Below are 138,644 nucleotides of genomic sequence, written 5' to 3'. Positions count from 1 at the left end.
TTTTAATATAAATATATTGTATTATGTTGTATTACATTAGTATTGTATTATAATTATGTTGTATAATATTCGGTATTACATTATATAGTATTAATTTTTAGTTATACTATATTTGGTGTTGTGTTATGTTGTGTTAATTTTTTTTGTGATTAATTTAAATTATATATTTAGAAGATAATATTTATTAGTATTTAGAAAAAATACTATATATAAAAATCTTAAATTTTAGAGATTTAACATTATTTTTTAATATAAATATTTAAAAAATCATAATTCTTCGTAAAGATCGAAACTTATGGTCTTAAATTTTATATGAATGCCAAATACACAATAAAGATTTGATTCTCTATTGACATTATAACAGAATTCATTAAGATAAGACTAAGGTGGCGTTTGTTTTTTAACTTAATAACTTAAAGTGACTTAACTTAATTAATTAAGTTAATTAGAGGTGTTTGTTTTTATAACTTAATGAGACTTATTAGATAATTTTGAATTAATAAAATAAGCTAATTTTTTTGGCTTTTTACTTAATGGAGAAATCTGAATTAAGTCAATTACTTTGGTGGCGTTTGTTTTTTTGTCTGAAATCTGAATAGACCTGAATTAGTCTGAATTCTGAATAGATTTGAATGTCTGAATCTGAATAATATATTTATTTTTTCATCTGAATTTCAAAAAATAAGTATTAAGTTGTTTATTTTTTTCAACTGAAAAAGTTGAAAATATGTACTTTTACATTTGTATCCTTATTAAATTTGAATGTCAAATAAATAATATATTAAATACCAAAATATTTTAACATTTATAAGTAAAACTATATTCAAGTGAATACATAATTATTTTAGAATTTTAATATATAAAATACCATAAATTTCAAATTTTATCGTATATAATATAAGAAAGAAAAAACAGGGATATTTTTATGTGGGGTAAATATCTATGGGTGAGTTTTGAGATATACATGAAAAATAAATTATAAAACATGGATATTTTTGACATTAGTATGCAATTGACTTAATTCAAATTTCTCCATTAAGTAAAAAGCCAAAAAAATTGGCTTATTTTATTAAGTCAAAATTATTTAAAAAGTCTCATTAAGTTATAAAAACAAACACCTCTAATTAACTAAATTAATTAAGTTAAGTCACTTTAAATCATTAAGTTAAAAAACAAACGCCACCTTACTAATGTCAAAAATATATCTGCTTTATAATTTATTTTTCATGTCTATCACAAAACTCACCCATAGACATTTACCCCACATAAAAATATCCATGTTTTTTCTTTCTTATATTATATACAATAAAATTTGAAATTTATAGTATTTTATATATTAAAATTCTAAAATAATTATGTATTCACTTGAATATAGTTTTATTTATAAATGTTAAAATATTGTGGTATTTAATATATTATTCATTTGACATTCAAATTTAATAAGGATACAAATGTAAAAGTATATATTTTCAGCTTTTTAAGTTGAAAAAAACAAACAATTTAATACTTATTTTCCGAGATTCAGACGAAAAAACAAACATATTATTCATATTTAGACATTCAGATCTATTCAGAATTCAAATTAATTCAAGTCTATTCAGATTTCAAACAAAAAAACAAACGTCACCTTAGTAACCAAGAAGATCCTCTAGGACTCCACAACATTATGAGAAGTATTATGTTGCATTTGCCAAATTACAACACCACATCAAAGCACGTAAGTTAACAATGTAAATTTTTTCCTATGAATCTAAGAATTGGGAAATACAATTCAAGTTGAAAACTGCAAGTCAGCTTGAAAAGTTTTAACATATCCCATAAAAGAAAAAGAAAAAGCCTATATGCCAGACCAAAATCCTGACCCTTGGCACCTTGGCGACAAGACAATATAGAAAATTCCAAAATTCAATGCACAGGAGAAACAATGTCTTTAAAGCTAGCGAAGATATTATTAAACTACTACTTCAACTAAATTTGAAGCCACTACAGAGAATGTTCGGTTGGTTGGTTGCTCAACCGAAATCGTGCTGCTGATTTTGGATACCGCCATCTTGGATAAGCTCTCTTCCTCCTCTTCCTCAGCCTAATATCTCTCCAAAATCTTCACAGCCTTCTCATAAATCTCATTGTTGCCGTAGGTCTGTAGATTTTCAATCTTCTCTAATCCATTATTTGAGCACAAACATTAACCTCATTATTTATTCTCACTTCCTTGTCAGCCTCATCCACCTTCAAAATGTTCTTGAGACCCTCTAGACAAACTATCACGATCCTTGGGTCCAGATAAAGTAGAAGATCATAGAGCAATTTGATGCAACCTTGGCTCACCAGGAATCTGCAAGAATATGGTACATAAGTGATTCTATCACATAAACATCATTAAAAAAAATGAAAGAAATGTCTATAATATGAACATCACTAAGTGAATACAAGAAACATACTGAATCTGTTCATGAGATCCTCCATACGTGGCATTTCATATAGCTCATGCAACATCCTTCTTGATTTTAAATTCTGCATTTTGAAGAATCACAAGAAGAAGTATGATATTGGCCTCAATAACAACGTATTGAACAAAAGTTCAAAATATTATAATTATGAGTATATTTAAATAGCAATTTCCTCAACATTAAGTAGACTTGACTTTTGAGGAAGTCACATTCCAAAATAGAAAAGACAAGCAAACAATTGTTATTACATGCTATTGGGACCAAAATGGTGGGATGCAACCAAGAAGGAAAAATTAACATACGCATTAAAAAAAAAACTAACATATACATAAACCACTATCTTTGAGTCTTAAGTATTTTCTCTCAAGGGCCTAATTAACAACCTTTAAATTGGAGCAATGATTTAGTATTGGAGGAATGATAAGATGTGCAAGCAAATAATTTAGTAAACTTCACAAATCACAATAACCTCAGTTTAATAAATATCAACCATCAAAGCAGAACATAACTCAAAGATCAAGATGACTACTTGTATCCATATCTTTAAATTAAAAAAAGAAAACAAATATATCAAGCATAATGTAAAATGACTCATGATAACATAAAAATAAAAGCGCGCATGATCTAACATACTAACACAGAGAAAAGATCCTCAAAGTTTCAAAAATGACGAAGGTGGTGGAGCATGGTGGGTGGTGGATCGCTACAAAGCCATATGGTGCGCTAGTTTGCACAATGGTGTCGCACATCGCGAAGGTAGATTGCAAAGATAGTGGAGCTAGTAGTGTCATGGTGATGTCATGCAACAGTAGCAGTACAGAGGCATTGGAGCTAGTAGTGTCGAGGCAGATCACATCATGGTGAAGCTCGAACCATGATTAAACCTGCAAAAACTTGACTGAGAGAAAAATGTAAAAGAGATCTGTGAAAGAGAGATCTATGAATTAAAGAGCAAAAGTAAAATTTTTTAGTCTTAACAATTTCAAACTTGTATAAACCCAACCTTTATATTGGTTGGACAACATTAAAAAATGGTGCGATCACGTTGTACTATAATGAGGAGTAATTACCAAGCATGATATTATAATAGTTTATTACTATGATTATTTCTAATACCACACAATGAGAAGTGTCAAATATGTCCTTAAGATATCAAAAGAATATGACTCACAAAAACAAATTTAAGCTTCATTTGGGATACCCTAGCTCCTTTGAGATAGCCTTCACCACCAATATATATAGTTAGTCTTTCCAACTGATACTGAAATAGATCTACCATAATACTTTATCTATAGACTCTAATTTTCTATATCTGGAACACATAGGATATAAATCTAGAAAGAGAAAACTAATCATTGAAAACCCAACAAAAGTACACAACAACCATCTCAGAGATCATGTCCTAGATGGGCACAAAACAGTCATCCTCACACCTTTGGAGAAGGAAGTTGAAACAAAACAACCACCCTCAACATCTAAAGAAGGAGGAAGCTTAAGCAAGGGAAAAAAAAGAAAAAAAAAAAAGAAACGTGAGTCATGACTTAATTTCTAATTTGTTGGATTCATTTCAATCCAACAATAGATTGAAGACAACCTAAAGAATATTAATGGTGCGTTTACTAAACTAAAATCGAAATAGCCTGGAATCAAAATAGGTGAGAATGAAGAATGAGCTATAATAGTAATGGGGAATGGAAATCGGAATAAGTTTTTACTTTAACCGTAGAAATCGGAATCAGAATCGAAATGAACTAAATTGTTGTTAATGTGTTTACTTTATCTTGGAATTGGAATAGAAATGAGTTACATTGTAACAAATTATTAAAAAGTATTTAATGAACTATCGTCATAATTATTATTTTATATTTTGATTATAGTAATTATTTATTCAAAAATTATTATTTTTAATAATTATCGTTAATAATATATTAATTAATTGTAAAAAATCTTTAATTAATTAATAATAACAATATATTAATTAATTATAATTGAGGAAAAATGGATATTTTTTATTTTGTGGGGGTGGAAGGGCAAAATGGTCATTCCGGGAATGAGAGACTCATTCCCACCACCCCATTGGAAATTAGTCTCTCATTCCCTATACTCAAATTGGTGGGCCTCATGATTTCGATTTCGATTTCGATTCCGATTCCGATTCCGATTCCGATTCCAAACTCTATTTTGCGAAATAAACGCTATCAATAATTATAATTCTAGATTTCAATTTCTCAATCTATGAAGTAAATGCAACATAAAACCATGTTAAGGAAAGTAATTTGTTAAATACAAAAAGTAATTTATTTTTTAAAGCATCCCAAATAACTCTTTAGTAAATTGGTAACTTACAACTTCTATTACAAAATTACTAGAAGGTATATATTAATTATAATGCACCAATTTGATGGTATGATAAAATTTACTAATGAAATATGATATTAGTTATAGATTTGAATAAATCGGAATGGAACAATTGAATAAATTGGTGGTTATATTTGTACCTGGATTGAACTTAAGAGATGGAAAGCAATGGATAGTAATAGAAAACGTCCTTTTTTTTTTTTTAAAGTAAAGCTGTTGGGTAATGAGCAAAATCAAATTTCAAGTCCTTTATCTCCATCAATATTTGAATTCAGATAGCCAGTCATATAAAATTACTTAAAAATCATTAGAACAAATCTTTAAAAAAATAAATCAAATTTAATTATAGTTGTTATAATATCTCATACCGCTAGTGAGAGAAGGTTTGAACTAATTTGATAAATGAAATTGAGATAGATTATATTTCAAAACAAATTGTATTTACTTAATTCTTGATTGTTGGTCTTTTTTTTTTTTTTGGTAAAGAGGGGCTCTAAACAGAGCTAAAGAACAACCGAGCGAGAATGGGTCATCCCATAAACATCCTTAAACAAAAAGGATTTAACTCCCAATAGGGGGGTATGGTAGATAGCAAGACCAAGAGTAATGGAGAAAGCTAGGTTCACCATATAATCAGCTGCGAAATTAGCTTCTCTGTAAATATGGGAGATAGAAACTTGCCAATCCATCTTTAGATAATCCTTGATAGCTTGAATCAGCGGAGCATAGTGATTGATTTCCAATGATGGCTTAGTCACCAACTGCAGCACACAACGACTATCTATTTCCACTTGAAGCTTCCTTACCAGAATTCCAAGCTAGCTGCAACCCTTGATACAAACCCCAAAGCTCCGCAACTGTAATAGAGCATGAGCCAATCATCATCCCGAAGCCACTAAGCCAGCAACCCATGTGATCACGAATCAATCCCCCAGCAGTAGAAATCCCTCCCCTGTTGTGGGCACCATCAGTGTTCAAAGAGCACCAAGGCCAATCTGGAGGTTTCCAAGAGATCCATCTCGTCACCCTTATGTATCCTGTGGTCAGCGGATGAGTATGAATCTTATGCATCTCCGCAGTGCGCGTAAAGACATCCATTAATACAACATTCGGATCCATAGAAGCTTGATTAAAAATGAAATGGTTCCTCCAAAACCAAAGCCTCCAGAGAGCAATGCCAAAGAAAATGGCCCAATTAGAAACACTCCATAGCCTTCCAACAATCCCTACATTCATACGAAGCCACTCCTGGAGCCGCGAATTGAAAAACTGCTGTCAATTGTTTGCTGGGAGAATCAGGAGCCAAAAATGCTTGACCAAGGCACAGTCCCGCAAGACATGCATAGCATCCTCAATCATAGCCCCACAGCGGTCGCAAGAGGTTGATACCGGGATGTGATGACGAGCCAATTCGGCCTTTGTTTTCAGCCGATCGTGAAACACTTGCCATAAGAAGATCCGCACACTCTGGGGACCCTTCCAATTCCAAACCATACGCCAAAGCCTGTCATCATGCATGGGGGTATCATTTGAAAGTGCCAAGTAAGCCGAATGAGTAGTGAAACGCCCAAATTTGGAGTGAGCCCAAAACAAGGAATCTGTGCCCTTATCAGGGGACGGGGGATGGAGAGCAACAATCTGAAGAATGATATGAGAAGGAAGAAACTGTTCAAACCGATCCCAGTACCACGAACTATCTTCTTTAACAAAATCAGCCACTTTGCCATTTGAAATATTACTTGGAAGATTGTTGATTGTATATGCTGCAAGAGGGACATCCCTAGTCACCCAAAAGTCCCACCAAAACCAAACGGAATGGCCATCTCCCAAACACCAGTGTCTACTTGCCTGGACTTCACTCTACACATTTCCAAGATATTTCCACAAGTGGGAACCATAGCGTGTTGGAAGCATAAGTGGCATATTGTGAATGTCAACCCCATATTTAGAAACAAGGGCCTGAACCCAGAAACTGTTTGGGGATGATATTAGACCCCAAGCAAGTTTCATATGAAGAGCACGGTTCATCAAAGCCAGAGATTTAAACCCCAACCCCCCAGCTGACTTTGGTTTACAAATATCCTTCCAGCTGATCATGCTAAGGCGTTGATGAGGTGAAGAGCCACTCCAAATAAAACGTCTGCATGCCCGATCAATCCTCTCTCTAATCCCAGCAGGTATAGCAACAATTTGCATGACGTAAATGGGAATGGCCTGAAGGACCGATTGAGCCAGGGTAATGCGGCCGGCCAGAGACAGATGAGAGGCATTCCAGCCAGAGAGCCGCTTCTCAACTTTATCAACAATATCCTGAAACATGTTATTGGTGACCCGTGTGTGGTGAAAAGGAACCCCAAGATACTTTCCAAGATCCTTTCCAAGATCTTGTGTGACTGAAAAACCAAGAAGACCCGAGATCTTGGCCATGGCTGCACCCCTACATTCTTGGAAAAATATAGCAAAGTCTTGTTAACATTGACCTTAGCTTCTGAACTGTAGCAATAAGCATCTAGGACTGCCGAAATAATTCGAGCTTCGGCCAACAGTAGGAGATCATCCGCAAAGAAAAGATGAGAGAGTGGGATACCATTATGAGCCAAACGAATCGGTTTCCACTTACCAGCAGTAACGGCATTATGAATCCCGTGGCTCAGGCGTTCGATGCAGAGAATAAAAAGATAAAGGGACAAAGGATCACCCTGGCGAATTCCACGAGAAGGCAAGAATTCATTCGTCACTTCACCATTCCACAAAACCCGCATTTGCACTAAGGTAATACAAGCCATTATAACCTGAATGAGATCAAGGGGAAGACGAGCTTCACACAAAGTATCATTGATAAATTCCCAACTAAGGCGATCGTACGCCTTCTCAAGATCAACCTTAATCACCATAAAACCCTTAGCACCAGTCTTTTTCCTCATGGAGTGGATAACTTCTTGAGCGATCACAATATTTTCCGTGATGTGACGACCAGAAACAAAGCTAGTTTGGTGGGGACCAATCAATTGAGGTAAGATTGATTGGAGCCGATTGGCAATAATCTTAGTTATGGTCTTGTAAGCTACATTGCAGAGAGAGATAGGGCGGTACAACTTCAACGAAGAGGGATTCTCAATCTTTGGGATGAGCGCAATCAAAGTGGCATTTAGATCCCCAGGCAAGCGTTTATGCTGAAAAACTTCTTTCATTAAGCAGCAAAGAGATGAGCCAACTGTATCCCACTGAGTTTGATAGAAAATGGCATGGAGGCCATCCGGACCCAGGGCTTTGAGCGGGTGCATGCCAAAGATAGTTTTTTTGATTTTATCATCATCCACCTGCCCATGCAGATATTGAAGCTCATCATCATCAATAAAAGGAAAAGAGTGCGGATGCGGATATGCCCGAAAATGTGGAGAATCGCAAGAATACAGGGATAAGTAGAACTGAATCACATGAGCCTTTATTTCTTCTTTATCATAAATCCAAGAACCCGCATTATTTTGAATGGCTGTAATATGATTATGACGCCTTCTAGATAAAGTTTTCTGATGGTAGTAAGAAGTGTTACGATCACCTAAGAGGAGCCAGTCTTTGCGCGACTTTTGAAGCCAGAAAATCTCTTCCTGAATAAGCACTTCTTCAAGTTCGGTTTTCAATTTTAATTCAAGCTCTAGAAGCCCTTGTGAGGTATACTTCTCCAAAGCTCGCTGAATTCCCCCCAGCCGAGCCAATAAACGTCGTTTCCGCCAAAAAATATTCCCAAAATGCTGCCTATTCCATTCCATGACTTTAACCTGAAAAAGATTAGCCGCCTCCAGATAGGTGACATTCCGATCCCATGAATTGGCCACAAAATCCTTGAAGCCATCATTCGTGAGCCAAGCAGCCTGAAAACGAAACGGCCGAGAATCTAAGTTCCTCGGAGGAGTAATATTCTCATTCACTAGAAGCGGCCTATGGTCAGAAATAAATTTCGGGAGGTGAAGAACAATAGAGGCAGCATAAGTCTGAGCCCAATCTCCATTGCAAATAACTCTATCAAGGCATTTGAAGAGGTTGCCGTGAGACCAAGTGAAACGAGGCCCATGAAAACGAAGGTCATGCATGCAGTGACTATGAAACCAAGACTGAAAAAGTTTGCACGCCCCTGTGCCCATCGGAGATCCTCATTTCTTCTCTGAATTATACAAAATAGTATTAAAATCCCCACCTAACAGCCAAGGACCCTGGACAGTAAGAGCAACATTTGCCAACTCATTCCAAAGGTGTCTCCTGATGCTCGGATTAGGACTAGCGTAAATAGTCGTCATCCAAGTTAGAAGGTTATTGTTCCTTGAAATCTTGAGGTGAATGAATTGAGAGTGGTTCTCCACAATTTCAACATCGAATAAATTTTTCCACAGAACCCAAATGCCGCCAGAGAAGCCAACAGCTTCCACTCGGTGAGATTTGTCGAAACCACTTTTCTTGATGAAATTATCTGCCTTAGAACTACTTATTCGAGGTTCCATTAGCACCACCATTGCGGGCTTGTAATTATTAACCAAAGCCGAAAAAGAACGACGAAAGGACGGTGAAGCAGCACCTTGAGTGTTCCAAAACATAGTTGTAGTACACATAACAAAGATTTTAGAGGAAAGCCGGGGAAATACTAAAACAGCTCTATGGCTTCAGCATCATCAGCCATAAAAGTATCAGACACCCCTGAAGTATCTTCATCAGTTAAACACAGCCTCATACCCGCAACTACTGAGTCAAGCTCCCCAAAAGTTCCTCCCCGTATATTAGGACTATTCATTCCATCCTCATCAGGGGGCTCTTTACTACAAACCTGGGCCAAGACTCCCTCGAACAGATGTTCATGGTGAGGCCGAGAATGGGGAAGTTGTAGCGAAGGGTTAGGGAAAGAAACAACACTGTCATTTAAAGGGTTAAGGGTTACATGAACAGGGATCGGGGAAGCAACCATTGTATTGGGAAGGGCGTGCATGCCATGCATGGAGCTACAAGGAACATCAGAGGTGGCACAAGGTTCAGGCATGGTAAGAATCTTGAGATTTTCATGCATGCCTTGCATGGCTAGGGTAGGACTATGTGGTTGGGAAGTTTGGCCACGGCTATGGTTATTTGGGTTGACGTTTTCAGCTATGGATTTGTTTGACAGAGCTGAGATCTTTTTAGTAGGATATTTTCGCATAAGTTGACTCACTTGTTTCTTTTTCATGCTTTTTGATTTAGGGGCTAAAACGTTGGGGTTCTCTAATATTGGCTCTAGCGTTTCCTGATGAATTACCGAAGTATCATCCTAATTCTGTGGTGCAGTTTCCTCATCCATTACTTTGCCTAAAACATCAAACCGTGACTCATTAACTGTCAGCCCATGTTGCTTCTGAACCGAGACCTTATGAGAAACCCTTTCTGAAAATCTACGAGGGCGAGGTTTACGGGTTACCACCATTCACGATCCAAACTTAGACTCATTTTGGTTAGAACCCTCCCCAACCACCATATCCCGGTTTGCAGCATCAGGGCAAGAAGTTGGCAATTCAACTTCCACAGGAGTGACACCACCATCAGGGCAAGCCTCTTGATAATGGCCAAATTTGCCACAGCAAAAACAGATCAATGGCAGATTTTCATACTCCACCTTCTGGACTCTTCCCTCAAAATTGAATTGAGAAACCAGCGGCTTTTCAAGGTCCAACTGAACCGCAATGCGAGCAAATTTTCCTCTTTGGGCTGCAGCAGTGAGGTAGTCTATCTTAATAACCGGACCAACAATTTGCCCTAACCGCCGAATGATAGTTTTATGATAAAAGTGAATATTCATTCTGAAAACGGACCAGGTAATAGTCATTCGCCAAGTCAATGATGGAGAAACCCATTGTAGAACCCCAAAGTTTCTTCAAACGCTCGCTGATAACTCTATATCCTAAGTTACGTCCAAGGGTTTTAACAACAACTGAGTTTGCCCAAGGTTTTGCTAGTCGGTCATGAACTCTCTGTGAGAAGGCAATATAAGGCATAGATTCGTCCTCCTTACAACAAACATCCTCCTCTTCCAGTTCCCACTCATCACTCATGCCAAAAACTACCTTTGCAGAGCCCGCGTTCGCCTCCATGGCGATATCACGGTAGGATAAGGGCGTGGGGTTATCTCCGTCAGCCCCTTCAACCCTAAACTTTGTCTTTTTGGTGAAACGATCGCTTGCTAGTGGCGGTGGAGAAACCTTCCCGTAGCTCATTAGGGTTTTTTTCTTTGATTGTTGGTCTTTGCGCGAACTATGATTTTCTTTTGTATTTATTTCTAATAATCACTTATTACTCATACATTTTCATAGTTACTCATATATTTTTATTTAATATCTATCTATTATTCATAATAAGAATACACCTGGAAATAGCATTCATCCAACCCAAATATATTAATAATAGAGCGAATATATAAGTATACTGAAACAAATCTTCGAAGTCAAGAGTAAAAATAGAATATAGCCTTTTTATGGGGACTAATATGAAAGCAAAATTTCTTGCCTTCTCTCTTTATTGGTCTTAACAAAAATCGAAGGGGCGATCCTTTCTTTCGTTTTAAGTTTTTAAGACTCGAAGTCGCTCGCTGTCGCTGCTGCTCTCCAAAGCTCACGCCTTGTTTTCATTCCAGTGGGATCAATCTCAGGTGATCTTTTTGGTTTTCGTTACTGAAACCTAGCACGTTTCTTTTTGTTTGATTTCAGTAAGATTTGAATCTTAACTACTGTTGATGCATTAAATGTTAATTAAGGGATGAGTGTAGAACTAAGTGTAGTATAAAAAAGTTTGTAATAGGATCAAAACCCTAAATTATTTTCCTTCAACTGTATTTACAGTGCAATCAATTTAGTATGGGAAGTTGAAAAATTGAAAATGGTATTGTATTGGAAGTAGTTTTCTTGTTTTTGGTAGCAAGATCTGCTTTCAAGTAACCGATTTAGTGTTTCCTTTCTTCTGAACAAGTTAGGGGTTGGTTTTAAATGAATTGTTATAATTTGTTCCTAATGTATTAGAATTGGTTCAAGGGTTTGGTATAACGTTAAGGATAATTTTTTCACTATTCAACAGGGTTAATAATTCCTAATTTAATCAATAAAATTACTCTGCCATGGAATCCCCTTGGCGCTTTTAGCTATTTTGTTCAGCTATCTTGTGTTATTAATGTGGTGGTCTGTGAGGTGAAAAACTAATATGCTAATTGACATAGGTTGAAGAAAGTTTAAAATGTCAAACTCTGCAATAGATGTTCCTTCCAGGGGTGGATTTAGTTTTGATCTCTGCCGGCGGAATGATATGCTTGCAAAGAAGGGTGTCAACCTTCCATCTTTCCGAAAGACGGGGACGACCATTGTTGGGTTGATTTTCCAGGTATCACCCTCTATCTTTGTTTTCCCTTGTGAAATTATATACGAGCTATTCTACAGTCTTTTAAGTCTATTACCTCTGTGTAAAGTGTGAAAAAACTTAAGATATGTGTATGTCTACACCTAAACTTGATGCTAGGTCTACTGTAATACTTCCCTAAATTGATGTCTCCTTTAGATATGTTTGTAAAATTAATGGAAGGTAGTATGTTGGGAACTTAAGAAGTTTGGTTCTCATTCTTTAGTGACACGTGCATTCAACTGTCCTCTTTTTGGGCTTCACGGGCGACATTCTGATTTATGTATGTCACACAGCGGGTTAAGCGAAGTTCAAAGTAAGCACCTAGGAAAATCTATTAGTGAACTCTCTTCATAGATATTTGGTGATTTGGTAATTAGACCCTCTTGTGGAGCCTTTCCGGGCGTTCCTGAAATGCTTTTGCCTAGTTGATCTTCTTCTTTGTTGTAAAGTTGTATCCAGTTTCTCTCCCTTTTTTTTTTTAATTGCTTGTTCTATCTAGTTGAGCAGTAATCACTTTTTCATCAATTAGTTGTATACAGGAAATGATCTGTATAACTTTGTCTTTCTAAATAATTGTTTTTGTAAAGCTACTTCTACTTTTAAATAACTCCTTTTGGTGTTATATACAAAGATGCTGAGGCACTTGATTAGTTTGGTGTCTTAGCTTAAAAATATTGCAGTAAATGATTGGTTCAAGGACGATGAAGAATGTATAAAGGAATTACTTCAGACTTCCACTAGAAAGAAGTTATAATGAGATGAAATATGAAAGTGGAATATATGTATTTGTTATCATGTCAATGTGTTCTTTAGAGTGGATTGCCATTATAAATGGGGGGATTTTTTGACGTTTTCCTTGAAAATGATTGCCAACTAGCGTGGCCTATGGTTTTACGGTACTTGACACTTTCTCAAATTATAAGGATAAAAATATGCACGCTTTTGCAGCAAATCCATCCTGTTAGATAATGCTCCTATCAAAACAGTTCCGAAATTATTATCTTATTCTTATCTTTCCATTTTTTTTCATAGGATGGCGTCATTCTTGGGGCAGATACCAGAGCAACTGAAGGACCCATAGTTTGCGATAAGAATTGTGAGAAAATTCATTACATGGCTCCAAACATATATTGTTGTGGTGCAGGAACTGCTGCTGACACAGAGGCTGTAACTGGTACTTCTATGATTGAGTTTAATTAACTTGCCATTGCTAGATTGCGGTTGTATTGTTTATCAACTCTTGCTGAAACAAATGATGTAGTTTATTATTTTCATATTACTTTAGTTAACACATTGTAAAATTTTTTGGTTTCCTAGACATGGTCAGCTCACAGCTGCAGTTACATCGTTATCATACTGGTAGAGAGTCAAGGGTTGTTACAGCACTGACTCTTCTCAAGAAGCACCTTTTCAAGTTAAGTTCGTTCCATTTCCATTGTTGAGTTATTAGCAATATATATTTGGATAGTCTTTAAGAGTGCGTGATTCTGATTGGTTTTTTCTCTTTCCAGCTACCAAGGTTATGTGCAAGCTGCTTTGGTTCTTGGTGGAGTTGATTGCACTGGACCTCATCTTCACACAGTTAGTTTTCTTCTTCTTGCGGAATTGTCAGAAACGATGATGATTCTTTGTACTATTTAACAAATATCTTAGGCAAAATACTGATGGCCATGGTTAATTTTGCAGATATATCCACATGGTTCAACTGACACTTTACCATTTGCGACAATGGGTTCTGGTTCTCTTGCTGCCATGGCTATGTTTGAATCAAAATACAAAGAAGGCCTGACTGTAAGTTTGCCTGTTATAATCTCTTTTTTCATAAGTGCTGTGAGGATGTTTTTTCATGTTTAATTCACTTTACTGTTTATGATCATCTCACGAACTTTTAGTTATCTGGAAAAGATTTTGAAGTATACTTAGATGTTGCCATCAAGTGGTCTAAGTTAATGCAAATATGTTTTGATCAAACGATGCTCCTGTTACATTTGGGTTTCATTTATTTATTTGCAAGTGGTAACTTTTACACCATGACTTGTGTCAGTATTGTTTCATAAAATTAAAATAAAAGTTGTCGATTTCACTTTGAATCTGAGTTGCTGATTTTATCTTTGCAGAAAGATGAGGGAATACAGCTAGTTGTGGACGCCATTTGCTCTGGTATATTCAATGACTTGGGAAGTGGAAGCAATGTTGATGTCTGTGTAATTACCAAGGTTTGTTGCTACTCATCAGTCTATGGTTGATATTTTGTAAATGATGTGTTATCTTTTGCTCATCTTAATGTGAGGTTCTCCCATTAATGAACATTGGTGCAGGGGCACAAAGAGTACCTGAGGAACCACCTTTTGCCAAATCCTCGCACCTTTGTCAATGCCAAAGGCTATTCTTTCCCTAAGAAGACAGGTCAGTAATGGGTTTCCCAGTTGTATGTAGTACATAATGCTTTCTAATCAGTGACCATTATCATTGCTTTGACTTGGCATTGTCATATAAGAATTAGTTGATTTAATTTTTCTACTGTTGGACAGCCAAGTTTTTAGTGCATCCAAAACAATTACGATAAATAATCTGGAAAAAAAAATTAGTTTGATTAATTTGTTTCAATTTCTCTGTTTCTTTACAGAGGTCCTCTTGACGAAGATCACCCCGCTGAGGGAAAGGGTGGAAGTGGTTGAGGGAGGAGATGCAATGGAAGAGTGAAAGATCAGAAGAGCACAAGGCTGAAATCAGAGTATAGTTTACAATTCCTGGTTTAGAAACTGGAATGATATTTTTTAAAATTTTACATTTTCCGGAATTGGGTTCGCACATGACTACTTGTGGATTATGTTATTTAGCTTTGTGTTCAGTTGATGGTTGTGTTGATGGAATTCATTTGCGGTTTCATTATGAACTAGCGTTGTCTTGCATTAACCGAGAATTCCGTAATCTGAACTTTTAAAATCTCTCTCTTTATTTCGATATTTTCTTCTTAATAAAACTGCGTAGACAGTTCAGTGAAAAGATTTTCAAAGTTTTGGAATATATAATTAGGTATTACAGCGATTTGCCCACCCTCTAATCTAGCCTTTGGGATCAGTAAATCAACAACTGCAAGTACACAATCCCTTTTTCAAGAATATATAGTATAATCAATAAGCCAAACAATAAGATACTAAAAAAATAAATAAAACAGTGATCATGCAATTTTTTTATAATTGACTTCTTGGGATTAAAAAATTGAACAAATATCATGGGTCTTATAATTTATATAAATTGGGCTACAGGGAAAACTCATGTCCTCAACAACTTTGAGATTCAAGTCTCAGTGCAGGCTAGTAGTGGGACTTGACTTGCCTCCCTGTAAAAATGGGGATGGTTGGCTCTGTAGAATCGATTTTTCTCTTATATTACTAGTAAGGATAAATCTCCTTCTAGTTTAGTAAGGATTAATAATCGGGTTGTACTGTAATCGAATTACTTAGGCTAAAGACCTGATTGATTTCTGATTGTAAATATTAAGAATTGTATTATATTAGTGTATATATATATATAAAACAAAAAGGTCTATCTATTTAGCATAAATCAAAAGGTAAATTCTTAATGCAAACGAGATCAACGGTACTTGAAAATAACATGAATATCTCAAAGACTTGCATTGTACATGCGCGGCGCCATATGAATTACAACGAAAGTAAAAATAAGATTTTATTATCCATCCATCAGTGCACGCCTGCACGGGCACGGCAAGGTACTCTGTGTCAGTAAAGAACTAAGATTGGGGGCTTTAAGGAAGGAAGGCATCCAGAAGTCTGGAGACTCTCGAAGACTCAAAGCTCTGAGGGGGAAAAAAAAAATATAATTATAATAATAATAAAATGAAATAGTTAGAAAAGAGACAATCAGACAAAGCGTGTCGGTGAGGGTGAGCAAATAGGTCACGGTGTCCGCACACATTCCCTATTCCTCTGCTTTTTGGTAAATCGTAAGAAATCAAGTTTTCAAATATTATTACATTACACGACGTATAATAAGCATATCAGCAGCAGGCAGCGGCGTCTTCTTCGTCTTTTATTGTTGTTGAGTTGAGTTGAGTTGAGTTGAGTTGAGTTGAGTTGAGTTGAGTTGAGAGACAGAGTTCATCTAAAAGAAACAACAGCAACAACAACATGTCGTACGATTATCTGTTCAAGTACATAATCATCGGAGACACTGGTAACAAACTAGTTTACTTTAAAAAGTCTTTCTTTTTCCAACCTACAATCGAAAACCCTAATAATAATAATAGGTTTCTCATTTTTTTTTAAATTTTGTTTTGTTTGAAGGATTAATGATTAATAAACATAATAATGATGCGTGCAGGAGTAGGGAAATCATGCTTGCTATTGCAATTCACGGACAAGAGGTTTCAGCCCGTTCATGATTTGACCATCGGCGTTGAATTCGGTGCTCGCATGGTCACCATCGATGGTCGCCCCATCAAGCTCCAGATTTGGGACACCGTCTGTTCTTCTCCTTCTCCATCTCTTTTTTTTTTTTTATATAAAAAAAAAACATATTTCCCACTCAATCAATTCAAATGGCCCCCGCCCCCACTTTGTTTTACAAAATTTTGTTAAGTTTATTAAATTTCTCTGATTAAGCTTCATATTCTTACGAGTTTGTGGGTTAGCCTAGCTAATTTGGTTGTTATGCTATTCCTTCCTTCGGAGAATTAAAATTTTATTTTCTAAGCCTAAGAGAGGGAGAGCTGCTACTGTTATTGTATACATATCATGCCTGCCTTTGTGCTGTAACATCTTTGTTAGCTGTATTGTGTTCATCACTTGCTTGTTAGCCAAATTTCAACTCTTAGCTGTTATTTGTCTTTTCATGTTCTTTAGTCAAGAATCTTTCTTTTGGTCTCTGCTTCAGGCTGGCCAAGAATCTTTCAGATCTATCACAAGATCTTATTACAGAGGAGCGGCTGGGGCACTTCTGGTTTATGATATTACAAGGTATGACCCTGAGCCTGATCTTCAATCAATCCCTGAAGTGCATGAAATACTTACAAAAGAGATCGGCCATTATTGAATACTTATCATATAAATGGACGATAAAATTAATTTAATTTTTTTGATATGTATTGAAAGAGAGAGAGAGAGAGAGATCCTTCGGAGATCATGTCTTTTATAACCAACAGTGCTGGCTCTCCAGGACTAGTAGCATGGAAACTATCATTGTATAGAAGGGTAAGAATCATGCGACCTCCACACTTCAATTCTTCAGACCGAAATTTGAGAAATGCTGAGAAATCACTCTTAAATTGATCCAAAAATGCTCTATGGATATCAAATTCACTCATTGGCTCTTTAGGCATCTGATAAAGCATTAAATCAAGGGAGCTGATTAGTCAAGATGATTAACAAATTCTTGAATTTGAAATTTTTTAAGTGATAATTTGATTTAATAGATATTAGATAAAAATATTCTAATATTTTTATTAGAATATTAAAAAACAGAATAAGGTCCCCTCGCCCGCATCGTTTATTGTCAAAATAACTTTGTTTTCCATTAACATATTATCTATATATATTTACAATTTGTGCTCTTACTGTGAATATACGTATCAAATTATGTAGTACAAAATGTGTAGTCAGCATAATTTAAAAATCTATAGTTACTTACACATTTTGAAAATATATCAATTTTTTCTAGTGAGGGCATCTGATCCTCATTAGTTGTTTGTATTGCAAAATAATTTATGTTATGATTATGGGGCATGATGTATCTGGAAGTTGTTGACAGAAATAATGTGAAGTTATTAACATAAATAATGTGCATGATATATAATATGTGAATGATTACTCTTCCGTAACTGGCATTTGAGGAGGTGGACAGCTTTTATTGGATACATTCCATGCCCTCACCTCATATCACAGGCTGCTTTTTCCATACAATAATTGGTTTTTCTTGAACTCAAATCCAAAGCTCTTCTGACATCCAGGAGAGAGACATTTAATCATCTATCAAGCTGGCTGGAGGATGCGCGGCAGCATGCTAATCCCAACATGTCAATCATGCTCGTTGGTAACAAGTGTGATCTTGCTCATCGGAGGGCTGTTAGCAAGGAGGAAGGCGAACAGTTTGCAAAGGAGAATGGGCTTCTGTTTCTGGAAGCATCTGCAAGAACAGCTCAGAATGTTGAGGAGGTGATGAAACCCAACTAATATAATGAGCAGGCTTATATATATTTTTAAATGGCTTGATAATCGTGAGCTCTGATGTGAATTTTGAAATATTGTTATAAATGGTCTATTTCTTTTGTTAATGAAATGAATCTCATATAATCATGTTCTACAGGCTTTTATAAAGACTGCTGCAAAGATCCTTCAAAATATTCAGGAAGGAGCACTTGATGCAGTAAATGATGTAAGCCATCTTAATTCCTGTCAAATTGGATGAACCTCTCATTTTGGAATTATAATGGTTTCAGTGTGGATTGTGATTATCCTGTTGTTATGTATTTTAAAAGTCTAAAAGAAAGAAAAACACACTATCTATGGTGATGAATTATTAAGAGCTGATAATGACATTCCAACTAAGCACTTCTGATATGGATTGTTTATTGTTAATGCATCTGACACGGTGTTTTGTTTTAATTATATTCAGCAGTCTGGAATTAAGGTTGGGTACGGACGCGGCCAAGGACCATCAGGTGCAAGAGATGGAACCGTTTCACAGAGAGGTGGATGTTGCAGTTAAATTCATACAAATGTGGATTCTGTATTTCATCCTTTTCAGCAATTTATATAGGCCTTACCCATAACTTGGATATATCAGTCAAGTAATGTCACGCAAAACCTGTGAAGGATATTGAATGTATAGATCTTATCTCACTAGTTCTTCAAACTAAATGATTCATCTCCGTTTGAGCGTTTGTTTCACATGATTGTTTCATTCTCCTAGTTATTAAGCACTCCTATAATCTTTAATTTAGTTTTATTTTCTTTGGTAACATTTAAGTGAATAGTTCGCAAAACCGGTGTTCCTAATTTTTTTTTATTTCCACTTAATGGCAGTGCCCGCCTTTCCTGTCTGTCCAAAATGTCAAGGTATAAGAACGCTTTAGATGCTGCATTTTGAAACATTAAAATTGAGGCAAAGCAACTATAAATGGACCTTTAATTAGCCAGATTATATCAAGATTGCAATAACAACATATTTTTACCATGTCCGCACAACAAGATGACTTGCAAATACCCAGTACTTACTAGAGCTTCATAATAGGGGGGGCGATAATGCACAGATCTATAAGACAAAAACAATCAAAATTTCATGATACATCATCTTTTACAGTTTTGGAGATTGAAGATGTAGAACCTGCCCTTCTTTAAACTCTTAGTTCCCAAAGAAAGTTTCCAACAGAAGAACATTCTTATTGGATACTGTTTTCGTCAATTATGATCTGGGCCTACTGATGATCAGGCAAATATTTCAAATTGACACTGCCAGATATTGTAGGAAAGATTCAAAACTCCGCAATATGGCTATGTGCCCACAGATGATAATTTAAAATTTTCATTAACGGGACTTCCAAACACATGCAGGTCGCATGCAGGTTCTGATATCATGCGCCAAATATTCTTGGATTCAGTATTTCACTTCAGGCTCTTCTTCAATCATAAATGATTTGAAACTTTAATCACTGAGGACCCCCAAACACCTACAACCACAAGTGAGATTTTACAAAACAGAGCATTGAAATTATATTAAATTTGTCGTCTATCAAGAAAATGGAACTCACCCCAGCCAGGATGTCTTTTGAGAGTCTAGGTTTGCTTGGTGCTGCATTCTCTGCAACTGGCTTTTTCTGTGGAAAATGACGAATCACCTTTGTCACCTGCTCGCTACCAGGGAGCTCAGGGTGGGTTTGAGACTCTTGCTGCACCTTTTGCTTCTGTTTGAAAAGAAAAGGACAGTAGGTGAATGTCCTTTAAAATGATGATGCTCTTTCACAAAGCAATAATAAGCAAAACTTACAATAACCGACCTTCACAGTTAAATTAACATTTCAGTCATAATACATCTACAACTGAGAGCACATTGTGTAAGATAAAATAATAAATCATCTAAATTTATTTGTCATTAACATAAATTTACAAGACCTCGCCGGACATTGAAGAAGAAAACAGTTCCATTTGCAGATTCACAAATAGAGGTTCAAAGTTAGCGAGAGTCCAAAGATTCTGAGGGAGTTCATATAAATCTCTACATTGTCCCCCAAACTATGTTATTCTTCAACTTGAACAAGATAGAGACACTCAAGAAGCAACATAAACACCAGCTAAGTATAAAAAGAAGTGTATAAGATGAAGATGCCACAGAAAAGAGATCTAAAACATGGAGACATAAAACAATAAATGCAACAAAATACACAGAAAAAGCGGGAGAGTTAACTTCAAATGATTGTTCACCAATTTTGCACATGGACATATTAATCAGTGTTATCATTTTACAACATTATCACTTGTCTACAGTATATACATCCATATGGACATGCTCAAAGCATGACCGCATGAAGATGCCGTGAATATCACTTGTTAGCAAGAAGTCCATTAGCATCGCCAAGCAGGTAAGACTTCACCAGGTAAAGTCATTGGTAGATTTGCATCAATGCTAGAGTATTCCTCAGTTATTACAAATTTTAAATTTGTGTGATAAGACATACGAAATTGAATTTTCCTCCAAAATCAGCACACGTCTACAATCAAGGACCTAAAATTTGTCATTTATTTTTTACTATCTTTATTTTCCCTCTCCAAGTTACAAACTTGGTGTGCAAAGATATTCACACTCATAGAGGACAAGTTATAACTCCATCCTTTGTAAACAACTTCGAGTTAACGAGTAGGACAATTCAGCTAACTGTAGTTTTGAAATGGTCAGCCTCATTTGATTTCATAAAGTAGAGATAATCCACTAGGATAAATGTTCTTTGAAGATATCCATGCTACTCATTATAAATTAGAGCTAAGCAAGAATACCAGCTAAAGACTTAAATGCATCCAATGCTTAAACAACAGAAGCTATGACTCAAAACTGTATCAATTTGATAGAAATATAACAAAGAAGGATCCCGGATTGTGGAAGAAGTATAAATGTTGCTCACCTTCTTTAATCGTTCTTCTATAGAACTCAATGCACGGGACTTGTCAACTTTAGAAAGATAGAAATCTCGCTCCCTCTTTGCAGCAGAAATTTCTAAGGCTAGTCTCTGCTCTCGAACGGCATTCTTGTACGCTGCAGTGAGAAAATTTCAAGTTCGACATGTGATATAGACTGCCGAACATCTGAAGGACATAAAAGAAAAACACTTCACATGCTCTTACCAATTTCTGCAGTAAGATCGTCCCATTTGAATTTACTTAGATACTTGATATTCCAAAGATCATAATAAAATGAGGACCTTTTCTTTCCACCTAAACATCAATAGCAAGTTAATGTACTGAAGAAGAATTTAACCATTTGACTTAGTCACAAACGAAAGAATACAAGAAACAATGTGGGAAATACACAAGCTCAAACAAACGAATCCTCGAAAAAATTAAAGTATGAAACAAGACGTGCAGCTTAACCGGGTAAAAGGGAAAGGAACAAAATGCAGAGAAGCAGGAAAACATAGTGCAAAAAATAAAAACTTAAAACAAATCAATTTTGCTGTTTCTCAAAAAAAAAAAAAAGGCGCTAATTTCTGATTTATTTTTTAAAAACAAGCAAAAAATCAACACCTATCAGATTTCGTGTTATTTTGGAATCATAAAAGTTGAAACTACAAGAATAATTCCAGCTAATGTATCCATACCAATTTGTTCACCATTTAGCATATTAGCAACCCTCTTTGCAACACCTTTCTTGGTGAACTCAACCCACCTACACCATATAAAAAGGACAGTCATACGAATATGAGCATGTAACAATAACTTAATGCATCTTTATAAAGCCTACGCAAAAACTAAAGAAATAATTCAACGACAAATTCCGGCTACTGGAGGGAAATAAAAGACCATTAAACTCTATAAATTCTTTGACATCAAGCTGCAGCAGTTGCACACATTGGTTAAAGCAAATTAATCCAATAACACATACCCTTCTGAAAATCCTTGATCTTGAAACCCACCATCTCGCTTACGATTTTCTCGTTTACGAAGTACTCTGGTTGAAGGATCTGTATCATGAAATAGATCATCTTCAGTTAATTAGCCACAGGACTGAACTCATGATACCAAAACTGAAATAAAAACAAGACCTTCAGGGGCAAGATAAATCCGTTGTATTTCTCCATACTGAGAGAGGATCTGACGCAGCTTCACAGGATCCATATGGGGAGGAATCCGACTCAAGTAGCAAATCCCACGCTGATCAGCTTTAGCAGCTTCCTCTAATAAGCGCTGCTTCTTTTTACTTTTACTATGTTTTGAATTTTTTTCATTTAATTCCTCCTGCTTCCCTTCCTCCATTAAATTCACCTCTTTTTCTTTCCCAATCATGTCAGCTTCCCCTATTTCCTCAACATTAGATTTTAGATTATTTTCTACTCGACTTGCTTCTTCTTCTTCTTCATCGGTCTTCCCAGTCTCCTTAACAAAAAAATTTTCCTTTTTCTTCCTCTGCTTTCTCTCACTCCTTTCACATGATTTTGGATTTCCCTTCTCACCCATTCTGTTTATTGAATTAATAAACTTACTGAGCCTTTAAAGCGTACAAAGATACATATAATTATACGACTAATCTTTAAAAAATATAATTACTAATATACTCACAGTTTGTTTTAGGATTTAAAGAAAGCAACAGAAATTGATGAGTGGAAACGAGTCACGCGAGCGAGCAGCAGGAACACGAACCCGTGGCGGCGGAGTGACTGGCTCGCAGCAATGGTGGTTACGTTTGAAAGCGCCGGCTGCTCGGTCCCAGTGTTACAATTTTTGCGAGAGAAGGGTTTGCCATCTGCGATTTTCGAATTATTGCACGTTGTCGTAATCGTTCTGGTTTTGACTTTTGACTTTTGACTTTCTATTTAAAAAAAAAAAAAAATTTTGTTCATTTGGAAACTATAATAATTTTTTTATTTAGAATATTGACAACAACATTTAATTTTTATATTTACAGACGTAACCATTGAATTGCACAAGGTTGAGTACTCGTGTAAAAATTTATGTATAGAAAATCAAGCTAGGCTAGTCTTACTCTTCATAATAATAATAATAATGTTTGGATCAAAACTTAAGTTAAAATAATCCCACCTTTAATTTTCAAAAACTAAAATAAACCAACCCCACATTTTCTTAAATATGTACCAACAGGCTTCAGCAACCGAAGGTAAAGCTAACACACTTTTGCACCAAAAATTGGCGAAACTATTGTCATTTGATTAAAATTTTGACTTCTCTAAAATAACTTTCGGTAAATTCACAAAAAAAAAATTCAGAAAAAATTGTATCTCTATAGGTAATGAGTGATGCTAAAATATCTAATTGGAAGAATTAACGAATTCCGACTAACAACATCAAAACTTTATCGCATTGGGATGTCCTGCTGCGGAATAGAGACATTGCAGGCTACATAGCATAGCACAAAGTATTTATGACATGCTATGGGGAGTATATTTATTCTTCATCGCCAAACCATGCGCCTTGGATCCAGCTCAGGATCAGCAACTACTGTTGTCTTACAGCTCCAGGTCTTCCACGAAGCAAATTGTCGTAAGCTCGAGAAACTACTACCAGCCTCGGATCATCTGCAGGTACCTCCCGATCCTATAATTTCCCACAGGAGAATAAGATAATGAGGAAATATTCACAAACAAGGATCACAGTGATAACCATGTTGGTGATCACAATTTCCATGCACATGTAAGAAAGGCAAAAATTATAATTTATTACATGGTTGGGTCGCAGAACACAATTCAATGATTTACCTTAATCAATCCCTTAGGTCTAAGGAATCCCCCATACTTCATCGATCAAATGGAAATAATCAATAAAAGCTTCATGACAGAAATTTCACAAATAACTATGAAGAGCCCTGAAAGACCGACTGAATTGCTTTTTGCCATTCATAAATCATTAGACAATCAGTCCACACAAGCTAGTGACAAATTGTGCCCAACTTTAAAGTAGTTTCTACTAGCATTTTGGCTCCTTTCATCTAAAAAGGTTAGACGCCCTTTCCCACAAATGTTTATCACTTATTATGTGAATGATATTTGAGAAATTTGCAGTCTACCTTGGTGAGTTTCATCCATTGAAACCTCAAAAACAAGTCCATATTGAACTCTTACAAATATGATAGTCCAAAACTAAAAACTTTGAATAAATTCTAAATAAGGCAAGAAGTCTTACTTTCAAACCAGTATAATATGCTTCCACAGCAGGCAATGATGGGGTAATTTTGCGAGCTTGCATGAGATCCCAAATATAATTGGCAGTGGTATACCCACCACTCTGCATGAAAGATACAGAGATTTTGATCAGAAAAGGCCCAAAATTCACTTTCCAAGAGGACGGGCAAGCAGAAGAAATAATACATTCCCTGAAACAACTATCAATAGGAAAATCTTGTCATTAAAGTATTTACTCACCTTCTCACCAGCTGCTACAAGGAGGAGGTCACTTCCCATTCTAGGGCTCAAGAAAATGTTCCTTGAATTCATGTTTACCTGTGTTAACAAAGAAACAATATGAGAAGTAAAACTTTAAAAAGGACCAAGCAAGATACTGCATAATATAAGGAAAACCCACAAATCAGGAAACAAACAAATAAAGTAATAAATTAACATACCAACGTGTCTTGAGCAAGTTGCATTCCTTTGGGAGTATACCCAAACATAGCTCCCTCTACAAGTGTCTACATCCACACAAGTATAAGTTGTTACATGTACTAAACATAAACTTCTTAAATGCATATTAATTATAACACAAAAAAAAAACAGCCTTTTAACAGCCAAAAGTGCCTGAATTACAGCAGCAAAAGAAAGAAAAATTAGGTAAAAATGATTTTCCTTTTTGAAATTTGAAGAATTTCAAAGAAATTAAACAAGCAAATTTGGGTAACAACCAGCAAGTCAACCTTATACGTCAAACAACTAATTACAGATTCATGGTGGCTTCCCAGACACTCTAAAGGGAAAACATTATGTATGAAATCTTGTTAAAAATTCTTTTTTAAGGACCGTACCATCAAATCTAAGAAACAAATATGATTTCCACACAAACCAAAACAGCATAATGCAAATCAACAGAGGGGTCGAATATCTGAATACCTAGTTGCCTAGTGCTACTAATATATATTAATTGTTACATTGTTCTAGCACAAAAAGTACATAAAACATATTTGTAAGCAACTTCTAGAATTTTTATTTTACTCACTGCATATAGTTCCGCCGGAGGAAACTTTTCTGAACATATGTAGTCTTCAAAAACTTTATGTCCGTTATCAATGTCTCCTGAATGTAGATAACACCTGCAAGAAAGTAAAAGGTACAAATTCACATGTTTTACATTTAAACGAACCAAATAAAAACTAACCAGGCTCAAAATCAAATCAATAAAAGCTAATAGTTTTGGGTAATGGCTTTATTCTCTATGTGACAGCTCAAAAACAGAAAGCATGTAAACTGTATCATTGCAAAATGAAAAGATTTTCTGGAAAAAGATAGAAGTCTTGTAAAACACAAAGGAATTGAACTACGGCAGCGACAAGCAAATGAGCATGATAGAAGGAAGGTACATGAAAGTGATCATTATGCTGCAAATAGTTTGTCCACTAATACAAATAAAAGCATGCAAATGCCCCAATTGCTTAAACACTACTTGGATGTACACTACAACCTATATACGATGCAACCTCAAGCAAGTTATGTATTAAAGAAATTTTTTAAAAATCAAAAAAGAAATGAACGAAGCCAGAAATCTTTTCATAAATCATATAAATGTGCACGTGCATACACTTAGAAAGATGTACAAAAATATACTGCAAATAGCTATGTGAATAACTCAACTGAGCAATAACTAAAGAAAAAAATTAGAAGCAATTACATACCTTATGTTTTGCATCACAATATAGACATCAGGAGATTTTCTATCTTTCTTAAGCATCTCTAAAAGTGTCTCCATCGCCTATAACATTAAAGTCAGAATGTCTCAATTTTGACACAGATAAACTCAAAAAAAAAAAAAAAACTAAATGCAGCTTACTAAAGCAGAACCGATAAAGGTGATGATCATAGCTCAATGTGATCTTCTGCTAAATCTAGAGACGGCAAGGTAATAATTCTTTTAGGTGGATAAGCAAGACAAAAGCACTTCTACCATCACCATCAAAAGTTCAAGCAAAGTGTGCATTTATATGTACAGAATATGCAAATCCAACCAAGCTATGAAATGATGCACTACAAATTTTGCGAATATAGAAGCACCCAGATACCAAGGTTGCAGATCCATTTATCTGATAAGAAAAGGGAGCTGTACAAGCTCATTTATGGGATAATGTAAGCTGCTAGTGAACAGGTAAATATAGTTGCAGCCTTGATGAGGTACCTTTTCTGATAATGTAAGTGACAACTTTTAACTCTTTATGGTTTTAAAAAGCAAATAAAATATATAACAATTCAACAAAAATCTAAAGAATGGATGATGGCACCAGTATTCCATAATAATAACAAGACCACGATGGCAATAAAAATTGAAAAGGCTTCATAATGTAGTAATAATATACTATCAACACCATGAAAAACGAATAGTCATAAAAAAAACAAGCACTCCTGCACAAAGCACACAGGCAGAGAAAAAGAAGAGAAGTTAGCAGCAAGAATATCATGTTCTGAGGGAAAATCAAGAAATAGTTTCAGATAATACCTGTACATCCTTAAGCTCAGCACAAGCATGAAAGGCAACATGATAGACAGTTAATAGCCTGCTCAAAAATCCTCCTCGTCTATGAACATATTCAGCAGTGGGTAAATTGTACAATTCTTCTTTTGAAACTCCCATCATTTCATTTTCGGCATTGTTTCCTGATGTTTCAACAGAAGACCAGCCCTTTGACTGTTCTACAAGCTCAATAATCTTTCAACAAAAAGATATTTAAAAAAAAAAAAATTAGCAGCAGCATAATGAATATTTATTTAAAACTAAAAGCACATTCAACAAATTACTTTGGTGGCCGTATCATCGGCTCTAGGGATCTTGTTTGTATGTGCGGTTATGAGCCCAGCATAGCAGAACTTGTCCAGACCAGCACCAGCTGCAGTCATATCACGGACAATAGCATACCTGTAACATTTTGTTGGCACCGGGATGAAATTAGGCAGGTCAATAACAGAACTTATAACATAATACAGCCTGAAAGTAGGACTCAATAAAAAATCCAGCAATTAGCACAAGATGATTGGCAAAAAAAATTGACTCCTGAAACTCGGTCCCATGATCTACATAATAAGATGGATTTGTTCCCCCACGAAAGGCCACGACAACCCTCCCCCACTTTTCTTTTCCTCCCTCTTCTTTTTTGAAATGGAACATAAAGTTCGTACAGAATATCAAAAAGTCAAACTATAACCACACCCTCAGAAAGTATAATGGTGAAAAGCAGCAGGCACAGTCACTGAAACGAAAAAGAGAAGAGTTGAATTTCGAGGAAGAAACATACACTGGATCTAATTGGCCTGCTGCTGCACATGCATTAAGTAGACAGACATAGGTTTGACCATTTGGCTTCACTTCGTATTTCTTCATTTCTTCAAATATCTTCAATTGAAAGAGAATAGTGGAAATATTAAAATTTCTAATGGATAATTATGAAGAAACAAACAGAAAAAGACAAAAATTTATACACAAATACCCGAATCGCCTGATCAGAATTCTTGCATTTCCCACATACTGAGATCAAATAGTTGTACACAGCAACCTATTACACGAAAGACTCATCAAAGCTATCTCGACAAACATGGAATCATACAACAAAATACAGCAAATGATAATTTGACAATAACAGCGAAAATTCAATTCAAATTATAAATTAACCAGAAGTGCTTGTTAGAGAAGCACTTTGACACGTACGTCGGGGAGAAAACCGTTGGCTTTCATTTGATCTCTGAAGAAAAAAGTGTCCTGCAAGCGACTGCCTTTCATGGTCCCAACGATCAGCGAGTGGAACAAGTCGCGCGTGGGCTGCACGCCGTCGAGCATCATGTCATCGTAGACGTCCCTCAAAAGGAAGAACCGTCTCTGAGAAGTGAGAGACGTAACGACGGTGTTGTATTCGGAGGCGTTGTTGGCGTAGTTTCGCCTGGCGTATTCCTCCGCCCCCGCCGACGTCACGAAGAAGCGGCGGCCCAGGGCTCCGCCCACGGACTTGTGGTGACCTGTTGGGAAAACGAAAAGTGAGCGACTAATGCATTAGATAAAAAAGAGACTTCAAAAATTAAAATTTGAAAAAAAAATTCAAATGTAATGTACGGTAAATGGATTGGAGGAGTCTCATAATGAAATGAGTGACCGCGAGCGTGAGAAGATTTGAGGGTTTAGTGCAGGTTTTGGGGTTTACTGTTTGGTACTAGAGTAAGGTTCCCCTGTTTCCTCTGTACGTGTAAAACGAGTCATTTTATGTGCGAAAAACGCAAATGCCTTCGTCGTTTGGATGGATATTTGAGGCTGTTGCTTTTGGATACGATCATTATCATTAATTAAATGGAGTTATAAATAAGTGGTAACATTTTTTTTTTTTTGGAAAATTTATAAAAATAACTCAAAAATTTTAGGGTATTTTAAAATTAGTCAATTAAACATTTTTCTACCCTATGTAGATAATTTCAACATTTTTAGACGACTATACTCTCGTCATTTCAAAACTTAAAAAACTGAACCTTTTCTTCTCTCCCAAATCCAACAGTATTAGTATGGTCTTGACTTTTCCAGCAACAATTGATGATAGTTAGATGGGTGTTTGACGGCAGCTTCGTATCCGGCAATTTTCAATACTTAAACGATAGTTGGACGAGCGATTGACAGTAAACTTCATCTCCCAAAGCAAGTTTTAAAATTTAAAATTTTATACCTTGATAACTGTATTTTCGATTCACATATGATATACCTTGTAGTCAACATTTTCATGAAATATACATTTAATTACATTCAAATGAGAGTCTAATCTTAATGAAAGGAAAAAAAAAAAGCTTGCTTTTGGAGATGAAGTTGTCGTCAACCGCTCATCTAAATGTCATCTAAGTGCTGGAAATACAGCCACATGATGTCAGAGATGAAGTTTTTGTCAAATGCATGTCCAACTACCATCGATTGTTGCCGGAAAAGTAAAGACAGTGCTGCTGGATTTGGGAGTGAAGAGAATGTTAATTTTCTTTAGCTTTTGGAATGACAAGGGTATTGCTGTAAAAAAAATGTTGAAATTGGCTACATAGGATAGAAAAATTTAACTGCCTAATTCTAAAAGACTCTAAATTTTTTTAGCTAATTTTTTAAATTTTCCTTTTTTAAAATTATATAAATTTATGATAGTTTTATACAATCAACCTCTCTGATCCTTTTTTTTTTTTTTTATAGAGAAAGTAATACTTTCATTCCATCAACTATGTGAATAAGTACAAAAATTGGGCTGGAATCTCATCCACCCAATAGACAAAATCATTTAGTTCTAGTGCTAGCTTTGCAAGTGAGTGAGCTACACTATTACAATTTCTTGGAGTATATTGCACTTTTACATGCTTTAACCTTTTGATCTGATCCTGAACCTCTGCTACAACCCAGAATATCTCAGTTCTTGTGCTTTTTTTACAAGACATTAAGCTTGTGACCTCTTGCGAATCAGATTCCATAATCACTGGAATGCAACCTGCATGCTCTGCTATCTCCAACCCGAATTGAGTTGCTTCAGCTTCTGCATAATCCACTTTATCCAAAAAGATTGTGGTCTTCATAGCTACTGCTACAACCTTGCCCTCTGGATTCGTTATGACTACTCACAATCCAGTTCTTTGCTGATCAGTCTTCATTGCTGCATCTACGTTAGCTTTGAACCAGCCTGCTGGTGGAAGTTTCCACCTCTTTTGGACAACATCTTCATGATTTGAGCCTTCTTGCATCAGTGGCATTTGGATTCTTCTGTAAGCTTGCACAATTGCTTCTGCTGCCGCAACTGATGACTGGGAATCTTCTCTTTTGTTTTTGAAAATGAGGAGATTCCTTGAATGCCATATACTCCAGCATAGTGCAGCCATCAGCTCCATTTCAGGCTTGTTTTTTCTCCTCGTCATAAATTGAAATAAATTGCATACATCCTTGTTTTTACACAGCCCAATCTCTTCTTCAAAACAAGTCAACTGCCATATTTTTTTTGAAGCTTTACACACAAAAAGAGCATGAAAGATGGACTCTCCCATTCTATAACACCTCTGGCACCGAGGGAATTGCACCACCTTCCTCTTCCATAAATTCTCCACAGTTAGCAACAAGTTATTAGATGCTCTCCACATGAAAATTTTACTTTTTCTAGAATTTGAAGGTACCAGATAGTGTTCCAAAAATTTTGCTTCTCCTCTGAGCAACTAGCCATGTCTGGGGTTTTCATCTTTAACGCCAATTGATAGCCACTCTTCACTGAGTAGTCCCCCTTCTTGTCATAGTGCCATACTACTTGATCTGGATTGGGTTGCCTTGGGAGAGGTATTTTTGTAATCTGCTCTGCATCGACTCTCAAAAAATTATGTTGAATTATCTCTTTATTCCATTCATGCTTTTCATTAATGAGCTCCGAAACAGCTGTCTCTAAGTGCAATTTTGGGGGTGATATCAGCTTGAAAGTGTCAGGTCTTGGAAGCCATTTACTCTGATACACCTTCACTTGTTCACCATTTCCAATCCTCCACCTCAATCCCTTCTCAGTCACTTCTCTTTCCCAAAGAATGCTCCTCCATATGAAAGATGGTTGAGAACCAGCTTTTGCCTCCATAAAGCTTGAGTGTTTAAAATATCTAGCCTTCATTAATTTCTCAACCAAAGAGTTCGGCTCTTGAATAATCCTCCAACCTTGTTTTGCAACAAGAGTTTGGTTGAAGCTAGACAAATCTCGAAAACCCATTCCCCCTCTACTCTTAGCTTGACACATTTTCTCTCATCTTCGCCAATGAATTGGCCTGTGGTCTTTGCTGTTCCCCCACCAAAATCGGGCTATGGTTTTTTACATTTCTTCACAGAGACCTAAGGGGAGCTTAAACACACTCATAGCATATGCTGGCACTGCTTGGGCCACGGCTTTTATCAAAATTTCCTTTCCACCATACGAGAACAGCTTTGCCTGCCAGCTGGAAATTTTGCTGAGAATTTTAAGCTAGATATCATTGAAGAAGGTGGTCTTGATTCTACCAATCATTGAGGGCAACCCAAGGTATTTCTCATGTCTAGAGACCACTGGTAGCTGGAAAGTGTCCTTTATTACCGAGATCAGCTCATGCTTTGTGTTTTGACTAAAAAACATGGATGACTTTTTGAAATTAAAGATTTGGCTTGAAGCATTAGTATAACAGTCAAACACTCATTTCAATCTCCAACAATCTTCTTTTGTGGCTCTTACGAAGATCAAGCTGTCATCCGCGAATAAGAGATGGGTGATAGATAGCTCCTTGCCGAACTTGATTCCATGAATGTACTTGTTAATTTTAGCTTGGCTTAGGAGATTAGAAAAAACTTCTGCACAAAGAATGAATAAATATAGAGACAAAGGGCATATTTGCTTAAGCCCTCTTTGCGGCTTAATCAACCCCTTAGCTACCCCATTTATCAACACCGAGAAGGATGGTGTAGTTATACATCTCATAATCAGCCCTACAAATTTTGAGGAAAATCCCATTTTTTCTAATGTACATTGCAAGAACTTTCATTCCACCCTATCATAGGCTTTACTTACATCTAGTTTCAAAGCTACAATCTCATGCTTCTTCCTTTTGTTAAGCCTTATTTTGTGAAGGCATTCATAACCTATGATTATGTTGTCAGTTATGAGCCTATTAGGAACAAAGGCGCTTTAAGTTTGGGAGATAACCTGATTCAAAATTAGCTTTAACCTATTTGTCACAGTTTTCGCAATAATTCTGTAAATAACATTACAGAGGCTAATAGGTCTATAATCCCCCACTTTCCTAGGCTTGTCAATCTTCAGAATTAAAGCGATAAACGTATGATTCAAAGGGGTGATATTACCTCCATCATTAAGGACATGCAGGCAGACAGCTATGACTCCTTGGCTCACAAACTTCCAGTGCTTTTGAAAGAAGGCTGCTGGAAGACCGTCCGGGCCCGGAGCTTTTGTCGGGTGCATTTGACTTAGAGCTTCTGTGATCTCAGCTTCTGTGTAGGGCTGATCGAGGTGTGCATTCATCTCACTTGAAATTTTACAAGCCATGCCTTTAAGTGCTGACTCCAGTTGATGCATCGTTAGATTATTAGAGTTGAACATGTTGTCGAAATAATCACAAAGGATCCTCTCAATTTCATCAACTTCTCTTGTCCATTTGTTCCTTTCGTCAACAATTCCTCTGATCTTGTTTTTCCTCTTTCTTGCAGTAGCCTTGGAGTGGAAATACTTTGTATTTTTGTCTCCTTCCCGTAACCACACAGCCCTTGATCTTTGTCTCCAGTAGATTTTTTCATCAATGAGTAAATCGTCTATTTGTTTCTCTATTGCCTTTAGTTCAACTCCAGTGCAATATTGTTTACTGTTCTCCCTATAAATCTTCAGCTCTTTTATCAGCTTCTCCAACTTTTCCTCTCTGCCCTGAAATTACTCCTTGCTTCACAATTTTAACTCGGCCAGAGAATCTTTTGCTGTCTTTTTAAATTGTGAAATCGGATCTTCGCAATTCCAACTCCTCTTTGCTTGCCACTCATAAAAAACAATCTCTTGACATTTCTCATAAGGGCTCCACATATCTTCGTAATGGACTCTTGAGAAAGTTCTTTTACTGTACAGTTTCCTTCTGCCTCTTTCTTCCACAATCATCAGAACTGGACTGTGATCGGACGTCCATGTCTCAAGATGTTCTGCAGCTATTTCATGAAACATGCTTCCCCAAGTTTTACAGCACAGAAACCTATCTAACCTTTCTTCAACCAAGTTAGGGCCAAACCTCCTGTTAGACCATGTAAACGGATAGCCGTTGTAGCCTAAATCTTTTAGATCGCATCCATAGACAGCTTCGCAGAATTCATTTATACTAGCCATACATCTATCCTTTTTTCCAGTCTTCTCATCCAGCTTTAAAATCTCGTTAAAATCTCCAAAGCAAAGCCATGGTAATGAGAGTAACCCGGCTAATCTTTGCAATAAAGTCCATGTATGGCGTTTCTGATCTGTTTCAGGGTGCCCGTAAATCCCCGTGCACCTCCACAAGCTACCATTTTCAGAGTGAACTACTGCATCTATATGGTGCTGGCTAAAAGATTTTATATCCACCACTACCTCTGATTTCCATAACAAAGTTAACCCACCACTCCTACATCTACTACTCACAGCAAAACAATTATCAAAATTGAGCTTCTTACCTTTATCCTGCATTTGCCCGGATCTCATTTTAGTTTCGCACATAAACATAATCTCAGGCCTATGCATTTGGAGAATTTTTTGGGTTTCACGGAACACTCGGTCATTCCCCAGTCCCCGAACGTTCCAGCTGATGACTCTCATTGCTGTCATCTTTACATCTCCATACTGAATCATTTCCCTCTCATTTGTTCTTGTTTCTGTTGAGGAGCAAAGAGTAGTATTTTTTTGGCTGCACATTCTCCTCCGTTTTTAAACTGAAGTTCCTTCACAATTGTCTTACTTTGCCCTCTTTAATCTCTTTGACCCGTTGTCTATATCCATTTTTCTTTCTACTGTCCAAGCCTGGAGCTTCCACTTCCGTTTCTTTGCCTTTGAATATGTTGTATTCGGCTCGTCACATTCCTCATACTTTGCTTCAAGTTGGGTTTGTGTTGTGTTTTTTTCTAATTGGGCCTCCTTACCATTTGGGTTATGCACAATTTTATTTTCTTCCTTCCCATTTTTTCGTTGTCCAGTTCCTCTTTCCTCTTCCCTCCCATTTATGCACGTTTTTCCCTCCTCACCTCCACTTGTTTGAAATACTATGTCAACCCCACCTGGTTGTATCAGCTTTTAGCCGTATTTTTCTGAATTTTTTGGGTTTCTCGCCTCTCCCATTCTTGGCCCACCTGTATTCTCCTCCTCTTTACTCCGGGTTAACCCGCCTTTGTTTTCTAGGTCACTGTTACTATCTCTTGCTTGATGCCGCTGCAAATCTGTGCTGGCCTTGCCTCTTGTTTGTATTTACCCCTCGCTGCTCTGTTTATTGGCCTCATTCTTCCACATTTCTCTCCTTCTGTTCATTCTCAACTTTTTTGCCATTGTAATCGCTCTCAGCCATGGCCCATACACCATTTCTTTTCTAGCTTGGTTTTTATATTGAGCACGTTCTTTGTATTGATGTCCAATACAGCCATAGACAAAACAGAAATCTAACAGCCTTTTATATAAAACTGGCATGGGGATGACTTTCTTTTTGGCTTATTTTTGTCCCCCTTCTCTTGTTGTTTCTGTGTCACCCATGTTCTCAGCTTCTTCTTCCACCTCTTTCAAGCTCTCAGTTTCTACAGCATCCTCATCTCTTAATTCTACTACTTTTATTAGAGGTTTAGTCACATTCACCGAAATTCTGATTCTAATAAACTTGTCAAAGCATTCTCCAGCAGCATTAGTCCCCACTTCCTCCACCTTTCTAATTTCTTCACCAATCTCCTTGATAATTTCTTCATTCATGCACATAATAGGGACATTATATAGTTGGACCCAGAAGGATACATGGGTAAAAGATTGTTTGGTTACTTTACCAATACCACTTGGTTCAACAAGAGCTATGAGAGCTCTATCAAAATGCCACGGCCCCCCAGCTAAGATGTTCCTCTTATCAGCCTCTGTTCCAAATCTGAAAATGAAGATATTGTCTCCCATTTCTTCGATTTGAACTTCTCTTACGGTTCTCCACACTTGTTGCAGAGCAGTTTTCAGTCCCACAATTTTTACTTCTCTGTTCACCATAACTTTTCCAACTAAGCATCCATCTACAATTTTCTTCCCTGCCACCTTCATTTTATTTTTCAGGGACACACTTGCTCTCCTTTCTCTACTCAAAGATATTTCCTAACATTTTCGAATCAGTTTTTCAGTATCCATCTTAACAGACTGCTAGATTACGAATAGAACCGAAGATGAATCCAAGCCAATGAACAGCTTGGAGGAAAAGAAAAAACAGATGGACGAAAATGAAAAACACCCAACCTTTGTGGGCGATGAAATTAGCCTCCAAAGGCTCACTTTTCAACTCTCATTAAAAAAGAAAAGGACTTTTAACTGTTCACTTTCTTAAAAGGTCATAAAATGATCTTCGCTTTCAACAGTTGTACTCATTGCCAATGACAAAACTAACCTCTCTGATCCTAACATACTAATAACCATTACTCTCAGTCCTTACTGTTTTAAATAAAATTGGGTCCGAAGCTTTACGTTTTCATTATTAAGGATATTGTTTTTTCTATTCGTACGAAATAGAGTCCATAGCCCATTGTGAAAATGAGCATGATACCAAAGAGTATTTCAGCCATTCCGAATTCCGATGGAGATTACCAGCTTAATTAGGCACCTGGTTTGATTGTAAACAAATAAATTATTGGTTTATAATTCGAGGGTTTGGTTGTGATTTATCACCACATGTCTAAATTTATGTTTTGGAAACTTTAATGTCTCTTTTATATCTAATAATCATGTATTTACACTAGTGACTTACATTGTATGTGTTACAACACGAACGCTTAGATGTACAAGAAAGTGCATAACAAAAACTTATATGCATGCAACATGACAAAAAAAAAAAATAGAGTACAAGTACGATTTTCTTTAAGAAGGGTTTAACAATTGGAAGGAAAATTTTATGATAATAAAGGCATTTTTGTCTTTTGAAAATAATAACTTTGGTCAAAGGAATGGAGACTCAAGACAAAAACTAAAAAAGGATCTTTAGTAATTTTTTAAACTTTTTTTCCCTCTCTTTTTTTTTTAATTTGTAATTTTTACCAAGTTGCACCAAGGATTCACTCCCCAGTTGTATAGATTTTTTTTTCATATGTTTATTGAGTAAATTTCTTTTTGTTGGAATAGATTTTTGGTCTTTACGCACTTCTATTCTGTATGACATGTTATAATCCAAAACATAAAATATAGAAAAAAATAATTAAATAATCTCAATTCATGGCTTTCCTTAAAAAAAAAAAATACATTAACCATAATCCTAATCCTCATTGGGCTTTTTGTTCATGTATTTCTTCCATAAACTTGTCATTGTTAATGGACTAGGGCAAATTGGACTTTTAAATTTATTATTAGTCTAATTTTAATTTTGAAAGAAAATAAAAAAATAATTTTTTATTTAAATAAAACTTTTGGACCAAAAATAAATTTAATGTGTTAAACTTTATCTATACATTTTAATCCATTAAGCCAAATTTTAATTAAACCTAAAATTAGAATTTATTAAGCTCAAAACTGTTTTTGGACTTAAATGTATAAAAATAAAATTTATCTGCCCAAACGATAAAACTATAAACTATAGGGAATTCAACAATAAAATTGAAACCCTAAAATTCATCTTTTTGTTCCCCACCACCATCATTTTAATTATCAATGGCAACTATAAAAGGTTGATGCTACAATACCTGCATGTATTAGATATATGCAGGTTTTATGGCTGCTGGATTCATTATTTTGAATCCAACGACCATAAATGAATTTAAACAATAATAATAAAAAATTAGAAAACTTGAAACCTATAAAATCGGTCTCAACAACATCAAACCCCCTTTAAAAAAAACTCCACACATCAAACCCAGGCATATATATTTGTTGGGGCAAAAAAAACAAAAGGCTTTCACCTCACGCGGGAAATCAATTTCTTTTTCCCTCCCTCCTCACTCATGGCTCACGGCTCCCTCTCCCTCTCCCTCTCCTTCTCCCTCTTTACTCACCCTCACGGCTCCCTCTCCCTCTCATTCATCATTCATTCTCTCGCCTACACTCCCTCACGAGACGCCTCATCAGGGTCACAAACGGCGACGCTATCCAGTGACGACACACGGCGGTTGATCTCCATTGGCGGCAAGGATCTGCAGTTTCAGATTCACAACCCACTCAGCTCTCGTCAGCCCATTATGAGTCGTTGTCAGGCCATCTCCACAGTCCACCTATGGTAATGAGACATGGGTATCATGGGTTTTGTTTGGTATCATTATAATTGTTGATTGAGTGTTTTATTTGATATGCTAAGAAGATTCATTCGCCTCTCATATTTACAAATTACAACTTTTACCATGTAAGTTTATTAGTGCGTATTATTGGGTTATGTAATAATTTACATGGATTTAGAATTCGTGGAGAGAGTTTGATGACATTATCAGTGTGTATTGACAGGGGACATAATTTTTAGTGTACACAGTATAATGGTTAAGCGTAAGACCAATGTCGCAGATGACATTAATATTCAGTCTGAGAAGCTGGAGGATCCTCCGAGGCCGGGCAAGCATTCGTACATATACTACTTGTAATAAACAAATTCATTGTTGAATTTTATTCTTGACATTCTGTAGTCATTTCAGTTTAACAGTGCAATAATTTTAATTGACATATAAGGAACTGATATTTGATAATTGACATATAAGGAACTGATATTTGATAATTGACATATAAGGAACTGATATTTGATGTTATTTTTCTATCTACAGTAAAATAGAATCCCAAAAGTTAAAGGAGGAAGGTGTAAAGGTGGATGAAACGGTTTGTAGACAACTTTTCTATGCTGCAGCCCACTAACTAATAGTTTCGTTGATGATTGGCCAATGAATTTTTTTTTTTAGTGTAGGTTAAGGGGCGTATACATGACAAATGGTTAAAACTCAGCACAAAAGATAAAGCCGAATTCATTAACAGTTATAATGAAAATGCTGAAATGAACTTGAGATTGCCCAGTGGATTGTTAAGTGAACCGATTCCAACAGTGGAGAACAATTCTGATAAGGGTAATCACCTATCTCGATGAAGTGTTTTGCGGTTCTCCAACATTGTTTCTTCGTTATCTATTGAACAACAAGATACTGTGAGAGAAATTGGTTTCGGAAGCTTGTTAGGTTTAAAATGTGGCAATTTAGGCAAGATTTATATAGATTGTTAGTTAAGCAATGTAACGTAGATAAGCGGTCGATAACAATCCATGGAATGGAATACAAGCTTACTCCGGAAGCTTTTACAAGCGTGATGGGTGTTGATGACGGAGGAACACCGATTGTGCTTGGTGGTGAAGATAGTAAAATTACTGACTTATGAGCCAAGTATTGCTTAAGAAATAAAGGCATCCCAATAGGTAGTTTAGTTAACAAATTAAAGACAAATAGTTATGCAGATGAGGATTTCTGTATTTTAATTAGTCTATTTGCGATTGGAACTATTTTGTGTCCAACTACAGCTACATACATCATCACAACCCATCATACCTTTATACTTTAAAAGACGTGAGTAACATTCGCGGCAAAAATTGGGCCAACTGGTCTTTCAACTTTTTATGGGAAGAAGTTTCAAAGTTCAATGAAAATAAAATTTCTTCGCTGAACGGATGTGTTATATTTTTAATGGTATGATTTATTTTGTAATTTGTATTCTCGTTAGTTAAACGCTTATGGCATTATCAATCATTATTTTCGTATTAACCAATTTGTTGTTGTTTACAGTTGTTCTACATGTCATCAACTAAGTTTCAGCTTTCTTATGTTGCCAAGAATGAATGTCCTCTTAGTGCATGGACTGATAGTGAAATAAAAAGATTCTTCAAATGACGAAAAAAGTATGGTGACTTTGATAGCAATGCGGTTTGTTCCCTTCCATTATTGTATAGTGTTTTGTAGTTATGTTATTAAATTGAATATATTATTTATGGATATTTTTAGTTAATGCAGGTTCCGATGCGAGAAATCAGTTGCGGCACATCAGGTGCTCAAAGTGAAGGACAAATTGACGATGAGGACGCTGCAAGGCAGCATCCATTTCATGCTATATTAGCAGTAATGGATAGAATAGAAGAACATGTGAGAAGAAATAATGATTTACTACAAAAAATGGGCTTGAAAATGGTATATTTTCGTAAAGAATAAGCGAATGTCGCTGATGATAGTCAATCACCTCCTACATATACTGGTGTTGAGGCAACTGATGGTCTAATCTTTTCCTCTCCAAATATGGAGATGCACCCGCATATCCCTGCAGTTGTCACGCTTTCAGATCTAGTATGGGAAAAGCGTACACCCATCGAAGTTAAAGAACGAAAAACTGTGTACCCCAGCACATCCACTGATGAAGAGGTTGTCCTAAAAGAAAAGTTAGTGTTTGAGGGAAAGATAGGAAAGGTAATAGAGCGCCACGTGTCAGCCAATGGAATGATATCAGCACAATCGGAGATACCCTACATAATCCGAGGTGCCCGACATGACTTGAGGTACCCCGTATAAATAGAGGTACCCTGCACAATTAGAGGTATCCCACACAAATAGAGGTACCCCATACAAATAGAGGTACCCCATACAAATAGAGGTACCCCATACAGATAGGGGTACCCTGCGTAATAGGGGGTACCCCATGTAATTCGAGGTACCCGGCAAAGCGGATGCAAGAGAATCCACCGAAAATATCCGCCATGAGAAACGTCTCCGCCTCCTAAAAGATATCATTTGATTTTGTCAGAATTAGGAATCAAAAGCGACGTGCTAAAAGGAGAGACAGCCGTCTGCTACCTCTGCCAAAAGTGAAGGACACTGTCCCAAGGACAGTGGTCCCTAGCCGCCTACCCGACAGCTACTGCAGAGGTACCCTGGACCACTCTCCAGCGCGCGCCACGTTTCCAAAAGATGAGATACGCCGCGAACATGCACATAACGGCCCCAAGAATCATAAAAGCGGTAAAAGGACGTTAGCCAAAAAGGGTACGCCACGTGGCAGCTAAGGTACTCCATATATAAAGGCGCCTAGGTTTCATTCTCCATCATGCTCTCATTCGCCCAAAAACACTCACACTCCAAAAAAGAAGTTTTCTTCAACCTTAAACCCTAATTTACAGAGGGCTAGCTAGCTCTCTTTGCAATAAAAGCTTGAGTTTGCTAACTTGAGCGTCGGAGTGTGAACGCCGGGGTACCCCCGGCTTCACCTCTAACCTCTATTTCATTGTTTTGCAGGCGTGAAGCTCATTTTGAAGGATACCTCTCTTGTTTCTGATCTTCCACCATTGTTACCACTCTCTCTCCCTTTCTCACCTCCCCAAAATCTTAGATACACCGCCCAACACACAATAAACCAGTGAGGTACCCCATCTCCCCTCAAAATAACAAATTTATTGTTCTAGATTGGTTTGGCTTTTCTTACCCCAAAACCAGTTGAAAACAATTGGCGCCGTCTATGGGGAGACGCACAAAAAGCCTCCTCCACGGTTACCAAACTAGTTGTTGTGTGTACTCCAATACATGGCACCCGACGTACCTCCCGAAGGTTTAATGGGGGATCCTACAAGGATGAGAGAGGACAGCAGCAGTGAAGGCAGTGATCCCGCGAGAAGGGTAGCCCGCATCAGTAAGGGCAAGGGTGTCAAGCAGTCGACGGGTGTTCGCCAAGAAGAAGAACCTATTTCGCACAAGCGTTTTGAGGATCTTGCTCACGCAATACTTAGGGCGGTTGGATCTCGGGCACCCGAAAGTTCACTTCCACCAGTGACGCTAGAAGCTCCACCACCTCAAACGGACGACCAAGCTATGGTCAGAAGAGGGGTTCCCGAGGCCAGCAAGCCAAAGCCTAGGCCATCGGGTACCCGTTCTAAGTTTCAAACCATGGGCTCCCGCGATGAGCGTTCCACCGCCTCTTGCAATTCCCGCAGTAGCCAGGGTACGAGGCGTGCAAAGCGTACCCACGAGGATATCCGTGAGAAGTTAAACGCCAAAAGGGCTTCTCAAATGACGGCGACATCATCAGGTACACCGAGGGTACCCCTCGAACTTGTGGAAAAGATGGAGAACCTGGAAGCCCAAGTGAAGCTCCTCTCCGAGAAGCAAAACATCACAGCTGCACCAACGCCAATGACCTTCCAATCGCCATTCACTATGGAGATTAGGACAGCAGCTCTCCCCGAGGCGTTTGCCATGCCTCAGATACCCCAATACTCGGGTACCACTGATCCCTCGGAGCATGCTGAGCTATACCGTGACCAAATGCTTATTAAGGGTGTAGATGAGAGCTCCATGTATAGGATGTTTACACACACACTCACGGGCCCCGCGAAGTCATTGTTTCGCTCTTTGAAGGCGGGTAGCATATCTTCCTTACACCAATTGTTATCTGAATTTACTAAAGAGTTTTCCTATGCTTCCACTCAAGATAGGGTAGCCTCCAAACTTGCCTTTATCAAGCAAGGGGAAGCCGAGCCTTTGGCGGAGTATGTAAGTCGTTTCCACCAAGAGGTGCTGCGGACCGGAGCATTTGGAAACCAATACACATTGACCCATTTTGAGAAAAATTTACGGTTGGGCAAGTTATGGCGTTCTTTTCAAAAGAAGCGTCCACTTTCATATGGGGAAACCCGTTCTCGGGCGTTGCAACAAGTGGAGATGGACGAAAAATGCCAATTGAAGCGCCAAGAAGATAAGGCCGATGTTACAAAGAACAAGGAGAAGCCCAAGAGGGTGGAGGCCCCAATACCGCGGGTGCCCCGAGCACGGAGCCCTCCACGGGCTGCCTTGCGGGGACGAGGGTATAACCCTCAGGGTGCCTCAAGGGTACCCCAACCTCCAAGATCGCCACCACCGGATCAGCGAGAGCCACCGCCGAGGCCTCGGTATGAATCTTACCACCCACTGAATCGATCCCCAGAGCAGATCTTCTACCATATTCGGGATAGTGGCCTCCTCCGCCCTCCTAAGCCAATGAAGAAGTACCCCAACATGAAGCGTAACCTGAAGTATTGCGAGTTCCATGAGGACTTTGGTCACAGCACAGCCAAGTGCTTCACCTTGCGAGAAGAAATTGAATCTTTGATTCTCAGCGGGTACCTCAAAGAATTTGTTGCTGGCATGAGAGAAGCTCGGAAATCTGCGGAACATGATAAAGGCAAGCGGGTAGCTGATGGCAGTCTCGAACGAGAGGTACCCCCTGGACACAAGAAAGGCGTGTATGTCCGAATGATCATGGGCGGACCGACTTTAGCGGGCCAATCTAGGAGGGCTATCAAAGGCTATGGTAGATCGTTGTCGATAACCACCAATATGGGCAGAGAAGTTAACCTTAATGAATGGGGTACACCGAAGGTACCCCACCATCCCCCGCCTATCCTTTTTACAGAAAAAGATGCGGAGGGCATCTCGTACCCCCACGACGATGCCTTCGTAATTACGTTGAAGGTTGCCACTGGTAAGGTAGCAAGAACTCTCGTAGATACCGGTAGCTCCGTTGACATTATTTTCAAAAGCGCCTTGGATCAACTATTGATTGAGTCGCCAAAGATCACCCCATATGCTACGCCTCTTATTGGGTTCGCCGGAGATATGGTTATACCAAAAGGCATCATTACGCTGCCCGTTACACTTGGTAAGGTACCTCACCGTGTTGTTCATATGATTGATTTTCTTATTGTAGATCACCCGGGTGCCTACAATATTATATTGGGTAGGCCGTTCTTAGTAGCAACTAAAGCGGTGGTATCCATGCACTACCTCACCATGAAAGTCCCGGCCGCCCAAGAAGTTATCACCATTAAAGGGGACCAGCAATCGGCTCGTGGATGTTATTCCGTGGCCTCCAAAGTCACTTACCAAATAGCTTCAGATCCGCCAATGAAGGGGTACCCTAGTGGCAGCCAGCCCACACCTTCCCCCTCAAAGCGAGCACTTGCTAGACAGCGGAGAACAGTACTGAAAAAATCTCCTCAAGTAGCCCACCCACGAGAAAAGTTGGAGTTTTCACCAAGGGGGATGGAAGCAGTTACGGGGGATAGCTCGAGGGTACCCCACGGGGACCAGGAGGAGCCCAGATGTGAAGTTGAGGCACCTTTGGATCCCCGAATATTGAAAGATGAAATGCGGGGTACCCCAGTTGAAGATCTTATTTCAGTCTCGATTTGCGCCACCGACCCAACAAAGACAGTGAAAGTAGGCTCCAACCTCTCGGAGGAACAAAGGGAGAAACTCATCACCTTCCTATGTGAGCACCTCGATGTATTTGCTTGGACCCACTTGGATATGCCGGGTATCCCACATTCTCTCTCATGTCACAAACTCAATGTCAGCCCGCATAATAAACCGGTCAAACAGAAGCGTCGCGCCTTCAATCAAGAGAGGTACGATGCAATTGAACAAGAGGTAGACCGCCTATTAGCAGCACGGTTTATTCGAGAAGCAGTGTACCCCGATTGGGTGTCCAACGTTGTTCTTGTCAAGAAATCAAACGGAAAGTGGCGCATGTGCGTGGACTTCACCGACTTGAATAAGTCCTGCCCCAAGGATAGCTTCCCGCTTCCTCGGGTGGACCAGCTGGTTGATGCAACAGCGGGGCATGAAATGCTTAGTTTTATGGACGCCTTCTCCGGGTACAACCAAATCCCGATGTACGAACCCGATCAAGAGAAAACAGCCTTCATCACCAACCGGGGGTTATACTGTTATAAGGTTATGCCGTTTGGTTTGAAGAATGCCGGGGCTACCTACCAGCGACTAGTGAACAAAATTTTCAAAGAACAAATCGGGCGCACCATGGAGGTGTACATAGACGACATGATCACCAAATCGGTGCATGCGGGGGAACACCTGGGGCACCTCAGAGATACCTTTACCGTTTTGAGAAAACATCAGATGCGGCTAAACCCTGAAAAATGTGCATTCGGGGTAACCTCGGGAAAGTTTCTCGGGTTCATGGTACAACAACGGGGGATTGAAGCCAACCCCGATAAAATTCGCACAGTTCTTGACATGAAATCGCCAAGCACCATCAAGGAGGTTCAAAGTTTGGCAGGCCGGGTAGCTGCTCTGAGCCGTTTTATCTCCAAGGCTACCGACCGGTGTAAGCCCTTTTTCAAAGCTTTGAAGACCGGTAAAAAGCTCCAATGGACACCCGATTGCGAAGAGGCTTTCCAAGAACTGAAGGGGTACCTCGTGAATGCTCCACTACTTGCCAAACCTGAGCCGGGAGAGGTGCTGCTGCTATATCTCGCCGTATCCGAGCATGCCACCAGCTCTGTGTTACTCCGAGAGGATGATAATGGGGTACAACGACCTATTTACTACACTAGTAAGGCTATGGTTGATGCCGAAAAAAGGTACCCCACCTCTGAAAAGATCATTTTGGCATTGGTTGTCTCCGCACGGAAGCTCAGACCATATTTTCAGGCTCACACCATTGCAGTCGTCACCAACCTTCCCCTCCGGCAAATCCTTCAGAAGTTAGACATGTCCGGAAGGCTTCTCCGATGGTCCCTCGAATTAAGCGAGTTCGACATCATCTTCAAGCTTCGTTCGGCGATTAAAGCTCAGGCCATTGCTGATTTCATTGCGGAATTCGCCAATGACTCAAGTGGTGAATGTGATCTGAGATATCTGTTAGATACCCTACCCACCGATGAAGAGGAGCAGGTCTGGGAAATATATGTAGATGGTTCCTCTAACTCACGCGGAAGTGGCGCAGGAGTTATTATCATCGACCCGAACAAGGTGAAAATATGCTACGCCCTGCAATTCGGATTCAAGGCTTCAAACAACGAAGCCGAGTATGAGGCAATCATAGCGGGGTTGAGGATGTCAAAGGCTTTGAGAGCAAAAAGGGTACACGTCAAGAGTGACTCACAGTTGGTGGTAAGCCAGATTACCGCACAATATCAGGCGAAAGAGGAAAACATGAAGGGGTACCTCGAAAAAACCAGAGAATTGATGTCCCAATTTTGCGAAGTTAAAGTGGAAAGGGTACCCCGACTGGAGAACAGCGAAGCCGATACCCTAGCAAAAATGGCGTCCCTTGGTGTAGCTCAGTCAGCTGGCCCCATCACAACAGAACACATACCCGCCCCCAGCATTGATCTCCTAGAGCCGTTGGAAGTAGGATCACTGTCCAACGAGGTACTTTGGATGGAGCCTATCATAAGGCACCTCAAGGACGGAGACCTCCCCTCAGATAAAAGTGAAGCGAGAAGACTAAAGTATAAAGCTGCCCAGTATTGCCTGATCCAGGATACCCTATATAGAAGAGGGTTCACTCTTCCTTACCTTAGATGCTTGGGAAGCGACGAGGCCAAGTATGTCATGAGGGAGATACATGAGGGGATTTGTGGCAATCACTATGGAGCACAATCACTGGCGCAAAAAGCTCTCCGTCAGGGGTACTACTGGCCAACCATGCGGGAGGATGCCAAGAATATGGTACGAAGCTGTGACAAATGCCAGAGGTTCGCTAGGGTACCCCATCTACCCCCAGAGAAGCTAACAGTTATATCTTCCCCTTGGCCCTTCGCTATGTGGGGAGTGGACCTCATTGGCCCGTTGCCTACCGGAAAGGGGCAAGCAAAACATGCAATCGTGGCAGTAGATTATTTTACAAAATGGGCGGAAGCGGAGCCACTAACAAGCATCACAGAAAGGAAAACCACCGAATTCATTTGGAAGAACCTCATTTGCAGATTTGGAATCCCCTATGCAATTGTCAGTGATAACGGCAAGCAATTCGATAATGAAAAATTCCGAAGATTTTGTTCGGAGTTGGGGATAGCCAACCGATTTGCTACACCTGCCCACCCCCAATCTAATGGGCAAGTCGAAGCCGTTAACAAGATTATCAAAGGTATCCTGAAGAAGAAGCTAGAGGAAAGAAAGGGAGCATGGGTAGACGAGCTACCTGGCGTACTGTGGGCATACCGGACTACTCAAAACACCTCCACCAGGGAGACCCCGTTTTCCCTCGCATTCGGTGTTGACGCAGTGATTCCAGCAGAAATCGGGGTACCCTCTCACAGGGTTGAATACTTCGATGAGGCCGAGAACACCTCCTTGGTTGCTTCAAACCTTGATTTGGTGGCTGAAAAAAGGGCTAGAGCATAACTGAGGACAGCCATATATCAGCATCGCATTTCGGGTCTATATGAAAAAAGGGTACGCCCTCGATCCTTCAAGAAAGGAGACTTAGTCTTGAGAAAGGTAACTCAGAACACTAGGGTACCCTACGAAGGTGCTTTCGGGGCAAATTGGGAAAGACCTTACCGCATCGACAAACCCGTTGGGACAGGTGCATACAGGCTACTCCACATGGATGGCACAATTGTGAGGCACCCCTGGAACGCTGCAATGGTACGGAAATATTACTAAAGGACAGTGTCTCAACCTTTAGTCTTTTGCTGTTATTTGCTTTCTTTAATGTTTTTGTGTGGTAGGCCAAATAGGGTACCCCAAATGTCCTATGTTGGTCAGTTACAACTTTAGAGTTTCTTTAATTTTCAAATGAAAAGAATAGGAGGTCTTGCGGTCTCTCATTCTCCTCAGGGTAACAAAGCTAAGTCATGTATTGATCAACGCTTTCGTTATCTATAAATGCATTTTCTTTCTCAACAAATATGATGTGAGTTCTTTCTTTATTTTTCGCCACTTCGATCTTAGAATGCAGATTACATTCATTTATCGCCGTTAATATACCCTCGCATCTGGTTATATGCAATTCTCGCCATACGCTTGTCAGTTATGACTAACCTATCACAGGACCAGCCAAGGTACTTGATATGCCTAGATCGTGACGATCTGTGTAAAGCCAAGATAGGCAATGGAGTGAACAGCCCAGGGGTAGCCTTTCTGCGGAAGCATGACAAAGCTACCTAGACAAAGAGAGGGAGGGTCAAAGAGGACCCGAGGGTGAAGAAAAACCGGCATACCCTAGCGGCACGAAGTTCGGCTTAGGTATGAGAACACCCACACCTCCATCCTCGTACTTTTGCAAAGTATGGGGTAAGCTATTCAAAAATTCGGAGAGCACTTCGAAAGAATAAGAAATTGATTGGTTGGACCAATTGCGCACTTTCAATTTTTGATCGAGATGTCGCGACGATGTTTTGATTACCTATTTGTGGAAAATCCGCCATGGTTGCCGAGGAGGGCATGCACCAAATTCGCCGCTCAGTGTAAACCAGCAGGCGCCTGATGTTGAATACTTGTTAAGGTACCAGGGGTACCCCATTTTAAAAAAAATGATGAAATGAGAGGTACCCTAGGAATTTGTAAGATAACAGTTTAGCCAAGCATTCATTTGCAGAATAATGCAAAGTACAAGAGGACTAGATGGCATGGTATCATAACAAAAGAGAAGTCTCAATAAAACAAAATATCCCGAGAAACCAAAAAGAAATAAACAAGGTCCAAATAGCAAAATGTGGATAGATCCGATAAACAAGAGCACAGTGAGAAGGCTACACCGAGGGGGGAACGCGATCCCCAACATCTGTCTCTAGAGGGCGATCGGCAGAAGACTCCGAGGTACCCGGAATATGAGCCGCCGAAATAGGGGCATCCGAGGCGGGCAACGACTGAGGCTGATGGGGTACCCCAGGTGACCCAGAAGGGGTACCCGACCGTGCCTGGGAAGACTTCTTCCGCTCCGCAATTGTCTTCAGAATGGCAGCCTTGTTGACAAATTTCTGCACGCGGGGTACCTCCAACGTCGGATCCACACTCCACACCTCTGTCATGATGAGTGAGAATGCATCCTCCGCCATCGTCTTTTGCCGAGATAGCAGATCCCCGTTGGTGGCCCTCAACTCCTCACAATCCTTCTCCACCCTAGCTTTCTCTCCCGATAGGCCAGCAATGCGTTCTTGCAGAGTTTTAACTTCTCGAGCGAGCTGATCCTCACGAGATTGACGGCTTTGAAGCTCACTCCTTAACTTGTCGACCTCTGACTGTGCGGCAACAAGGGAGTCGAGATCCGGAAGGCAGTGGCTAAGGAGAAAGGATGCTTGCGGGTCATGCAAGACATGTTAAATATATGTGTATGGCGAAAAGATCAAATAAGTAAAAAGAAAATGATGAAGAGTACACCCGGGGTACCCCAAGAAAGCCTACCTCTTGGGTAGCCCTAAGTGCTTGACCATAACGCTGGCTCAAGCTCATCTTGTCAACCTCTTCAGCAACCTCGGAGGTAACATTTTCAGCAGAGTAGTAAAAGTGGCGAGCCAAGTGCGAAACCTCCTTGTTAGAAGCCGGGTCTAAGTCACCCTCACGTAACTCATCGGGGAAAGTAGAAACCAGCCCGAATTTTCTCTTCTTCGAGCGAGGGGTACCCTTTGACCCGCTGTGGGAGGTACCCTGAGATTTTCCCTTTGGACCGGGAGCTCGAGGAGGTCGGGAGCCTTTCGGGGGTACCGCCGAATCCTGAGATCCGGAAGCACCGCCCACTACCGCTTGGAAGAAGGCGTCGAAAGCATCACCCGTCGATTCCATGACTGCACCCAATGCACAAAAGTTATGTTAGCTGGACAAGTACTAACTACTGCAAAAGTAAAAATAAGAAATGGAAAGCGGAGAAGCGAAACGAAGAATGCAATAATAATGGGGTACCCCAGTCCCATAAGTAATAATAGGATCCCCCCGACACCCAAATCATACATGAGTCACCCCCAGGAGCAGGTGTAGGACTTCGGTCAATCAGCCCCGCTCTCCATAATCGGCTCTCCTCCAGCACATCACTACCCCTCTGTGCACCTCGAAGCCTGTCCATAAATTTCTTCACCTCTCTCCCCACCTCCTGAACTGGGCATGATCCTTTAGCCCATGTCACACCTGCGAAAGCATAAAGAACTCAAGGTTAGTGAGACATTCAGGCGAAAGATTCCGATGAAAAACCATAAGTAAGGGAGATACTTACAGTCTACATTGAAGGAATGAGGAACCTCCACGGGGTCGCCCTTCTCACCTAGAGTCTCTGTCCCCCACCTACCCTCAGCGACAAACCATCCCTTTCGGTAACCCTTCTTTAAGGCGGGGTTCCCCTCAACGATGTGGCCATGATCACCCCAGGGGGAGAAGTAAGCAATGCCGGGACCCTTAGGCTTCTTGAATTGGTAAAGGCCCCTCAACTCCCGAACAGAAATGTCGCGCTTCACGACCTCCAACCATAACACATGTAAGCCCGTCAGTGTCCTCCACCCTGGAAGGGACAGCTGCCCAGGAGCTACCCCCAAATAACTAAACATTTTCATAAAGAATGGTTGGAGGGGCAGGCGGAGTCCTAGATCGAAGAGGTCGATATGGAGAGTAATCCCATCAGACTTTGGACACTCGGGTCGCTCATTCACATGGGGTACCCTAAGCTGGACAGACGGAGGAATATTGTATTTGGCTCTAATTTGCTCCAACTCCCCCAAAGTAGCCCTCCTAATGCCTAGGGAAAAAGGGTTGCTAGATTTTTAAGGTGTGGCAGGGGGAGATTTAGGCGGTTGGTCAGAGGAACGAGCTGGAACTTTAGGCTTGGTTGGCTTACCCTTCTTTCGAGGATGGGGGGTAGGCCGTCTACTAGGAAAGCGTGGGCTGACACGAGGGGTACTCCTAGGAGGAGGGGGCTCAGAACGAGAATTGCGACTCCTAGAGGAACTAGGGGGGGACCGATCCCCCTCGCTGATGGAGATGTGGGAAGGGGAACCTGCAGGAGGGTTGTCAACCCTACTAGCCCCAACTTTACGTCGCTTCATCGGGGGTCTCGTGTGCTTTTTGCCCATCTACTTTTCCCCAACAACACACCCACAAGTTCCCCAACAGCACATCCACAAGCCCCCAACAGCACATCCACAAGTTCCCCAACAATACACCCAACAACACACCCACAAGTTCCCCAACAGCACATCCACAAGCTCCCAACAGCACATCCACAAGTTCCCCAACAATACACCCAACAATACACCCAACGATACACCCAACAACATATCCACAAGCCCCCAACAACACATCCAACAAGCCACATGTTTTCCAAACAGCAATATATCCATACCAAGCACCATCCACCACACATCAACCACCAAATGCAAACACCAACCAACAAAACAAAAAAAAAACAACAAAAACCAAAAACAAAATTTTCTCAGAGTATGCAAAATAGCGCCACTGTGAATGCGCCAAAAGAGGAGAAGCGAGGAGGGATACCTGTGATTCACCAATTCAACAGATCGGGATTGATAATCGCGGCGAAATGAAGCTGCAGGCAACCAAAAATAGTGGGTAAAAATATGCAAGTATAAAAATAAAAATAAGCTTAAATATATATAATTATTTATAAATAAGTAAATAAAATGAAGAACGAAGAAGCTGCAGTAACCGGAGTCGGCTGTAATGGCTGCAACCACCGAGAACCAACGCCGACCGCCGCAGCTGCAGCCACCAAGAAGAACCGACGCCGGAAAAATGCAAAGGAGGACGTCGGCCAAAAAAAAAAAAAAAAGCGGGAAAAGGAAAAGACAAAGAGAAGATTTTTAGTTTGAAGTACACAAAGTTTAGTTAAGGGAAGAAGCTAAGCAAGGTACCCTCCGGTCCAGCCGCATCGCCACGTGTCACTCATACAATGAGTTTCTTTTGCCTCCAATACTTCTCGCCAAAAAGAAACTAGGGGGATGTTGTTTGAGGGAAAGATAGGAAAGGTAATAGAGCGTCACGTGTCAGCCAATGGAATGATATCATCACAATCGGAGGTACCCTACATAATCCGAGGTGCCCGACATGACTTGAGGTACCCCGTATAAATAGAGGTACCCTGCACAATTAGAGGTATCCCACACAAATAGAGGTACCCCATACAAATAGAGGTACCCCATACAAATAGAGGTACCCCATACAGATAGGGGTACCCTGCGTAATAGGGGGTACCCCATGTAATTCGAGGTACCCGGCAAAGCGGATGCAAGAGAATCCACCGAAAATATCCGCCATGAGAAACGTCTCCGCCTCCTAAAAGATATCATTTGATTTTGTCAGAATTAGGAATCAAAAGCGACGTGCTAAAAGGAGAGACAGCCGTCTGCTACCTCTGCCAAAAGTGAAGGACACTGTCCCAAGGACAGTGGTCCCTAGCCGCCTACCCGACAGCTACTGCAGAGGTACCCTGGACCACTCTCCAGCGCGCGCCACGTTTCCAAAAGATGAGATACGCCGCGAACATGCACATAACGGCCCCAAGAATCATAAAAGCGGTAAAAGGACGTTAGCCAAAAAGGGTACGCCACGTGGCAGCTAAGGTACTCCATATATAAAGGCGCCTAGGTTTCATTCTCCATCATGCTCTCATTCGCCCAAAAACACTCACACTCCAAAAAAGAGGTTTTCTTCAACCTTAAACCCTAATTTACAGAGGGCTAGCTAGCTCTCTTTGCAATAAAAGCTTGAGTTTGCTAACTTGAGCGTCGGAGTGTGAACGTCGGGGTACCCCCGGCTTCACCTCTAACCTCTATTTCATTGTTTTGCAGGCGTGAAGCTCATTTTGAAGGATACCTCTCTTGTTTCTGATCTTCCACCATTGTTACCACTCTCTCTCCCTTTCTCACCTCCCCAAAATCTTAGATACACCGCCCAACACACAATAAACCAGTGAGGTACCCCATCTCCCCTCAAAATAACAAATTTATTGTTCTAGATTGGTTTGGCTTTTCTTACCCCAAAACCAGTTGAAAACAGTTAGCATGAGTATTGCAAGACGCGATGAAGCCTAAATTGGTGCCGGAACTTGAAGATGAGGTATACATAGAGTAATAATTTGTTAATTGTTGTCTAAACTATATATGATTTAGTCTAAGGGAAATTATCATTTGTATACCCTTAGTTTACCCCATTTTCAAAAAGACTACAACACTTTGAGAATGTATCAATCGTCCACTCAAAGTTGACAAAATGTATCAACTGACCACCAAACCGTTAGTTGCCGTTTAAATATGATGATGTTAGAAGGGTAATTTGGTCTTTTCATATGATACAAGTGATAATTTTCAAGGGTAAAATCGTCAATTCACTGTAATTCCGTTAACTTTCAAACAAAAACTAACGGTTTGGTGGTCAGCTGATACATTTTGTCAACTAAGGGTGGACGATTGATACACCCTCAAAGTGTTGTAGTATTTTTTATAACAGATCAAATATAGGGTATACAAATGATAATTTCCCTTTAGTCTAATCTTTCTTCTTTCTTTGTCTTAAATAAATATGTAGTCTTCCGCGCAACAAGTGAAGAAATGTCAACAACCGTAAGATTTTAATCCACTGTCTTGAAGCCCTCCTCGGCCATACAGAAATCGAAAGTTGGGCTGGTACCAATTTTTGCTAAAAAAGATGAGTTTAGTTTTCTGTGTATTGTTTATTAATATATGTGATGTATTTTTGCACTTGAAAATAGTTACACTCATTGGATGCTATACTCCATAGTGTCATGGATGCTACATATTCAGTAGTTTGGAGTTTCTTATCATTTGTAGTGACCCATGGGGAAAGAGTTCCTCAGCAACCTAACGGTTTTGATTGTGGAGTTTACGTCATCAAATTTATGGATACTCTTGGAATTATTACCAACAAATCGTATGTGGTATGCTCTCTTATTCGCCTTATGTGGTTTCTTGGTTGATTTTACTACTGTTATTGGGCCATTGACATGATGAAAGTGCATGATTATTTATGCAGTATGACTCACAGAATGTTCGAGCGTAACTGTCGTTACAACTTATAGACTCTCCGTTCAACGAACAACGCGATCAATTATTGGCATTGGCTAATGCACATTACAGTAACACTACAACTTACATAAATGAATCGAAGCTGGCATCAACAGTGAAGCCTCGTAATGTGTCCACCAGAAAAGGTCATAAGAATAGTTGCACAAAACGTCATTTCAGGCGGAAGGGCTGAGATTGTTGTGAATATGGATTATGATAATTTTTTGCTGACTTCATTCAAAACTATAAACTTTTGCTAAATTTATCTTGTAACTGGAGTTGACATATGAGTCATGTAAATTATTTTGATGATTCGAAGCCGTAGAGGAATTTATGGGGCAATTATGATTTTTTTCTTCGTCAACCGGTTGTCTTAATTAATGCTTGTTCAAAGGAGGATACTTGTTGTAAATGTTGCTATTATCACTAAGTACGCAAAATATATTATTACATTGTCATTGTTCACTTCTTACATGATAATATAACTCAATGATTTCCAAAAAGTTCGTTTTGTCCCCTCGATTAAGATCCAAAAAGTGCATCATTAGCGGTTATCCCCCATCCTCCAAGTATGTGTACCGTCCTCAACTATGCATAATGTAAATCCGAGTTAGTAAAACAACCTTAGAAAGTTAGTCAAGCAAATTCATATATCATGGGAAATCATTTACAAGTTATTATGAGGCCACTAATTATAGTATGTGCTTGCATCGGTTTCATAGTTTATATCAAATGTGTTACTATTGTCATAATGGCCGTCAATTCCTTCTGAGATTTCATGCCTCCAAGGACAAGTTGCCTCGAACATAAATGTTGGGGAACTTGGTGAGCCCGATTCCATCGAAACAATCGGTGTTAACACATTATAAGAGTAAGCCCTTAGCTGATCGTCAGTCGAAACACAACCAATACCGCCAACGTTGTAATGAAGGTCATTGGGCTACATGTCCTTTGGCGGATATAGCGGGCAAGTTCGTTTAGTATGGCCAGGTTGAAAACACTTACTGCATTTGCGATTTTTAGCTTCATCGTATTTAACGGTTTTAAAGCAACATTTACTGTTAACCGTAACCAGGTCTTTCAACTTCATACCTGCTGGAAGTACACAATTCTTTGCTTGTTTAGTTGATTCATCATCGGCAACCATCTGTTCAAAGCGAAGCGTCAGCCGTTGAATCTCGTCTAACGCTATCATAAAACTTTGTTCATTCTTTGCGGCGAAAATACAAAGACAAAGATTAGTACATGATGCTGAAAGTGAGCCAAACTTTGTTGTTTTTAACGCTTCCTTATCGAGGTGTGACATTACAGCAGTCTTTTTCATTACTTTACTCACCTTCGCTGATTTGGTCTAATGACCAAGAATTAATGCTGGTGGTATGCGAACTAGTTGCTCGAACTTCATAACATGAAATATATGCATACATGGAATACCTGTTGATTCTACCATCTTACATGAACAAGTAATTGGAACTTCTTTATTATAAAATACCACTGTCCATTTTTGTTCCGGATGCTGAAATTTCGTTAAAGTATAGATATTTGAATTAGTTGTCTTTGTACACTCGAGCATAACCAACGTGGCTTCTCCGAGGATCTCCGTCCGAACCTACTTCAATACATTCCTTGTATATATTTCGGACGCATGTTTTTCAATGCTTTGCAAATGTGTTGTAAGAACATGGGTTGTGTGGTTTGTGTCATACTCATCTTGGACTTCTTTGTGCCTTATGCAATACATTGCACGGTGAATTTGTCTAATGAAACCATATAGTTTTAGCTTCTGCTCAACAAAGAGACGCAAGTAAAAATTCAAGCTCTCACACCTTTGTGTAGTCCGCATTCTGGCAAAAAAAGTTCCTTTCAAATAAGCCTCTACCCATTTTCTATGTTTTGCATACATTTTTTCCACACAAGTATTTTGTTCTAGTCCCAGATCATAGACAACAAAGAACCAATCTCTAAATTGTTTATAGTCGTACCGAGCAACAGTGTCGGTCCAGAACAAGTTTCGCAGTCAATTTTCCTCATCAAGTGTATACTCGAAGTACACTCCAGCATCATAATCAACCCTTGTAGATAAGTACATAATGACAGCCTCTGTGTTGATGTCAATAATTTGCGCACGGTGATCTACGTCTATTCTATTCCGCATGTCCTTACCCATATACCCAACATGATGGAACCCTCCTACTTGATTAGACTTTTAATTCATGAACTGGCACACTTTCACCCCCAACTTGTCGCAATGCCTTTGCGTGAGCCAAATCAGCTTCGTTAACATGCTGTGCGAACAAAGAAATTGTGTCTCGTGCGATTCAACCAAGCAATGAGTGTGCTCAAAAATGAGTTTAGGTACCACGTACTTCCCTTTCAACTTCTCGTAGCTCACGCAAAGTTCCGCCTTGCACCCGTTACGAGTAATGCCCTTTGGTTCCTTAACTCTGTCAGTTTTCTCCATCTATTTTTTTAACATGTATCCTTACCCTGACTAAACCCATCGCCGACTTACTACTTCACCACTTTTGCCGTCACGACGGAGTTCATTTTTTCTCATAGAGAATCCCACTGACTTAGCATAATTCTTATACCATGCGTGGGCATTATTGATAGTATCAAAACATGATCCGACACCCACTTTTATTAGTTCACTTTTTTTAGGCAAACTGTAGGTCGTATGATCAAATGATACTGTACTAGATATGTCCTCAAAATATTCATTACTTTCGCCAGTTTGTAGTGGTAATGACGTACCTGCACTTGCACAAATTTCCGTCCCATTATCATTTGATGGGTTATCTTAGTCTCCACTTGTTGCCTGTTCCGATGACTTGTTATTATTGAGGTCTAACACCCATGCAAAAATGCTTTCCACGTCTGAAGATGTTGTCATGGTCTCTGGTTATCTTGTCTCAATATTCTAGCATTTCAAGACCATCAAAAGGACCTAGTTGAGGACTTAAAAGAGTATTGCGTAGGTTATGTTTATTTGACATTCAATGTCTTCATTAAATAATGGGTTTGGTTGGTGCTTGGGTTGGTGGATACATTCTTTAAACGGCTAGTCTATTACCTACAACAGGCTAGCCGGTTTCGCATTTGTGCTCTCTGGACATTAAACGGCTAGCCTCTTAAACTCATGCGACCAGCCTTTTTTGCTTGTAAACCCCTTTCACTTGCTACTTCACCAATTTTTCAATCTTCGGTAAATGTTTGCTGAAATTGAACCCATATATCCCTTTTAAATATCATTATCTTCCATTTAATCAGTATATTCCTCTTCAAATCGCTAAAAAATCATAATGTCAAGTTCAAGGCCACGTAGATCGAAAGACAAAAAGAAAGAGGCGATTCCACTACCCAAATGGACACGAAAGGATGGAGGCCTTATAGAACAACCTGATTTTGAATCAAAACACTTCCCGGACAAGCGTTTGGCCACCCGTTTTCGCTAAAGATTCATGACCCGTAAGGTACTTGATACATTCTATATTCTGCTTGATTGGCTTCGTAGTCTTAGTATTGGCAATGGAAATTTGTTGCAATTGTTGGAGAAAGTTGGTTGGATTAATGCCCTTACGATTTATGAGAATGTGTATCCCGACTTGGTGAAAATATTTTACTCAAATATGGATACTTCTGCGGAGAAAGAGAATCGAGTAATCACCAACGTTGGAGGAGTTTTGATTAAATTTGATGATACAGAGTTGAATTCTATCCTACGAACCTTCGAATATGGGTTAGAAATATATTCTACTAGGAAAGTTCCTACGATTGATAACTTTGTTCATGTTGATGCCGTTAGAAACATTTGTAGGTGCATTAATCTTTCTTATGAGGTCTGTACAATCTATTTCCATGCTCAATGTCTATGCCTCAAATCCGGTATTTTATATTGTATAATTCAGAATATTGTCCTTCCTAGGTCGGGGCACTTAGATGATGTTACCCACATGGATGTTGTTTTTATTGATTCTATCCTCAGGCATCGTCTGGTTAGCCTCGGATACACTATTATACGCACCATGCTTTCCATACCTAACTTAATCAGTCGTGCTCTTCCATATGGAAATTTCATCACGCATATCCTTAAATACTTTAGAGTACCCATAAACGAACCGTCTTATAAACCATGTAGGAGTATAGGAGATAAGGTCGTGTATGCCTTAAGATTTGAGAGGCGTAATGGAGCATGGGTGAAGTATATTGAAGCTAAGTACACAATGTTTCCTCCGAGTGATGATCATCCTTTGAATTCTGTGGTTCCTGCTGATCAGCTGCCTGATTTTTCACTTCATTTCCGGGTCAACGTAGACGTGAAGACCCTCCTTCTTGTGAACCTGATCATAATGCTTCTGCATCTGATGTACCACCTACATACACACATGACTCCGGCAAAGTTACTCTTCAACAACTTATGGACGAGGTGAAGACACTTTCTGTACAGCAGACCAGCTTCCAGCAACACGTTTTGGAAGAGCACCAGCATGTCTCACAACAGCATCAGTAACTCCTCCACGGACAGCGCCTCATGTTTGAGCACTTTGGCATTCCTTATCTGTTTCCACCTCCACCACCATCATCCCCGCCGCCTCAGTAGTTTTCATTTCTTTTTGCCATTATATGTTCAGAAGTTTGTTTTACATGTTCGGAAGTTTATTTTACAAGTTCGGATGGTTGTTTTATAAGTTCGGAAGTTTATTTTGTATGTTCGGATGGTTGTTTTATAAGTTCAGAAGTTTATTTTGTTTGTTCGGATGGTTGTTTTATAAGTTCATAAGTTTGTTTTACATGTTTGGAAGTTTGTTTTACAAATTCATAAGTTTATTTTATATGTTCAAAAGTTTGTTTTGTATGTTCGAATGGTTGTTTTATAAGTTCAAAAGTTATGCCAACAGCAGCAGCAACTGATGTCCCTAAAACTGGCAGCTTACTCCAGCAGCTGCATCTTGCTGCAAATGGAATAAACTGCAGCTACTGGAATGCTTTGCAGCAGCTGCACATGCTGCCTGCTTTTGTCAGCAATAGCAGCATCTTCGGCTGAGGTTATTTCTTTAAAACTGAGTCCTCGTTCACTTCTGACAAACATTATTTGAAACCTGTTTGCATGCTATTTAATTGGTTCATCATGACCTAAAACACAATATTTGTTAATCAAAGTTGGATTTTGGTTTCCATGGCAGGTGGTGAAACTTCTCGAGAGAAGTAAGGGAAACTAAAGGAACATTAAATCATTAACTTTAAACATGAGATCATTAATTTGCACCATGAAAATCATGCAATTTTTTACCAATAAACATGAAAACATAACCATTAACTTGATACATAGACCACTAAACATGAAACTAAAGGAACATGAAACTAAGGCCAATAGACATGAAACATGTCATCATTAACTTGAAGTTTATGGCAATAAACATGAAACATTAGATCATTAACTTGCAACCATGAAAATAATTAAATTAATAAACTTGAAACTGAGGACAATAAACACGAAACATGAGATCATTAACTTGCAACCTTGCAAATTATTTAATTAATGGACCAATAATCATGAAATCATGACCATTAACTTGATACCTAAACCATTAACTTGAAACGAATGAACTTGAAACCAATGAACTTGAAACTTAGGGCAATAAACGTAAAACTTGAGATCATTAACATGCAACCATAAAAATGATTAAATTAATAAACTTGAAACTTAGAGCAATGAACATGAAACTTCTGATCATTAACTTGTAACCTTTAAAATTATTTAATTAATGAACCAATAAATATGAAATCATGACCATTAACTTGATATCGAAACCAATAAACTTGAAACCAGTGAACTTAAAACTTAAGGCAATAAATGTGAAATATGAAATCATTAACTTGCAACCATGAAAATAATTAAATTAATAAACTTGAAACTTAGGGCAATAAACACGAAACGTGAGATCATTAACTTGCAACCTCGCAAATTATTTAATTAGTGGATCAATAAACATGAAATCATGACCATTAACTTGATACCTAAACCATTAAACTTGAAACCAATGAACTTGAAACCTGAGGCAATAAACGTGAAACATGAATAAACGTGAAATATGAGATCATTAACTTGCAACCATGAAAATGATTAAATTAATAAACTTGAAACTTATGGCAATGAACATGAAACTTCTGATCATTAACTTGCAACCTTCAAAATTATTTAATTAATGGACCAATAAACATGAAATCATGACCATTAACTTGATACCGAAACCAATAAACTTGAAACTAGTGAACTTAAAACTTAAGGTAATAAACGTGAAATATGAGATCATTAACTTGCAACCATAAAAATGATTAAATTAATAAACTTGAAACTTATGGTAATGAACATGAAACTTCTGATCATTAACTTACAACCTTCAAAATTATTTAATTAATTGACCAATAAATATGAAATTATGACCATTAACTTGATACCAAAACCAATAAACTTGAAACCAGTGAACTTGAAACTTAAGGCAATAAACGTGAAATATGAGATCATTAACTTGCAACCATGAAAATAATTAAATTAATAAACTTGAAACTTAGGGCAATAAACATGAAACGTGAGATCATTAACTTGCAACCTCGCAAATTATTTAATTAGTGGATCAATAAACATGAAATCATGACTATTAGCTTGATACCTAAACCATTAAACTTGAAACCAATGAACTTTAAACCTAGGGCAATAAACGTGAAACATGAGATCATTAACTTGCAACCATGAAAATGATTAAATTAATAAACTTGAAACTTATGGCAATGAACATGAAACTTCTAATCATTAACTTGCAACCTTCAAAATTATTTAATTAATGGACCAATAAACATGAAATCATGACCATTAAAGTGATACCTAAATCAATAAACTTGAAACCAGTGATCTTAAAACTTAAGGTAATAAACCTGAAATATGAGATTATTAACTTGCAACCATGAAAATGATTAAATTAATAAACTGGAAACTTAGGGTAATGAACATGAAACATCTGATCATTAACTTGCAACCTAAAAAATTATGTAATTAATGGACCAATAAACATAAAATCATAACTATTAACTGGATACCTAAACCATTGAATTTGAAACTTAAGGCAATAAACGTGAAACATGAGATCATTAACTTGCAACCATGAAAATCATTTAATTAATTGACCAATAAACGTAAAACCATAACCATTAACTTGATACCCGAACCATTAAACGTGAAACGGAGGGCAATAAACATGAAACATGTTATCATTAACTTGCAACCATGAAAATCATTAAATTAATGGACCAATAAACATGAAATCATGATTATTAAGTTAATACATTGACCATTAAGCTTGAAACTGAAGGAAATTAAAACTTAGAACAATAAACATGAAACATGAGATTATTACTCGCAACCATGAAAATAATGAAATTAATGAACCAATAAATATGAAATGAATACCATTAACTTAATACCTATACCATTAAACTTGAAACTCCTTTTTTATTATTATAAAAATAATTTTTTTTGTTATGTCCTTTAATATTAAAATAATAATTATTATTTTATTTTTATAATTAAATATTATTATATTTATTATCATTTAATTTATTTAAGGGGCAACCGGTTGCAAAATCCGGTTGCTCCCAGTTATTTTTTTTTTTTTTTGTTTGTTTTTGGTGTTTGGCTGCCAAGTGCTCTGCTTATTTCCTGTTTTTTTATTGCTTGCATGTATCACATACATGCATGTTCTGTAGCCATGCCCACTATAAAAAGGAGAGCCTCTGCTTCAACCCTAGACCATTTCTTTCTTCATATTCAATTCCCGCCGCCATCATTTTAATTATCAATCACAACTATAAAAAGGAGAGTCCTGCTTCAACCCTAGAACATTTCTTTCTTCATCTTCAATTCCATAACCATAAGGATAGCTTGGTGCAGACCGCAGATAAAGATGAGAGAGAGAGAGAGGAGAGAAATTTCCTCTCTCTTTCTCTCTACCCACCGACTCTCTCGTCGCTTCGTCTTTTTTTTTCTCTCTTCTTTATCTGTGGGTGGCATTTTTCTTCGATAAATGGCCCCCTCATCACTCTGTTAAGGTAAAATTATTATAATTCCTTTTCTATTTTTGATGTATCTAGAGATCCTGGTTAAGTTAATATTTTGTTTGGTTTAATTAATATTTTAAGGTAATAATTATGGATATATTCTGATGTCTGTTTCTTTGGTTCAACAGATCCGCGGCAAGGAAGGGATTCCACCAAGCCAGCAGAGGTTCCTCTTTACTGGCAAACAACTTGACGATGGTCGCACGCTTGCAGACTACAATATCAAGTAGTGAACCTTTCATTTGGTCCTCCGTCTCAAGGGTGGCATGCAGATTTTTGTGAAAACCCTAACCGGCAAAACATAAACTTGGAGATCGATAGCTCTGACACAATCGACAATGTCAAGGCTAAGATCCAGGACAAAGGAGCGGATTCCGCCGGACCAGCAGAGTCATTTTTTTTTTTTTGAAGAGCTTTGAAGTTTCATTTGGCTTAACCGAGGTTTGACCTTGAGAATGAATCTGTATCTGGACGGTATAAGAATGTATAAGATTGTATCTGGACGGTTTCAGTGAAATTATAATAATACCCTTCATTATGTGATTATGGTTCACCTTCCTCGCAACAGTTGTACCATACCTTAGTTATTGTATTTTTGTGATTGGGTAAAACTAAAGATTTCAAACCCTAAATTAAAAATTTAAAAGTGTTTTATAATTACAGTAAACACATTCAAAAAGTAGTTAATTAACATTCATAATTTTAGAGGTCTGAAACTATTTTAAAAGTATTTTATTTCCAAGAACATCTAACCCGTCCAGAAAATTCCAGATTTGAAGACAGAATTTCAAAAATTCATATCTTTTATTTTACATGCTCAAGAATCGCGATTCCAGTTTTTAAAGATAGAGGAAAGATCGAAATTTCATTATAAAATCCTCACATGGCATATAATGTGCATGAATTCACCCAAACTGTTGCATGTTTCAACTTCTGCAATTCTGGAAAACAGTTTTGAGATCTGCAGAAGCCGCATGGTATGATTTTTAATAATTTAACCATAATGAATAAAAATTACGAAATTAAACATGCAATCATACGAGACATAGATCTGTTGATACAAAAATCGCCATAATTTTTAAATATGTGTAACCTTATGGAAAAATTTTCAGAAGTGAGAACCGCTGCTGAAAATCTCAATTTTAGAGAACCAGTAACCCAACTTTGAAAAATCATAACAACTTGCATACTCAAGAGGATTTCAACACAAAACTTATCAGTGGAAAGCTTAGGATGTCTAGTTTCATGATTTGTAAAATGTATTCATGCGATTCTAAATAAAGAAAACAATTTGAAGCAAAGAATTACAGACTGTTCATATCATCACAGCATTACAAACACATATATATTACCCAAATCATACTACAAGTAATTAAAGGTAAACAATTAATAAAAATAAATCATATAAGTCAAAGAAATACTTAATCCCTAAGGGCAAACACCACGCAAAGAAGTTATAAAACTTTATTTTCCTTCTCCAAAGACTTACGTTTCTTTCTTTCTTTCTTTTTTTTCGAGGGTTTGTAGCGGTGTGGGAACTAAAAGACAGCTTTTTCTTTAAAAAATGGCTTCCTCTTAAATACTTTTGGCAGTAATAAATATTTTTAAAAAATAGAAAGTAAGAAAACATGAGTTTTAAGAAAATTCTTTTTTCTAATAAAAGCTAATAACCTACGTAGGTGCCCCTAATTTTTTATAAATTCATTTGCAGATTCACAAATAAAACTGGAAGTTATGAGGTTCAAAGTTAGCAAGATCCAAGGATTCCGAGGGAGTTCATATAAATCTCTACACTGTCCTCCAAACTATATTATTCTTCAACTTGAACAAGGTAGAAACACTCAAGAAGCAAGATAAACACCAGCTAAGTATAAAAAGAAGAGTATAAGGTGAAGATGCCAAAGAAAAGAGATCTAAAACATGTAGGCATAAAACAATAAATGCAACAAAATACAGAGAAAAAGATGGAGAATTAACATCAAACAATTTTTCACCAATTTTGCACATGGACATATTAATCAGTGTTATCATTTTACAAGATTATCACTTGTCTACAATATATACATCTATACAGACTTGCTCAAAGAATGACCACATGAAGATGCCGTGAATATCACTTGTTAGCAAGAAGTCCATCATCATCCCCAAGCAGGCAAGACTTCACCAGGTATAGTCATTGGTAGATTTGCATCAATGCTAGAGTACTCCTCAGTTATTATAAACTTTAAATTTCTGTGATAAGACACACAAAATTGAATATTCCTCCACACACCTACAATCAAGGACCTAAAATTTGTCATTTGCTTTTTACTATCTTTATTTTCCTTCTCCAAGTTACAAACTTGGTGTGCAAAGATATTCACACTCATAGAGGACTAGTTATAACTCCATCCTTCGTAAACAACTTCGCAGTAAAGAATAGGGCAATTCAGCTAATGGTAGTTTTGAAATGGTCAGCCTCATTTGCTTTCATAGAAATAAAGATAATCCACTAGGATAAATGTTCTTTGAAGATGTCCATGCTACTCATTATAAATTAGTGCTAAGCAAGAATACCAGCTAAAGACTTAAATGCATCCAATGCTTAAACAACAAAAGCTATGACTCAAACTGTATCAATTTGATAGAAATATAACAAACAAGGAACCTGGATTGTGGAAGAAGTATAATTGTTGCTCACCTTCTTTAATCGTTCTTCTATAGAACTCAATGCACGGGACTTTTCAACTTTAGAAAGATAGAAATCTCGCTCCCTCTTTGCAGCAGAAAGTTCTAAGGCTAGCCTCTGCTCTCGAACAGCATTCTTGTACGCTGCAGTGAGAAAATTTCAACTTGGACATGTGATTAAGACTGCTGAACATCTGAAGGACATAAAAGAAAAACACTTCACATGCTCTTACCTATTTCTGCAGTAAGATCGTCCCATTTGAATTTGCTTAAATACTTGATATTCCAAAGATTGTAATAAAATGAGGACCTTTTCTTTCCACCTAAACATCAATAGCAAGTAAATGTACTGAAGAAGAACTTAACCATTTGACTTAGTCACAAACGAAAGAATACAAGAAATAATGTGGGAAATACACAAGCCCAAATTAATGAATCCTCAAAAAAATTAAAGTATGAAACAAGACATGGAGCTTAACTGGGTAAATGGGAAAGGAACAAAATGCAGAGAAGCAGGAAAACATAGTGGGAAAAATAAAAACTTAAAAAACAAATAAATTTTTCAGCTTCTCAAAAAAAAAAAAAAGGCACTAATTTCTGATTTATTTTTAAAAAAACAAGCAAAAAATCAACACCTATCAGATTTCGTGTTATTTTGGAATCATAAAAGTTGAAACTGCAAGAATAATTCCAGCTAATGTATCCATACCAATTTGTTCACCATTTAGCATATTAGCAACCCTCTTTGCAACACCTTTCTTGGTGAACTCAACCCACCTACACCATATAAAAAGGACAGTCATACAAATATGAGCAGGTAACAATAACTTAATGCATCTTTATAAAGCCTACGCAAAAACTAAAGAAATAATTCAACGACAAATTCTGGCTACTGGAGGGAAATAAAAGACCATTAAACTCTATAAATTCTTTGACATCAAGCTGCAGTAGTTGCACACATTGGTTAAAGCAAATTAATCCAATAACACATACCCTTCTGAAAATCCTTGATCTTGAAACCCACCATCTCGCTTACGATTTTCTCATTTACGAAGTACTCTGGATTAAGGATCTGTAACATGAAATAGATCACCTTCAGTTAATTAGCCACATGACTCAACTCATGATACCAGAATTGAAATAACAACAAGACCTTCAGGGGCAAGATAAATTCGTTGTATTTCTCCATACTGAGAGAGGATCTGACGCAGCTTCACAGGATCCATATGGGCAGGAATCCGACTCAAGTAGCAAATCCCACACCGATCAGCTTTAGCAGCTTCCTCTAATAAGCGCTGCTTCTTTTTACTTTTTACTATGCTTTGACTTCTTCTTTTTTTTAAATTTAATTCCTCCTGCTTCCCTTCCTCCATTAAATTCAGCTCTTTTTCTTTCCCAATCACGTCAGCTTCCCCTATTTCCGCAACATTAGATTTTAGATTATTTTCTACTCGACTTGCTTCGTCTTCTTCATCGGTCTTCCCAGTGATCTCAACCAAAAAATTTTCCTTTTTCTTCCTCTGTTTCCTCTCACTCCTATCACATGATTTTGGATTGCCCTCCTCACCCATTCTGTTTATTGAATTAATAGACTTACTGAGACTTTAAAGCATACAAAGATACATGTAATTATATTACTAATCGAAAAAAAAAATTATTAATCTACTCACAGTTTGTTTTAGGATTAAGGATTTAAAGAAAGCAACAGAGGAGAAAAGGCACAACAAGAATGAATCTTACAAAATTGAAGATTTGAGAAATAAATAAAACTCTATAAACGAACACATTCACAGAAGTTATTTTACTTTCTAATATCTGCCACTAGTGCATATATAGGAAGCTAAGAATTAAGCGACAGCAGAAACAGGGTTCCCTTTTTCTTAAAATTATTTCAATCATGTTAAAAATGTGGCAACGATGAATACTTCTTTTATGACAGCCGTGAATCAACGGCGGTGCGAACAAAAAGCAGACAGCAGCAGTGATGAGTGGAGACGAGCCACGCGAGCGAGGCGAGCGAGCAGCAGGAACACGAACTGGCTCGCACAGCGACTGGCAATGGTGGTTTCGTTTTTTTAAACCTTTTTTTTCTTTTTGGATTTGTAATTTTTACCAAGTTGCACCAGCGATTCACTCCCCAGTTGTATAGATTTTTTTTTTTTTTTTAAATATGTTTATTGAGTAAATTTCTCTTTGTTGGAGTAGATTTTTGGTCTGTACTCCCTTGCACATCCATTGGTCTAACAAATTTCTTTTTCTATAATATCAATACCGTAGTGTAATAATCACAAAAATTAAATCGAAATTTTCTGGAAGATATTCATTATAAGATTAAGAATATCAACTAAATTCAATTTGTACATCCATAAGAAAGGCTAGACAAGACAACCATTAAGTAGGTGACTTTCATTTTTTCTCTGCTAAATTTGTTGAGAAAATCTTCTTTATGTTTATAGAAGATAATACAACCAGTCAATAATGATATTGCAATTTCATTTAATATAACTACCAATTTACCTGACAAATTATCAATATAATTGATTAATAATTATTTCATTTTATTTTGTTAGTTAATTTTGAACTAGTGAAAAGCTAGTCGCACTTATTTTGTGGTATCATACGTAAGTCATGGGGCATGATATGAGAACACGTTTCATGTTTGCTATATTTTGTAGATTAGTAATCCTAAACTAATTAAGCTGTATTTAAAGTCTAATGTTATTCAATACAGAGTGTCTTGATTGAGTAATTACTTAACAACTTGATAATTGTATTTAGGAGTTTATTAATTTTTTTAAATAATCAATATTTTATTTCAAAAGTTTAGATTTCCTTCAATTAACCACATTTATCATCTTTATTTTTTTCTGCTTGATTTGGCGTCTCGTCACAAATATTTGTGTTGAAATCGCATATGAAATTATTGTGCTCGACTTAGTAAATTAATAAGGGTTTAACTTCCACTAAAAAAGTTTAGATTTCCCTCAATTAACCACATTCATCATCTTTATTTTTTCTACTTCATTTGGCATCTCGTCACAAATATTTGTGTTGAAATCACATATGAAATTATTGGGCCCAACTTAGTAAATTAATAAGGGTTTAACTTCTACTAAAAAAGTCAACACATGGGTCAAGGGCACATACAAAGTGTGAAAAGATAAGAAAAAGATGAAAGAGATAAATCTTGAATCAACTTGAAAGCATATATATATATATATATATAAAAGATTCCGTTACGTTATATTAATCGTAATGTACAACCACTTTTTATAATAGGATCCGTTATTATTACTGTGTGTGGCGTACGTTACGATTAACGTAACGTAGCACCGACCATATATATATATATATGACTAGTGACTAGAGCGTAGTGAGGAGCGACCACGCCTTGAGTAGTTCTACTGTAGTTGTCCCTTCCCTGTAATTAATTAATTGAGGCTGAAAGTGAAGAGCCGTCAAGCTCATGATTCGTCCACCTATCTGTATTGACACCTACAATGCGTAACATTTAATAACTTTGCATGTGTCGCGTGAGTGCGTGCATGATAAAGCTTTATTATTAATTTTGACAGTCATTAATGGATTAGTTGAGAAATCACGTCCCCCTTGCATACTGATTACGAGATGTCTATGCTTTCGCCGCTCAAGTTAGCCGCCTCAGACATTTCCCCATTACATACTGTACATTCTGGTTGACAAAGAAACAGCCCTTTTCACTAAAAGAAAAGATAAAATGTCATTGAAATGATTCTCAATCCAATGAAACATGATCATTCTTTAAATGATGGCTGTGTAAATATATCTCTTCAGATATGTAGATTTGAATTCATACTCTCGTTAGATCCTAAGTTGCAATTTATAATTAACCAAGAACTTTACTTTTGAAATTATTGAAATAAGCAACATAAAAATACATGAAAAAAGCACATTAATTTTTGTTAAGAGCAGACTAGAAAGAGTTAGCTAGTCAGTTCTCGGAAGAGAGTAGCTTAAAGGCAAGCCATGGAGATTAAGCTCTTTGGCTTGACAAGAGTACTTTTGAATGGACTTCATTGAAGCGGGATTAATCTGCAAAAACAGATAATTCCCAGCAAAAAGATCGCCAAAATGAGCCTGACTTTCCTTGAACCTCTTCATAACTTTTGCACATGACAGTCTAACAGCAGTCACCACCCTGAACTTTTTCCTCAAAACCAACCTCCTCAACCTTGGAACTTTGAGCCTGAATCTTCTCTTTATGTTCAGTCTTCTGATCTTGAACCAGCTTCTTGATTTAACGACATTCACTCTTCGTCTGTAATCATGATCATCAACATCAGCTTCCAATAACCCACCTTCATGTATCAACCTTTGGTAAGGAAACTTGGCAGCTGAGGCCATCTCAGGAAGGTGTAAACAAAACAACCCAGATGAGTTTTGTGAAAAGGGATGCCAATGGAAATTTCTCTCTCTCTCTCTCTCTCTCTCTCACTCGTGTGTCAACTATAAAGGAGAAGAAGCCAGTTGGTTTGCAGAAGCAGTTGAGTGCATTAAATGCAAAATTGGAAGCCGGTGAAGAAGTGGTAATTGAGTATAGAAATTAAACTTATCATAACTGGATCATTTCTTTAATCACTTTTGTCTTTCTTATTATTTTGTTCTCCCATGTATTCTCTATAAATGTGTCGTTGGGTACATGTGTTAGTAATTACAACAGAATTATTTTGATTTGACTTCGTATTGAACCATCACCAAGCCTTAATTTAAACCATGTACGTGGTTAAGAAATACCAGAAGCTCACTCATTGTAGATGAAGGTGAGTTGGCAACTTTTACTTCAAATCAATGTAATCATATGTAAAGTGGGTAAGCTGACCTAGTTTCTAACAAGTCAATAAAAGACAATAAAATTGATTCACCTATAGGCCATACTATATTATTATGTGTGATCTCAACCAACAAATCCAGCAAATAAAAGAATTTTCATTTTCCAGCTGTATACATAATTGCACAACTTCTACAGCAGCAAATAACATCCATCACGCATTAATCTATGTTAGAAAAAATTGCCCACAAAAAGAAACAAAAAATAATGTGACCAATAAGTTTACAATAATGTACAGCACCTAAACACTTCCATTTCCTAGCATCCAAGATCATCTCAAGCTGAATTCAGCAAATCTAACATCATTTTCATAACAAATGACAAAGAATTTTGGTCATTGTTGATGATGCAGATTAGTAGAGCTTAATTCGGGTCTGGATTGTGCTTCGACAAAAGGGACATAATTCAAGGTCTTGTCCACATTCGCAACATGTCTGACAAAAAATGCAAGACGGTAAGAATCCATAAACATATTTGCTTCCAGAAGTACATTAAAATCAGAGGTAAAGAAAGCTATCTACCTGATGTCCGCAACCAAAGGCCATATCTTTCACATTAGTTAGGCAAATGGAGCAAAGCTGTTGAAAACAACAAAAGACGTAATTGAATCTTTAGTCAAATGGAAAATCAAAGAGATTAATATGGCCTTCATTAACAAAAAATTAGTAGGGAGAAAAAGGTCCCCAAGGCAATCAACACTCATAATTGACAGCTAAAACTTCAGGTTTCAACCTAGAAAACATTGTGTTGTCTTACAAGTTGCAAAGTATGGCCAAGTTGACATAATTCCGACTTTACCTGTTCTCTCCTATAACTACTGAAACATTTCTACTATGAAAGTAATTGGGAGGAATGACATCCATTGTGAAATAAATGGAGATATTAAGCAGTACTCCCCAAACTCAGGAACATGTTATGATGTCGGAAGTTTGGCTCATATAAATCAAAGAATACTGGACCAAGTTCTGAAGGAAATGACTATTTTTTTGTGATTGGTGAAAAGACACAACGGAATATCACTTATGCAATTTGAAAAAATAATAATAAATGCACCAGGAACTCTTAATTTATGGGAGAAAGAACGCATAATAATCTGCTCCCTTCCAGTTAACAACCATCAACTTCATCTGATTCCTATTCTATGTTCAGTTGTTTACCATGCAAAAGCAGATATTTAAAGAATATCTGAAGAGAAAAATGAACTCAGATCATTCACCAATAAAGCCTATGTACCTGATTTTCATTCGTTGAACTTGTAGCAGGAGGAGCTGAGCTGACAGGCTGACTTTCTTGATAGGAAGGTGCATTTGGCTTAAAACTGGTAGAATGGAAAGGTTTTGGGCTGTGAAAAGATGTGGTTGCACCATATACAGGTGGAGGGAGGGCAACCCTCTCTGGAACATTTCCCTTCCGGCGACTGCTCATATTATAAGATGACAGTTAAACTTATATCATAAAACCCAAGGAGGAGGAGGAAGGGGGGTGGGGAGGAAGAAGAGTACTGATCTTCAAAATAATTAGATGGGAGATACTCCTTACCCCAGTAGGTTAAGCTCTATTGTTGCTTTATACTGAGAAGGAATTTCCATTAAAGCAGAAAGCGCAAATTCTGTCTCCTTTCGAGTTTGATCATGATTCTTTGACATGATTTCTGTAAAATTCACAAACTAGACAAGAAGCAAACACAGACAAGATATGTTACGAACAAAAATTTTGCAGCTAGTGAACAAAAGAAAATATTCTTGTGACAAACACATACCTGAAAATTATCAAATGCTCGAGCAGGAATGTTATCATCAAATTCTTTCATCATGTCCCAGGGCCCATCTCCTACCCCAACTAGCACAATTGACAAGGGAAGCTCGCTGCAATAAAACAAAAATATAAGGAAATCACCATCGGATAAACAACCATCACAAGCAAAAACAGGTTGATTCTAGCTCACCTTGCTTTTACAATTGCATCAACTGTCTTCTGCTCCTGAGGACTTAAGCAACCACGCACTGTATCAACACTTCTAGTTACCTGCGGCCATAATCCATGTGGGTATGATGACCATTGGAGGAACATATCATTGCAACAAAAACTACCTAGCTGTCATTCTGGAGAGAGCTAGTGCCACTCTTTCTAAGCAATTACATGTGGCACTCCAGTGTCATCATAAGTGCCACGTATTATTTCATAAAAAGATGGCTCTAAATGCAGGGTGATCACAGACTCTGTCCACAATGAAATAAGTTTTTTTAATTGTTTTCTCATTTATCACTAAATTTAGCTAGTTGTTTGAGTAACAAGTCTTCCAATAATTGTTCGCTATAATGAGTTTATATTGACACTAGAAGCAAATACCTGCCCATCAGCAATTATTAATAATACATGGTACTGGCCACCACTCTGCTCAACGATAGACATAGCCATTTCAATGACGGGGGCAAATGATGTTGGTCCTGGCACATTACAACAATGGCAATAAGCTACAGGATCTGAATGGTTAATTCTGAAGAGATATCCAAATGAGAAACATTACACTAAAAGAATACAATTCAAACCTGCAAGTTTTAGATTAGGCACAATTTCCCTGTACCGACTTAATACCTCCTCAAATCCATAACAAAACCTCCCACCTGAATAGAAACTGAAGACATCTTGATCATGAGTTGATGCTGCCAATAAAGAAATGATGCTTATCAATCACAATTTTGGGGGGGAAAAAAAAACTAAACTCTCACAGAAAATAAAGTATAACATACCATCACCAAATCCATAACAGGGAATCAAGTTATCCTCGTCAAAGACAGCTAAAGTTTTCCCAATAATGGATATTGCTTGCTCATAGGGATTTAAACCATCTCCGATGTAATGCAGGCTTCGTCTGTTAAATGACCTTTTACCTATTTACCAGCCCATATTCAGTATGCTTCACAAAAGCCATAAAATATTTTAAGCATTTACAAGAACCTAACCTGTCCACTCATTACTCTTTGTGAAATCAATACCAACAATGAGATTAGAAGATTCAAGGCCAGCACGAGCAAGAGCTTCAGTCACCTGAAAAGAAGGTAATTACTTATTCTGCTAGGACTCGATATCTTGGAAAATACATCATTGAAGGCAAGAAACTCTCTACCCCCACAATGTCATAACTACATTATTTTCTATATGTCCAATGACGAAATACATATTGAAACAATGAAGCATAGGTAATTATAGAAAAAGTTTTCCGATGTCAATTATTGCTGCTCGAATTTCCTACTACCTACACTAGTTAAAAACTACTGAATATGGTTGCCAGTTAGGTCAGTTAGAGGCATCCCTTAGCTAAGCTAAACATACATACAAGCAAAATCTAGAATTGACCACCCTTGTTGACTGTGCAACCAACTGCATATAATACTTCCAAGAAGTGATCACATACCACCATTATGGAATTATATTACAAACTTTAAACAAATAAAACATTTCCCATAAGAGACTTTTGCATCCAAAACAGAATTGGTAACATAGTTGGTACTAACAGAACTATGAAATTCTTTCTTTTTGACAGGTAAAATAGCAGAAAATCAAAGACAGCTAAAGATTAAACGTTTGCAAAACCAATGATGCAGGAAAATGACACAAGAGAACATTAAAGACTTTGAATTGGGAAAAGACAATGCACAACAAATTAAAATTAGGCTGCAATTCTCAAGTAGTAGTTATACAAAACTTCCTCCCAAGGCAACCTCAAGAAAGTTAAAATGTGCTATGAAAGGTTTGAATATTCATGAGAAGAAACTAAAAACTACATAAAATTGCTTCTCAGAATATGTAATCATACCTGGTCTAAGGACTTGTAATCATCAGCAATTCTTGAATATCTCCTATCAAGCTTCCTTGTATTGCCGCTGTGTTCTTCAGAAGATGGATAATACTGCTGTGTGGAATATGTTTGTGGGGGCGGATAAGTCTGAGGTGGATAATTCTGACTTTCTTGACCGTAAGGGGACTGCAAATACCCGGTTTGAGGATCCCAAGATGAAGAAGTTGATCGGAACGATGAATCCTGCCTCCAACTCGCCTCCCTGGAGCTTCTGCCTCCCATCAACTCAATTATCCACAGCAATTCGCCAATTTCTAACAAGAACCTCTGTTCTCCTTCGCAACACACAACAAAAATCAATGAAATCGATCCTAAGACGAGACCTCAAACCACTAGATTTGCCAAACCAATCCAAATGAAAACAAGGTTATCAAAAAAATGAAAAGCATCATCTACACTATCAACAGAGGAGGCATTTATAAGGGTGTTAATTAGGATAAGAACCTTCCAGGAAGACCCTTTGACACAACAACGCACACCGAATCAAGAAAAACAACCCCAGTCAAAACACAAATCTCCAAATACCTTAAAATAGCAATTTTATCGTAAACGCAATTGCTAAAAATGAACAGCAGCCTTTTCCAAGAGAATTCTGAATTTGCCACCTTATTCAAAATCAAACAACAGCCGAAAAATACAAACCGCCAGCTTTCTTCCAGATGCAAGAACTGCTCACGTAACTGCTTAAGCAAAAACAAAAAAAAAAATTAAAAAGGAAAGAAAAAACTTATAAGTTAAGTATCATTATAAATCTTTCAAATCACATCTTATTTATTATAAATAAAATTACACACTGTATTAATACGAAATCACAGAGACTCCAACTTTGGCAGGTTATGCAATGACATATGACAACTATAAACCAAATCAAATAACACACGCCATATTTACTTATTTATTAATTTTATTATCTTTTCATTATGACGCAAAAATAGACAAATAAAAAAAAAGAAAAAGAAACGAAAACGTTACTGTTCAAGATCCAAAATTCAAGGGCAGTTCACCAAACTAACGGCTACATCAGAAACGTTAAAACATACCCCGAGCTGGATGATGCGAACAAGAAGAAGATGATGATGAAGTGAGTTTCTGTTTCGAGCATTACCTTTGAGGATTGCTGAATGTACCATACAGTTTAGTGAGGTTCCCAGTGGCTTCTGGTTTCTTTTTTTTTTTATAAATAGAAAATGATTAAAAAAGGACAGAAACTTTTGAGTTTTTGGCTAAGATTTTATTCCTTATTTCATTTTTAAAAAATAAATTATTAATTTTGTTGAGATGGTTTGCACATGACACGATGCTGTTATTTTTGTTATTTATTTATTTTTATTTTTTTGGGTTAGTTGGTGCTTACCGGATATGCATGAAGAAAATTTAAAAAAAAAAAAAAAATTGTTGTGGGCGCCCAGCTATTTGAAAACTTCAGGATATGCTCTGTTGTTGATGTTTGCTAGGGCTGTGTTTGGCTGCGATTGTGACCCCACTGCTTTTTCATGCTTTGAGTAGAAGTCAAATTCTGCTTTATTCTTTCCAACATAATCACTCATTGAACCTTTGAAGCGAGCACTCATTAGAAATGATTCCACCAAGTCTTTTCTTCAATTATTTTCAACACCAATTATTAGGGGACGAGAGTTCTCTTAATCTTTCAGAAGTTTTGTGCCAAACAAACATTCTTTGAGGAAGAGGAAAACTATTAGTGGCAATTAAAAATTGTTGACATTTGAGGTACTAATGATATATCTAAAATATATATATATATATATGGGATGACAACAAAAATAGCTCACTTAAATAGTTTAAGTGCCCCTAGCGAATATATAAGAAATCAATATATGATTAACACGTTGAGAGTCTGATCCATCAACTCTATACATATCAGTCACCGATATTTATGTCCATTTGTAGGTACCAAAAAAATAGTAACTTTTCCAAAAATTTTGGGTAATTTTTAAAAATCTTCCCTGAAGTTTGAGCTTGTTGCAAATAGATGATGAGAATCTGTTTATTTATAAAAAACCATCTACCATCAGTTAATTTTAACATTGACCGTTAGTTGACTGTGCAAAGATAATATTACTCTTAACAACAGTTTGTAGACTGACATAACTAAAAAAAACTAAAATTATTGGCGTAAAAAGCACAAATCTTAATTTTTGACAATTTTATCCTTGTCAATTCTAAAGATTTACAATATCATAAGTAAATATTATAACTATTTCATTTTCAAGTTTTTAATTTTATCTTTCTTGTAGGAACTTTAAGGAAATATCAATAATTTAAAGAGGGTAAAATAACCAATAATTTTATTTTTTTTTTTTAGTTATGTCCGTCTACAAACTGTTGTTAAGAGTAATATTGTCTTTGCACAGTCAACTAACGGTCAATGTTAAAATTAACTGACGGTAGGAGATTTTTTACAAATAAATAGATTTTCGTCATCTATTTGCAACAAGCCCAAACCTCAAGGGAGGTTTTTAAAAATTACCCCAAAAATCTTCTTATGACATTTATAATACTTTTTTTAATTTTCTTATCTAACTTAAGGGTAACCCAACCATCTCTTCATTTATTTGAGTGGTGAACGGATTTTAAGTCTCTTGTTTTTAACTCAAAAATTTTATTAGTCAAATGAATTGTGGCTAGTTTATATGTTTATTTAATGAATCTTTGATGTATAGGGGATTACTCAAAATTAACTAATCATAATATAATTAAGGCTAGTTTGGGACTGTGGTGGTTGACGAAATAAGTTGTTTCTAATATGTGAATGAAATAAATAGCTGATTAAAAATGTAACTCCTTTTTTAATAAACCGCGTTGTTGTAGTTACTATAAGTTTGAAAAGTAGAGTGCATGCACGTGATCAGAGTCATTATTATTATGATACTTTTTTTTAAGTGTCATTGTTTCTTTTTATTTCTTTATAACAAAAGGGACTATAATCATTTTCAATATTGTCAAAATGAAGATCACTTGGTGCATGCCTCTTTATAATTGTACAATACCATGGTTTTTACATAATCACTTGCAAGTCTTATAGATTCTTATGATAGAAAATATGAATTTATTGGATCAAAATTTTGATAATAGAGAAAATATACAGTAGTTATGGCGGCAATATGATTGTGGCAATAATATTTTTTTTATGATGATTTATATATTATGGTTTATGAAAAATAAGAAATAATTCTCTTTTTGTTAATATAATAAGACTATAATAGAAACTTCAAAAAGGTGTGGTGCCTTATTTGATAACTGACAATAAAAAGCAAATCTCCAACTATTAAAAAATAAGTAACTTCTAAAAAAGTGAGATTAACAATTTACTTTCCACTGAAATCAATATGTATCACTTGTCCCCTATTGTTTTCATAATATCCAAAATTCTTCCTTACACTAAAAATTTAAACAAAAAGACATGGTAAATGGGTCATTTGTTATTTTGTTTGATAATTTATCTTAGAAATAAAAAAAATTTATTATAAGAAAAATATTTTTAAAAATAAAAAATAAAAAATATCTTCTTATTAAGTTTTATTCACACTGAAACACACATTTCTCATTTCTAGTAATTAAATTTTTATTTTAAATTTTATTTATACGATTTATTTAATCTATAATAAATATGAAAAAAAAATATATTTAAAAATGAGGATGATATTATAAAATTATACAGCCATAAGATTACTGGCTATTATGGAAATAATAAGAAGGTTAATAGTGTATATTAATTTTAGTAGAGAAAAATTAATAACAACCTTTTGAAAAATTTACCAAATATTATTTTTATTAAAAAATATGAAATAAATAGATTATAAAGGTTGAACCCCAAACCTAGATGTACCCTAAAGCTATCCACATATATGAGAGAGCCAAATTAAAAAACACAATATCCAAAGTTTATCTTCTTCGACATCCATTACTACTAGCATGACATGTGTTGAAGCATTCTCTTCTACTAATAATAATATCATTAATTAACAATCTGATTCTTAATAGTTTAAGCTTTCTTAAGAAAGCTCCTAATTATCAAGAAATCAATATTTTTTTTTTGGGACCGTATAAATAGAAAGTAAATTATTCTCAGATGAGTGAAAACTAATCCATAATATACTTATCAAATTAAATAAAAAATTCATTATAAATTATAAAAAAAAAAATCTTAAATGATACCGACAACGCCACCCAATCAGAAGTACTACCATTCGAATAGCGTGGGAGAAGTTTAAGGGTTGACGGCTTTGCTTAATGCCCAAGTCACTGATATTGCTTTTCCCGAGTTTATTGAATTGTACAGCAGGATAAGATAAGAGTCCATACCCATCCACACGAAGGCGTTTTTTAATGTGTGTTTTTTTTTTTTTTGGGACCGCATAAATAGAAAGTAAATTCTTCTTCTCGGATTAGTGAAAATTAATCTATAATATACTTATCAAATTAAATAAAATTTTCATTATAAATTATAGAAAAGTCGTAGATGATACCGACAACGCCACCCAATCAGAAGTACTGCCATTCGGATAGCGTGGGAGCCTGGGAGGATGTTTAAGTTGACGGCTTTGCTTGATGCCCGAGTCAGTGATATTGCTTTTCTGGAGTTTATTGAATTCTAGTGGATAAGGTAAGAGTCCATAACCCATCCACACGAAGGCGTCTTTTAATGGGTCAAATGCCGGAGATCGAAGGAACTCTTTCTTGCGGACGCAGCTGAAATTTTTAATTAACGGGTCAATTCTTGATTCAGGCAAATCACCACAGTACAATACTTCATCAAACACGTCATATATAATCCAAGTACGTGGATTTCACTATCATCATCAACAACACAACGTTCAAAGTTTCTTTCTGCCACGGCAGCAAAGTTTCACACGCATCACACGTTCTACATATCTGTACGTGTATATAAGTCATTCTCCTTATTGGCTTGGACCGCCGCTCATCGAAACCAGGCCACACAGACAGAGTTGCATACTTGCATGTCAATCAATTAATTCTATGTAACAGATGTCAAACTAAAGAGAGAACAACAGATCTACCGAAGGTAACGTGATTTTTAGGTATGGGAAAGCCCATAATTCTCGTGTTGCATGTGTTTCGGCAAGCAACACGTTGAGCGAACAGTAAAGCTTCCGGTCGGCAGGCGAAATTTTGGACTTCCGTTTTGAAATGTTTCGTGTGTTTTTTTTTGGTAGGAGCTGACAAATTTGACAAGAATCCACTAACACATATAAAAAAAAAAAAGGAAATGATTCCAGATAAAAAATGATATGAATAAATGAATTATAAATGGGTGGTTAAATTTGACATAATTATTAAAATAGATTATGTTTGTGTTTGATTAATAACCGTGTTAGTATATTAGAGTTCCGACACGATAATTTATTTATGATATTTAATTATTATATTTACTTATATTTTTAATATATAGGTATGTGTTATTTGTCACATTTTATTGGAAATTTCTAAGAAATGTAATAAAATCATATTTGAATTTGTTTTTTTTAAATAAATTAAAATTTTATTAAATAGGTGACACGAATATGATATGAAAAATAAATGAATCGGATTTGGATTAACTAAAGTTTAAGTCATTTGAAAGCCTCTACTTTGATGAGAAATTTTAGAATACATCAGATGTACTGCGTCAATCATACAACAAGCAAATGATATTATGACATGTGTACATTTATTTTGAAAAATTATTATTCAATTGATGGTTACATTAAATTTAATTATATATGTCATGTATGCATCAATTAGTTAGAATACATTAGAGATATTTTAGAATTTCTTTTTAATTGATTGAATGATAAAATTTATGTCTTAATAATGAATAATAAAGCCCATTAATACCTTGCACGCTACAATTGATAAGAGAGAAACAAATCATTTATGTGTCTGTATAGCATCGTCGATAATAAAAATAAGACACAGAATACGATGCCCCAACCACCATAAGGGCCCAAACCAGCCCATTATCATATTTTAACCACCCAACCTTTGGCCTTTCCACGTAAGCAACATGAGACACATACTGGATTGCTAGTACGCTAACCTACCCACGCACAACGCTTGTTTATTTATTTGTAAAAAATTATTTAATTGTCATAAGTGTTTATTTAATTTTATAAATTTTTAAAAATTATTTACTATTATTTAATTATTTTTTAGTAAAATTTTTAAAGATTAAATAAGTCATTTTATTATCTACTAACAAAATCTTAATTTTTTTTTTACTTTTGGCAGTGGAATTTTTTTAAAATATTAAAATGTCTAATATATTTATTTATTTATTTGATAATCTTATTTATTCCTTTCATAACATAACTTTCAAAAAACTAATCTATTAAAGTAGTTTTTTAATATCTAATAAAAGCTCTCATTGATATCTATTAACTAATTTTTTTATGCAAGCTTTATTTATAAAGTTTTACTAATAAAAATTCTACTTAAATAAGGTCTATTTAGAAAGTTCTATCGAAAGGAGCCATACTTTTTAATCTTTTTATTTTTCTATGATTTAACACTATGTGCATAATTGATATCACTTATCTAATAACAAAAAATGCTCATTTAATCTCATAAACTCTTTTTTAAAAAGTTGGTGTTGTTTGGTTTTATTTTCAAAAGAGCTTTTAGAAATTAAGTAAGTTATTTTGCCTCTATAATAAAAGCTAAAATTTTAAGCTTTAGAAAGTAGATGTTGGACTTTGAAAAGCTTTTTCTAATAAGTTAACTTGTCTAAGGTACAAATTATGTATTTTTTGATCTTATTTAATATTATTTATAATATATCTTAAAAAACTTATTTATTAAAGTAAGTTTAAAATTTTTAATAAAATCTTTTACTAACAATCAAATAACTCATTCTTTTTAAAAGAAAAATTCTACTTAAATAAACTCTATTTGAAAAAGTTTTATTACACAAATTTTAGCAGAACATGTTATATTCTTTCATTCGCTTTACAATTATATAACATGTTGTAGCCCTTGAGTACTTGTTTGACAAAAGTTAAATAAGTCTCTAGTTGTTGAAACATATCAAGTCTTTATAATTTTTGTTTTTTTAACACTTCAGTCATTACTATAATTTTTGGCAAAATGCAAAAATATAACCAAAATTTTTTATTAACATCTTAGTCTCATCTATAACAAAAATTACAGTTCCTATTAGGCCTTCCTGAAATCTTTTATCTCTTTCCATCAATTCTTTTAAATACATTTATTAATACTTCATTCTAGGATCCCTCTAAGTTACATGCATGTACCTTACAACCCTCTTACATGAATAATGAATAAACCCACATCATTCACTATTTATATAAAAAGAGTGTAAGGTACATGCATGTAACTTAGCATTAGCCTCTCATTCTATACTTTATCGTCCTGAAATCTTTTATCTCGTACAACACGACATCGTTGATGGAAAAAAGTGGAAGAAAATCGTATTTTCTGCGAAGACCATTTTGTCCTTTACTCGACTTTAAGTTTTGGTCAAAAGGGTCAACGGCCCAAGTCCTCAACCCATTATGAACCTCACAATTATGAAACCATGCGTTGTTCCAATAAAGAGTGTATAAATCCTACCAATCAAATCCGTCGCGACTGCATCCAGCCCTCACGTGCTGGTGACCGCATGCGATAATTCCCGGAGCAGCACTGAAGATGCTACACTCCTTGCCTTATTTGCTCTTACAAAAACACACGATATTAGCAACTCAGTCTGAGCCTTCTTGCAATTTTCGTTGGCTTTTCAGCTTAAGACGAGTCGGATTGTTCCCCGAATCAGGTGCCAGAAATGAAACAAAAGAGCGAGCAGCAAATCCGCACTTCAAAGCAACTCACCTACGTGCTGTTGGGACTCATTTCGGTTCTCGGGTTGGTCTGTTTGTATTACGGTTCCACTTCCGCTCCGGGCCTCCGAAGATCAGACGATGAATCCTCCGGGTTCGATGGATCCGACCCGGTTCTCGGGACCTTTGGCCGGAACCGCGATTTCGATGACTTGTTCGAAGATCAAGAGCTCAATCCTGAAGTGCCCAAAAGCATCCCCGTAAGCAACGTTATTTCAAAGAGTTTTAATTTTCTTTTTTGTTGATTGCTTATGGCGCTTGATTCGTGTTGATTATTATTATTATTTTATTTTTTATAAATTAAACTCTTTAGTTGAGTGGAAATTTAATATAGTGTGTTATTTGTACAGATTTGTGATATGAGATATTCAGAATTGATACCGTGCTTAGACAGGAACCTTATTTACCAATTAAAGCTGAAGCCTAATTTGTCATTAATGGAGCACTATGAGCGGCATTGTCCTCCTCCAGAGCGTCGTTACAATTGCCTGGTTCCGCCTCCTAAAGGTTACAAGGTTAGTGGCTATGGTCACTTATGTGGTTGTTGGTTTTGGCTCCGACTTTATTTAATTTTTGATTCCGACAAAATTGTTTATTAGAGTTTCAGATCCCTGTAAGGTGGCCAGCGAGTAGAGATGAAGTTTGGAAGGCGAATATACCTCATACGCACCTTGCAGAAGAGAAATCGGATCAGCATTGGATGGTTGTGAACGGGGAGAAGATAAATTTCCCAGGTGGAGGAACCCATTTCCATGACGGAGCAGATAAATACATTCTAGCCCTTGCTAGGGTATGTGACGAAAATATTTGCTTGCATTTTCACTTTTTTGTAATCATCTTTTGATTTTCCTTATTGTTAACCTAATGCCTAATTGTTTACACCATTGTTTTCGTGTAGATGCTTAAATTTCCTAGTGATAAGCTCAATAATGGCGGAAATGTCAGAAATGTTCTTGATGTGGGATGTGGGGTTGCCAGTTTTGGAGCCTATCTTCTTTCCCATGACATCATAGCTATGTCTCTGGCCCCTAATGATGTGCACGAGAACCAGATACAGTTTGCATTAGAGAGGGGGATTCCATCAACCCTAGGTGTTTTGGGAACAAAAAGACTTCCTTATCCAAGCAGATCTTTTGAACTGGCTCATTGTTCCCGATGTAGGATTGATTGGCTTCAGAGAGACGGGATTCTGTTACTAGAACTTGACAGATTACTAAGGCCAGGGGGGTATTTTGTGTACTCCTCTCCTGAAGCCTATGCACATGATCCAGAAAATCGAAGAATCTGGAATGCTATGTATGATCTTCTTAAAAGCATGTGCTGGAAAATTGTTTCAAAGAAAGACCAGACTGTTATTTGGGCAAAGCCAATTAGCAATAGCTGTTACTTGAAGAGAGTTCCTGGTTCCAGGCCTCCTTTATGCAGTTCTGATGATGACCCTGATGTTACATGGAATGTGCTCATGAAAGCATGTATCTCTCCTTACTCAGCAAGTAAGTACCATTGCCTTGTCCTTGTAATTCAGGTTGTAAGTTGCGGATAATTTCGTGGTGGTTGGTAGGACTTTTGTCTTTGTTATTATGTTGTGCCACTTTCCATCTGGGGTGAATTCATCAGTCTTGTTGTCAGATGGATAATTTCAAATCCTTAGATATTGGAAACTTCATGTAAGTTCTCAGAATAATTCATTTAATTCTTCTACAGAGATGCACCACGAAAAAGGAACTGGCCTAGTTCCTTGGCCAGCAAGGCTTACTGCACCGCCCCCTCGCCTAGAAGAAGTTGGTGTTACTACAGAGGAATTCCATGAGGACATTGTAAGTTTCTGTAATACTTTTTGATGTGTTATATCTCGTTCTGTTGAATCTTGGTATATTTATAGTCTTATCATGTTAGTCATGGAGGGGGGAAAAACACTATGATGCAGGGCATATGGCAAGTTAGAGTGGTTGACTACTGGAAGCAGATGAAAACTGTTGCACAGAAGAACACGTTTAGAAATGTCATGGATATGAACTCAAACCTTGGGGGATTTGCAGCTGCTCTGAAAGATAAAGATGTTTGGGTGATGAATGTTGCTCCTGTTCGAATGTCTGCCAGATTGAAAATAATTTATGATCGAGGCTTAATTGGAACTGTTCATGATTGGTATGCCTTTTAGTCTGTTTTATCAATGCGTATATCTTCTGGTCTTCCCTTTTCGCCTTTTGACATTTTGTACGTATTCTTTTATTCTTGCCTCTATTTGTCTTGATTTAAGTCTATTAGACTATTACAATACTAGTATGCGAAGTATATTGCTATGACAAACCATGTCATTTCTTAAAGGCAGCCGTGTACTCTTTTAATCCTTAAACCATTTTGGCAACGGGATTGTTCCATCATTCTTTTCCTGCTTGTTCACCAGTATTTTGCACTTTAACATGAAAATCATTATACTGTGGAATACAAGTAGTTGAATTTTGGATTTATTTCTCCCTGATCTTCCTTTCTTCTGAAGTATTTTAAAACTACTGCTTTCTCTGTTTATAAGCTTTTTACGAGTTTCACCTGTGTGTGCTATAGGTGTGAATCATTCTCTACATATCCACGCACATATGATCTTCTTCATGCCTGGAAAGTTTTTTCAGAGATCGAGGAGCGTGGGTGCAGCTTTGAGGATTTACTAATTGAAATGGACAGGATGCTACGGCCAGAAGGGTTTGTGATCATAAGAGACAAATCCTCTATAATAAACTACATCCGAAAATTTATAACTGCCTTAAAGTGGGATGGCTGGTTATCAGAAGTTGAACCAAGGATTGATGCCCTCTCTTCCAGTGAAGAACGAGTTCTGATTGCAAAAAAGAAATTGTGGGATGAAGAGGTTGCAGCAATTTGAATCAGCAAATGTTGGATCAGGTATAATCAGTTCAATTTTTTCTTAATGATTTACAATCATTCTACTATGACATGGTTTCCGCATTAACATGCTCGCATTTAACTTGGAATGTGTGCTTTACTTCTCGAATCTTCTGTATTATTTGATGTTTGTGCTTTGGGCCATATGTTGTAATCGCGAAGGAGGAAGATGCATGTTTTTTGAATGCTGAAAGCACTCTAATTGTTTATATGAAGTTGATGTACATTGTTTTGATTCTTTGAAGCTAGATGGACGTTTTGGGTGTGTTCACCGTTCACTGGGGACAAATGGGTATAGCCAGGACCTGCATGCATTCCTTATTTGATGCAGACATTTCTCTCCTTGCAAGATAAAGATTCTGCCGTACAGCTATACTGAGAATAACGGATAAATTTCTTTGGCCAAAAAGTTGGAGCCATAATGAAGTGAAACTGTGAAGTGAGAATAGCAACAACAACATTGAAGAAAAACCGAATCTATCTTCCCATATTTTTTGATCTATGTGATTCTACTAGGAAATCAAATGTAGGTTAAGAAAGTGATAGTATAATTCTAATTACAAACATTCTTGTTTTTTGTTGTCTAGATCTTCATTATTTTATTTTGCTACAATACTGACAATAAGCAGCACCGTGAATTATAAAAATAGTTGTAAAAATCCCAGAAATTTTCTTGGCATTGCAAATTTGCTTTATGAATGCGTATGTTATCGTAGTTTTATCTCTAAAATAATAAAGGGGTTTAAATTTAATTCTCTATTTAAGAAATCATAGATGCAGTTGTCAATATGAGGGCAAACTCTTTTTTTTTTTTCAAAAGCACAAAATTGGAAGACTTGCCACACTCAATTAATAAGAAAAGCATTTTAGTTAGTCGATTTGGTAATTCTTAATTTTATTCCAAAATTACGATTGAAACAAATTTTGAAAATCAAGTTATGAAGATACTTGCTACTTCTGGCAGGCGATCCTTTGCTTTTTGTGCCAGGTGGATACATCCTACACCCGCCACGTGCATAATTTCGTTTGTTCCCGCTTCTTTCGCTCCTTCACATCTCAGTTCCTCCTTCCTCCTTTATACGCAAGGGAACCAAATGCAAGAACAAACACAAAGCAAAAGACCTTCACTACAACTTAGGGAAAAAAATAATAATAATAATCACCCATTTCTTTAAATTCTTATAGAAGATGGAAACTGTAATTGAATTGGCTGATGACTTAGCAGATGACTTGTCTCTCCAATCAGCTTCCTCTGAATCGACAACAATGCCAACAAAGCAACCGTTTGTCATTGGTGAAAACTTACCTATTATTGTCATTTGTTTCCCGTTTGCTTCCCTGGTTATTGCTTTGGTTACAATAATTATGCTTTTTTTTTTCAGGGGTTGCTGGTGGAACTGCATCTGGGAAAACAACTGTTTGCAATATGATCATCTCCAGGCTCCGCGATCAACGTGTTGTTCTTGTAAATCAAGTAATTTATTATTACCTTTTAATGAATTATGAAGCCATTATTAGTAAATAATAATATCTTGGATAGTCAGCTGCTTAAAAACCACTCGGTCATGGCCCTGGTTGTTGGTGTCTGTTTGTTAATTAACTCTGTAGATTTCAAATTTAATCGCCGAAGATATATAGAATGATGTTGCATGTTAATGAGTTTTTTTTTTTTTTCCTTTCCGCTTACACTGAATGCATTTGATGCTGTTTCTTCTTAGTATGTGTATGCAATGTTGCAGGATTCATTTTATCACTCACTCACCGATGAGAAATTACAAAATCTTCATGACTATAACTTTGATCATCCGGGTAAGCATTGCATGTTGCATATTTGGTTCATTTGAAATTTATGAAGATAACATCTTTGTTTGTTTCTTGCTGTGACTGCTTTTCAGATGCTTTTGATACAGAGCTTTTGCTTTCAGACATGGAGAAATTGAAACATGGGCAAGCAGTTAGCATCCCGGACTATGATTTCAAGTCTCATAAAAGAAAAGAACAATCACGCCTGGTACATCCCTCACTTTATTGGAGTTAACACTGGTAAACTTGAAAATTTTCTACGTCGGAACATGGTTTTCATCGGATCTTTTAAGGTGGTAGTCACTAGAAACAGAATCAAACTTTTATTGCTTTCACTACTTACCAAAATGCTATTTGAAACATTTTGACTGCTCTGCTGCTAAAACGGTTGTACTCATTAAAAAACTTTGCTTAGCCTCGAAGTTACAGAAAGATTAATTTTCACAACCATAATTTGTAACCTGTTGCATGTTTATTAGATAGCTAATGAATCAATCTGGGGTATCTCGATGAAAATCATATTGTAACTCCTTTTCTGTTGATGAATTATTTTCAATTTTCATCTCGCAATAGTTTCAATTCAAACATTCTTAATGCTGCTTGTTTTGTTCTAGTGTAGATTAACCCCTCAGATGTCTTCATTTTAGAAGGAATTCTAGTGCTTCATGATCCTCTTGTACGTGATCTCATGAGCATGAAGATATTTGTTGATACAGGTAAATTCCTCTGGATTTTTCATCTGTTCAATTTATCCTATGCATGATTCTGTTGATCAAGCAATGTGCTGAGAAAGAAGCAGAATAACTTGTCTGTGGGAAAAATTTTAAAAGATCCAAAATTTTGAATTTGAACTAAGATTTCAGTAGACATAGTTTCAACTAAACCACTGAGTTGGCAAAAAATATAACAGAAAAGCTCCATGAGTTTGAATGTTGTTCTTGGCATCACTTGAATCATGATTAAGATTGAAAGTTTAAAAAAAAAAAAAGAAGCAGTAGAGATACATAACTTTAAATGTTGTTCTTGGCATCAACTTGAACCATGATTAAGATTGAAAGTTAAAAAAAAAAAATGAAATGGCAAACATTGTAATGGAAAATCTGTTGAAATTGCTCGGAACTTTTCAATTGCTCAAAATAGACCAAAGCTCCTGATATTTTATTGAGGCACAAGACTCAGTGCATTGCTGTCTAAACTTGTGGACATTTATAGGATAAAAAACTTCTTTGTAGAGAGAAAATCATCCCAAGGGTTATATTATGTCCCTTTACATTTTATCATTATATTTGACAAGAAGATGAAACTAGTTGACCTGAAAGGAAATTACACTGGGATAGACATGGAGCAATATAATGAATAAACTTTTTAAAAAACATTATCATACAAGAACGTGAAGACAAACGAAAGATACTTGGGATAAGTGAGGCTTATCATAGTATCCATTGATTGTTCCAGTTTCCTGTGCTAACATTTAAAACTTGAGAGGTTAGACGTATTTTTTCAACTGCATATCTTACCCAATAACCATAATGATAATTTCACCAGTGCAGATTCTGATGTGAGGCTTTCTCGGAGAATTCAACGTGACACTGTCGAAAGAGGGAGAGATATTGAGGATGTGCTTCACCAGGTAATATTAAGGTCATTTTATTGAGCAAAGTTTGTGCCTTTTCTCTGGGCAATAGAGAAAAGTGATGAGCTACTGACATTGTTAGACACGGGTCCCTGAATATTTGTTACTGATGCAAGTTGCAAAATATGATTGAGATAATCAAGTTTTATCTTCAGTTGAAACCAACATAACGATGTATAATTTTGGTTTGTGGTTCATCATTTTACTTTTTTTAAGTGCTTTTTTATATTACTTATGGATGTCTCTCTCTATCTCACTCTTACAAATTCTGCAGTACGCTAGATTTGTGAAGCCTAGTTTTGAAGAATTTATACTGCCGTCAAAAAAATATGCAGATATTATTATCCCAAGAGGGGGAGATAATGATGTTGCAATTGACTTGATAGTTCAACATATTCTTACCAAGCTTGGCCAGCATGACCTATGTAAAATATATTCAAATGTTGATGTTATTGTTTCAACATTTCAGGTACGCCAATCCAAATTTTATCTAGTTGTCTATTTCCTAGAAGTTATTCAAATATTCTACAATGGCTTCAAATTTTACTTGATGTCTTTCTCAGCAACATAGTTATAATCTTCATTTCAAGGAATAGTAACTTTTGATGGTGTTCCGGATTTATCTAGATTCGGGGAATGCATACACTTATACGTGACGTCACAACAACAACACATGATTTTGTCTTCTATGCAGACCGACTGATTCGCTTGGTAAAATAGCTTCTTATGAATAGAAATCATACAGACATAAAACTTGGTTACTTGGAAGAGACGGCGTCATGTAGTTTTTAGTCAATGTTTCAGGTTGTAGAGCATGGCCTAGGTCACCTTCCTTTTACTGAAAAGCAGATCATTACTCCAACAGGTAACTGTACTACTGTTATTTGTTTTCATCTTAAATATGTAATTGAATGAAGGCATAGATCAATAATTGTCTGCCTCAAGCACTTGCCCAAATATGCCAGCTCTATTCTTTCTCTGTGGCCAGACTGAGATTGAATTCCTTTCTTTGTTCAAGGCATAAATGTTTGTTATCTGCAATATACACAATAATTCTCCTTTTACCTCTAAAATAAGCAGTTCCATTAAGATGTTCATTAATAGGTGGGTCAATCCATCTCTAATTTTGCCTCGTTGCAGGAAGTGTATATACCGGAGTTGTTTTCTGTAGGAGGTTGTGTGGCATCTCAATCATAAGAAGGTATATTTCCATTCTCCAATACAACTTTAGACAGAATCGTAAATTCCATGTTTTGAAAATTACAAGTCACATAATTATGTATGTGCATGTGTTAGGAGTAAGATGGAATTAAAATTGGCAAACATGACCATTATGCAGTCACGTTGCACTTTCCTTTAACAAAACTAACTATTTACTCGGAATAATCTGAATCAGCTCCAGAAAAATAATTCATCAGTTATTCCATGTCTATTATATTGAAGGAGAGACACAGGCAGGACAATTATAAGGGTCAATGAAGCAGAAGCGTAATTAGTAAACTTTCGTGTAATTTCATTGTATTGGAAATCTTATCCTTCTTTGGAGGAAGTTTATTCTAAGAAGTATGTAACTGCATATTTAATGTTGTCTTGCTGAACTGTAGAAAAAACAAGATGTTGTCCTCACAGACTAAAGCTCCAGATTCTGGTTAAGTCATTGTTTTTGCTTCTTGGGAATACCTGATAACTCTAATTTCTTGGCACCAGTGGGGAAAGCATGGAGAATGCATTAAGAGCATGTTGCAAGGGAATAAAAATCGGTAAAATACTCATTCATAGAGAAGGTAACAGTGGCCGTCAGGTTCGTGGAGGCATCTGTGTCATTGCCCTTGTAGAATTTTTTATTTTAGCCACGACATTCTCCTCATTTTGATTCAATGTTGGAGCAGTTAATCTATCAGAAGCTACCTGCAGATATCTCAAGCCGCCATGTCTTATTGCTTGACCCAATTCTGGCTTCAGGTTTGGGATGATGAACTTCAAACTTGTCTTAGTTTCTTCAAACAATACATAACGTTGTCTCAAATGCATGCCTTATTAGGAAATTCCGCAGTCAAAGCGATATCTCTAATTCTCAGTAAGGGTGTTCCAGAATCTAACATCATCTTTCTGAACCTTATTGCTGTAAGTCATTGCTCATGCTTGGCTATCCATTCGCAAGTGTTTAATCTTGTGCCTATTTAACATTTTACATTACCTTAACAAACTGAGATCATATGATGCTGCAGGCACCTCAAGGAATCCATGCCATTTGTAAGAGATTTCCAAAGATAAAAATTGTAACATCAGAGATCGATTCATCAATAGACGAACACGCCTGTGTGATCCCAGGTATGGGGGAGTTTGGGGATCGTTATTTTGGCACAGATAACGACAGCAGTACTGCTCTCAAGTCCCAGCGTAGCTCGGGTTTTCCGTGCTTAGGGACACCGAAATGACTAATTTTTTATGTTGTCGCCATATCCAACACACTTGTCATCAGTGTGTTGAAGTGAACTATTGGTGTAAATGATACAAAAAAAGGATATATAAAATTTTATCCAACCAATCAGTATAACCAATCTCTTGAAATAAAAAGAAAAAAAAGTAATTATTTCTAGCTTTAAATCCAACACAAGGCAGAGAAACAAACACACTTTAATCAGCAATTCAAAAGCCTGACAGCAGAAACGGAAAGGAATTGTAATTCAATGATTAAAGTGTCGCCCACCACATCGCTTTGGTAGAGATCAGTTAGTGAAATGAATTTCCTGTGCCCCAAGACGTAGCATTGAGCGGAAAACCATTTAGAATCTGCATGAAATTAATTAGCCTACCGTAAGTGTTAGATTAACGTTTGCTTAGTGGATAGTTAATTAAGGGTATTACTATCACGTACATTGTCGTTTGAAGCTGTTAGAATGACGCTTTTGGTCAACTAGTAGCAGGTCGAATTCTGCAAAAACTGCCCTCTTCGGTGCAGGGTCAAGCACATCCACTAACATCAAGTGAAGAGCCAGAAATTCCCCCTTCCCAGCCGCAGTTCCCATAGGATAAAGCCTCAATTTCCTGGATCAAAACATGTATCTATAGATATATACACCGTAATCAAGACAACCAAGACTACTTACTTTATAACTATGCTATATATGACACTAAGATGATTGCCACCCTAGTGGGTCGTCGCTGGTGACATGGTAGAAATATATGAAATTTCTCCCGAGTTGATGTCCGCACCAGGGAAGATAGGTACCATTTCCTTTCATCAACAGTATATGCTTGAGAGAATCGAGGATTGTCATCCAGTGCAGAAAATTTTGGGATCTTCCAAGTGCGAGTCGTTGCTCCATCAGGATTCTTGAGAATGGATACACATTCCTTTCTGCCAGTGCTTACAATAACAAAAACCTCGGCTCCAAGAACAAGTGTATCGTTGGCCAGGTATTCGTTCAAAGTATCAAGAGAAAGAAATTTCCCGAAACCCCATTCATGCTTGTTATGATCAAAACGCCTTATTGGCCCTTCAGCTCTGTGCTGTGCCCTCATTTTAGAAAATATTTACATTCACAACTGAGAATTTATCTAATTAATTAATTACCCTGTACGGCTAGGAATTCGTTGTCTTTGTATAGGACGAATAATTTGTAGTTGACATGAACACTCCAGTTATCAGAAAAAGTATTGCGGGCATCTATCTTCAAGCAGAGGGAAATATACCCATCTCCATCGTCTTGTTTGTTTCCATTTGGATAAAAAAACCAACCTCCTGCCAACAATTTATGTTCATAAAAAGCGATTATATTTTAGTTTTTTGATTTAATTACTACACACAATTAGCAGCTAAGCCATATGTACGTAGAGAGAGAGCGCATAGAGGGTGGCAGGTGATGATCATGTTAATGAATTAGAGAAGGTACGCACCATTTGTAGTTCCCAGCTTCAAAAAGACCAGATTCGAATTTTTCCAGTTTTTCTGGCCTAAATAGTTTACTGTACGAGTTTAATTCTACGGTATAATGTGCTGGTGGAGAATTTCTGATCTCTCTGGGAAATCTCTGAAACATAAAAATTAAAGAAATTAAATAAAAATAAGAAATATATACGTATATAGGTCTTATGTGGTGCACTCGGTGAACAATTTTAAGCCTGTTAACCACAATTCTGAGTCATCGTAAATTAAACCAGGCTCTTGAATCTTGATCAATCAGAAAGCCGGCAGTCGAGTCGATGAATTACACAAAGTATGAGCTTTAGGCATTACCATATACATGTATACATGCACATATGGTTGAAGAAATATATAGTCAACTCAACCCAAGTTTAATTGACATAAAATATTTTCTAGTTGCTCAACCAACATAAAAAGGGAATAGCCAATCGAGATAAAATAATACAATGACATACGCGGGTTTTTTTCCCTTTTTTTTTTCTTGGGAAAGTGACATATACAAGAGGTTAATGCTTAGACTTTAGAGCAATAATATTTTAACCCCTTCAATTGATCTTGGTCAACCCCCAGTTTCAAGCATCACCCCATCAGCAAGTACCGAGTCCATTGTCCCCATCAGCACCGCCACCGCCTACCTTCATCACTAGCAATCTATTGCCACTTGCAACACATGACAGGCTTGTAATCATGTCCTGTCAGTTTATTGAAATTTCATTCTTCATTTTCATGTTTTATGGTCACAAGGAACAAGGAACATTCATGTATTTTGACTCGTTTGGGATCTTGATGTTATTTCTCTCTCAGCTAGTACCAGAAGCCGGACTGCTGCAGCTTTGGTTGATTAACAGTACAGTAAGTACTCGAGTTCACGATTGAGCTTGCAACAATTTGCTGTTTATAATCATATTTATGTTGATTGCGTTTGTAATACCAATAGTGTGTGAATCATACGAATCATAGACGTATTCTCTGTGTAATAAGCAAGTATTGGCAGGATTCAGGAAACTAGTTCTGAAAAATAAAAGTAATTTTTTTGTATGAAACTGTAAACTCATCTCAATCCTCATTTCTTATTTTTAGACTTTATTCTTACCAACGGCTTATGAGTTACATTTGCGATATTTATTCATGCAACAGAGAAGAGAAGAGAGAACCACGATGCATATAACACAATAGCTTTCGGAAATTCTTAAATATGCAGATATAGCTGAACCGTTAGTTTTTAAACAAAAAAGAGGCACAAAAAAAAAAAATATCTTCATAAATAAATTATCTGACAAAGCTGAATTCACAAACAGGTTATAAAGCTAATCATTACAATTAAAAAAAATTATGCGCGGACTTGCATTCCATATTCCCTAAAAGTTTCTCTCCTTTAGCATAAGGTATTAAAGAAAACCTTAAAGACTGAAAAACCTGCAGCAAGTACAAGAAAACTCTGTTTCATATGAATAAATAATCTAGCACGTGATGTTCTTCTTACTTTTCTTCTTCCTCAAGGCAAAGCTGCTTGGTCCAATTTCTATGGACATTCTCTTTGTTCTGCAAAGCAAGATTTAATAAGTCAATTTAGCAAAAAAAACACCATGGGACTGAGAAGAAAAAAGTGAAAACCAGCAAAATATTTAAGGATTAAAAATAGAACATTACGAGGCAACACACCGTGAAGAAAGCTCTTCTGACTCCTTGCTACCATCTTCAACTGCACCTGAAGATTAAAAATAATAATAATAATAATAATATAGTCAAATTACAAAAATCAAGGACCCCCAAACAGCTCAAAGTAATTTCCCGAAAGCACGTAAGCTCTTGAAGCAATCCAATGATATAAAATTCAATAGTCAAGTTACAGAAGATGATACAATCAATATCAAATTTGTGCTACTTGGTTCTTAATAACTTGACTGAACAGAATTATCTTCAAAATAATGCAGAGAAAGATAGTCAAGAGCAAAGTTTAGCAACTTGCTTATGCTCCTGACCCATGGTTTTGCTCGCTTACTCTCAATACATTTGGTCATTATTTGACATGCTTATTCCCTTCACAGAATTTAAAAGTTTGGATAGGCAACTTCATGATCAAACCATTCTAATAAAGATATGCAGCCAATGAGAAACAAAACAGGGTTCAACTGCAATCATATTTGAACCTACAAATGGAAATTGATAAAGAATCATCCAAGTGCATTTTTAACCTTTTTATTTTTACTTTAAATAATATATCTCTATCCATAGTTTTTCCTCGGACGCAATATAATTATCATTCTGTGCTGTTATACTATCTGTTGCTAACCAGGCTAATGATATAGATAAAAAGCATAACATGGTACAGAAATCTTGACTCTCCAAGCAAACTAAGATATTTGCCCAGCAAAAATACTATTCACACCTGTGACATTTTCTTCTTCATTTTCTGGCTCAGACTCTGAACCCGAACCCCATCGATCTCCGCCATCGTCAAAGTCCCAACGTTCACCCACCGGAGGCATCCAAAAGTCATCTTCTTCTGAATCACTCCCCTTGTCAGAAGACTCCCTTACTTCAGAAATAATTTCTTCAATCTCTTTCTTCTTCATCTTCTTCTTCTTCTTCTTCTTTTCACCATTGGCATTTGGTTTTGGTTCTTCTTCTACTTGTTCTTTATTTAATTTCTCTATTTCCTTTTGCTCTGAGCACATTCATTTGTGTTTTAATAATTAGTTCACATCTAGGCAGCGGGCATCCCTCAACCGTAAAATCATACAGATTGAGGCAATACACGAGATCGAGTAGGGCATCAACTTGTATAAACAAAGAACTAAATAATCAAAAACAAAAACTCACCGAGCTTGTTGAGGAACCGTTTGCCGTTGATGTGCTTCCATATATGTTCTTCATTTTTGTTGACTGTATCACCAGTTAGCTTACATATCAATTTTGCACTGGTAATCAAACAAATTGAAACAATATCAACACTTAATTGCATGAATAAAACACCCACATTCACTTTGATGGCAACAGAGACAAAACTTTTATTTCGTGATAGATTATAAACTATTCAATATTTAAAGACCTGAAAAAACAGAACCTTCCACTCAGATAAATCAGATGTAAGCTAAAATCTTCCTTGAAAATTGCTTAAGACAGTTTAAAAACATAAACTTTTAATTACTTCACCAACTGGGTCCCTAAAGAAACAGCCTGAAAACCTTAAAAAAAAAAAAAGTGAATTACGCATCTATGTTGATTATATCAAATCCTAAACCCTAATTAAAGGAAAATTGAAAAGAAATACAATTTTTTTTTAAAAGATGTAATCTTGAATACCGGGAGAGTGGGTCTTGCTTGAACATGTTAAGAGGGGGCTTATTGTGGGACAAAGCGAAGTCGATGAGACCCAAACGGCACCGTTTGGACTGAGAGTACGAGTCTTTGTCTTTGGCAAGCATCTCGTGGCCTGTCTCTACGCACTTGAACCTGCCGTTTTCGAGCTCCATAAAAGTCGGCGAACCCAGTAGGTTATTTCCTTCCTTTACTACTTTCTTTTCATCTTCGACTGAAGCCATTGTTGCTCCCGCCGCTACAGCTACCGCTACTGCAGCTTCCACTGTAACAGAGCGATTTTGTTTCGCGTTGCGTTTTTGAGTCGTCTCAGTAAACAGACGGCGTTAGTTTTGTTTGTTTTACGCCCGACATGTTATTCCAACGTTGTCGTTTTAACGGTGCATTTAGTAATTTTCCTCCTATTTTAAGGATTACGAGTGAGGTTAGGGCTGAAGCCCGACTCTATTTGGGCTAGAACTACGATTTTATCAGCAAGCTCTGGCCCGAGCATGGGACCCAAAAATTAATTAAACCCAAACAATAGGAGACATAAGAGTAGGGCTATTTGCACGCTAAAATTTATTTAGACACTCATATTTTAATAATTGTTTGTATTACTAAATTAACCTATTAAGAATAATTTAATAAATTTTATCCAATAAATAGACATATTTTATTTACTATAAACCACATTAACAATAAAAAAATTGAATTAAAATCTCCCTAGTTATGTCAATGAAAATTCTAACACGAGCAAATTGTCCTATACACTCTCCCGTTTCATCAATTTCTATTTCCTGCATCGTGCCAATCTTTTCTCCCAACTTTTGAATAGCATCATTGTTTATACACATTATGTGAATGTTGTGAACTTGCACCCAAAATGAAGTGTGCGTAAATGATTGATCCTTTATATCTCCAATGCTCGCTGGTTCAGATAGAACTAATAAAGATCTGTCAAAGCGCCATGGCCCCCCCATGAATACCCTTTTCTTTTCTTCTTCAGTGGCAAACTTAAACAAAAAATTGTTGTCCCCCATGCTTTCAATCTTAACTCCCTTCACTGTTCTCCACGCTTGCTGCATTGCCGCTTTCAAGCCCTTCCTATTAATGCTTCGTGTGAGTAACACCTTGCCAACCAGGCAGTTTGCAACAACTTTTTCCTCCTTTTATCTTCATGCTCCCCATAATCATTACTATGTCTTCCGCTTCTTCTTTTATGGCAATTGCTTGACACTTCTGGATTAATTCTTCCGTATCCATGTATACTATGTTTCTAGCAATAAAGGCTTTCCCACCAACACTGTTCTCCACACCAACACTGTTCTCCACACTTGCTGCATTGCCGCTTTCGAGCCCTTCCTATTAATGCTTCGTGTGAGTAACACCTTGCCAACCAGGCAGTTTGCAACAACTTTTTCTCCTTTTATCTTCATGCTCCCCATAATCATTACTATGTCTTCCGCTTCTTCTTTTGTGGCAATTGCTTGACACTTCTGGATTAATTCTTTCGTATCCATGTATACTATGTTTCTAGCAATAAAGGCTTTCCCACCAACCTTTTCAAACACTATGATTAATAGAACCCAAAAGAAAACTATTCCCAACTTTAATCGAAGGACAGAGTAGAAAAAAGAAAAGAGAAAGGAAAAGAGAAAACAACCAATCAATAAGTGACAAAATAAGCCATAAAGGCTTCAGTCTTATTTCATTCTAGTACTTTTTCTAGATACTTAGTACTTCTCATTTAGAAAAGCCCGAACCTAACATTGGCAATGTAGCATTTTCTAAAGTTATCTTAATATTAAATATTTTTTCAAATATATAATTTCAACTAATCACCCAAAAAAAAATGAATACAATGTAGTGCAATGGCCATGTAGTATTGTATCTAAGTATAAGATTAAAAAATACAATATAATGTAGCACAAAATATTGTATATCATTAATATAACACAATATTACTAAACTACAACATAATATAATATATTTGTATTAAATCATGTAATATAGTGTGTTAAACGCACTGTGAAATAATTAAGTTGGTGGTTAGAGTTTAAAAATACACTCTCTATCTTTCATAATATTTTTTTTTTTGGGTTCTTTGTGATTCCTTTTAACTTAATTAAAAAAAAATATATGGGATGACAGACTTTGTGGATTTTTTTGTCCTTTTCTTATAAATGGTCGACAATGATATTGACGAGATTTTATTGCATTGAAAATGGGTGCTAATAGTAATAATCCATACACTAGTATCGTTTACGGAGGAGGGTTCATCTAGAGAAAGAGTTTTAGAAGAATATTAGAGGGGTGCCAGAAGTTCTACCCCATGTTGCAAACCTAAACTCCTTATCCAACCTTGTTCGCTAATAGTTGTTGGGCCTAATCCACTTCCATTCGATGTTTTAAGCTCATTTATGATTCGACTATCTGCAACAATTTTGTCTTTTTTCTTTTATTCTCTCCCCTAGCCCCCCCCCCCCCCAACACCCAAAAAAAAACTTTTAAGGAAGGATGCTAAGGAATTTATGCTATATTTACATTTTTAAAATTTTAAAAACGCTTCTCATGAATTTTGATAAGAATGATTACAGAAATTTATTTAAAAACCTCATATGTTATTTCTTTATCCACTCTAGGAATTAAATATTACTGATAAAAAAAAAGGAATTACATAGTAAATATTATATTGTTTGAAATAAAAATTTAAAACATAATTCAAAATGTCTAACATTAATTGGATCCAACTTTTTTTATTCTTAGACCACTCCACTCTCACTTGAAACATTAGTCCAAGTATATTATTATTATTATTATTTTGCTACATCACTAATTTACTGTTGAATTGTTGCTTCAAGTCTTCAACATGTTAGTAGATTTTGGGCAAGTAATTTAAAGTGGTGAGAACATAAATCAAATCATTAATTATTCATCTACACTCTAATATTTATGATGGCTGGCGCTAAGTTACGTTGAATATAACTTGCGCCTCTCACAACAATAGTATTTGGTCCCATCAGTGATACTGTTGGAGATATCATAAATGAGAGGTCCTAAGTTACGTTGAGTGTAATTTACGGACCTCTCACAATAATAATATTCGGTTCCATCAGTGATACTGTTACTTGAGAGGCGCCTAAGTTACGCATAACTTAGCGCCTCCCATTTATGATATCCAGGAGTAAATTTCACGCACTAAGGGGGAAAAAAAGAAAAGAAAATCCCTCGGACCAGCGACTACCAATCATCGCCTTCCCAAGAAATATACTTTGTCCGGTTCAATTGATTAATATATAATAACAAATGGCAGTAAAGTAGAAGATTGATGGTCAATTTTAACACAAATTACGGAGATACGGACAACTCTTTGGTCCACAATTCCACATATAGAGAGACCAGACGCGCATTATTATCAACATCACACCGACTTCACTTTTAAGGTACTTCATTACAGCCATCATATCATCATCAAATGGTGCCCAGCCTCTCAGCCATCCACTAATGAAATGACGACCTATGCATTTAATAGCACGGTCCGTTCTTGGACAACATTGGTCACACTTTCTGCCAGCTCTAATCTTAGCCGCAGCATTCATCACATCAGTAGTCACCGTCGCATGGTATGAGATTTGTGTAGCTCTTTTTCTAGTTCAAATCCTTACTAGTTTATAAAATCTACACAGCCGAACCTAAGCATAACTTTAATGATCATAATTCATAAATGAGAAATTTATAATTTGTTATTTATATTGGTACAATAATAATCTTTTAGACAAAATACGTAAAGATAATTGTTATCGTTGCCGATGCAATCTGTACTAGGCAGTGAGAGTGGATTAGTGCAAGAGAGTGAACACAATCTGACAGTTAAGGTTTTGAGGCAGATCAAACAAGTTAATTGAGGCCACAGCACATGGCTACTGTCAGTGACCATGAATATCTTATATCTGTTTTGTCTCGACGTTAAGAAAAAAAAAGGGGTTAATTACTTTTATCCGTAACGGTCTCTGGGTTTATTATATATAGACGGTACGTGCCCAGAATCGGCAACAGAGGTGGACAAGTGACAATGTTGTATTGGAGAGCTTTGGTTGCTGGGTTTTTACTATTCACATGGGGCGGCTTGGGTGTGAGTGGTGTCAGTGTCACTAATAAATTGCCACCGTGTGAGTTCCCTGCAATTTACAATTTTGGGGACTCAAATTCGGATACCGGTGGCATTTCAGCTGCATTTGAGCCAATTCGAGTTCCATATGGAGAGGGGTTCTTTCACAAGCCTGCTGGTAGAGATTCTGATGGCCGTCTCATCATAGACTTCATTGGTAACAACTTGTAATCTCTCTCTCTCTCTCTCTCTCTCTCTCTTTCAAAAATATGAAACCCCATTTACAAAATTTTATTAATTTTGCAGCTGAGAGTGTGAAATTGCCATACTTGAGTTCATATTTGAATTCACTTGGAACGAATTTTCGGCATGGTGCTAATTTTGCCACTGGAGGATCAACCATTGGAAAGCCTAATGAGACTATATACGAGTATGGAATTAGTCCTTTCTTTCTGGGTATGCAGATTACGCAATTTAACCAATTCAAAGCACGAACGAAAGAGCTTTACGATGAAGGTTGGTTTATTATTTTCTGGTTATAAAGATATTTGCCCATAATGATTTTGATCATTTGTTTGCATATTCTATAACACGCTTTGTGAAATGTGATGCTCAGCCAAGATTGCCTCGGATAGAGACAAGCTGCCGAGACAGGAGGACTTTGCCAAGGCTCTTTACACGTTTGATATTGGACAAAATGATCTTTCTGTTGGATTTAGAAAGATGAGTTTCGATCAACTTCGTGTAGCGCTACCCAACATTGTTAATCAGCTAGCTTCAGCTGTTCAAGTAAGTTGGCATCTTTAATTGCAATTGCCTACGCTAACAAGTTTTTGACTTGATCATACTTGTGTCAATTTAAGTAAAATTGACACTTATAGACTTATGAAGAACAAACACTACTGCCAACTCTTCTGAACTGAGTAGTTCAGCTTCCCCTTCCAAAAACTGTCTCACGAGCATTTCATCAAACAGTCTAAATTTTCATCAAAAACTTGATTTCTTCAATAACTTCTTGCATAGAACAGCTTTCATGAGCCAACTTGTATAATTCAATTTCAGAATATATATCAACAAGGAGGGAGGGCATTTTGGATACATAATACAGGGCCTATTGGTTGCTTGCCAACCAATTTTTTCTACAATCATAACCCACCACCAGGCTATCTTGATGATCACGGCTGCGTCAAGGATCAAAATAACATGGCTGTGGAGTTCAACAGGCAGCTTAAAGAAAGAGTAATCAAATTAAGGACAGAGCTCCCAGAGGCTGCAGTCACATATGTGGATGTTTATGCTACAAAGTATGACTTGATCGGCAATGCAAAAACTTTAGGTAATCATTTCATTACTAATTGTAATTGTCACTCACTTATCTGTCTAAAGTCACAATGCATTGCAACTATATGTTGGTGGGTGCTTTTGTTTAATGAAAGTGTAAATTTCACATTTTGTTGTTACTTATGCTAAAATGTAGCATTCAAGCTTTTACTGTTGCAGTGCTATTACCAAAATCAAGATTCTTGTGTGGATGATCAAATATATGTTTTTGATTTACTTTATATAGGTTATGCTGATCCATTTAAGGTCTGCTGTGGGTATCATGAGAACTATGACCATGTGTGGTGTGGAAACAAGGCAACCATCAACAACACTGAAGTATATGGGGCTTCTTGTAAAGACCCTTCAAAATCTATTAGCTGGGATGGTGTGCACTATACGCAGGCTGCAAATCAGTGGGTTGCTAATCATACTCTTTATGGTTCACTGACAGACCCGCCGATTCCAATCACCCAAGCGTGTCATAGGCAGTGAGGGTATCTGTCAGAGTCATACATGGTCAATAGAGATTTTTGGGAATTCATAGTGAAAATTTCAAGTACTTTTAGCACAAGAGAACAGCAGACTAATAAGTTTTATGATTCAGGAGTATGGTTTTGTGCAATCGATCTCAAGGTTAATAATTGAATGAGTAAAGAATTCGATCTTTCATATGTTTAAGCCAGAACCTTTGGTGTGTTTGCTATTTCTCTAATAATAATATTCAAAATGCATATCTATTAGTCATTTTCCCATGTCTGTGTTGTTTTCAAGTGAACAATTGAAAGAAATATCCAAAGATGGCATAAGCTTCTTTAGAGGGCTAGCTAATGGTTTGCATTGTGCCAAAAAATCCATATTTTGAGGATTGCAGCAGCCCAGTGTTAGTATTTATATGGAAAATCCCAAATATGTTCCAGAACAAATGCTGGTTCGATTTTGAAAAGAATGAATGAGAGCTGAGCTAGCCAAATGTGTAGCCTGCCGTCTGTGCCAATACGCTCATCTCTTATATCGGAAATGAAAGAGCTAAATGCAGCCATCCAAACTTCTTCAAATATACCTATCGCTGAGCTGGTACAGCAGGAACTTCTGTTTGCCACTCTTGCTGATTATGTGTTGGGACTGGCATTATAGAAATTACAGTAGCTCCCACACTGGTGTTTATTGTTTCTACTGCTGAATACTGCAACCTGTAGGTGCTGTTCAGCAGATCCCATCTGCTTCAAATCCTCGTGTTGTTTTATTGAGGGTGCAATTTATCTGCCGGCCTGTAGGATGCTTCAGCATTCCAAATTCCTGAAATTTTGCTGGGAATAAGGATTAGTCTAACCAAACAAACCAATCCATCCAGCCAAAATCATTATATTTACCAAAATCCTGCTAGCTTTAAAGGACTCTCTTGGGTCATAAACTCATAATGCCCCTCGATAGCTGCGTTCTTCAATTTATTGTAATTAATTCGCATTTTCCTTTATAACAATAAAAAAGAATTTAATTATTAATAAGCCAAACTAATTTGTACAGTCAAAATGAAAATTGATCGTACTAATTCATTGTTATAATTATTAAGTTCTTCTTGGTCGGACTTATACAGCTTATTTATCTTACTCATAATCTGCATCCGGATTATCTGATTAGTTAATTCATAATCAATTACAGAATCCTATTTTGATCCTTTATTCTAATATCAAGAATAATAAAATGACTAAGAAGATTATGGTTTCTCAGTCTAAATACCATAAGCTATAATGTTTCTCGTGTAAGTTTGATGCAGTGATATCAAATGACAGCAAAAGTGTAAAAAAATCAGGAATTCAGATCCGCTCTTTGTTTTTCAAATTTTTGTCTATCAATGACTTTTAAGAGTGGCCCTAATTAGATCAGCATTCTTTGTTTTTCATATATTTATGCTAAAGAGAGTTTCCTGGCATATAAGTTACCAGAATCACCAACAGCTGCATCGAAGTGAAAATAAAGTGCTGGAGAGCTTTATTTGCTGTGTTTTTCTATTCTCGCGGATACTAAGTGTCAGTGGTGATACTTTGCTACCTTGTGAATTTCCGGCGATTTACAGTTTTGGTTACTCCAATTCGGACACTGGCAGCTCATCAGCTGCATTTACACTATTACCAGCAGCAAATGCAGCTGATAGAGCTCGCGATGGCCGTCCCATTATAGATTTCCTGGGTTTAGAATCATTCTTAACATTTCATTTATCCTGTTTAACGTATAAACATGAAAATCTCATCTACAAGTGGCAAATGAGTCTTTCATTGAGCTTGGAGGCAGTCCTTTCGTTCTTGATGTGCAGATTGAAATTTAATCAATTCAAAGCACGCCGCAAATTTCTTCAAGTGTAAAAGTGCCCTTCGGGGTTCGATATTTCTTAAAATAATTTTGGATGGTTTTTAAGCTCTCAGCTAAGATTAACTCAGGCAGAGACAAGCTGCCAAGATAGGAAGACTCACGCATTTGATATTCGACAAATTGATCTTGCTCTAGGATTTGTAACGATGAGTTTTGATAAACTTGTTACAGAATTACCAGGCATCATTAGCTGACAAGCTTCACCTTCTTACAGAATTACCAGGCGTCATTAGCTGACAAGCTTCACCCATTAAAGTAAGGAGCAATATTATCTACAGAAGTTATCTTGGACTAACAAATTTCCGATTTGATCACACTGGCCGATTACGCTTTCAGAATAAATATCATCAAGGAGGGAGCGCACTTTGGATACACAACACAAGGCGTATCGGTTGCTTGCCATTGAGTTCCCCCCCCCCCCCCCCCCCACCAAAATCGTAGTCCAAGAACAAGTCTTTCTTGATGAACATGGTTGCATAAAATCGAAAAATGACATGGCTGTAGAGTTCAACAGACAGCTTAAACAAAGAGTGATCAAACTGAGAGCAGAGCTCCCAGAAGCAGCGATAACATTTGCGGATGCACATGCTGCAACATATGAATTGACCAGGGATGCGAAAGAATTAGGTAGACATTTCCTCCTCGGTTACTTCTGCTTGATTCACGATGACATTGTTAGTTTGTTACAACACATTTGTGGATGCTGCCTAAACATGAATCATATTATTGTGTCGTTTATACAGGATATGCTAAATCCATTCAAGTTCTGCTGTGGGTATTATGACAACACAACGTACATGGGATGTGGAAAAAAGGCAACCATCAACAACGCAGAAGTGTAAGCGGCTCCTTGTGAATCCCTTCAGAATCTATAAGGTGAGATGGTGTACACTTTTCTCAGGTTGCGAATCAGTGGGTTGCTAGCTAATCGTACAATTAATGGTTCATTAACAGACCCACCAATTCCAATCATCCAAGCATGTCATGGCGTAGGCACTAGGAAGTGAGAGTCTGCTTCATAGTCATACATGTGAATGAGAGATGATATTTGCGTCGGCACTTTGGGGCGGTTCCATTGCGTCATATAAATTGATGTTTCAAGTTAATTGCTACAAACTGACTGGAAATGCGCAACAGAATTTACTTAATTGAAAGAAAAGGTAATATTTATTACAATCAGATTGTTTTAGGAAACTTTGACTCAAGCTTTTTAGCGCTTCAAACGACACTTAAGCTTCTCACTGGAATCCATCATAAAAAGAAAAGCATAGCATGTTGGCATTGTTGCTGCCGCTTTTGGGCAGATTAAGAGGACTGTCATTAGTTTGCGAAAGCAAGAAAGCGGAGTTTCTCACCCGGACACTTCAAAAATGATATACAAAATAAGTTGAACACTGGTCAGATGAATTTGTAGATGAATCAGAATCGAGGAGTTTGGGCTGTAAGTCTTTTTACTATAGCAACCAAAACACGATTTTGAACAAATCTGATGGTAGGTAGGCAATTGTTTCGTTTGAAAATTTGATGAAAGTGGCGAGGGTAATTTGGTTTAAAAATTTAGCATTTGATTAATTATGATAAAAAAATTGAGAAATTAAATTTAAAAATATAAAAATATTGCGGTTATTTTTATAAATTTCTCACCAATCATCGCCTTTGCAAGAAATATACTTTGTCTAGTTCAATTGATTTATGTATAATAAAAAGTGGCAGTAAAGTAGAAGATTGATTGTCAATGTCAACACAAATTACGGAGATACGGACAACTCTTTGGTCCACAATTCCACAGATAGAGAGACCAGACACGCATTGTTATCGACATCCCACCGACTTCACTTTTAAGGTACTCGGCCACCAGATCATCATCAAATGGTGCCCAGCCTCGTTGCCATCCACCAATGAAATGACGACCTATGCATTTAATAGCACGGTCCGTTCTCGGACAACATTGGTCCCACTTTCTGCCAACTCTAATTTTAGCCGCAGTATTCATCACATCAGTAGTCACCGACGCATGGTCATCCGATTTTATGAGATTTGTATGGCTCTTTTTCTAGTTCAAAACCTTACTTGCTTACAAAATCTACACAGCCGAACCTAAGCATGGCTTTAATGATCGTGAATGAGAAATTTATAATTTATTTATATTGGTACAATAATCATCATTTTATGCACTTAAAGTTTAAGGATGTTTCATCAAAGTCACACATGTCAGGGTCTCGAAACCTGGACTGTGAGAACAATTGTTGACGGCAACATAACAAAACTGTATGTAGTTGTGACTCATTAGATTTAGACAAAATACGTTAAAGATAGTTGTAATCGTTGCCTATGCAATCTGTACTAGGCAGTGGGAGTGGATTAGAGCAAAAGTTTGAACAAAATCTGACAGTTAAGGCTTTGAGACAGATCAAACAAGTTAATTGAGGCCACAGCACATAGCTACTGTCAGTGACCATGAATATCTTATATCTTTTTTGTCTCGACGTTAAAAAAAAAAGTTGGGGGGGGGGGGGTTAATTACTTTTATCTGTAACAGTCTCTGGGTTTATTATATATAGAGATAAAATGACCAGAATCGGCAACAGTGGTGGATAAGTGACAATGTTGTTTTGGAGAGCTTTGGTTGCTGGGTTTTTACTATTCACATGGGGCGGCTTGGGTGTGAGTGGTGTCACTAATAAATTGCCACCGTGTGAGTTCCCTGCAATTTACAATTTTGGGGACTCAAATTCGGATACTGGTGGCATTTCAGCTGCATTTGAGCCAATTCGAGCTCCACATGGAGAGGGGTTCTTTCACAAGCCAGCTGGTAGAGATTCTGATGGTCGTCTCATCATAGACTTCATTGGTAACAACTTCTATTTTTACTTTTATTTTTGTGATTTTTCAGTATTATCTTTGGAGAACATGAAACCCCCATTTACAATATTTCATTCATTTTGCAGCTGAGAGTGTGAAGTTGCCATACTTGAGTGCATATTTGAATTCACTGGGAACAAATTTTCGGCATGGTGCTAATTTTGCCACTGGAGGATCAACCATTGGAAAGCCTAATGAGACTATATACGAGTATGGAATTAGTCCTTTCTTTCTTGGTATGCAGATTACGCAATTTAACCAATTCAAAGCACGAACGAAAGAGCTTTACGATGAAGGTTGGTTTATTATTTTCTGTTTATAAAGATACTTGCCCATTATGATTTTGATAATTTGTTTGCATATTAATATAACACGCTTTGTGAAATGTGATGCGCAGCCAAGATTGCCTCGGATAGAGACAAGCTGCCGAGACAGGAGGACTTTGCCAAGGCTCTGTACACGTTTGATATTGGACAAAATGATCTTTCTGTTGGATTTAGAAAGATGAGTTTTGATCAACTTCGTGCAGCAATACCTGACATTGTTAATCAGTTAGCTTCAGCTGTTCAAGTAAGTTGGCATCTTTCTTTGCAGTTGCCTAAGCTAACAAATTTTTGACTTGATCATAGTTTTGTCAGTTAGATAAGTAAAATTGATACTTATATACTTATGAAGAAGAAACACAACTGTCAAGTCTTTGGAGCTTAGTTTAGCTTTCCCTTTCAGAAACTGTCTCACTGAGCATTTCATCAAATAGATTATATTTTCATCAAACACTCGATTTCTTCAATACTGTCTTGCAACACTCGATTTCTTCAATACTGTCTTGCATAGAACAACTGTCACAAGCCTTGTTTATTTCACTTTCAGAATATATATCATCAAGTAAGTTGGCATCTTTAATTGCACTCGCCTAAGCTAACAAATTTTTTACTTGATCATACTCGTTCAGTCAATTTAAGTAAAATTGACACTTATGAAGAACAAACAAGTAAAATTGACGCTTATGAAGAAGAAACACAACTGTCAACTCTTCTGAACTGAGTAGTTCAGCTTCCCCTTCCAAAAACAGTCTCACGAGCATTTCATCAAACAGTTGGATTTTCATCAAAAACTTGATTTCTTCAATAGCGTCTTGCATAGAACAGCTGTCATGAGCCAACTTTTATAATTCAATTTCAGAATATATATCAACAAGGAGGCAGGGCATTTTGGATACACAATACAGGGCCTATTGGTTGCTTGCCAACCAATTTTTTCTACAATCATAACCCACCACCAGGCTTTCTTGATGAGCATGGCTGCGTCAAGGATCAAAATAACATGGCTGTGGAGTTCAACAGGCAGCTTAAAGAAAGAGTTATCAAATTAAGGACAGAGCTCCCGGAGGCTGCAATTACGTATGTGGATGTTTATGGCACAAAGTATGAATTGATCAGCAATGCAAAAACTTTAGGTAATCATTTCATTCTTAATTGTAATTGCCACTCACTTATCTGTCTAAGGTCACAATGACATGTCACTATATGTTGGTGGGTGCTTTTGTTTAAGAATGACAGTGCAAATTTCATATTTTGTTGTAAAGATCCTCCTTTACTGTCCCTGCAGTGTACTTATGCTAAAATGTAGCATTCAAGCTTTTACTGTTGCAGTGCTATTACCAAAATCAAGATTCTTGTGTGGATGATCAAATATATGTTTTTGATTTACTTTATATAGGTTATGCTGATCCATTTAAGGTCTGCTGTGGGTATCATGAGAACTATGACCATGTGTGGTGTGGAAACAAGGCAACCATCAACAACACTGAAGTATATGGGGCTTCTTGTAAAGACCCTTCAAAATCTATTAGCTGGGATGGTGTGCACTATACGCAGGCTGCGAATCAGTGGGTTGCTAATCATACTCTTTATGGTTCACTGACAGACCCGCCAATTCCAATCACCCAAGCATGTCATAGGCAGTGAGGGTATTTGTCAGAGTCATACATGGTCGATAGAGATTTTTGGGGAGTTCATAGTGAAAATTTCAAGTTTTTTTGATACAAGAGCGCAGCAGATCAGTAAGTTTTCTCTATATGATTCAGGAGTATGGTTTTGTGCAATCGATCTAAAGGTTGATAATTGAACAACCTCAAGAATTTGATCTTTATTATGTTTAAGCCAGAACCTTTGGTGTGTTTGCTATTTCTCTAATAATAATTTTCAGAATACATATCTATTAGTCATTCTCGCATGTCTGTTTATTTCAAGTGAACAATTGAAAGAAATATCCAAAGACAGCATAAGCTTCTTTAGAAGGCTAGCTAATGTGGAATGGTTTGCACTGTGCCACAAATCCATAGTTTGAGGATCTAGCAGCCTAATATTAGTATTTATAAGGAAATCCCAAATATGTTCCAGAACAAATGCTGGTTCGATTTTCTAAAGAATGAATGAGTGCTCAGCTAGCAAAGTGTGTAGCCTGCCTTCTGTGCCAATATGCTTGTCTCTTATATTGGAACTGAAAGAGCTAAATGCAGTCAAGCACAAGCTCCAACTCATTTCTCATCAGCCATACACACTTTTTCAAATATAACTGTTGTTGGGCAAGCACACCAGGAGCTTCTGTTTTCCACTTGCTGATTATGTGTTGGATTGGCATTATAGGAATTATGGTAGCTCCCAGGCTGTGGTGTTTATTTTTTCTAATGCTGGAAACTGCAACCTATAGATGCTGTCCGGCAGATCCCATCTGCTTCAAATCCTTGTGTTGTTTTATTGTGGGTGCAATTTATCTGCTTCCCTGTAAGATGTTTCAGCATTCGAAAATTCCTGAAAATTTGCTGGGAATAAGGATTAGTCTAACCAAACGAACCAATCCATGCAACCAAAATCCCTATAAATAGTTAGCTTTAAAGGACTCTCTCGAGTCATAAACGCATAATGCCCCTAGATAGTTGCGTTCTCCAAAATATTGTAATTAATTAGCATTTTTCTTTATAACGATATAAAGGAATTTAATTATTAATAAGCCAAATTAATTTGTAAACACAAAATGAAAATTGATCATATATTTCTATCTAATTCATTATTATAATCATTAAGTTCCTCTTGGTCGAATATATACAGCTTATTTATTTTACTCATAATCTGCATCCGGATAATCAGATTAGTTAATTCAGAATCAATTTGAGAATCCTATTTAGATCCTTATTCTAAATAATAATAATAATAATAATAAAATGACTAAGAAGATTATGGTTTCTCAGTCTTGAAGATACCATGAAGTATAATGTTGCTCATGTGTATGCAGTCTGCTGCAGGGATATCAAATTACAAAAAAAGTGTAACACAATCAGGAATTCTGATTCCCTCTTTGTTTTTCATATCTTTGTCTATCAACGACTTGATTTAATGAAATATAGCATATGAAAGTAAGAGTGGTCCTAATTAGATCAAGAATTCCACAATGAAACATTGGTGTCTGCTTTGTCTGCACACACACAAAATTTGTACAATTTTATGCTAAATAAAGTTTTCTGGGTTTATATGTAAGTTACCAGAATCATCAGCAGCTGAATTGAAGTGAAAATCAAGTGTTGGAGAGCTTTGTTTGCTGGGGCTATTCTATTCTCGTGGGGATTAAGTGTCAGGGTGATACTCTGCTACCTTGTGAATTTCCAGCGATTTACAATTTTGGTGACTCCAATTCGGACACTGGCAGTTCATCAGCTGCATTTACGCCATTTCCAGCATCAAATGCAGCTGATAGAGCTTGCGATGGCCATCCGATTATAGACTACCTACGTTTATACTCATTCTTAGCATTTCATTTATCCTGTTTAGCGTATAAGCATGAAAATCTCATCTACAAGTTTCAATCATTTTGGACTCTGTGTTATGCAGCTGAATTCACCAGGAGCAAAACTTCGACATGGCGCTAATTTTGCCACAGGAGGTCAGCCATTAGAAGGCCAAACGAGTCCTTCGTTGATCTTGGAGGCAGTCCTTTCTCTCTTGATGTGCAGATTGAGATTTCATCAATTCAAAGCACGCAGCAAACGTCTTTATGATGCAGGTTATACTAGAATCTTTAGCATTGGTAAAGGTGCCCCCCAGGACTCGATATTTCTTAACATAATTTTGGATCTTTTTTATGCTCTCAGCTAAGATTAACTCAGATAGAGACAAGCTGCCAATACGGGAAGACTTTGCGGAGGCTCTTTGCCCATTTGATATTGGACAAGTTGATCTTGCTGTAGGATTTATAACGATGAGTTTTTATCAACTTCTTGCAAAATTACCAGACATCATTAGCTGATGAGCTTCAGGCACTCAAGTGAGGAGCAATATTATTTACAGAAGTTATCAAGGACTAACAAATTTCTGACTTGATCATACTGGTCAATAACACTTTTAGAATCTATATCATCAAGGAGGGGCGGCATTTTGGATATACAACACAGGCATATTGTTTGCTTCCCATTTTCTATAATCATAGTCCAAAACAAGTCATTCTTGATGAACATGGGTTGCATAAAATCGAAAAACATGAAACTGAGAGCGGAACTCCCAGTAGCAGCAATGACGTGCGTTGATGTCTACGCTGCAACATATGAATTTACCAGCGATGCGAAATAATTAAGTGATTGTTTCCTTCTCGGTTGCTTCTGGTTGATTCACAATGACAGTGTTAGTTTGTTACGATACATTTGTGCATGCTGCCTAAACATGAATCACATTCTTGTATCGTTTATACAGAATATGTTAATCCATTCAAGTTCTGCTGTGGGCTTTATGATAACACAACCTACATGGGATGTGGAAAAAAGGCAACCATTAAAAACATGTAGTGTAAGGGGCTCCTTGTAAATAGCCTTCAGAATCAATAAGTTGGGATGGTGTATACTTTTATCAGGATACGAAGTAGTGGTTGCTAACAACAACTTTAGCCTCTCTACCGTTTAGAGGGATTATTGAGAAACCAAACCGTCATGAGATGGCTAGCAAATACCGTCTTAGAGACTTTGTCAATAGGATTCATCATGGTTCCCTTAACAATCCCATGTTAAATTCTAATAAGGGTAAGATTTCAACCCTAATTTTTGCCACTGTTAATGGTGCTATTATTGTTGATGTTTACCAACAAAGTGTTAGCTCCACTGGCAATGGAGTCCCATTAAGTGGCTTGATTGGGTTTGCTCCCCAGTTCGAGTCGCAGGGAAGTCGCCTTTGTTGGGAGAACCTGTGCCTCTCGGTTCGAACGGGGACTTCTAGTCTAGGTTGTGGTACGGGCTTAAAGGTGCCTCCCATAGTTGGGGCCCTCCCTAGGATACCTCGTGGTCAAATACTAAAAAAAAAATTATTGTTGATGTTTTTATGTCACCAAAGAAAAATCCATTCTTCGGATTTGATTTTATTTTGATTCGGATAAACTAACTAACTAATTGTTCGCCACAAAAAAAAGTTCACTTAAGAACTCTGCTGGAGTTAATTTTGATTCAAAGGAAAACGGCCGTGGAACAGAAATAACTCGCTCAGAACACCTTTTAAAGGATTACTTCAATAAGTTGGGATGGTGTACACTTTTATCAGGCTACGAAGTAGTGGGTTGCTAGCAACAACTTTAGCCTCTCTACCGTTTAGAGGGAATATTGAGGAACCAAACCGTCTTGAGCTGGCTGGCAAATACCGTCTTAGAGACTTTGTCAATAAGATACATCATGGTTCCCTTAACAATCCCATGTTAAATTCTGATAAGGGTAAGAATCCAATCCTAACTTTTGGCACTGTTAATGGTGCTATTATTATTGATGTTTCCCTATATTATAAGCAATACCATATGCTAGAGAAATTTCAAGCAAACTTAAGGAAGAAAACTGAAGGCCTGAGAAGTTTAAATCATGAGCAGTGGAGGTTATTTCATGATGAGGAGAGGATGACAAGTGCAAAAGAATTTATAGACGGCGATTTAATTGAGCCATTTATTGATTTTGGCAATACTTTAACGCAAGAAATTTCCACAGCTGTTCATGTTTTTGTCGAGAAGCTTGTGAAGCTAGTTGAGGAACTTAAAAGAGTTACATTGACATGTAATTGATATCAATGTAACCCTTTAAATCCCTCAACTAACTTCACAAGCTACTCCACAGAAACATCAACAGCTACGGAAATTTCTTGCATTAAAGTACTGCTAAGATCGACAAATGACTCAATTAGATTACCATCTATGAATTCTTTTGCACTTGCCATCCTCTCCTCATCATTATAGAACCTTCACTGCTCATGATTTAAACTTCCCGATCCTTCAGTCTTCTCCCTTAAGTTTGCTTGAAGTTTTTTCTAACACATGTTATTGCTTATGATGAAAGGAAGTGACAGCAACAATAGCACTATTAATAGTGCCAAAAATCAAGACCGGAATCTGACCAATATCAGAATCTAATTTAGGATTGCCAAAGGAAACATAAAAAATTCTATTGACAGTCTTCAAGGAGATATTTGCCAACCACCCTAACACGGCCTAGCTCCTCAATATTGCTCTTAACGATCGATGAAGAGATTAAAATTATTCTCAAAACCCAAATAAACGCCCTCATCAAGAATTGCAACAGCTGAAATCCATTTTGCATTCTCGTCACAAGCTTGCTGCCTTATAGCTGTTTCCTCGTGTTGCAGCAAATGAACATTACTAGCTGATTAAGAAGGAAAAAAATAACTATTAGATCACACAGAGAGAATTCTAGTAAACGCTAATGAGTTTGTCATTATCGCAAAAAGCACATAAGTTTTTTTCCTTTTGTCAAGTGGAGAAAAATTAAACAAGTGTAATCTTGGTTATTAGTATTTGATTGTAACACACCCCAAATCTAACACACCTCTATGCCTCTAAGAGGCTCAATCACCTCCAACACCTTAAACAAATACTAAGATATGACAATTAATAACTTATTCTAAGAACCTGGTTTTTCTAATTCATACTCGTACATGTCTGATTCTCAGAATTTTAACTCTTCATCTAAAACTCAGAATGACATAATATTCTATGAAACTATTCTGGACATCCATTAGTACCCCATGTAAAATTTTCAAGAGGATCCGGTATCAAAAACATTTTCAAAATTATTTATTTCTCGACAAATTCGAAATTGTTTTCACATAACCTAAACCGAACGGGTTCTGAGATTTTTATAAAATAAAATACTAATAATAAAATTATGAAATTAAAACTGGGAGTATTAGACACATATATTAACTTCCATATAAAATTTCAGAATTTTTTGAGTTCATGTGTTGGTACAAATAATCTTGTGAATCCGATCGCAATGCTGGAATCGCCGTTTTCCAGTGCAGTGGTTTCTATTTCGAAAATAGATATAAAATTGAAAACGAAGTCGAATTTAATGAAATAAAATTTATTCAAGAAGCACTATATGTCTAGTTTCCAGATATATAAATTTCATAAGAAAGCTCATTCAGAAAATATAGGTTTAAATTCGAGATACTCATGCTGTCCAGAATTATCTTGTGTGCTTAATACGTACAAGATTGATTAACTAAACTCATAATAAATCAAAACCCTAAACAAAGCCTAAATTATGCCAATATAAACCATAGATAGAGTGATTGGAAATTTGTTGAGAATAGGAAGAATAAACTTACCAATCGCTTTGATTCTCTCTTAAACAGAGGTTTGAATCCTAGGGTTTGGGTAAGAGCGTTATGAGCAGCAGAGAAGAAGAAGAAACGTCGTGGATTTAGGGTTATGGAAGGGGACAAATATGAATTTATAGGGAGTCTTAAGTAACCCTATTGAATTTGGAAAAATAATCATTTTCTAAAATTATCTCATAAATAACCCTTATTTATAATTTAATATCCCTTTTTAATAAGGGTTATAGGCCACGCATGATTCCTAATGAAAGCCCAATTTCCATAATTTAATGTTATGGAAATTTGTGGCGTTACATTGATGTTGGCTAATGCAATGTTAATTGAGAATAATAATATACCTTGTAGATAAATGAGGGAATTTGCTTCATTGGATCGCCGACAACAGTTAAATCCCCTTGAGTCTATACACAGAGGGCACGCACATGACTATTATGCCCACTTTCGAATTCCAAGTAATGGCACCATCATCTTGGAGCATCTGAGAGTACAAATGGATCTTTACTATTGATTGAGGCCAACAATTTACCATTGAAGGCATTCAATGAGTACACAGCTTCAGTGGTTTCCTTCTCTGCCACTAACAGTGAAAACCAACATCCTTCCCTGCAGTTGTTAATAGATAAAAAACAAGAAAACCCAAATGAGAAAGAAGTAATATCAACCATCTCAAATTCTCATATAGAAGAAAAGGGAAATGCATTTTTACCTTGGTTGGCTCATTTTCCCTTAGTACATATGCAGTCCCGATGCAGTAATAAATATTACTATCAGCAGTGGAAGGAACAAAAAGTAAAGGGGCTACCATTCTCAAACTCATAAAGCTCATGAACTGATGTGGCCTCAAATGTTTGGTCATTTGTGTTGAAAAATCAAAGATTTTTGGTGAGTTTTTTCAAATTGGTTGAAAAGGAAAAGTGAGCCACATGCATTGCTTTTGTTTTTCAAAGTCGGCACCAAATTGCAAGCCTTTTGCCAAGACTCTTGCCAACTATTTTAAGACTTTTTACAATGAAGCTCAACTATAAATAGAGCTTCATTCAGAGAGCAAATGACATTCTGAAAACTTAAGAACATCCCAAAATTGTTAAGCTTATAGGTTTCTAAGCTTTTGAGATTTCTAAGAGTGTGAGCAATTGGAGAGTGTGTGTGAGAGTGTTTGGTGTATTTGGGTTCTGGAAAAGTGAGATTTCTTTACTCAAATTTGTACTCAAAATACAATTATTTTTCTTTTGCTCCCGTAGACGTAGGCATATTGCCGAACCATGTAATTCTTGTATCCTTTATTTTTGTGTAATTTTTGGTACGCTTGATTCTGCATTTCGCGCACAACAAGTGGTATCAGAGCCGACGATTCGTACTTGGGGGATAGACATTGTTCACGTATACGATACTATTCTCATATACGGTACTGTTCACGAATATGGTGGAGAAGGCCATTTGTACTTGGGAGACAGTTTATTGTAAGTAGTGTGTATTTTTGCATGTCTAGGAAAGTTCTATCAACAAGGCAATAAGAGTTTAAGGATTCTGGTTTTTAATTGGGACCGAGTTCCCGTCCAGTCTCCTGAAAACTTTCCTGGTGCATTTATTCACGCGAAATTAACATAATAAAGGCAGTTTTTCGAGTGGAAATAGTTCGTTGAGAAAATGGTAGAAGGTGAAACTTCCAGAATTAGGGAGAAATCTACCGAGACTATTTTAGGAGACACTTCAAGTGGGATGTGAGATTTGTCAAACCGCTATTCAACACATGTTATAAGAGGCTAGAAGATCGATGTTGAAAAGTTTGATGGGAAAATCAACTTCGGCATGTGGAGGCGCGAAGTTATGGATGCCCTTATTCAAATCGATCTCGATGTTGTTCTGAAAAATAAAAGACACTTGTATGATGAAGAAATTTAGGATTGTATGAATGAGAAAGCCTGTGGTAAGATCAAATCTTGTTTGACCAATGAGGTGAAATACTTGGTGAAAGATGAGGAGTGTGCGATGACTTTGTGGCGTACATTGGAGGAGAAATACTTGCTGAAAAGTCCTGAAAACTGCCTTCGTGCAATGAGCCAAGTATATGGCTTTCAAAGAAGATTGAGGTAGCAATGCACGATCATGTCTCAAGATTTGAAAAGTTACTTGCTGATTTGAAGAATATTGATGAAGATATTAAGGAGGAAGTTAAGGCTATGATTCTGTTACACTCACTACTAGAGGAATATAGCCATTTTGTGACTACCTTGATATATGGGAAGAGTGTGATCATCTTCAAAGATGTTTGCACAGCATTGACTAACTTGGAGATTCGGAATAATGATAAAAATTCTGAACGAGCATCGTCTGAAGCTTTGGTGAATAGAGATTAGGCGATGGAGAAAAAGAATAAGCGTAGTGGAAAGAATTCTCGATTCAAATTGAGAAGCAGAAATATAGCTCGAGATGAGTGTGCATTTTGTCATGAAAATGGCCATTGGAGGAAAGATTGTCCAAAGGCTCAAAAGAGAGATGGGAAGAAACCAGCAGCAGCAAACATGGCACGGAAAGATAAAGACTCTAATTATTCACTAAGTATTACTCATGCAGTATACGTGGCTAGTTCAAACGAGTGGATACTTGATGCTGGAGCAACCTATCATTTGTGTCCTATTAAGGAATGATTTACGAATTTTCGTAATCTGGAATCCGGTGTAGTTGTGATGGGGAATGATCAACCTTGTCGCACAATGGGGATATGAACAATTCGACTCAAAATGTTTGATGGAATGATCAGAGAACTCAAAGAGGTTAGATTTGTTCCAGCTTTAAAGAAAAATCTAATTTTTGTAGGTGCTTTAGAAGCTAAAGGCTACAAGGTTACCATTGAAGATGACGCAATAAAATTTACACATGGGGCCATGGTGATTCTATAAGGGGCTCGCTGTTACAATTTGTACTATTTGAAGGAAGGTACAACTGATGAAGTAAATGTTGTTGAGGCGCACAGTGACACCACTAAGTTATGTCATGTACAACTAGGACATGCTGGAGAGAAGTCTTTGCAAACTCTAATGAGGTATGAACTCTTAAAATGTACCAAAACCTGTAAATTAAATTTATGTGAGCATTGTGTAGTAGACCAGAAAACAAGGGTCAAGTTTGGTACAACTAATCACAATACTTGTGAGATCCTTGAATATGTTCATAGTGATGTATGAGGACCAACCAAGACTGCATCAATTGGTGGAAGTCATTATTTTGTTACATTTGTTGATGATTTCTCTAGACGTGTGTGGGTGTACACCATGAGAGCAAAGGATGGGGTTCTAGAGATTTTCGTGAAATGGAAGAAATTAGGGGAGGCTCAAACTGTCAGAAAGATCAAAGTATTACGATATGATAATGAGGGTGAATATACTTCTGATCTATTCTTGCAAGTATGCCAGAACGAGGGTATTAAAAGATATTTCATGGTGAGACATACTCCGCAACAGAACGGTGTGGTTGAGTGTATAAATCGTACTTTACTGGAGAAGGTACGATGTATATTATCTAATGCTGGTTTACATAAAAAGTTTTGGGCTGAAGCTGTGAGTTACGCAAGTCACTTAATAAACCGATTGCCTTCTGCTGCAATTAGAGGTAAAATTCCTATGAAAATGTGGTCTGGAAAGCATGTACAAGACTATAATTCCCTTCGTATATTCGGGTGTCCAGCTTATTATCATGTCAAAGATGGTAAACTGGATCCTTATGCTAGAAAAACTATCTTTGTGGGATTCAAAGGTGGAGTAAAGGGATTCAAGCTTTAAGATCTCAAAGACAAAAATTTTATGTGTAGCAGAGATGTCACATTTGATGAAGCTTCAATGATGAAAGCTTCAAGTTATCAGCAGGTGGATAACAAGATCAAAAAGGTACTGTAGCAGGTGGAGTTTGATGTAACTCCATATATACTAGTTAGTTCTACATCAAAGAATGGTTCAACTATGGAGGTGACGCATAGAGTTGAAGAATATATTGTTTCTTCTGATGTCCCACAAAATAAAGAAACAATTGATGATATAGATAATGATGATTTTACAGCAACAAAAAGGCCAAGAAGAGAGATAAAGAAACTCGGATGGCTTACTAAAAATATGGTGGTAGCCTATGCACTTCCAGTTATTGATGATGACATCCCCAACACTTTCGGTGAAGCATTACGCAACAGTGAAAGTGATCATTGGAAGTTAGCGATGGAGGAAGAGATGAAATTTCTCTATCAAAACCAGACTTGAGAACTTGTAAAGTTACCAAAGGGGAAAAGGGCTATTGGCAATAAATGGGTCTACACCAAAAAGCAAGGATCTCCGAATCAAACAACTTTTCGATACAAGGCAAGGCTCGTGGCAAAAGGTTTTGCTCAAAAGGAAGGTATTGACTATAATGAAGTTTTCTCTCCAGTTGTAAAACATACTTTCATTCGTATCCTACTTGCTTTAGTTGCAGAATATGAGTTAGAGTTGACTCAATTGGATGTTAAGACGACGTTCTTATATAGAAATTTAGAGGAGGAAATCTATATGATTCAGCCTTGTAGTTTCAGAGTTGCTGGAAAGGAGAATCATATGTGTAGGTTGATTATATCTTTGTACGGACTGAAGCAATCGCCAAGGCAGTGGTACAAAAGATTTGATCAATTTATACAAGGGCAGAAATTCACCAGAAGTGAACACGATCATTGTGTTTACTTTAGAAGACTACTAGATGGAGCTTTCATCTATTTGTTACTCTATGTTGACGATATGCTTATAGCTTCGAAGAATAGAGATGAGATCGAAAGATTAAAAAAGCAGCTGGCTTCTGAGTTCGAGATGAAAGACTTAGGTGATGCACAGAGAATACTTGGGATGAAGATTCAGAAAGACAAGAAGAATGCGAGCGTATGGTTGACTCAAAATTTTTATTTGAAGAAAGTGCTAGAAAGATTCGGTATGAATGACAAAACTAAACTGGTATGTACACATTTAGCTCCTCATTTCAAATTAAGCTCTTCTTCATAGCTTAGATCTCAAAATGAGCGCGATTACATGGCTCGTGTTCCATATGCTAATGCTGCGGGTAGTCTTATGTATGCTATGGTATATGCACAAGGCCCGATATATCTCAAGCAGTGAGCATGATTAGTCGATACATGCACAATCCGGGTAAAAATCACTGGCTTGCGGTAAAGTGGATTCTCCGATATCTGTATGGGACAATTGATATTGGATTATTGTTCAAGAAGGATTGTGGTCAACAATGTGTTGGGTATTGTGATTCTGATTTCGCTGGAGATCTTGACAAGCGAAGATCAACAACGGGCTACGTATTCATATTGGGTGGAGGTCCAGTTAGCTAAAGGTCGATTCTACAATTGACAATTGCTCTGTCCACTACGGAAGCAGAGTATATAGCAGCAACTGAAGCTGTAAAAGTAGCTATCTAGTTAAAGGGCTTGTTAGGTGATTTGGGAGTAATCCAGGAGAACATTGTGGTCTTCTGTGATAATCAAAGTGCAATATTCCTTGCGAAGAATCAAACATATCACGCTCGGACGAAGCACGTAGATGTGAAATATCATTATGTGAGAGAGATTATCGAGATCAGTGTTGTGTTGTGAGAAAGATCGATACCAAAGATAATCCATCAAATATGTTGACGAAGGTAGATTCTGGAATTAAGTTTCAACATTGCTTGAAACTAATTCAAATCATTTGATTATGTTAAGTTATGTCCTTAAGGAATTTTGAACTATGGTTGGCTTGATCCTAAATTTTGGGTATGTAGGCAGTCACAAAGATGCAGCCACTTTGGGGATGATGATTGATTGGTAGTCGGCTCAGATTTGGATAATTTTTCGCCGAGGTGGAGAATTATTGAAAAGTCAAAGATTTTTGGTGAGTTTTTTCAAATTGGTTGAAAAAGAAAAGTGAGCCACATGCATTGCTTTTGTTTTTCAAAGTTGACACCAAATTGCAAATTGCAAGACTTTTGCCAACTACTTTAAGACTTTTTGCAGTGAAGCTCAACTATAAATAAAGCTTCATTCAGAGAGCAAATGACATTCCGAAAACTTGAGAACATCCCAAAATTGTTAAGCTTATAAGTTTCTAAGCTTTTGAGATTTATGAGAGTGTGAGCAATTGGAGAGTGTGTGTGAGAGTATTTGGTGTATTTGGGTTCTAGGAAAATGAGATTTCGTTACTCAAATTTGTACTCAAATAATTGTTAATAATACAATTATTTCTCTTGCTCTCGTGGACGTAGACATATTGTCGAACCACGTAATTCTTGTATCTTTTATTTTTCTGTAATTATTTGGTACGCTTGATTCCGCATTCCGCGCACAACAATTTAACAATTGAATAACTTGTATGGCAGTTTCTCAAGATGTTGATATAATGGCAAAAGTCTGAGACTCTCTCTGGTGGCAGATACAACAAGCACGGTTCTCAAGTGGCTTGAAGGAGATGCAAGTCTTATCATGAACTGTGCCAATAATAGTCACATCTTCCTTTGCAATTGCCAGCCTATAGGTCCAAAGAACAATAGATTAATGCCATATAATGATTTATTTTAACTCTCATTCAATAAATGAAGAACTAAAGGATGGATACCTGTATGGTATGGAAAAGAAGAAGAGCCAAAAGGGCTGGTATGACTAGCTTCCAAATTTCCTTTTATATCAAGCTTGTTGTAAGTGCAATACACCACAGTTAGACATGTTTGATGCAGCAATTACACATTTATTTTTCTTGATGAAGAGAGTATAGAGTGTTACTGGCTTGCTTCCAAGGGACTTCCTTACTGCATCCATCATCTCACTCATTTTCACATTCAATTGAAAACTTATAAGCTAAGCATTTCTAAGTCCACGGCACAGGTAACATATCTGTGAAGGAACCAACAGAGAAAAACCCAAAATATAAATTGAAAGCTCTAGCAAAGTATACCCCTTGTAAGTCACACATAAGAACAGAATTAATGGCTGCTGTCCAGTCCCCAGTTCCCAAATTCTGCTCACTGATGGGAGCCAGTTCAGGAAGTGATAATATCATAACACTTCCATTCCACAATCCAACTGCTGCTCCGTGACTATAATCGGGATATTCACCAGTTGGACTAACGTCAAGGCATGAGATATGATTAGCCAGCTTTGTTTGCACCTTTTCTGTCAAGGTTCCATCACCAAATTCTAAATAATATAAATACCCATCCCCAGTTGCCAGTAAAACCTGTCAAAAAAGCAGCTATCGTTTTATCGGCAATTAAAATTAAAATATGTCAAATTGGAAGTTAACGCCGAACATATGCACAAATGCACCTATTGCATTTTTGTCTTCAGCAGTCAGAGAGTACCAAAAGAATATATCCATTTAATTTATGGGGTTTACTTGAACAATGAGATGTTCCAGTAAACATATCAGATAATGTTTTGGTGGAGAATTACTCACACTTTCCATTGATAATGATCCAATATAAAATACAGGTCTTGGATGAAAACAGAAAATCCAAAGTTCCTAAAATTACAGTGAAAACTACATAAAATCCCAAGGCTATGAGTATAAATCAAACGTAACAAAAGTTCAAAAACATTCAAACTAAGAGATAAAAAAACAAAGTGATGTTGAGATAACAAACTTGATACAACATATGTTGTCTATTGTCAACTCGTAATCTGCCAGTAGAGTTCAACATAAAAAGAAAGCTGAATATATCCACAAATCACCATTTGAGCTTTCTAAGAGAGCTTAGGCAACTTATGATTTCAAAGTTCCTCTGAAATAGAGATAGAAAGTTTTCCAAACAGAATCCCAGTCATGCAGTACATTTCATCATCATTCTCTTAATAATAAAAGTTCCAAGGATATGACATATGACAGAAGAATACCATTCTGTATTGATTACTTTCCCAAACAAAAGATCATCGACATTCAAATGTCATATTTCCTAACTTGCTCAACATGATTCAGTGCCGATTATGAACAAATTATAATTTTTTATGCTGAATTTATCGTGTGATATACTTTATATCACATTGAAAATGGATGAAATATGAATTTTGCAAAATTAAAATGATTTGACATGAAACAACTAATGGATGTGATAAATTTGGATTGATCATTTGTTTCTTGATACTAAAGTGTTTGATGTAGCAGCTTGCAAAGTGGAGGACAAGAAGCTCGAGAATTCCTAATCAGAGATGAATTTATAAAGTTTAGGAATATTATTTTACTTGTAGCAAACTTGGAAATGCAACAACAGAGATGGTGAATAACAGGCGAACATAATGCGCTTACAAGCGAACCAAAAAGGAAAATTGTGATATACAACTAAAAGCCTAACAGAGAGAACAACCAATTTCTTTTCTAGACAGGCAATATGTTATTTATTGGTAATCCCAGAAGATTTTTTATTGAATAGTGTAGGAAGTAAACCTGAGAAGCATTTCTGCTTGCAACATTTATTGAATACTAGAATGGAGCTTTCCAATCATTTTGCGGCTTCCAAGAGGTAGAACTGACAAATCTTATAGAGCTTGAGGTAACCTGCCATCGTAGTTTGATCAGCCAGTGCATTTGAATAAGATACTTGTTATCATCTATTAGAACAAAATGTATGCCTATTACATAACTATATAACTCATTTTTCACAAAGCAAGTCGAAATACCAGCAATGAAACAGGCAAATGAAACCATATGTGTGTTTCAAAGGAATGACTTTGTAGCAACAATAATTGCATTTTTTTTTTCTCTTTCCCTGAATGGCAATATGATAAACATTAAAAGAATAGTAACAAAATAACACTGACAGAAACAATAGTAGAGTCGAAGTAACAAATGATAAATGATATAATTGTAGTGAAAAAGACGCATACTTCTACAAATTTCCATGCTCATCAACTAGAGAAGATTAGAACTGCTTTAACATATATATTACCAGATTTGTAGCATGGCTGCAACATCAATAATCTCCACCCAAATTCCAAAAAAAAGAAAAAAAAAATCTTCTGATCAGCACTGCCACCACCTATATCACTATATAATCACTACCAGGATACAATTGTCATGATCATTATTATCATCTATAAAAATAACTAAAGCCACATTCACATTCACTATTGTCACTACCATTTATTTATTTTTATTTACCATTCATTTTAAACATTAATAATGCAGCTCACAGAAGTTTCAGTTTTTCAATTCATTTTTACCAACTGAAAAAGTCTCGTTATTAACAGCTATTTCTCATAAAAGACCGTATAATCATAGTTACAACAGAATTGAACACTCATGCCCATAATCACATAGGGAAATCATAGAGAGAAAAATCTCTGGCTATATGGTAAACATGTCTAAACTCAAATAAATTCACGTTGTTCAAGTCAATTTACAAGGAAGAATATAAGGATTTGAATATATACAGAAAAATAAAAAATAAAAAAAGAACAGAAACATACTTGTAGAAATTGATCATGAGTAGCATTCTGGCAAAACAAAGTTGATTCTGCAGAACAAAAGCGCTCTATTTCAGTTTGGCATAGCTCAACTTCATTAGTCATCGTAACCACTATTGATGATTTGACAAAACTAATCACCAGGATACTATTAAATGCATTGTAAGTGGAAAACCTTATTGGCCACAAGCCTTTAATACCATTCCATTTAGTTGATGCAAAAAATGATCCATACATTTTCAGTTATTTCTATCTTATTGGGACATATGCAAAGAGAATAGAACCAAAACCACATACCATAAACAACCCATCATATAACTGTTAAATTTATTTCTCACATTATGTGGACTGACAAAAATTATTCTAATTATTTTTTATATTTTACCGAATTAATACGTGACTAAGGTCAAATATTGTCGACCAATTTTGACAGACTCATTTATTAAGTGATCAAATATGGAGTTAATGAGTCTAATCTTAACATACCCTGTACAGTAGTATATTATGGACAAGTATATTCTTAATTGTGTTATTTTAGCCCATAATGGGATGGGCAATTTTGTACTAACACATGAGGGGTCCCTGTACTCAACCACTGTATTTAAGTAACTTCAGCCCATTAAAAATTTACTGTTCAAGAAATCAGTGACATGTGTGCAGTGCACCTCTCTCTCTCTCTCCCTCTCCCTCTCGTCTCCCGAGTGTGTATGTACAGTAAATTTTGAAGCAAGCCGATCCTTGAGCTGACGCAAGGGAAACTGAATTCAGAAGCTAGATCAAGCTTGTAACAACTCGGTAAAGCTCCATAACAAGCTTCCAAGGTCGGATTCATGGGAGATCATGGTAAATTTCGAAATTACCTAAAATATGTGTTTGCTTGGAATGCACGATTAAGAGCATAAAGTTTGTTATTGTTTCAACAATTGGTATCAGAGCCCATGGTTATGCGTTTCCTTGTAAATCATAGTTGTTTTGTTGATGAAATCTCACTCATGGAAGTTTTTCTTTATTTTCGGATTTTTCGAATTCTTTGAATTTGGGCATATTTGATCAAATGGTTGTTAAATAATTCATGAGTGATGATTTTGGAGTAAAAATATAATTTTTCTGTAATTTTTTGTGGCCAAAATCGGGTTGGTATGTATGTGGATGCTGTAAATTTACTGTACAACGCTGTAGCAACAGCCCGAGGTTGAAGATGATGGGATAATTTTGTTTGGATCCCTAAACTTTGAGAAATGTCACTCTGGCCCAAAATAACGAAATGGTCCTTAACCGAGGGTCAACTGTGTAAAAGATCAGTTTGGTCCCTTAAATTTTGGAAAATTATATTATAGCCCAACATTTTATTTTATTTTATTTACAGTTTGGGCCAAAAGTTTTAATATTTAACACAGTAAGCATAATTCTGAAAATTCGGCAGTTTAGTCCAAAATCCTTTAAATTTTGGCGATTTTTCAGAATTTTAAATTTAAGAATAATCCATCATTGTTGAATTTTATGGGCATAATATTCATATATTTTATTGAGGCATGTAGATATTTTATTTGATTGAATATCTTGGTGGAAACTTTAATTCCGTTTTGACAAAGTTTATTTAGCCTCAATTTTGTTAATGTATGAAATATATATATGATGCAAAACTACAATTTAGAGTGATTGTGTATCTGCTTATCGTAGGACCAATCATGATAAATTATTTGGTGGTTTGCAATTGATTGTCCATTTACAATTATGAATTATGTGATGGATTGTTATTGTTCTGACCAAGATCCATACGGGTGATGATACTGCCCTGTCGGCAAATCACTACTTGGTAGGATGCTTGAGAAGATAAAGAGGTTTGTTGAGTATTTTCTACTGAGTGACTTAATTACCCTGTTGGTAATAGGTCAATATTGGTGTTATATTCAACTTGTCTGCTTTATCTTTAGGTTAGTGCAATCCTATATTGTTAAAGGATGTCTAACATATTGTGTTGCTATTGGAGAAACTTAGAATGAGGAGTAATTGATTATAGCATGATTTTAAGTTTTGCATGCTTGATAATTCTTTTGTTATTGCTTCCTCAGCTCTAGATATTCTCTCATTTCTCCAAGTAGTCTCCCTCAAGAATTTAACTGGGACAAATTTTGAGGACTGGCATGAGTCCATTTTGTTTTATCTGTCTACATTGAATAGCGACTTGGCATTAAGAGTTGATGAACCAGCCAAGCCCATAGATAAGAGCACTGCTGCTGAAAAAGCAGAGTGGGCAGCTTGGGATGAATTCAATAGACACTGTCTGGATACAATGAAATACACCATTGATAGGACAACTCGAGATAGCATCCCTGCATGTGATAAGGCCAAAGATTACTTGGCAGCTGTTGGAAGAACTTTTAAGAAGGTAGATAAGGCAGAAAATGGTAACTATCTGAGGCTATTTGCTAACACTCAGTATGATGGTGTTTCTGGGGTGAGAGAGCACATCCTTAAGATGACCAGTTACCATAAGAAGCTAAAGGACATGGATGTCAATCTGCCTGATGACTACCTAGTCTTCCAAATCCTTGAATCCCTTCCACCACAATTTGGCAATTTGAGAATCCAATACAATACTCAGAGAGACACTTGGAATATCACTGAGTTGACTGCTTATGTGGTTCAAGAAGAGGAATCATTGAAGAAGGGAAAAGCTCACACTGTCATGGTGGCAACTACTCAAGAGAGTGGAAGTGTGAAGAAAGGCTCTTCAAAGGGCAGCAATAAGTTTTTCAAGAAGAAAAAGTTTGGTAAGAAAACTTCACGTGGTAATTCTTCTACCACTTCTGGTTCCACCTCTGAGAGTTTTAATGGAAAGTGCCACTTTTGTAAGAAACCTGAGCACAAGAGAGCTGAATGCAGAGGATTCAAAGCATGGTTGGAAAAGAAAGGTATTCCTGTAGCTTTTGTAGGCTTTGAATCTAATCTTATTGATGTTCCTTCTGATACTTGGTGGTTGGATACTGGTGCAACCATTAATATAACGAATTCCTTACAGGAATTTAGAAGCAGGAGGGAGCCCAATGAAGGGGAGTTGATAGTTCACATGGGCAATGGAGTGACAGCCAAAGTTGAAAGCATAGGAGTTGTCAGACTACATCTAGCCACAGGCTATGTTTTGGATCTGTTAGATACGGTTTATATTCCTTCTATTAGGAGAAACTTGATATCTGTATCTATTTTGGATAGATGTGGCTATACTTTTCATTTTGGTGACAGAAAAGTTTACTTGTTCCGCAATTCAGAGTTAGTTGGTTCTGGCACTCTATATGATGGCTTATATATGATTGATTTATTTTCTCTTGCTGTTGAATCATCATCCAATGCTCATGTTATGCATGTTGTTAGCTCTAATCGTGCCAGGGTTGATGAAAATTCCTTTATGTTGTGGCATAAACGGTTATGTCACATTTCTAAACAGAGGATGGAGAGGCTTATTAAAGATGGCATTCTACATAAGTTGGATTTCTCTGATTTTGGCACTTGTGTTGATTGTATCAAAGGCAAACTTACTGCCAAAACCAGAAAAGAGAGAACTCAGAGGAGTCAACAGGTGCTGGAGTTGGTACATATAGACATCTGTGGGCCATTTACTCCTATTGCTATTGGAGGTTATAAGTACTTCATCACGTTCATCGATGACTTTTCTCGTTATGGTCATGTTGAACTTCTTGCCGAAAAGTCTGAATCTTTATATGTGTTTCAAGCCTTTAAGGCTAATGTTGAGCTCCAAAAGGGCAAGAAAATGAAAGCAATAAGATCAGACAGAGGTGGTGAGTACTATGGGCGATATGATGAAACTGGGCGTAATCCTGGACCTTTTGCTAAATTTCTTCAGGAATGTGGAATAGAAGCCCAGTATACAATGCCCGGGACTCCTGAACAGAATGGAATTGCAGAAAGGAGAAATCGTACCCTTCTTGACATGGTGCGGTGTATGCTAAGTAACTCCACCTTACCAGATTTTCTGTGGGGTGAAGCCTTAAGAACTGCAGCTTACATTTTGAATCAGGTACCTAGTAAATCGGTGCCCAAAACTCCTTATGAGTTGTGGTCAGGAAAGAGACCGAGTCTTCATCATTTTCATGTCTGGGGATGCAGAGTAGAAGTGAGGCCCTATAATCCACAATCAAGGAAACTTGATCCGAAAACAATTAGTGGTCATTTTATTGGCTGTTGTATCGGCTCAAGGGGTTCTAGATTTTATTGTCCTTCCCACACTACTAGAATCATTGAGTCTGATCGTGCCATTTATTTTGAGGATGATCACAATGGTGGGAGTTCTGAGCCTCGCAGTCTGACATTGAGAGAAGAACGTGTGGTTTTGCCTATTCCATCTTTTCCGACTTCTGCGATGGGATTACCACATATTGATGATTCTTCTGTTGATCCTGAACTTCATCATGATATGGAGCCTATGATTGTAGAGGATGATGGTACTGATGTGCCATTGAGGAGATCAGAGAGGATTAGGAGACCTGTAATTTCTGATGATTATGTTGTTTACTTGCAGGAACATGATTTTGATGTTGACTCTTCATCTGATCCTATTACCTTTCAAGAGGCCATCAGTTGTTCAGAATCTTCATCTTGGCTACATGCGATGCATGATGAGATGGCATCTATGTATCATAATGGGGTTTGGGATTTAGTTGAGTTACCAGATGAATGCAGGCCAATTGGTTGCAAATGGGTTTTCAAAACCAAGAGAGATGCCAGAGGTCAGGTAGAGAGGTACAAGGCCAGGCTTGTGGCTAAGGGTTTCAGTCAAAGAGAAGGCATTGATTACACTGAAACCTACTCTCTTATTTCTACTAAAGACTCTTTTCGTATTATCATGGCATTGGTAGCTCATTTTAATTTAGAATTGCATCAGATGGATGTGAAGACAACTTTTCTCAATGGGAGCTTGTTTGAAGATGTGTACATGGTGCAACCTGATGGTTTTGTTGAGACTGGTAGAGAAAACATGGTGTGTAAGCTTAAAAGGTCCATTTATGGACTTAAACAGGCATCCAGACAGTGGTATTTGAAATTTCACGATATTGTCACCTCTTATGGGTTCCAGGAGAATGTCGTTGATCAGTGTATATACTTGAGAGTCAGTGGGAGCAAGTATATCATTTTGGTGCTTTATGTGGATGATATCTTGCTCGCTTCTAATGACACTAATTTGTTACTTGAGACAAAACAAATGTTGTCATGCAGCTTTGACATGAAGGATCTTGGTGAAGCCCATTATGTATTAGGGATAGAGATTCTTCGTGACAGATCTAGAGGAATTCTAGGTTTGTCCCAAAAGACTTACATTGATCGCATTTTGAGAAGGTTCAATTTGCAGTCTTGTGCTCCTAGGAAAGCTCTAATTTCGAAAGGTGACAAAATTTCCAAGTCTCAGTGTCCCGATAATGATGTAGACAAAGCTAGAATGCAAACAGTCCCGTATGCATCCGTTGTGGGTAGCTTGATGTATGCTCAAGTCTGTACTCGCCCTGATATTGCTTTTCCAGTGGGAGTACTAGGAAAATACCTGAGCAATCCTGGATTTGAACACTGGAAGGCTGCAAAGAAAGTACTTAGATATTTGCAAGCCACTAAAGATTTTGTATTGACATATCAGCAATCTGACCATTTGAATATGGTTGGATATTCTGATGCTAATTTCGCAGGGTGCTTGGAAGATAAGAAATCCACATCAGGTTATATCTTTATGATGGCAGGAGGAGCTGTATCATGGAAAAGTGTCAAGCAGACACTCATAGCTTCTTCAACAATGGAAGCAGAATATGTAGCCTGTTTTGTGGCTACACGTCATGCTTTATGGATGCAGAATTTTATCACAGGGCTAGATTGTATATTGGCCGTTCCGAGGCCATTAAAGATATACTGTGATAATTCTGCGGCTGTTTCTTTTTCTCACAACACAGGGAGTTCCTCACGTTCCAAACACATTGATATTAAATATTTGTTTGTGAGAGAGAAAATTGCTCTATCTTGTGTATCAGTAGAGTATATCCCTACAGAACTCATGTTAGCCGATCCACTTACTAAAGCTTTAGCTCCAAAAGTATTTAGGGAGCATGTAACGCATATGGGATTATTTGAATCCACTTATATATGCTGAGTCAGTGGGAGTTCTGGTTTGTATTATGAGTTGCAACTTAAATGAGATTATGTATTACTCATTTTGTTATCATGCATGCATATTGTTGTGTGATATGGATATGCCATATATTGTGTACACATTTGATTGCGTATGGCATTATGTATAGAATGAGGATACAATAGTCCGAGACATGTTGCTTAGTCTCAATATGGACATTAAAGACTGAAGCATTATGACTTAGCTTCAGTGTGCTTTCTGAAGACATTTTGATTCAGTCTCATTATGATCATAAGAAAGCACGACTTCCATGAGATATCTTGGTATTAGTCTCATTATAATGAAAATGGAAGCTCGCTTCTCGAGACATTTTGCTAGAGTCTCATTATGGTTATAACGAAGCAATGGTCTAGGAGACATATTGTTTTCGTCTCATTTTGCTAGACATGTGGACTTTATGGAAATGAGCATGTTGATCACATTGTCATGTTATTTCCATAATTATACTTGTATACTACTACATGGTCACGTGTTTATAGGTGTCTTGTTATATGGAGCATCCTGTCGGTGCACATATGATTTGATATTTATGGCACATTTTGGACTTATTTATGTTTTGGGTGATTGCTTGTATTTGACCTTTTGTTATAGTCACATATTGATTAATTCGGTTGTTTTCAAAATATTATTTTATTTTAAATTTATCATTAGAGTGATTTCTGTCGTCCAAGTGGGAGATTGTTAAATTTATTTCTCACATTATGTGGACTGACATAAATCATTCTAATTATTTTTTATATTTTACCGAATTAATACGTGACTAAAGTCAAATATTGTCGAGTAATTTTGACAGACTCATTTATTAAGTGATCAAATATGGAGTTAATGAGTCTAATCTTAACATACCCTGTACAGTAGTATATTATGGACAAGTATATCCTTAATTGTGTTATTTTAGCCCATAATGGGATGGGCAATTTTGTACTAACACATGAGGGGTCCCTGCGCTCAACCACTGTATTTAAGTAACTTCAGCCCATTAAAAATTTACTGTTCAAGAAATCAGTGACGTGTGCAGTGCACCTCTCTCTCTCTCTCTCTCTCCCTCTCCCTCTCCCTCTCGTCTCCCGTGTGTGTATGTACAGTAAATTTTGAAGCAAGCCGATCCTTGAGCTGACGCAAGGGAAACTGAATTCAGAAGCTAGATCAAGCTTGTAACAACTCGATAAAGCTCCATAACAAGCTTCCAAGGTCGGATTCATGGGAGATCATGGTAAATTTCGAAATTACCTAAAATATGTGTTTGCTTGGAAATGCACGATTAAGGGCATAAAGTTTGTTATTGTTTCAACAATAACTGCATCCCTGTCAATCCATAGTCAGGATCAATAAATCTGCAAAAACAGAGTAAAGAGAATTTCAAAGAAAAAGAGTTAGCAGGATGAACTTTATCAAAATTCTGAAGTCCATAGACAAATGAGAACATTTAATCTGTTTGCAGAAAGGAAAATTTCAGCGCAGCATACTTAGGTCATGTTTGGAATTGCTGTGAAAAAAAAGATATAATTATAAAATAAAAATTAATAGTATGTAATAAATAAAATTTTTAAATAACAATTTTGACAAAATTATTAAAGATATAATAAATTTTTCATTATATAAGTGAAAAATCATATCAATATATTTTCTAAACTACAACAGCTAATACTTACTAAATACTTTAGTACTGTAACTTCTAAATTACAGCTGCCTAACTTCAATTACAAACATGGTTTTAGAACCACCACGAGAAATCATGGTGAGATTTATTACAAGACAATTGTCGGCAAGATAAACTGCATGATCAAAGACATCCCACGTTGCTCTGCGCAACAACTGAATAACTTATATTCAGCTATTGCTAGAGAAGTATCCAGATATGCAATCTTTTTATTTAATGAGAAACAACCAAATAAAAATAAGCTACTGACTAAGACTTGGTAAAAAAATGTAAATCTGATACTAATCTCAGAATTGTTAGCATCCCATTGAATAATGCAGAATTTGTGCTTTTCTAGTGCAATGAATATAAATCCTGTGTTTCCTCCTCATACGAACAAGAAACGATATGAAAAGAAAAACACTATCTATTTACCATGTAAGCATAAATCTTCTCCTTCTTCCTTTTTTTCTTTTTTTCCCCTCAATTTCAAGTAACAGCAGAAGAAACTTTAAACATTTAAAAAATTATCACACACATGCAGATGAAAAATATCAAGCTTGCAATTCTTCCATGCGCATCCAACAAAAGCTGCACAGTAATTCATCGCTTACTTCGGATGCTTTAGATATCACTTCTAATCAGAAAACAAAACATCTTATCTTTTATTACAAAAAAAAATAAATCATAAAGTTATGTAAAGGCTGAAGAATAATCATAAAAGTAAGTAACCGTGTAGAAAATAGAAATTTCACGAAATTTTTTATTCTGCATGCATGGTGACTCACTAAGGCAATGCAAACAAAATCTGTATTACAGCCTAGTCTATCTCATTCTTTAACTTATCCGAAACTACTTGCATCAGTACAAGTATACCTCCTTGTTTGTGATTTTTAGAATGATGAGTAAAAGAACTTGACTAGCTAAAACGTATGAATAAGTCTCTACTAGTAGTGGAATACTATCTCTATCCCAAGCTGTAGTGTCAATTAAAGTAGAAATCAGGCCCTTAGTCATAAAATGAACACACTCAAGCCAGGCTTCATTCAGAGTGTATGAGATTGTACAACTATACAGGGAAATAGCCCTTTCAAAAGCCGATAATATATCAAGCAGGAAAAATAATGTAAAGTACCTGTAGATCGTCGTTAGTAACCAAATATATATATATATATATATATATATATATATATATATTGATATGCGTGCATTTCCTGAAAGAAGGTGGAATTATAAATTAAAAAAATGCATGCATACAAACGATTAGCATAACCCAAAACCAACGCAACACAACGCGCCACTCTATTGGATTAATGTGCCATGCATGACTTTTAATCAAGTTGTATTGAGAAATAAAGTCACTAGCAGACATTAATTGGCAAGTAAAAAATTGGGTCCCATCCCAACAATGAATTACATTACCCATACCCAACAACAATCAGATTTTGATCCAAAGGACTAGTGAAGTTGTCCACGAGAGAATTTGTGACAGCCGTTGGTATCATATATTTGTGCATTACTTTCTGTTATGCTATCTGTTATCATGATTTGCATATGCCACCAGCAATCACAAGTACTAATTGTCAACATTATATTGTCTCCAATAAATAACTTGATTGCATAAATCAAGTACTTGATTACTAGCGTAATCTTGGGGCTAGCTGTATACTTATTGTAAAATACTCAAATTATTGGGATTGATTATTCTACTTATCTTGTACAGAATTATTTTACAACTATAAGAACCGGTATGTCTCAACAAATGGAGAGAACCATTTTTTCCAAAAATTGTTTGTCTTTTTTGTTCTCTATTACTTGATATGGTATCAAAGCCATGCATGTATAAGAGAAAATCTCGAAATTTCTTATAACATCATAGCAAATTTTTGTGTTGTTCGCGGATAGAGATATCAACTTTCATTCGTGGAAATTGAGATCTTATTGTTGCAATCTTGATTGAGAGTTTGAATCGTGTCGGTGGGACATCTTGGGTAAGTAAACATTTTTTTTATTCTAGTGTTTAAAAGTCACAATCAGAAACATTGGCTATCAAATTAGATGGGAAAAACTATTTCTCTTGAGAATTTCAATTTCGCATGTTTGTGAAAGGAAAAGACTTGTGGGGTTATGTTGATGGATCTGATTCTAGGCCCCAAGAAGAAACTGATAGTGTGAAAATAAAGGAATGGGATTCAAATGATGCTAAAATAATTAGTTGGATCTTGAACTCTGTTGATGCTCGTATTGTTCTTAGTTTGAGGCCTTTTCGTTGTTCTAAGGATATGTGGAATTATTTAAAAAAAATTTATAATCAAGAAAACTCTGCTAGACGTTTTCAACTTGAATTAGAGTTATCTGAATATAGTCAAGGAAACTTGTCAATACAAGATTATTATTTTGGTTTTTTAAATCTATGGGCTGAATACCAAGAATTGGTTTATACTACTGCTTCACAAGAGGGGTTGTCTACTTTGCAACAAGTGCATGAAGTGTCTAAACGAGATCAGTTTCTATGAAATTAAGGCGATTTTGAACCTATTCGTGCCAATCTAATGTCCAGAATTCCTTCTCCATCTTTGGATATATGTCTTGCTGAACTCCTTCGTGAAGAACAACGATGTATAACTCAATCTGTTCTTGAAGTAAAGAATAATCAGGTATCTAATCCAATGGAGGTGGCATTTGCAACGCAAGCACATGCAAGGGACATGTGCAAAGTGCAATGCTATAGTTGCAAAGAATTTGGACATATAGCCAAGCAATGCAAAAAGAAAATTTGTAACTATTGCAAGAAACCTGGACATGTGATTGATGAATGTCGACGACGGCCTCAAAATAAAAGTCCTCAAGCCTTGCAAACTACTAGCTCAAATTCACATTCAGAACCTAGTTCCACAAGCCTTACTCCTGAAGTGGTACAACAGATGATTTTTTCAGCATTATCAGCTCTTGGTGTTTCAGGTAAAAATGCTTCTTCATCTCATTGTTACATTGATTCTGGTGCTTCCAACCATATGACACCTTCATCCGCATCTCTTGTCAATGTGAAACCATCCTTGGGAAATTTAGAAATTCAAACAGCAAATGGAGAAAGTGTTCCTGTTAAATCAATTGGTGATATTCCACATACTTTGCCTTTAACTAATGTATTTCATGTGCCTTGTTTAACTTTGAGTCTTATTTCTGTTGGGCAATTGGTTGAAGATAATTCTACAGTCTTTTTTTTCAAAATCTGGTTGTATTATACAGGATCAAGAAACGGGAAAAGTGATCGGGAAGGGACCTAAATGTGGAAGACCGTTTACTTTAAGCTTGCCTGGCTATCTCAAGAATAAAGCCTTGTTCTCTTCACATTATTCTACTTTCATTTCTCTTTTTCAATTGTTGCATAAACGTTTGGGTCATCCAAATACCAAAACTTTGTTATCGTTGATAAAAAGTCGATTGATTTCTAATAAAGATTTTGTTAATTCTTCAGATGTGGTATTTAATTGTGATAGCTGTAAACTTGGTAAAAGTAAAACACTACCTTTTCCAGTACATCAAAATAATGTAAAAAGTTGTTTTGATTTTATTCATACAAATGTTTGGGGACCATCTCCTTTTCCTTCTCATTATCGTAAGAAATATTTTGTTTCCTTCATTGATGACTATAGCCGTCACACATGGATTTATTTTTTACATAATAAATCTGATGTATTTGATTCCTTTAAACGTTTTCTTGCATATACAAAAAATCAATTTTCCACTTCTATCAAAATCTTAAGATCTGATTCTATAGGGGAATACCTGTCTAATGATTTTCAAAATTTTCTTCAAATGAAGGAATAATATCTCAAAAAACTTGCACATACACTCCTCAGCAAAATGGAATAACTGAAAGAAAAAATCGACATCTCTTGGATGTTACTCATGCTTTGCTTCTTGTTGCATCTGTACCTTCTCATTTTTGGGTGGAAGCCTTGTCTACAGTTGTACACTTGATTAATTGTTTGCCATCATTTAACCTTTGTAATGAGTCTCCATATTTCCATTTGCATAATAAACATCCTGATTACACTCAATTACGTGTTTTTGGTTGTCTTTGTTATTGTCATCTTCCTGCATTAGATAGAAATAAATTGACTGCACAATCTGCAAGATGTGCATTTCTTGGGTATGCATCTGATCACAAAGGTTTCCTTTGTTATGATCCCAAAGCTCGTTGTACTCGCATATCTCAGAATGTTATTTTTGTTGAAAATATTTATTTTTTTCAAAATACCCATGTCACTACTTCTTTATCTCCATGTTCTAATCTTCATGACTTTGATAGTGATATTCCTAACAAGGCAAGGTTTACTCTTGGGATAGAAACTGAGCAACGAGACAAAACTAACAGTGAAGAAACAGAGGGTCCTCAGCGAGAATCTTCCTTATCTCTTGATCCAAGCCCTGAAACACATGAGTCAAACACAATATCCGCTGCACCTCCATTACGAAGATCTAGTAGACAAATCAAACCACATGACCGCTTGTCTCTTATGGCCACATTGTCACCTTTGAGTATTCCAAACTCTTATTCCCAAGCCAAACAATATTGACATTGGCAGGTTGCAATGGATGAAGAGCTAAAAGCGTTAAAAAGAAATCATACATGGGATATTGTCTCTTGTCCCGGTGGTTGTACACCAATCGGGTGCAAATGGGTTTACTCTATCAAACAAAAAGCTGATGGTTCTTTGGTTACTCTTGGGAATTGGCAAGAATATGGTGTAAACTGTCATGAGACTTTTGCTCTAGTGGCCAAAATGACCACAGTTCGCACTTTGTTAACGATTGCGGGTTCACAAGCATGGCCTCTTTTTTAAATGGATGTAAAAAATGCATTCTTGCATGGAGATCTACAAGAAGAAGTCTACATGAAGCTTCCGCCTGGAGTAAGCTCTAATTCAAAAGCTCAAGTATGTCGTCTACGACGTTCTCTTTATGGGCTTAAACAAGCACCACGTTCATGGTTTATAAAGTTTGGTCAAATACTGCATCAGTTGGGTTTTCAGCAGAGCTCTAATGATCCTTCTATGTTTATTCGACGTTCAGCTACTGGTATCATTATTCTTCTTATTTATGTAGATGATATAATTATTACGGGGACTAACACATCTGGTATCCAGCAATTTAAGGAGTCTTTGCATTCATATTTTCAAATGAAAGATCTTGGCAATCTCACTTATTTTCTCGGCCTTGAGGTACATCGTTCAAGTGAAGGCATCTACATCCATCAGTATAAATACACAAAAGATTTAATTGCTTTGGCAAGACTTGAAGATTCAACGATCATAAACACTCAACTTGAGATCAATGTGAAATATTTGAAAGATGATGACGACTTGCTTTCTGCTCCTACACTATATTGAAACTAGTCGGGAGTTTGATTTATTTGACGATTACCCGACCAGACATCTCTTATGCAGTGAACTTAATGAGCTAATTTATGCATGAGCCTCGACATTTACATCTTTCAGCAGTTAAAAGAATAATCTGTTATTTGCTTGGGACTCCTAATCGTGGACTATTTTACAAGGCTAGCTCCCCTCTTGTTTTCAAAGCTTATAGTGATGCTGATTGGGTTGGGTGTTCAGCCTCTCGTCGATCAACTACAGGTTGGTGTATGCATCTTGGTGATGGTCTTGTCTCTTGGAAATGCAAAAAACAAGAGAGGGTGTCTAAATCCTCTACTGAAGCAGAGTATAGAGCTATGTCGGGTGCTTGTTCTGAAATCGTATGGCTACGACGACTTGTATCTGAATTGGGTTTTCCTCAAGCGTCTCCAATGCTATTGCATGCTGATAACAAGAGTGCCATACAAATTACTGAAAACCTTGTGTTTCATGAAAGAACTAAACATATTGAGGTTGACTGCCACTATATTCGAGATGCTTATGCTGATGGTACCATTCAATTACCTCATGTGTCCACAACATTTCAAATTGCAGATATATTTATAAAGTCCTTGACCAAGATACGGCATCAGTTCTTGGTTGGCAAATTGAAGCTTGTTGATTCACCAGCATCAATTTGAGGGAGGCTGTCAACATTATATTGTCTCCAATAAATAACTTGATTGCATAAATCAAGCACTTGATTCGTAGCGTAATCTTGGGACTAGCTGTATACTTATTGTAAAATACCTAAATTATTGGGATTGATTATTCTATTTACCTTGTATAGAATTATTTTACAACTATAAGAACTGGCAGAGGCGGATGCAGCACATGACCAGTGGGGGCTCAAGCCCCCACTGGCCAAAAAAAAAAATTTAAAAATAAAAGAATTTTTTTAATTTTGTAATTAGCCTCATTAAATTTATTAAAATAGTCACTATAAAATATAAACCCCATAAAATTTAAACTTTGATTTTTAAAAAATATAAAAATATATATTTTAATTAAAAATAATGATAGCGCACTACTCAAAAATTTTCAATTCTAAAAAATATGGTTAATTCTTCCAGTTTATATAATAATAGTAGAACGAACAGTTTCAGTAATAAAACTCATGAAGAATCATCTTTGGAATCAGATGAGATACGTGATAGTTTGATTGTTTATATAAGAAATAATAAATTTAATAATATTGATAATGAGCATATTGCATAATATTTTTAAAATATAAAAATGCGTAGAGACTAATTATAAATATTTTATATATTCAAAATTTTAATTTTTTATATTTTACTATTATCTAATTTAGCCCCCGGTAAATTATTTTTCTAGATCCGCCACTGAGAACTGGTATGTCTCAACAAATGGAGAGAACCTTTTTTTCCAAAAATTATTTGTCTTTTTTGTTCTCTATTACTTGATATTAATATTGGTGTGTCTTATTTTTTTCTTGGCCCTCCAGACAATGGTTTTGATGTTATTTAAACGATGCCTAAAAGATTAATTTTCTAGATATTAAGAATGCCACTGGCATAAAAGAAAAGGAGCTGGGGATGACTCTATAGTCTCCTGCATGTGATAAAGTACGCCTCTTGCAAAAGATAAGTGCTTGTTGCTGGAGTTGCACATTAGTTTTTTTGGTCTGAAACAAATAGTTTTTGTTTTGTTTTCATTATTTTCATTTGAAATGTCTTTTTTTTTTTTTAATTTTACAGTTGCAAAAAGGAAGGGAAATAGATGATGATGATTCGTTTCAGTTTAATGAAGAATTTACTGCTCCTCATTGTCGTACTAATGTAAGTGCTTCTTTCATGCAGCGCAATTGGGATATACTTTCACATTAGATTGCTTGATTTGCCACTAAAGATGAACTTAACTCTCGTGTTTTGTTTGGTTTGCAGGTAAATGCAATACAGATGAAGGAAACAGTGATGAGAAAATTACCGCCAAGAAAGTATTTCAAGACAATAGATATCAGCTTCTTCGTTTTGATAAACCATTATTTCAGTAGTATCACTGATGTTTAATGAGGCTGCGAGCTTGCCATGTCCTTCAAGAGGCAATTCTGAGATGGTAGAATCATTTAGCCCGACTTGAGTGTGGCATTAGTTTTTTGGATTTATGTTGCTTGTAAGTTTAGGGATATATAGATTGGGAATGGTCTTTTTATAGAATGTTGATGTCTTACAAAGGGCTTACTTTTCATATCAATATCAATATATTTTCGATTTTTCATTAGTAAAAGTAAATAGGAAGCAAGAGAATTTGGAATGAGATGCTGAGAGGAAGAAAACCTAAACTGTTATTACAAACTAAAATAATATGTTCTCTCGCAAAACTTGACTGTCCGCAAAACAGTATCTGTTGGTGGCACCCAACAACATGGATCATATTAAATATAGAAAGTTTAGAATAATACCTTTTTTTTTCAAACTCACTGGAGCCTAGTTGACGAATATATCATTAACTGAAAAACTAAAAAATCATCAACAAATATCTTCATCAAACAAACCAGTGAATCTCCATATCTTGAGCCAATAACAATAGTAGTTTCCCCATGAAAATCACTTCTGAGGTTAGTAATATCCCCGACAGGTCGGATCTAAGTTTTGCACATAATTTAGTCAGGGCACGACATCTGATAGTGAGTGTGACACAAAAGGCCAAGTGATCTCTTACCCTCTAATTTTATCATGCTTCATCTTCAGCAAGTGAAGAAAACCCATTTGCATCACCGTGTAAATATTCAGAAACTTAACTATCAGCTCTTCCACATGTTATGGTAGCCGATGCATATCAAAATGATAAAGAAAATAAGTCAAAGTTATTCATAAGCAATTACAACTAGCAATGTTCATTTTTTCATTACATAAATGAAAGCCAAATCCCTTGCTCCCCTGATGAAAATGGGTTATGACCTCTTTAATCAGTTGTCCATAAACCAAACTATCAAAAAGAACAAGTACTCTGACCGCAATAGCACTGTAATAAACAACTATGGATGCTCCCATTACAAGGACACTGCGAGAGGTTTGAGTACTGGTGCAAGAAACTCAGCATGTTCCAAACTGCAATAGGACCGGGGGGCTTTAACAAATTTTTCTCATTCAAATCAATCTCATTCGTCCTCTGGTCTTCGTATGCCGGGAATATAAGTTATCCTGCAATAATGAAGATATAATTAGTACAAGATAAACTATTTTGTCAAATTTATCTATATTTCTACACGATCTTTTTACATAATTATATATTATTCAAGACTTTATTGCATCATTCAGTAAAACAGTAGCCATTATTTACAATCCTTCTTTCACATTTATCTTCAGTGGGCAAAACACCATCCAGAGTACTTATATGTCGTAAAATATTCAATGAGGATACGTGCCAACACTTTTGACCCAGGCAATTACACAGTGGTCACTAGTATATCATTTTTAATTGGTCTAAATTACCATGTAAACTTCTAGGCGAGAAGTTTGTTAACCTTGTCGTTGAGGTGGCGGAGTTGTTCCTTGTTGAAGATTCTCAATCCGTTAATGAACTTGCACATTTTTTGTTGGAGTAAATGAATAGTCAGGTTCCGCCAATGGTGGGCCTCGTTGAGATCGTGGCACTCTAACGTTGACTCGAGAGGCC

The 138,644-nt window shown here is 36.7% G+C and overlaps 18 protein-coding genes and 1 long non-coding RNA gene across 27 annotated transcripts; 9 read left to right on the top strand and 10 right to left on the bottom strand.

Annotated features, from left to right (window-relative positions):
• Positions 1 to 5,585: 5,585 nt before the first annotated feature.
• Positions 5,586 to 8,950, bottom strand: LOC127900258 (uncharacterized). Its single transcript, XM_052434862.1, has 4 exons — positions 7,353 to 8,950; positions 6,774 to 7,245; positions 6,126 to 6,668; positions 5,586 to 6,080 (listed from the first exon to the last, which is right to left on the bottom strand). The coding sequence occupies exons 1-4, from the start codon at positions 8,948 to 8,950 to the stop codon at positions 5,586 to 5,588; spliced, it is 3,108 nt and encodes a 1,035-aa protein (XP_052290822.1).
• Positions 8,951 to 11,301: 2,351 nt separating this feature from the next.
• On the top strand, positions 11,302 to 15,157 carry LOC102606721 (proteasome subunit beta type-7-B). Its single transcript, XM_006470138.4, has 9 exons — positions 11,302 to 11,469; positions 12,031 to 12,191; positions 13,242 to 13,383; positions 13,527 to 13,623; positions 13,721 to 13,790; positions 13,896 to 14,000; positions 14,327 to 14,425; positions 14,528 to 14,615; positions 14,836 to 15,157. Exons 2-9 carry the CDS (start codon positions 12,048 to 12,050, stop codon positions 14,910 to 14,912), a joined length of 822 nt encoding a protein of 273 aa, XP_006470201.1. The 5' UTR covers positions 11,302 to 11,469; positions 12,031 to 12,047; the 3' UTR covers positions 14,913 to 15,157.
• An 828-nt stretch (positions 15,158 to 15,985) lies between these two features.
• LOC102607023 (ras-related protein RABB1b) lies at positions 15,986 to 19,117 on the top strand. Of its 2 annotated transcripts, none has more exons than XM_006470140.4 (6): positions 15,986 to 16,406; positions 16,554 to 16,693; positions 17,106 to 17,188; positions 18,178 to 18,382; positions 18,534 to 18,602; positions 18,846 to 19,117. In XM_006470140.4, exons 1-6 carry the CDS (start codon positions 16,361 to 16,363, stop codon positions 18,933 to 18,935), a joined length of 633 nt encoding a protein of 210 aa, XP_006470203.1. In that variant the 5' UTR covers positions 15,986 to 16,360; the 3' UTR covers positions 18,936 to 19,117. The 2 variants fall into 2 exon arrangements, with proteins under 2 accessions (XP_006470203.1, XP_006470202.1); XM_006470139.4 differs by having other exon boundaries at positions 16,005 to 16,406; positions 18,843 to 19,117.
• Positions 19,118 to 19,419: 302 nt separating this feature from the next.
• LOC102607508 (pre-rRNA-processing protein esf2) lies at positions 19,420 to 23,240 on the bottom strand. Its single transcript, XM_006470141.4, has 8 exons — positions 23,075 to 23,240; positions 22,480 to 22,892; positions 22,320 to 22,398; positions 22,036 to 22,103; positions 21,563 to 21,652; positions 21,343 to 21,473; positions 19,978 to 20,130; positions 19,420 to 19,896 (listed from the first exon to the last, which is right to left on the bottom strand). The coding sequence occupies exons 2-8, from the start codon at positions 22,889 to 22,891 to the stop codon at positions 19,876 to 19,878; spliced, it is 954 nt and encodes a 317-aa protein (XP_006470204.2). The 5' UTR covers position 22,892; positions 23,075 to 23,240; the 3' UTR covers positions 19,420 to 19,875.
• Positions 23,241 to 23,578: 338 nt separating this feature from the next.
• Positions 23,579 to 28,855, bottom strand: LOC102607800 (pentatricopeptide repeat-containing protein At4g35850, mitochondrial). Its single transcript, XM_006470142.3, has 12 exons — positions 28,688 to 28,855; positions 28,289 to 28,593; positions 28,071 to 28,136; positions 27,879 to 27,976; positions 27,385 to 27,502; positions 27,086 to 27,295; positions 26,271 to 26,347; positions 25,598 to 25,691; positions 25,011 to 25,076; positions 24,811 to 24,888; positions 24,572 to 24,673; positions 23,579 to 23,986 (listed from the first exon to the last, which is right to left on the bottom strand). The coding sequence occupies exons 1-12, from the start codon at positions 28,710 to 28,712 to the stop codon at positions 23,888 to 23,890; spliced, it is 1,338 nt and encodes a 445-aa protein (XP_006470205.2). The 5' UTR covers positions 28,713 to 28,855; the 3' UTR covers positions 23,579 to 23,887.
• Positions 28,856 to 47,679: 18,824 nt separating this feature from the next.
• LOC127900426 (uncharacterized) lies at positions 47,680 to 49,808 on the bottom strand. Its single transcript, XM_052435467.1, has 3 exons — positions 49,251 to 49,808; positions 48,992 to 49,165; positions 47,680 to 48,828 (listed from the first exon to the last, which is right to left on the bottom strand). The coding sequence occupies exons 1-3, from the start codon at positions 49,582 to 49,584 to the stop codon at positions 48,350 to 48,352; spliced, it is 987 nt and encodes a 328-aa protein (XP_052291427.1). The 5' UTR covers positions 49,585 to 49,808; the 3' UTR covers positions 47,680 to 48,349.
• LOC127900257 (uncharacterized) lies at positions 49,792 to 50,100 on the bottom strand. Its single transcript, XM_052434861.1, has one exon. The coding sequence runs from the start codon at positions 50,098 to 50,100 to the stop codon at positions 49,792 to 49,794; it is 309 nt and encodes a 102-aa protein (XP_052290821.1).
• Positions 50,101 to 60,132: 10,032 nt separating this feature from the next.
• Positions 60,133 to 61,732, top strand: LOC127900428 (uncharacterized). The gene is made up of 2 exons (XR_008052534.1): positions 60,133 to 61,170; positions 61,308 to 61,732. It is a non-coding gene; the product is annotated as an uncharacterized LOC127900428 (long non-coding RNA).
• A 1,359-nt stretch (positions 61,733 to 63,091) lies between these two features.
• On the bottom strand, positions 63,092 to 66,111 carry LOC127900427 (pre-rRNA-processing protein ESF2-like). Its single transcript, XM_052435468.1, is given in 7 exon segments — positions 63,092 to 63,451; positions 63,860 to 63,990; positions 64,080 to 64,169; positions 64,556 to 64,623; positions 64,840 to 64,918; positions 65,000 to 65,418; positions 65,772 to 66,111. Coding segments are annotated over 6 exon segments (834 nt in total). The 5' UTR covers position 65,418; positions 65,772 to 66,111; the 3' UTR covers positions 63,092 to 63,403.
• Positions 66,112 to 67,711: 1,600 nt separating this feature from the next.
• On the bottom strand, positions 67,712 to 68,349 carry LOC102608484 (hypothetical protein). The gene has a single exon (XM_006470143.4). It carries the CDS (start codon positions 68,227 to 68,229, stop codon positions 67,813 to 67,815), a length of 417 nt encoding a protein of 138 aa, XP_006470206.2. The 5' UTR covers positions 68,230 to 68,349; the 3' UTR covers positions 67,712 to 67,812.
• A 442-nt stretch (positions 68,350 to 68,791) lies between these two features.
• Positions 68,792 to 73,828, bottom strand: LOC102608772 (E3 ubiquitin-protein ligase RGLG2). 2 transcript variants are annotated; one of them, XM_006470144.4, is made up of 13 exons: positions 73,678 to 73,828; positions 73,098 to 73,252; positions 72,531 to 72,847; positions 71,677 to 71,761; positions 71,464 to 71,604; positions 71,263 to 71,376; positions 71,063 to 71,160; positions 70,659 to 70,738; positions 70,473 to 70,578; positions 70,253 to 70,380; positions 69,947 to 70,130; positions 69,235 to 69,291; positions 68,792 to 69,147 (listed from the first exon to the last, which is right to left on the bottom strand). In XM_006470144.4, the coding sequence occupies exons 3-13, from the start codon at positions 72,792 to 72,794 to the stop codon at positions 69,067 to 69,069; spliced, it is 1,338 nt and encodes a 445-aa protein (XP_006470207.2). In that variant the 5' UTR covers positions 72,795 to 72,847; positions 73,098 to 73,252; positions 73,678 to 73,828; the 3' UTR covers positions 68,792 to 69,066. The 2 variants fall into 2 exon arrangements, with proteins under 2 accessions (XP_006470207.2, XP_052291426.1); XM_052435466.1 differs by lacking the exon at positions 73,678 to 73,828 and adding an exon at positions 73,613 to 73,632.
• Positions 73,829 to 80,199: 6,371 nt separating this feature from the next.
• LOC102609539 (probable methyltransferase PMT9) lies at positions 80,200 to 83,997 on the top strand. Of its 2 annotated transcripts, none has more exons than XM_015527792.3 (8): positions 80,200 to 80,628; positions 80,779 to 80,943; positions 81,036 to 81,218; positions 81,327 to 81,921; positions 82,133 to 82,245; positions 82,356 to 82,576; positions 82,994 to 83,329; positions 83,579 to 83,997. In XM_015527792.3, exons 1-7 carry the CDS (start codon positions 80,374 to 80,376, stop codon positions 83,307 to 83,309), a joined length of 1,848 nt encoding a protein of 615 aa, XP_015383278.2. In that variant the 5' UTR covers positions 80,200 to 80,373; the 3' UTR covers positions 83,310 to 83,329; positions 83,579 to 83,997. The 2 variants fall into 2 exon arrangements, with proteins under 2 accessions (XP_015383278.2, XP_006470210.2); XM_006470147.3 differs by having other exon boundaries at positions 80,201 to 80,628; positions 83,575 to 83,997.
• Positions 83,998 to 84,252: 255 nt separating this feature from the next.
• On the top strand, positions 84,253 to 89,319 carry LOC102609260 (uridine kinase-like protein 5). Of its 4 annotated transcripts, none has more exons than XM_052435464.1 (14): positions 84,253 to 84,623; positions 84,712 to 84,803; positions 85,048 to 85,138; positions 85,225 to 85,340; positions 85,752 to 85,848; positions 86,683 to 86,762; positions 87,040 to 87,234; positions 87,393 to 87,476; positions 87,558 to 87,630; positions 87,906 to 87,966; positions 88,473 to 88,566; positions 88,655 to 88,727; positions 88,807 to 88,889; positions 88,994 to 89,319. In XM_052435464.1, the coding sequence occupies exons 1-14, from the start codon at positions 84,518 to 84,520 to the stop codon at positions 89,201 to 89,203; spliced, it is 1,455 nt and encodes a 484-aa protein (XP_052291424.1). In that variant the 5' UTR covers positions 84,253 to 84,517; the 3' UTR covers positions 89,204 to 89,319. The 4 variants fall into 4 exon arrangements, with proteins under 4 accessions (XP_052291424.1, XP_052291425.1, XP_024950538.2 ...); XM_052435465.1 differs by having other exon boundaries at positions 84,257 to 84,623; positions 85,069 to 85,138; XM_025094770.2 differs by having other exon boundaries at positions 84,261 to 84,623; positions 87,570 to 87,630.
• An 87-nt stretch (positions 89,320 to 89,406) lies between these two features.
• On the bottom strand, positions 89,407 to 91,781 carry LOC102607801 (MATH domain and coiled-coil domain-containing protein At2g05420-like). Its single transcript, XM_052435469.1, has 4 exons — positions 90,666 to 91,781; positions 89,998 to 90,510; positions 89,644 to 89,813; positions 89,407 to 89,558 (listed from the first exon to the last, which is right to left on the bottom strand). The coding sequence occupies exons 2-4, from the start codon at positions 90,288 to 90,290 to the stop codon at positions 89,407 to 89,409; spliced, it is 615 nt and encodes a 204-aa protein (XP_052291429.1). The 5' UTR covers positions 90,291 to 90,510; positions 90,666 to 91,781.
• A 148-nt stretch (positions 91,782 to 91,929) lies between these two features.
• Positions 91,930 to 94,337, bottom strand: LOC102609823 (uncharacterized). Of its 2 annotated transcripts, none has more exons than XM_006470148.4 (5): positions 94,000 to 94,337; positions 93,517 to 93,614; positions 93,083 to 93,361; positions 92,344 to 92,401; positions 91,930 to 92,235 (listed from the first exon to the last, which is right to left on the bottom strand). In XM_006470148.4, the coding sequence occupies exons 1-5, from the start codon at positions 94,236 to 94,238 to the stop codon at positions 92,154 to 92,156; spliced, it is 756 nt and encodes a 251-aa protein (XP_006470211.2). In that variant the 5' UTR covers positions 94,239 to 94,337; the 3' UTR covers positions 91,930 to 92,153. The 2 variants fall into 2 exon arrangements, with proteins under 2 accessions (XP_006470211.2, XP_006470212.2); XM_006470149.4 differs by having other exon boundaries at positions 92,356 to 92,401; positions 94,000 to 94,336.
• Positions 94,338 to 97,576: 3,239 nt separating this feature from the next.
• On the top strand, positions 97,577 to 100,167 carry LOC102610354 (GDSL esterase/lipase At5g14450). The gene is made up of 5 exons (XM_006470150.4): positions 97,577 to 98,321; positions 98,411 to 98,620; positions 98,721 to 98,893; positions 99,167 to 99,440; positions 99,672 to 100,167. Exons 1-5 carry the CDS (start codon positions 98,069 to 98,071, stop codon positions 99,917 to 99,919), a joined length of 1,158 nt encoding a protein of 385 aa, XP_006470213.2. The 5' UTR covers positions 97,577 to 98,068; the 3' UTR covers positions 99,920 to 100,167.
• Positions 100,168 to 104,336: 4,169 nt separating this feature from the next.
• Positions 104,337 to 106,879, top strand: LOC102610657 (GDSL esterase/lipase At5g14450-like). The gene is made up of 5 exons (XM_006470151.4): positions 104,337 to 104,645; positions 104,743 to 104,952; positions 105,054 to 105,226; positions 105,839 to 106,112; positions 106,376 to 106,879. The coding sequence occupies exons 1-5, from the start codon at positions 104,399 to 104,401 to the stop codon at positions 106,621 to 106,623; spliced, it is 1,152 nt and encodes a 383-aa protein (XP_006470214.2). The 5' UTR covers positions 104,337 to 104,398; the 3' UTR covers positions 106,624 to 106,879.
• Positions 106,880 to 107,938: 1,059 nt separating this feature from the next.
• Positions 107,939 to 109,423, top strand: LOC102608393 (GDSL esterase/lipase At5g14450-like). Of its 2 annotated transcripts, XR_008052519.1 has the most exons (3): positions 107,939 to 108,291; positions 108,544 to 108,715; positions 108,804 to 109,423. XR_008052519.1 is itself a non-coding variant. In XM_052435433.1 (2 exons), exons 1-2 carry the CDS (start codon positions 108,493 to 108,495, stop codon positions 108,956 to 108,958), a joined length of 378 nt encoding a protein of 125 aa, XP_052291393.1. In that variant the 5' UTR covers positions 107,939 to 108,492; the 3' UTR covers positions 108,959 to 109,423. The 2 variants fall into 2 exon arrangements, 1 of the variants encoding a protein (XP_052291393.1); XM_052435433.1 differs by having other exon boundaries at positions 107,939 to 108,715.
• Positions 109,424 to 110,212: 789 nt separating this feature from the next.
• Positions 110,213 to 110,737, top strand: LOC127900256 (DNA damage-binding protein 1-like). Its single transcript, XM_052434860.1, has one exon. It carries the CDS (start codon positions 110,213 to 110,215, stop codon positions 110,735 to 110,737), a length of 525 nt encoding a protein of 174 aa, XP_052290820.1.
• Positions 110,738 to 138,644: the final 27,907 nt, after the last annotated feature.

The sequence above is a fragment of the Citrus sinensis genome, chromosome 2 (genome assembly GCF_022201045.2).
Source record: "Citrus sinensis cultivar Valencia sweet orange chromosome 2, DVS_A1.0, whole genome shotgun sequence".
NCBI classification, from domain to species: Eukaryota; Viridiplantae; Streptophyta; class Magnoliopsida; order Sapindales; family Rutaceae; genus Citrus; species Citrus sinensis.
This window is presented reverse-complemented; position numbering and strand designations above follow the sequence as displayed.

What these genes read in the sequence shown, in the direction of transcription:
- LOC102610354 (XM_006470150.4), top strand. Translation starts at nt 98,069, where the DNA reads ATGTTGTATTGGAGAGCTTTGGTTGCTGGGTTTTTACTATTCACATGG. An exon ending in AGCTAGCTTCAGCTGTTCAA is followed by an intron (nt 98,894 to 99,166) that starts GTAAGTTGGCAT and finishes ATTCAATTTCAG; the next exon opens with AATATATATCAACAAGGAGG. An exon ending in CGGCAATGCAAAAACTTTAG is followed by an intron (nt 99,441 to 99,671) that starts GTAATCATTTCA and finishes TACTTTATATAG; the next exon opens with GTTATGCTGATCCATTTAAG.
- LOC102607801 (XM_052435469.1), bottom strand. Translation starts at nt 90,290, where the DNA reads ATGAGGGCACAGCACAGAGCTGAAGGGCCAATAAGGCGTTTTGATCAT. An exon ending in ACTGTTGATGAAAGGAAATG is followed by an intron (nt 89,814 to 89,997) that starts GTACCTATCTTC and finishes GTTTTGATCCAG; the next exon opens with GAAATTGAGGCTTTATCCTA. An exon ending in TAACAGCTTCAAACGACAAT is followed by an intron (nt 89,559 to 89,643) that starts GTACGTGATAGT and finishes AATTTCATGCAG; the next exon opens with ATTCTAAATGGTTTTCCGCT.
- LOC102608484 (XM_006470143.4), bottom strand. Translation starts at nt 68,229, where the DNA reads ATGGCCTCAGCTGCCAAGTTTCCTTACCAAAGGTTGATACATGAAGGT.
- LOC102609260 (XM_052435464.1), top strand. Translation starts at nt 84,518, where the DNA reads ATGGAAACTGTAATTGAATTGGCTGATGACTTAGCAGATGACTTGTCT. An exon ending in GCAGATCATTACTCCAACAG is followed by an intron (nt 87,631 to 87,905) that starts GTAACTGTACTA and finishes GCCTCGTTGCAG; the next exon opens with GAAGTGTATATACCGGAGTT. An exon ending in TCTTTCTGAACCTTATTGCT is followed by an intron (nt 88,890 to 88,993) that starts GTAAGTCATTGC and finishes ATGATGCTGCAG; the next exon opens with GCACCTCAAGGAATCCATGC.
- LOC127900256 (XM_052434860.1), top strand. Translation starts at nt 110,213, where the DNA reads ATGGTGTACACTTTTATCAGGCTACGAAGTAGTGGGTTGCTAGCAACA.
- LOC102607508 (XM_006470141.4), bottom strand. Translation starts at nt 22,891, where the DNA reads ATGGGTGAGAAGGGAAATCCAAAATCATGTGAAAGGAGTGAGAGAAAG. An exon ending in CGATCTTACTGCAGAAATTG is followed by an intron (nt 21,474 to 21,562) that starts GTAAGAGCATGT and finishes TTCTCACTGCAG; the next exon opens with CGTACAAGAATGCCGTTCGA. An exon ending in CAAAAGACATCCTGGCTGGG is followed by an intron (nt 19,897 to 19,977) that starts GTGAGTTCCATT and finishes TTGTGGTTGTAG; the next exon opens with GTGTTTGGGGGTCCTCAGTG.
- LOC102607800 (XM_006470142.3), bottom strand. Translation starts at nt 28,712, where the DNA reads ATGAGACTCCTCCAATCCATTTACC. An exon ending in ATTCTGATCAGGCGATTCGG is followed by an intron (nt 27,977 to 28,070) that starts GTATTTGTGTAT and finishes TTTCAATTGAAG; the next exon opens with ATATTTGAAGAAATGAAGAA. An exon ending in ATTGTGATGCAAAACATAAG is followed by an intron (nt 25,692 to 26,270) that starts GTATGTAATTGC and finishes ACTTTCTTGCAG; the next exon opens with GTGTTATCTACATTCAGGAG.
- LOC102607023 (XM_006470139.4), top strand. Translation starts at nt 16,361, where the DNA reads ATGTCGTACGATTATCTGTTCAAGTACATAATCATCGGAGACACTG. An exon ending in CATAATCATCGGAGACACTG is followed by an intron (nt 16,407 to 16,553) that starts GTAACAAACTAG and finishes TGATGCGTGCAG; the next exon opens with GAGTAGGGAAATCATGCTTG. An exon ending in CTGGTTTATGATATTACAAG is followed by an intron (nt 17,189 to 18,177) that starts GTATGACCCTGA and finishes TCTGACATCCAG; the next exon opens with GAGAGAGACATTTAATCATC.
- LOC127900426 (XM_052435467.1), bottom strand. Translation starts at nt 49,584, where the DNA reads ATGAAAATGTTTAGTTATTTGGGGGTAGCTCCTGGGCAGCTGTCCCTT. An exon ending in TCATTCCTTCAATGTAGACT is followed by an intron (nt 49,166 to 49,250) that starts GTAAGTATCTCC and finishes ATGCTTTCGCAG; the next exon opens with GTGTGACATGGGCTAAAGGA. An exon ending in TGCTCCTGGGGGTGACTCAT is followed by an intron (nt 48,829 to 48,991) that starts GTATGATTTGGG and finishes CATTGGGTGCAG; the next exon opens with TCATGGAATCGACGGGTGAT.
- LOC102608393 (XM_052435433.1), top strand. Translation starts at nt 108,493, where the DNA reads ATGAAAATCTCATCTACAAGTTTCAATCATTTTGGACTCTGTGTTATG. An exon ending in CAAACGTCTTTATGATGCAG is followed by an intron (nt 108,716 to 108,803) that starts GTTATACTAGAA and finishes TTATGCTCTCAG; the next exon opens with CTAAGATTAACTCAGATAGA.
- LOC127900257 (XM_052434861.1), bottom strand. Translation starts at nt 50,100, where the DNA reads ATGGGCAAAAAGCACACGAGACCCCCGATGAAGCGACGTAAAGTTGGG.
- LOC102610657 (XM_006470151.4), top strand. Translation starts at nt 104,399, where the DNA reads ATGTTGTTTTGGAGAGCTTTGGTTGCTGGGTTTTTACTATTCACATGG. An exon ending in GAAAGAGCTTTACGATGAAG is followed by an intron (nt 104,953 to 105,053) that starts GTTGGTTTATTA and finishes TGTGATGCGCAG; the next exon opens with CCAAGATTGCCTCGGATAGA. An exon ending in AGTTAGCTTCAGCTGTTCAA is followed by an intron (nt 105,227 to 105,838) that starts GTAAGTTGGCAT and finishes ATTCAATTTCAG; the next exon opens with AATATATATCAACAAGGAGG.
- LOC102608772 (XM_006470144.4), bottom strand. Translation starts at nt 72,794, where the DNA reads ATGGGAGGCAGAAGCTCCAGGGAGGCGAGTTGGAGGCAGGATTCATCG. An exon ending in CTGTTATGGATTTGGTGATG is followed by an intron (nt 71,377 to 71,463) that starts GTATGTTATACT and finishes CTTTATTGGCAG; the next exon opens with CATCAACTCATGATCAAGAT. An exon ending in GTTCAACGAATGAAAATCAG is followed by an intron (nt 69,292 to 69,946) that starts GTACATAGGCTT and finishes TGTTTTCAACAG; the next exon opens with CTTTGCTCCATTTGCCTAAC.
- LOC102609823 (XM_006470148.4), bottom strand. Translation starts at nt 94,238, where the DNA reads ATGGCTTCAGTCGAAGATGAAAAGAAAGTAGTAAAGGAAGGAAATAAC. An exon ending in ACGGTTCCTCAACAAGCTCG is followed by an intron (nt 93,362 to 93,516) that starts GTGAGTTTTTGT and finishes GAATGTGCTCAG; the next exon opens with AGCAAAAGGAAATAGAGAAA. An exon ending in TGAAGAAGAAAATGTCACAG is followed by an intron (nt 92,402 to 93,082) that starts GTGTGAATAGTA and finishes TTTAATCTTCAG; the next exon opens with GTGCAGTTGAAGATGGTAGC.
- LOC102606721 (XM_006470138.4), top strand. Translation starts at nt 12,048, where the DNA reads ATGTCAAACTCTGCAATAGATGTTCCTTCCAGGGGTGGATTTAGTTTT. An exon ending in TGACACAGAGGCTGTAACTG is followed by an intron (nt 13,384 to 13,526) that starts GTACTTCTATGA and finishes TTGGTTTCCTAG; the next exon opens with ACATGGTCAGCTCACAGCTG. An exon ending in CTGGACCTCATCTTCACACA is followed by an intron (nt 13,791 to 13,895) that starts GTTAGTTTTCTT and finishes TTAATTTTGCAG; the next exon opens with ATATATCCACATGGTTCAAC.
- LOC102609539 (XM_015527792.3), top strand. Translation starts at nt 80,374, where the DNA reads ATGAAACAAAAGAGCGAGCAGCAAATCCGCACTTCAAAGCAACTCACC. An exon ending in CGCCTCCTAAAGGTTACAAG is followed by an intron (nt 80,944 to 81,035) that starts GTTAGTGGCTAT and finishes TTAGAGTTTCAG; the next exon opens with ATCCCTGTAAGGTGGCCAGC. An exon ending in TATCTCTCCTTACTCAGCAA is followed by an intron (nt 81,922 to 82,132) that starts GTAAGTACCATT and finishes ATTCTTCTACAG; the next exon opens with AGATGCACCACGAAAAAGGA.
- LOC127900258 (XM_052434862.1), bottom strand. Translation starts at nt 8,950, where the DNA reads ATGGGCACAGGGGCGTGCAAACTTTTTCAGTCTTGGTTTCATAGTCAC. An exon ending in TTTGCGGATGATCTCCTACT is followed by an intron (nt 7,246 to 7,352) that starts GTTGGCCGAAGC and finishes CCAAGAATGTAG; the next exon opens with GGGTGCAGCCATGGCCAAGA. An exon ending in CATCCCCAAACAGTTTCTGG is followed by an intron (nt 6,669 to 6,773) that starts GTTCAGGCCCTT and finishes GGAAATGTGTAG; the next exon opens with AGTGAAGTCCAGGCAAGTAG.